The sequence below is a fragment of the Myotis yumanensis genome, unplaced genomic scaffold (assembly GCF_028538775.1).
Source record: "Myotis yumanensis isolate MYYU_CA2020_CCGP unplaced genomic scaffold, mMyoYum1.0.hap1 SCAF_1, whole genome shotgun sequence".
Lineage (NCBI taxonomy): Eukaryota > Metazoa > Chordata > Mammalia > Chiroptera > Vespertilionidae > Myotis > Myotis yumanensis.
In genome coordinates this window covers 44,674,339-44,796,234 of record NW_027223752.1, presented here as the reverse complement: position 1 = coordinate 44,796,234, position 121,896 = coordinate 44,674,339, and the positions used below count along the sequence as shown (strand labels likewise).

Here is a 121,896-nt window from a genome sequence, read left to right as displayed (position 1 = left end):
AACCAGGGGATAATTATATCCTTCTATAATAAAGCAGCTGGAAAACAAAAAAGTCCACAAGACAACCAGCCACTGATTAAGATGCTTTCTACATGGATGGGTCTCATCCTTTTGTCTAAAGGGATCTGTTCCATGTTAGTGGCAGTGGCTCACCACAGGCTGCTGCACTGATAGGAGAGGCTGTAGATTACCAGAGCTGGCAGGCATAATCCAGCGCTCACTCACTTGCTCTCTGGAATAATTAGATAATGCCCCTTTGATGAGTGTGAAGCTATAAAATAATCTCCTCTTTGATAAGCTTTTGCTACTGGCAAATAAAATTAAGCTATGACAAATTTCTACAGTACATAATAAGCTCAGAATAGGCAAAATTGAAATCATGATGGTGGGTAATAAATTATTTCCATTTCCTACCTTAAGCTCCAATTCCCTGAAACTTTTTTTTTTTTTTTAAAAGAGGTTTAATCTTATACAGCAAAGGCACCAGGATAATGGTTTCTTGGTTTCAATGTTCTGGTTTGTAAGTCAAACCAAGTCAATAGAAAAACCTCCCTTCAGCCAAATAAAAGTAGGGGATGAAAATAACCTTTTGCAAATCCTTGGTATTATCAGGTTCCTATGGATCTGAAATAGAATACTCAAGGATTATATCCTTAAGTATTATACACTGTGCACAATAAGCAAGTTGAGGAAATAAAAACAAAAAATATATGTCTACAAACATGCTTTCCAAAGTATTATAAATAAACCTTTACTTCAGGATCTTGAAATCAAATCATACTCACCATCAAACCAAATGACAAAGCAAGGTAACAGCTGACATTTATATTAAACATTACTATGTGCTAAGAACTAAGTGCTTTTATCTCGTTTAATTCTCACACCAATCCTATGAAGTAGATACTATTATTATACCCACTAGAGGCCCAGTGCCTGAAATTCGTGCACAGGTAGGGTCCCTAGGCCTGGCCGGTGACCAGGGCCGATCAGGGCCTTCCAGCTGCAGGCCAGGGCCTTCCTTCCCCAGCTGCCAGCTGCTGGCCGCGGCCTTCCTTCGTTCTGCGCTGCCCTCTGGTGGTAAGCACACATCACAGTGAGCAATGGAACTCCTTGTCTCCCGGCCGAACTCCAGAGGGGACACTTTGCATATTAGTCTTTTATATATATAGAAGATTTTATAGATGAGTGGACAAGGGCAAAATTTACCCAAGGTTATTCAGCTGGTAGGTGTTGCAGTGGTTTTTCAATCCTGGGTAGTCTGGCATTGAAAACTGTGTAACCACTGTGCTATGTCTCCCAATACTAGATACTAATTAAAAAATCAGAAATGTATTCCTTCCAAATCTCAATCATCATGAGATAAGGAATAGCCTTTGGCTCCTATATATCTAAATTTTCAACATATTTTGTTCCTTCCAACCTTTAAAACTATCCTCAATTTTGAACCACCTGATTTTCTTTTACTACTATTCACCCATCCCCACCCCTGTACCTTGCCCTCATTAAGTGGCTGTATTTATATTAAGCTCTGCTTAGAATAATAACAAAAAAAGTATGAAATAATTAAATCTTGTTTCTTAAAATAAAAAAATTAAACATTTGCCCTAATTTTTTAACTACACTCTTACCAAGGCTTCCAACTTGCTCAGAAAAGTACCACTGATGCTCATGACCAGAGTACCTTACCAGGAGCATATCATGCTGGTTGCAGACTATCAAAACACTACCTTCAATTCTTTGCTTTCCTGTGTATGATGTATAGCAGGATGGGGTTGGCGGAGGAAATAATGGCAATAAATATAAAATATATTTTTTAAAAACATTTCTATCCCATGGAAATACAATGTTAAGTCCATAACAAGTTAAATATGAAAATGTGAAAGTTTTATTTATTTTTTAAAAACTAGGCTATGCAGATAATCAAAAGCCACATATGAAAAAATTTCCAAAACAAACAAAAGAAAACATCTCATCTACAAAAGTATTTACATGTTTAGGGTCCATATTAAAAACCATGGTCCCCTAGGTGCAGTATAGACAGGAAGCAGTCCCTGGTAACCAAAAGAGGAAATTCCTACAAGGTATTTCAATGCTCAGGTATTAAGACCTTGCCTTTGGTGGTTCTGAGGGTAAACACACTGGGACATGCTAGTGGCCTCAAGTCAGTGACCACAACCACAAAGCTTCTAAATGGCCCTCTATTTGGGGGGCAGAGCAATCTGTAGAAATTATAGTTTTTACACGTCCCCTTGCTACCTCCACCAGTATAATTACTATTATCTTATAAAGGCAAACAACTGTCTTTAAACTCTTTTAAAAATATAGTTTCCTAAAGACTTTTTTAAAGTCCAGATTCATCAAAGATAAATAAAAAAAAAATCCATTACTTTCCAAAGGTCACTTCCTTACTCTATTCCTGCTTAAATGCAAAAGCTGACAGTTTCTGATTCGTAGAAAGATCTAAAGGTTTTTGCTTTTTAGGCAAATTGAGATTCTCCTTTGCTTTTTCTTCCTGGTGTTCAGTTTCTTCACTTTCGTCGGCCACATGTTTTCGCTTCTTTGCTTCAGTTCCATCACTTGCAGTTCCACCTTTGGCCTTGGCAGTCCATGCCTTTGTAAAAATATGGGAGGAGAAAAGATTTTTACTCAGTAACAAAGAAATAGGAAGAACATACTTTTATTTTTCCCAAGTAACATTCCTGTTTATAAAGTAGCATAATTAGCACTTGAATTGTTAAGCTAATCATTAAGAATTCTCATTAAGAAATTTCTTATTACTTAATTGCAGAACACATTAAAAAATTTTACACTCTACCCCCATAACGTTTCAATCTAAACTCAGGTTGTATTTAACCATATTAATTGCAAAATACTTTTTAAAATGCAACTTTTCATTTTGAGATTGTAGATCCACATGCTGTTATAGGAAATAATACAGAAAGATCCCATGTACCATTTTCCCAGTTTCCCCTAATGGTAGAATCTTGAAAAACTGTAGTGCTATATCACAACCAGGATATGAACACCGGCAACCCCCTTTTACTTCTACTTGGATGTGTGTGTTTATTTCTATTGTAGGTTCATGTATTTACTACCACACTCAAGATACAGAACAGTTCTGTCACCACAAGGATCCATCACGTTGCCCCCACTCCTCACCAACGCCCCACCTCCTGACAATCAGTACTCTGTTCTTTATCCCTATGACTCATTTCATCTGTCTCTTAAATCTCTCTTAATTTGTAATAGTTCCTCCTCCTCCTACTTTATATTTTCCCCATCTTATTTACTGTAGAAAAGGGACCCTTTGAGCTATAGAATTTCTTACATGAGCAAACTGGATGTATGTAAATGTTTAAGGTTTATCTTAAAAATATTGATTATAATTCTAAGTATTCAAAAACAATTACAACTTTTGTCAAGTTGCTTTCAGAAGCCATTTTACCTAATTCTTTAGAATTTTTTATCCTTTATAAACACCTATAAAAAATGAGAAACACAAAGTTGCTGACAAGATCCTAAATAAGGCCTGAGTTGGTTAGACCAGTTTCTAGCTTCCTCATTTTGCAGTATGTTTACTCATAAACCAAGTTTATCAAGGCAAGAATCTATGTCCCTAGGTGACCATGCTGCACATTGCCATCCCTGGGAAAGTGAAGTCCCAGGATTTAATCGACACACCACACACATTCCTTCCCATTGCAACAGAAAGCTGCTTCCAGCCTTCCTTCACATGCAGAAATTTATGTGAGGAGCAATAGGTACAAGCAACCTGTTCTAATTTCCATGTGAAAGGCTCAAAAAGGACACCAAAAGCAGTATTCTCAGTGTAAGTAAATAACACTTATAAAAATTCTACTTACAAGACCCTAAAGCAAGCATGTCAAACTCAAGGCCCATAGGCCACATGTGACCCACAACGAATATTTTTGCAGCCCAGCCAATATAACAGTATGTAAGAAATGTTTTAATAAAAATTTCATAACTTCATTTTTACAATATCCTGTTATACGTAATTATTAATAACAAACTACAACATTCACTAATGACTAATTACTATAATCGTGTTGTATTCATTTCCTTTACACGCCTTACGCGCAAACATACCATTTCTCTCCACTAAAACTGGCAGCGAATATTTTAGCAGCTGATTGCCCTATCATTAGTCTTGGACTGACTTGTTTGGTGTGCACAACAGGAAATATTTCGCTTTCAGAGAACAAAAGAGGTTTATTTGCATTACACTTATTAATATGTGCAGTTATTCAGTTTCTGGTAAGTTAATGTTCAAGAAAAAAAATATTAATTTTTATTAAAATGTTCTATTATTTTATGTTAACAATTACTCATTTATTTCAGCCCTTTGTATTTAGCATGTCTCTAATGAAATAAACCTACATTTCTATGAAAATTAAAGCTTTTGGTTTTTTGTGGCCCACATAAGCTTAAACCTTGTTTATTTGGCCTGTGTTAGCCTTTGAGTTTGACATGCTTGCCCTAAAGTACTACTCTAAAAGTGTGAATTAATTTCATTCTTACTTACTAATTTTATTTGCTTTTAATTTATAACTAATGAACTTTTTCTTGAGGCATTCCCCTAACTTATAATATGCAGGAACTTATACAGATGTAAACAATATACCTGCCCCCAAATTAACCATTAGTAATAAGTAATAACTACTATATATGCAAATGTCAGTTCCATGTTGACATTTTAGTTATTAAATTCCGCTCTATTCAAAGTTTGTTGAAATATATTCAATTTTCAAAAACAGAAAAAAGTATTTTCTATAAGAATCTTTAAAACTTGTGAATTCACTAGGATCTCAACCTCAGCAAATTATCCTTACCTTCCTTTCTTCAGTTGATAATACTCTAAATCGAAGCATTCCTTCTTTTATTATATCTGCTTCATCTGAAAAGTCAGGGTTATCAGACAAAATATTACTTCTGTTTTCTTCCAGCCACATCTGGAACCCACTCTTTGGCCTACAAGAGCATAATCATGTAAAAAAATGTTATATTTGAGACACAATTTAAAGTGCTTTAGGATTTTTCAGGTTAGTAATCGAACACTACTCTTTGCATCACTGTATAAAGTAAGAGAGACACAATTAATTACACTTGTTAATATTCTTATTACATATTACTTAAAACTGTCTGGAGACTGCAGGAATAATGAACTGAAAATTTCTTTGTAAGGTCATTGAAAGGGATTACTCACACTTGTACTTTCCAAGTGTGAGTAATTCATGCAGCAACCATGAATTCTGCACTTTCAATCCTTTTTTAATTGGAGGCTCAAGGTCTCCAATCTCACTTAGGCCTCTCTGGCCCAGTAAAATTACTCCATATAGTCTTGGCAGGTTCTTTCTCCATTTTCCAAACCAGCTATTTGCAATCTTTAGGATTTCCCTCAAGCTCCTTAGCCATCTTCTTATCCTGGCTCTCACATCTAATCTGGAGCCGGTCCATCCTTGCTGCTTGACACAGTCGCTGCAGAGAAGAAACGTCTGCACAGCATATGTTTCAAGGGACCTGGCGTATATAGATACTGTTCTTAATATGTTTGCTCCCCTTAGCGCTATGTGTTTTAACCAAGGTCACCTCTCCGAGAAAGGTTGTTTCCCCAGGTAGGGATTTTCCCATGAAGTTAGGGAGGAGATAAAACCCCTTAACTAAGTGCCAGGCGGGTAGTTAATCACTTTAACTACAAACAATCACGCTTAAGCTACATAATCTTTACTCCCTGGAATGGAGATAAGAAACACCCTAACCTTTGGAATAGAAATTGATAGGATTGGAATCAACTGGTATAAATACAGATGTAACAAGACAACAGGAGACAGAACCTAGAGACAGGACTTGGCTGGAGATCCTACACAGAACCTAGAGACAGAACCTAGCAGGAGAACATGGCAAAAGATCCTGAACAGAACCTGGCTACAGAACTTGTCTGGAGAATCTGGAGAACCTAGAGACAGAACTTCGCTGGAGATCCTGACCAGAACCTGGCTACAGAACTTGGTTGGAGATCCTAGACAGAACTTGGCTGGAGATCCTAGCCAGAACTTGGCTGGAGATCCTAGCCAGAACTTGGCTGGAGATCCTGGCTAGGCTGCTGATCAACTGAACGCTGTCTCCGTGTCATTCCTTCTTCGCCAACTCCGTCCACACCTTTGGGGATCCCTGGACCTGCTGGGGTTGGACCCCAGAATGGGTCCTTTCTTGTATCATCATGTAAAACATGGACACAGCACACTTGTCAATTTTATTAGATTTCATCCGACACAATTGCTTTTAGTTCACAAGTAAGGGTTTAAGGCAAACGTTTAATATTTATTTAGTACTTTTTTCTGTATATCCAGTTATTAGTATAAAAAAACTGAATCTTAAAATATTCACTATTTAATATCTAAACTGAATTCAGAGCAAAATAGGAAAAATAAAAACCATAGCTTCCCCCTCGAATTAAACTGGTTAACCTAAGATACTGATTAAATGGGACACATTAGTAAAAATACAATGACTTCTTCATTTTAACCAATGCATCTTAAATAATTCTAGCATAACAGAGATCAAGAAATTTGGTAATGCCCTAACCGGTTTGGCTCAGTGGATAGAGCGTCAGCCTGCGGACTCAAGGGTCCCAGGTTCGATTCCGGTCAAGGGCATGAACCTTGGTTGCGGGCACATCCCCAGTAGGGAGTGTGCAGGAGGCAGCTGATCGATGTTTCTCTCTCATCGATGTTTCTAACTCTCTATCCCTCTCCCTTCCTCTCTGTAAAAAATCAATAAAATATATATTTAAAAAAAAAAAAAAAAGAAATTTGGTAATGTATTGCAAGGGTGGAGAAACAAGATGTGTACAAACAGGAACTCCCATATTGTTGGGGTGTATAAAATGATAAAATGTCAATGCAGAACGACTTGGCAATATCTATCAGAATTACAGGTGCACATTAACTTGAACCATACAGAAATCTGTAGCTATATGTCTATGTGAGAAATGACATTCATATAGTTATTCATTGCAGTACTATTTATACTATCAAAAGATCTTTTTCTACCCATAGAGAACTAAGTAAATTATGACATATCTATTCAATTAGTATAAAAAGATAAAACAAAATATTGTGTAGCAATCTGAAATGACTTGCAAAAGCTGCTAAGTGAAAACCAGTAATGTACAGAACAATGTGTATGCTACCATTTCTGTAAAACGTAAAAAAAATAAAAAATAGACCAATATAAGTGTTTGTACATGCATAGATTAATTCTGGAAGGCTATATAATAAACTTGTTGCAGTGACTATTTGTGGAGAGAGGAAGTGGGTAGATAGGAAAAAGATTTATTCTTTGTTACACCTTTCAACCATGTTTCTCCATGTAACTTATATTACCTATTAAAAGAACTGCCCCACTGGTGTGACTCATTGGCTGAGCGCCAACCCTTGAACTAGGAAGTCAGTGTTCAATTCCCAGTCAGGGCACATGCCAGGGTTGCAGGCTTGATCCCCAGGAGGGGGTGTGCAGGAGGCAGCTGATCAATGATTCTCTCTCATCATTGCTATTTCTAGCTCTCTCTTCCTCTCTCTGAAATCAATAAAAATCTATTTTTTTAAAAAAAGAACTAATTATAGGCAGCAGATATTTACATGACGATTCATAACAGTAGCAAAATTACAGTTATGAAATAGCAACGAAAATATTTTTATGGTTGAGGGTCACCACAATATGAGGAACTGTATTAAAGGGTCGTGGCATTAGGAAGGTTGAGAACCACTGGATTAGAGCATCGTCCTGATATGCCAAGGTTGTAATTTTGATCCCCAGTCAAATAACATACAAGAATCAACCAATGAATGTATAAATAAGTGGAAAAACAAATCAATGTTTTTTTTTCCTCTCTCTCCCTCCCTCCCTCTCTAAAATCAATAAAATTTAAAAATAAAATAAAAATAAAAAGAACTAACTATAAAGTAGTGTCCTAATAGAATGTTTCTACAATTTAAAACACATCCAACTTATAAAAGCATACTTTAGTAAGCAATGTAAATAGACATAAATCAGTATTTGTGACTTTCTTAAAGTTAATAAATATTCAGAATGTCCACTACTAGTGTCAATGTGTGATTTATAATAATGAATAACAGAGCTGTATAATTTTGTATTGCCGCTTCTGTATGCCTTTTATTGGAGGACTGCATCTTTAGAATACTAAATTTCTCTATGTACTGACCTTTGGTTTTCAGTGTTTTGAGGACACATAGCTGGGGTTTCAGATGACGAATTTTTAGGATTTTCTTCTTTCACTTCCTCGGTCTTATCAGCTTGGGAAGTCCTTTTCTGGAAATAGGATACTGCAGATGCCTGTAAAAGTAAACATAATGAGTACTGCAACAAAATCTAGTATGGTTTTATATGTTACAAACAAGCTTTGGAAAATGTGGAAAAATATTTAGAAATCTTATGCCAACATGGTAAGTCCTGAAGTTCTCAATTAAAAATAAGTATGCATACACACACACACACACACACACACATTTTCAAATTCCATGTTTTCTAAATGAATAAAAGTATATGAGATGGAAAAGATACATAATGGAGCTATTTTACTGATAACAAATATAGAATGAAATCTGGGAAGTAAAATCAGAATACAGAACAAGAAAGGAGTAGAGCCAGGTACTACACCAGTTGTCATTAAAATGTGGGAAATTAAAAAAAAACAGATAGATGCCGGAATCCCCAAGGTCTGGATATATATATATATATATATATTAGAGGCCCAATGCACAAAATTCGTGCAAGAGTAGGCTTTCCTTCCCCCCGCTGCCGGCACCAGCTTCCCTCTGACACCTGAAACCCAGGCTTTCTTCCAGCCGCTGACAGGCAACCGGGACCCAGGCTTCTCTCTCAGCCTGGGCTTCGACGGAAGGTCATTTGGTCTAATTAGCATATTACGCTTTTAATTATATATATATATATATATATAAATAAAATGATTCTGAAGCAAAACCAGAATTGAGAACCTCTGCCCTTGCTAGGCAATTAATTTTAAACAACAGAGCAGAAATTTCCAGCAAAAGAACTAAATGAAATAGAGGCAAGCAAACTGGAGTTCAAACAAATGGTTATAAGGATGCTCAAGGAACTTAGTGAGAACTTCAACAATATGAAAAAGGACATAAAAACTATAAAAAAAGCCCCACAGAAATGAAGGACATACTTACTGAAATTAAGAATAATTTACAGGGAATCAACAGTAGTGTAGATGAAGCTGAGAATCAAAGTAGTGAATTGGAATATAAGGAAGCAAACACCACCCAATCAGAATAGCAAAAAGAAAAAGGAATTTTAAAAAAAACAAAGACAGAGCAAGAAACCTCTGGGTCAACTTCAAGCATACCAACAATCATATCATGGAATAGCTGGAATGAGAAGGCAGCAAGAAACTGAGAACCTATTTGAAAAAATAATGACAGAAAATTTCTCTAAGCTGGTGAAAGAAACAGACATATATAAGTCCAGGAAGTGCAGTCCCAAACAAGATGAACCCAAAGAGGCCCTCACCAAGACATCATAATTAAAATGCCAAAGGTTAAAGACAAATAGAATGCCGAAACCGGTTTGGCTCAGTGGATAGAGCGTTGGCCTGTGGACTGAAGGGTCCCGGGTTCGATTCCGGTCAAGGGCATGTACCTTGGTTGCGGGCACATCCCCAGTAGGAGATGTGCAGAAGGCAGCTGATCGATGTTTCTCTCTCATCGATGTTTCTGACTCTCTATCTCTCTCCCTTCCTCTCTGTAAAAAATCAATAAAATATATTTAAAAAAGACAAATAGAAAATCTTAAAAGCAGCAAGAGAGTGTTACCTACAAGGGAGCTCCCATACACCTGTCAGCTGATTTCTCAACAGAAACTTTGTAAGCCAGAAGGAAATGTTGAGATATATTCACAGTGAGGAAAACCAAGAACCTACAACCAAAATTACTCTACCCAGCAAAGCTATCATTCAGAATTGGAAGTCAGATAAAAAGCTTCCCAGACGAAAAAGCTAAAGAAGTTCATCACCACCAAACTAGTATTATCCTATATAAGAGGGAATATGCAAATTGACCATCACTCCACCACAAAATATGGCGGTGCCCACAGCAGGGTTGGGGGGGGGGGGGTTTCCATAACACAAGATGGCTGTGCCCACAGTGGAGGCCGAGTTCCCGTAACGAGCCTTAACAAGCAATCAGCAGGGACCTGAGGGTGTGCCCCCCTGTGGGGCTTGACAGGGGGCCGCAGGCCACTCCCCCTGCCCTGATGCCAGGCCAGGGGACCTCAGGCCTCACCCCCTACCCTGGCACCAGGCCAGGGGACCTGAGGCCGTGTGCCCCCTGCCTGGCAGGGATTGACAGGGGATTTGAGGCTGCGCTCCCCTCCTGACGGGGCTTAATGGGGGACCTCAGGCCACACCCTCCACCTGTCGGGGCTTTACGGGGGACCTCAGGCTGTGCCCCCCCATCCAGCGGGGCTTGACTAGGGTGGGACTGGCCGGGTTTGGATCTAGCCCAATGGGGTGGGGCCAGCCAGGTCTGGGTGTTGCATGATTTCGAGGCGCACGTGGGTGGGCAGGAACTTGACTCTGGGTCCCGTGGTGCGCCCCAGACTCTGAAAAGAGGAACATTTTCATATACATTTTACTAATTTTCTTTCATCTCTGACACTTCTATTATAGAGAAAGGGAAAATAGCAATATTAAAATATTTCCTCTAATTAATCCCCTTATAATGTGCACAAATTTCATGCACCAGGCCACAAGTATGAAATATTAGGGTCTTCTTTAAGAAAAAAAAAGATAGCCCTACCCAGTTTGGCTCAGTGGATAGAGCATCAGCCTGTGGTCTGAAGGGTTGCGGGTTCAATTTCAATCGAGGGCATGTACCTCTGTTGCAGGCTCAATTCCCCGACCCTCGTCAGGACTCGTGTGGGAGGCAACCAATGTCTCTCTCACATCCATGTTTCTCTCTCTCTGTCTCTCCACCTCCCTTCCACTCTCTCTAAAATATAATAAAGAGGGAATATGCAAATTGACCATCACTCTGCCACAAAGATTGCGGTGCCCACAGAAAAATATCCTTGGGTGAGGATTAACAACAACAACAACAAAAGATAAAAAATATGAGCAATAAAATAGCAATAAATACATATCTATTAACAAGTGAGTAAAAAACAAAATCAACAAACAAGCAGAAAAGAAACATACTTTCAGATACAAAGAACATTTTGGCAGTTGCCAGATGAGAGAGGGATTAGGAGGATGGGTGAAAAGGTGAAGGGATTAAGAAATACAAATTGGTACTTACAGAATAGTCATGGGGATGTAAAGTGTAGCATAGGGAATATAGTCAATAATATTCTAATAGCTACGTATGGTGTCAGATGGATGCGAGATTTATCGGGATGCTCACTTAGTAAGTTATATAATGTCTAATTTCTGGAGTGTACACTTGAAAGTAATATAATATTGTATGTCAACCATAATTGAAAAATAAAAAATGATTAAATGGCAAGAAAAACAGTTATAAACAACTGGAGCCTCCTGAAACAGTGAACAAACAGATAAAAAGTAAGACAAATAGATCTGTGCCTTCTGCAGATAGGGGTAGTTGAAACAGTACCTGCTTAGATTTTGGCTTTGGAACTAGAGGCTTTATTACTGGAGACTTTTCATCATTTGTAGCTCGATTAAGTGCAGTAGATTTCTTATATGATTTGTTCATATTGTCTAAAATATTAGCAGAACGTCCTGAGTTCACTGAAATGGCTGGCTCTTTGGAATTGGCTGATACCTAAAGAGCAAATTTGTATAAGCGTTTATGTTTAAAGAAGTAAAAGAATCCCAATAAATTTATTCTTCCTTAAAATTTCAGTTAAGTTTATATTGTAGTTTCATTTTTGGAACTGAATGCATTTGGTACAACCCAAATTAACATTGATCCACATATTCCCAAATACCACATCCCCAAGAAAAGCAGGGAGTATTTCAAAACAATAGGTACTTAGAAGATATGTAGAAAATATACCGTATAGCCCAAGTGTGAACCTGTACTGCTTTTGTCTTTGTTTTCACAAAGATCTGCTATAGTCTTTAATGCCTCCAATCTGGGGAGGGTCATCAGGTGGTTTGAAATATTTCTCTGTATGGAAATGTATTTAAATAGAAAATATTACTGGAAAGAGTTTACCTTGAAGGGGTTTACTCGTCCTGCGTTACTGGAGGTAACTGCACCTTTCATAAGAAAGAAACCTTCGCTTAATAGTGATAAAACACAGAAGACATCTGACTTCTATAATAATAAATGAAATATTTTAATCTGTATTATATAAAAATAAATGTACTTTGTAACTTTAAAACTATTAACAACTGTATATGACCTCCTTCCTATTTCCAAGACAAGATAAAAGCTTTTAGATGGGAAACTATACCAACCCAATACATGCAGATCTATCCTTTTCTCCTGTTACCACGGAAGAATGGTGTCTTATTTTAACTAAGATTAGTAATTCCTCTCCTTGTGCTTTCAATCTTACGCCCTCCTGCTTTGTCACGAAACTTGTCCTATAATGGCAACACCATCTTAGACTTCCTTTCCCTCTTTATTGGCCATTCAAGTTTCCCAACTTAAACAAACAAAATACAAACTCTCTCTACCCCACATCCCCTCCAGCCACCACTTTGTCTCACCTCCTCACATCAGCCAAATTTCTCAAGAGCTATCTACATGGCTATTCCCATTTCTTAACTGCTCATATATGTTCCCACATCCAATACAATATGGCTTCCAGCCCTCCTAACCACCCTACAGAATCTGTTCTTGCTAAGAAGTCAATAAAACTCTATGTAGCCAAATCTGGTGGATACTTTTCAACAACAAAAAAACCAAACTAACAAAACATAAAAACAAAGCCCTATAGGGTAAAGTATATTTGAGTAGATGTATCACTTTAGACTACTTACAAAATTTTTGTGATATTACAAAATTACAAATATTTCCTACCTGACTTAACAGCTGGTACATCAGAGGAATTTGCACTTTTGGAAAATGGGTTCTGTCCTATGGAATAATTAGATAATACAATATAAATGGGAATATAAAGTCACCCTCTACAATCAACATGATGTCTTGAAAAGGTATGGGTACAGCAGTCTCCCCTTATCTATGAGGGATACGTTCCAAGACCCTTAGTAGATGCCTGAAGTCAATAATAGCACATACAGGGTGGGCAAAAGTAGGTCTATAGTTCTTTGTATGAAAAATAATATAATAATTAACAAATAATAAAAGAATAAACTGTTTTGCATACTTGCAACTGTAAACCTACTTTTGCCTTATCCTGTATATACCTGATAAAGTTTAATTTATAAATTAGGCACAGTAAGAGATTAGCAACAATAACTAATAATAAAATAAAATAATTATAACAACATACTGTAATATGTTATGTGAACGTGGTCACTCATCTTGGGATCCTTGCTGAAGTCTTCTGAAGGCTCAATGCTTTCTAGTACAACATGCTGTCATTAGCCAGAACATTTTCTGTTCACGTCTTCCACTACATCTTAACTAAGCCCTTACCACACACCATGGCCATAACTTTTGCACTTTTGAGGTATGACAGCAAAACTAGCACAAATTTCTTTTTCTTTTTTACCATAGATCTTACTAAGCTCAGCATCATACAATTTTTTCTTTCCTTATAAAGTTGAGGACTTCTATCTTTTCACTTAAAGAAAGAACTTTATAGCTTCTCTTTAGCATATTTTAATCGCCAGCATCACTCTTGTGCTTTGGGGCCATTAGTAAGTCAAACGAGGGTTACATGAACACAAGCACTTCAATACCACAGTTGATTTAATAAATGAGTGACTGACTAATGGGTGGGTAGTGTATACAATGTAAATACAATGGACAAAGGGATAATTCACATCCCAGGTGGGATAGATCACACAGTGCGAGATTTCATATTTCCATGAATGACACAATTTAAAGCTTATGAACGGTATATTTCTGGAATATTCCATTTAATATTTGAGACCGCAGCTGACTGTGGGTAACTGCAACTGCAAAAAGCAAAACCATGGATAAGGGGGATTTACTGTATTCAATTTTCCTAGCTAAGTAAAGTAGGGAAAACCCCGCACATATTTCTTATCTTTAAATTGCCTTGAAAATGTGTCTTACCATGCTTAGGTACTTCTGATGTTTCTTCTGTATCATCAGCTTCCCCAGTGTCTTCTGCTTCTTCTTCAACTTGATTTCTGAGCCTTGGCTGGCTCCACTCTGTAGAAGTATTACTGTAACTAAAAGACAATATTATTCAATAAAGAGCTATATGCAAAGCCCAAGTTAATATTCAGATTGGTAAAAAAAAAAAAAAAAATTCAAACAACTGAATATTTCTTACCCAGCACTCAGCTGTTTTCTGAAATCTCCTTCCTCTTCCTCCTCTTCCACCTGGGTTGCTGCCAATTCTGCTGCCTTCTCTACAGCCAATTCACTAAGTCTTTGGGCCAATATTAATCTCCGAGAACGAGAAGCATATTTAATGGCTAAATTCACAGCATTTTGAGTCATCAGTTCAGCAAGTTCCACACAACGAAATTCTCGCTCCAGTTTACAGGAAAGCTAGCCCCAAAGGAAAACAAAACAAAACAACAAAAAATCAAATCATGTTGTTAAACTTTTTACTAGTAAAAATAATGGAATGAAACTACTAGTAAAACTGAGAAAAGAGCTTTCTAGATACCGTATCTCACTGATTCTAAAATGCACATTTTTACACATCTTAACATCTCTGAAATTGGAAAGTGTGTTACAATTCATGGTAGGTCAGAGTTTAATTGGCAGCCATTTTTTTTCTGTCTCAGTGGTTTAAATGAATAAAACAATAGTGCATTTTATAATCAATAGTAGCTTAGATTGGCATATCATTTTAGGCTATTCATTGCAAGGAAAGTAAGAGATTCATTTAAAATTCAAATGTGGTTCTCCTAAATTTGTTTCCCACCCTTGCCAAATAGGGTAGCAAATTCAAAGAAGGAATACATTGTAAATGATTTATTTGTTACTATTTTGCCTAGAATTGGCACACAAAACTACTAAATGAATTTGGTGGTGTAGCAGGTTTACCCAATAGTTTTAAAGTGTGATTGTCTATGATCTCAAACTACCAGAAACAATTACACAAACTCCAAATTAGCAAACAACTTCCTTTACACCTTGCTCTATTTTTTATATTTAACAATATAAAACAAAGGGCATTCACTTAAAATCTCTTAGAAAAAAGACTAGTTTTCTTTTGGCATTAATTTTGACAACTCAAAGTAAGGCAACTCAAGTACAATGTGAGAAAAATTAATATTTCGAAGACTACTAAGGGTCTCAGAATTCATAAGGTAGAAGGGCTATTTTGTTACTTAGACGTCACATGTCTGACTCCTTAAACAGAAACTTTAGATATTCACCTGCAAGTTCTTCTCAAGTTTTCTAGTATCACTTATCTATAAGCAGTACTTCTCAATCAGGGTGGTACCCTGTCTCAGGGGGGCATTTAGAAATAAAAGGGAGTATAGTAAGACCTTATTTAACATGGCTGATGGGTTCCTAGAAACTGCGACTTTAAACTAAATAATGTATAACAAATCGCCCGGCCAGTGTAGTTCAGTGGTTGAGCATCAACCTATGAACCAGGAGGTCACAGTTCAATTCCAGGTTGGGGCACATGCCCAGGTTTTAGGCTTAATCCCCAGTAGGGGGCATGCAGTAGGGAGCCTATCAATGATTCTCATCATTGATGTTTCTCTCTCTCCCTCTTCTCTCTCTGAAATCAATCAAAATATATATATTTTTAAAAGAACGTATAACAAACCAATTTTACTATAGGCTAATTGATATAAACAAGAGTTGAGTTCTTACTGTTTATTTCTGGTCATAAAAGTTTTACCAAACTCCTCAAAACAGTTCTAATATTAAACATTGAGATAAATGTATGTTATACATATATTTAAGAAAGATTAATAAAAGTGAGTAAGATAGCCCTAGCCAGTTTAACTCGGTGGATAGAGCGTCGGCCTGCGGACTGAAGGGTCCCAGGTTCGATTCTGGTCAAGGGCATATGCCCGAGTTGCGGGCTCAATTCCCAGTGGGGGGCGTACAGGAGGCAGCTGATCAATGATTCTCTCTCATCATTGATGTTTTTATTTCTCTCTTCCTCTTAATTCCTCTCTGAATCAATAAAATTATATTTTTAAAAAATAATTTTAAAAAAAAGAGTAAGATAATTATTTGCCAACCCACCATTCCAGTTCAGGGTCACAGGTGACTAGACCCTATCCCAATAGCTCAGGGCACAAGGAGGGAATCCACTCTTGAAAGAATGCCCTTCCATCACAGGATGCACTCACCCACACACCCATACTCACTATGGGACAATGTAGACACGTTATCCACCTCACGTGCACATCTTTAGGATGTGGGAGTAAACCCGAGTACCTGGAGAATACCTCCCCCAGACATGGGGAACATACAAACTCCACATAGTCAGCGGCCCCTGCCGGGAGTTGATTTTTTTTCTCATCAGTTATAACTTATTGACATTGAATGAAATGATGGTATTTAAGGACCTGTTGTAGTAAGATTCTCAGAGTAACTAGGTTGAAGAGGCATTTGCCAGGGGACCAGAATGTTAAAGACCAGTCCCCAAAGCTACTAGTATCCTCCTGAGAAACACTGTTCCAGAGGAAACGCTCCTATAAAACTAAATGGTAAACAAATCAAACGTTTCCTTAAAAGTGTTAGAGACAGTAAAAAGATTACTAGTGCCTAGATCACAAATGACACTTTTGTTCTTTTACAAAAGGAACAAAACTTACTCTACAATAAACGAATTGAATTTCTTTAGTACTAAAATTCAAGGCTGTGTTGCATAGCGAACAGTGAATACCATGTTTTGGAAACCTTAGTTACAATTAGCTCTGAAGTCTTAGATATCACTTTTCTCTCATAACTCTTCTCCCTCGACTTTAAAATGAAAAGTCTGGCCCTGGCCAGCTTGGCTCAGTGGATAAAGCGTCAGTCAGCCTGCTGACTGAAGGGTCCCAGGTTCGATTCCCAGTCAAGGGCACATGCCCGGGTTGCGGGCTCGATCCCAAGTGTGGGGCATGCAGGAGGCAGCTGGTCTGTGATTCTCTCTCATCATGGATGTTTCTCTCTCTCTCCCTTCCTCTCTGAAATCAATAAAAATATGTATTTTAAAAAAAAAAAAGAAAAGTCTGGACCATTTACTCTCTCAAGAAATACTGAGGTCTACTGTCTATTAGATTCCATTGAGTACCTGGCATGGCCCCTGCCCTCAAGGGGCTTACAGCCCAGTGCAAGTTGAGCGGAGAAGAAATTACATTACACTCCTCTCCATAAACCAAATTTATCTCCAAAAGTAAAAGTACTTAAATATCCCAGGCACCAAATATGATCACTGGCTATAGATATACACAGTAAGAGGATGACAAAAAAAATAGATATATCTAAAATCCTTATGAAAGTTCTGAAGATTGCCCACCCTTGGAGGTTTAAAAGTCTAGAAACATTGTTGTACAGGATAAAAGCAAGAGTTAGAGGTCCTGATTCTCAAATATTATTAAGCATCGAAATCACTTGCAGAACCTGTTAAAACAGTGCAGTGGGTAAAAGCAAAAAGGGAGGTTGCACCAGAACAGTTCATTACTGCCTATAATCTTAGATACAGGGTAATGTTTTAAATATTTTAAATGCAATGTCAACTGGAAAACTGAACTTTTTAAAGGGAGAAAAACACCACTGGATACAACTTAAAAATTCTAGGCTGTGGAACTCAGTGCTAATTCACATACCTTTAAGAGAGTCAAACTTAGAAAAATATTTAACTTCCATTTTTTTTCAGTATATTTGACTTACTGCAAGCATTTTCAGTAAAAGTTCCTGTTGTTCTTTTATTGCTTGATTTTTAGTGTTCTCTTCATATTCATAACCATTTTTAGCTAAATAATCAAGGTGGTTGTGAAACATAACTGAACGCCAAAACTGTTCCTATAAAAGTGAAAAAAAATTGCTTAGAGTCAACTACCACTTAATACCAGGTAAGTTTAAATATTTATCTTAACATCAGCTTCTGAATGAAATATTTTCTGAAATACTCATCTCTATAGCATCAAATTCTAATTAATGTGATATTATGGCTTGACTTTATATCCTATCCTGAAAAGGAGGGCAGAGAAAATAGAATGTTTTAAACCGTATCCTAGCTACTATAGTTAATGCTCAGAGAATTTGGTAAATTAGTTTTTTAGAAGCCAATATGTTTCTTGTTTAGAATTGCAAGACTTCAAATGACTTTTGATGATGCAGGACTAGGACCAGGGTGAATCAAACCAGGTGCCTATGGCACAAAAATGTATGGAGGCACACCCGCTCAGGACTTGCCCGACCTTGACAGTGAGTGCCTTACACTAGTGAGGCACTGAGGACACTACCCACTTACCTCACAAAGTCCTTGGCAGCAGTGATGGCAATCAGGTGCCCTGGTGATCATAAGCAGTCCCCTCCCTCTCTGCTACCTCTATCTATCTAATTATAAAGTAATGAATACTCAACACTGGTCATCAGGATCATTTTTAAATGGCTGTGTCATAGGCAGTGCAATATCAAATTTAGAGTGTCAAGGCAAGATTTCCACGTACCTCCATCTGTCCCTTCTCTGTTGTAACCTGACAGTAAGGAAGCTGAAAGGATAAAACGGCGACAGCAGGGCGTGGAAGGGTGGGAGGAAACCGAGAGCCTTTACAAGGAATGCACCTGTCAGTAAAGAAAAAGTCTCACCATAAAAACCTGTAATATTAAATTAAATATACCTCTTTAAGATAACAGCATTCATTAACAAAATGAATTTTCTTGCTTGAAAAAACATTAGATGGAACAGTAAAAATCCTTATAGGTTCAAAACTTAACCTCTTATGATAAAAATGTGAATTCTTTCATTCAAATTACTAAATAACTTGATTCCTGGAATAACATGCAAAAAATAACAAACACACTCCAGTTGGTAATAAAAATGTCCATAATGGAATATTTGAAGATTCTGAAAAGGTAAGACAGAAATATTAGCCAACAATTCCTCTATGGCTCTCTACTAGGTTTGATTTGCATTTTCTAAGACCATGTTTTCTCAAACTTCCCACACTGCTAATCACTGCCTTAAAAAATATCCCGGACATTGCTTCATAATCTGCCAACACAATAGAAGCCATCAGATAGGAATTCCTGTCACCCTTCAACTGCCAAATGTAACTGCAATTGTCTATCTTCTTCCCTCTCACAACTTAAAATGTCTTATTTTCCTATTTTCAACAGGTCACTTTTTTCTAAATTTTTTTATATTATTATTTTTTTTATTTATAATTTTTATTTCTTAAAGTATTACAAAGAGTATTACATATGTCTCCTCCCGCCCCCCCCCTTGACATTCCCCCGGCCCCTACCCCGCCTGTGTCTTGTGTCTATTGGTTAATCTTATATGCATGCATTTAAGTCCTTCGGTTGATCTCTTAATCCCCCCGCCCCGCAAACCCTCCCCAGGCTTCCCACTGTAGTTTGACAGTCTGTTCAATGTTGCTCTGCCTCTGCATCTACCCCTGTTCATCAGTCTATACTGGTCCCCATTATCTGTTCCAACCTCACTGGAGCAGTCCCAACCTCACCGGGGCCGTTTCAACCTCACCGGGGCTTCCCGACCTCACCGGGGCCGTTTCAACCTCACCGGGGCCGTCCCGACCAGGTCACTTTTTTTTAAGGATTTCATTTCTTCATTCATCTACCTTTCTTACATTGTCGACGTCACCCTCTTTACTGAATTTATTGCCAAAAGATTACAAAAGTGATCTAGAATCACCCCAATTAAATAATCCCTTCCTTGACTTAACTCCTTTTCCTTCCTTTTCCTTCTTTCCTTCCTTCCTTCCTTCCTCCCTCCCTCCCTCCCTTCCTCCCTCCCTCCCTCCCTCTTTTTCTTTCTTTATTAAAATCCTTACCAAAAGGACATGTTTTCATTGATTTCAGAGAGAGAGGAGAATGGGGAGAGGGAGAGAAGTGGAGAAAGGGAGAGAGAAACATGACTGGTTGCCATTGGTATGCACCCGGATGGGGGATCGAACCCGCAACCCAACCCAACTGGGAAGCAAATCCGCCACCTTCTGGTGTATGGGACAACACTCTAACCAACTGAGCCCAATAATATTCCACTGTCTGGATATACCACATTTAACTTTTACATTCTTCAGTTGATGGACATTTGCATTTTTAGCTATCATGAATTCCCACTTTTTAGCTATTATGAATGAATCTATGATGAACATTCAATTACAAATTTTTGTATGGATGTGTTTTCAATTCTCTTGGGTATATACCTAGGAGAGAAACAACTGGGTCATATGGCAACTCTGCATTTAACCTTTTGGAAATGCCCAAATCTACCATCTTACATCCCCACCCAGTGATGGTTGAGGATCCCAATTTCTCTGCCTCCTCACCAACACTTGTTATCTTGTTTTTTTGGATGATAGCATCCTAGTGTATGTGAGGTGGTATCTCTTTGGTGTTAATTTGCATTTCCCTAATGACTAATGATGCTGAATATCTTTTCATATGCATATATATATTGGAGAAACATCTATTCAAAATCCTTTGCCTATTTTTTAACTGTCTTTTTTTGAGCTGTAAGAATTCTTTATATATTCTGGATACATGTCACTATCACAGTATGATTTGTTACACCCTTTAAAAAATTACATAGTACTCTAGTATATAAATGTACAGAATTTATTTCTCTATTCTAAAGGAAATTTAGGTTTCCAATCTTTTGCTAATAGTAAGTATCCTTCCCTGCAGGATATCTTCTACATGTTTCATTTCCCACATTTGCTCAAAACAGTATTTCTTGAACTTTAATGTGCACACAAATCACCTAAAGATCTTGTTAAAATGCAGGTTCTCATTCAGTATGTCTGATGGGAGATTCAGCAATTCTAACACTGCTGATGCTGTCCATGGATCATACGTTAAATATCAAGCATCAGTGTATCTGAAGGACAAATCCTACAAGCAGAATTATTGAGTCAAAGGGCATATGCATTTCTAATTCTGGTAGTTCTTGACAATTTGCCTTCCAAGGGGATTTTAAACAATGTGTACTCCATCAGCAACATATAAATGTGATTATTTCACCACAGCCTCACCAACACTAAAAGTGTTATCAAATTTTTATATTTTTCCAATTTGGTAGGTAAAAAGAGAATTCTCTTTTTGGTTTTGATTGGTACTCATCTTTTTATATATATTTGACAGCCATTTTTATTTCCCATTCTCACTACTAACCCCCCCTCCCGCCCCCCCCCTGCCCCCCAAAGAGTTTATTTGGACAGATCAAGGGACAGAGAGGCCCTGCATCTAAAAGAAGGTACTGGGCTTCTTAGTGGTGAAGTGTGGCTTGTGCTGGCAACGAAGGACCCGGTGCGGCAACGGGAACTTGATCTTAGAGTCATGGAACTGCTTGACTGTTGGATGGCGGCACTTGCTGACTGCAATCTCCTCCACCTTCATGATCTGGATTAAGTGGGCACGGGCACGGTGCTGGTCCCCCATAGCACTGGATAATGGCGCCTGTGGTGGTCAGGTCCCGGTACTCCCGGTACATGTTATGGGTGCCACTGCGGGAGTTGTGGCGCAGCCAGATGCCAAAGGGGGGATTTTTTTGAACACCTGCCCACAGTAAATGATTCCCCTGAAGACTTCATCTTCTTCAGTTGAGATACAAAGTACCAGAAGCGGGACTTGGCAACAACGTGGCTAGGTGCAAAGATGCGCATGCGGTAGAGGGGTGGTGTGTGGCCCTTGGGGGTGGGCAGGCAGCGCCCCCCCACCTTTTATTCTCGAAGTGTGCTCGAGGCCTTCATGGCGTTCACTCTGCTTCGCCACCACCCACAAAAGGAAGTGTCTCTTCACTATTACCTTTCTCTTGAAATAGTCTCCACTTAAGAATGTCTATTACATGACCCTCTTCAGATGATTTCTCTTACTTGTTTAGCTAATCCTTTTTGTTTTTCATGCAGAAGTTCCTACTAATACTAACCTCTAAATGTTGGAATTTCTTAGGGTTGGGTTCTGATACCTTTTTCCCTTTTTCTTTAAGTCATCTAATTTATTACTATGACTTTAAATACCATCTATATTCTGATGACTCCCAAATTTATATCTCCAGCCAAAATTTCTCCTCTGAATTTGAATTATATATCCAACACCTTCTTGATAGCACTTTTGGATACTTTGCATTTCAAACTTAACACACCCAAGAGAAAATTCACTTTCATCTCTCTTATCCATCTAGTTGCTCTTAACTAGAAATATGGATGTCATTATTGATTCTTCTCTCTCACTTCCAATCCCCAATCTAATAGCAAATTCTACTGTTTCTTTCTTGCATCTGCTTCTCATCATTTCCACTGCCCCCACACTAGTTCCAGCCATTGTTTCAGCTCAGCTAGATGAGGACAACACCTTCCTAAGTGTTTCTCCAAGAAGGCACTGAAAGCATTTGGGATAATCTGTAGTTGAGAAGGACCATCCTACACACTAGGAGATGTTTAACAACCCTGGCCCCAGCTCTCTAAATGCCAGAGTAGCCCTAACCAGTTTGGCTCAGTGGATAGAGTGTCGGCCTGTGGACTGAAAGGTCCCAGGTTCGATTCCGGTCAAGGGCATGTACCTTGGTTGTGGGCACATCCCCAGTAGGGGGTGTGCAGGAGGCAGCTGATCGATGTTTCTCTCTCATTGATGTTTCTAACTCTCTATCCCTCTCTCTTCCTTTCTGTAAAAAATCAATAAAATATATTTAATAAATAAATAAATAAATAAATAAATAAATAAATAAATAAATACCAGAGTAACCCCTATCATTGTAACAGCTAAAAACAATACCCCACATTTCCAAACATCCCTAGAAGGGATAAGTCCCCTTATTGAAAACTGGTCTTCCTATTTCTAGTCTTACTCCTGCCAATACATTTACCATCATATATTCCTTTTTATAGCATAAATCAGATTACACCATTCCCCTGGATAAAATCCTTGAATGGCTTCCTGATATACTTCAAATAAAATCCAAACTTCTCTATCATGGACTATAATGCAACATATGTCTAACTTTCTGATATCATCTTGGACTTATGGCCCCCACCACCCCTTGATTCTTATATGCTAGCCACATTTAGATCCTTTCAATTCCTCAAATACATGAAGTTCTTTCTGACCTCAGGGCCTTTGCATACGCTGTTTGCTCTAAATGGATTGCTTTTCACCCCATTCTTCCATAACAGACTCCTTTGCCTCCAGGTCTCATATTAAATGCTACCTCCACTTGGGGGGTGGAAGTGGCCGGGGAGAGGTCAATGGGGGGAAAAGGAGACATATGTAATACTTTAATCAATAAAGAATTAAAAAAATAAAACGTAAAAAAACACACAAAAAAACAAGTCTTTTGTGATCCCTCCGCTTAAAACGTGCCCTTCTATAATTCTCTATCATGGGTCTGGCGCAGATTAGTTAATGTCATTTATCCCAAGTAGTAATTAATATTTAGTTGTTTCTGTTATCTGTCTCCCCAAACTATAAGCTCTATGAAAGCAGAAACCTCTTTGTTCACCAAGTACTTACATATCATTGACAATCTTACACCAAGAAGATATCAGGTGTCAAAAAAGAGGGAAATCTTCAACACAATATTGAATGGGGGCTATATGGACTAAAAAATTTACACCTGCAGTAAACTATTAAATCTCTCATCAAATGCAATAATTAAGCTAAAATCTCAAAAAGCAGCTACATTATATGCATCCAATTCTAAATCATATTTAAAAATTAGAGGTGGTAAAAGATATAGTACCATGTCTAACTAGAACTCCCCTCTCTATCAGGCTGAAATGATGTTATAGTCACACTAATAAACTTAATTTCTTTTTTTTTTTTCTCAATAAGTTCCAAGTCAAGCAAATAGTTGAAAACTTCACAGGGAATATAAGCAAATCCCCAATTTAGTGAATATAGAAAGCAAATAAATGAATGAAGGGGAAAGACAAATAAAAATACACTTTAAAAAGCATTTTCTAATAGCCCACCTCAGTTGCTGGGGATTTTCGTGGATACCAACCACCCAGTAGTGATCAGATTTTCCTTTGCAGTGTTCTCTTGTATTACATACAGGAGTCCACGTATTCCCAAGCCCTCTGTTAAGCATTCGAACAATGCCTTCTGAATCCACAAAACAGGGGGTACCTACACATCAATAGAAAAACAAATCACTTAGAGATATAGCTACATATTTTTTAAATAAATGCTATTTTAAATACACATACCAATGATTCAACTTTTAATTCAAAAGTGAACAGAAAATAAAAGGCAAATAATCCAAGTTTATTTTCTCATAAAATTTCATTAACCACATAGAGTGAAACCTAATAGAAGAAAGGGGGGAAAAAGCCTAAGATATGACTGAAATTTACTCAGATAAAGAGAAAACACTAACAGTTTCAATGAAAACTATGCCATCTGCTGGAACATAGCAATATTTTCAAAAGCCAATTTCAGTAAAAATAAATTAAACTTATATCTGAAGCTTCCTTGGTTAAGAGCGACTTGGAAAAATACCAAAACTTGATCAGATCCTGACCAGAACTTGGCTGGAGATCCTGGCTAGAGGTCCTGACTAGGCTGCTGATCAACTGAAAAAAAAAAAGAAAAAAAGAAAAATACCAAAACTTGAGACAAGGTATGGATATAGAGAATCTGTCTTTAGTACATTTCTTTATTTTTCTCTTTCTTGGGCTTATTACCGTTCTGTCCCTCAACTCCAAGGTAAGTATCCTAGTTTCTCACCTAGTCTGCTCCCATCTCAGGGAGTACACAGCAAGTTCCCTAATTACCCCTTTTCTTTTCTGACTTCACAGCCCTCCCACTACGCAAACAGCAGTTTCCTCAGAGTCTAGATCTGATTGGTAACTGGAAAAAAAGATACATGAATGGAAGTTATTCATGGTCACATTATTAAAGCATAAATGACTAATAATATCCCAACAGAAAATGCATCCAGAAATGGTTGATAAAGATAAAACTGGGATTTCTAATGATGTAACTGAAGGGCAAGAATCTCCAATAATAGAAATATTTAAGCCAGGAAATAGGATTAACAGGCTCCTTAAAATAAGGTAATCATCAGTATCCTTCAAATCACCTGTCATGGCCACTACTAAATGAATTTACAACAGCACTGTCCAATAGAAATATGTGAGGCACAAGTATAACTTTTAATTTCCTAGTGCCACATGAGAAAAGGGGGGAAAGGGAAGTTTAATTTATATTTTATTAGATCCAAGATACCAAAAATATAATCACTTTAATATATAATCAATATAAAATAATTATTAATAAGACAATTTTATGTTCTCTTTTTAACTAAGTCTTCAAAATTCGCAGAGTATTTTATACTTACAGCACATCTTAATTCAGATTAGCCACATTTCAAGTGTTCGGTAGCCACATGTGGCTAGGGGTTACCAAAGTAGACAGCAATAGAAAATTCCTGATTTTTGTGTGGAACCTGCTGGATAGCCACAGTATCTCCTCCTTGTTCTGTTAATAAACTTTCAGAAAAATATATTTCCTCTTTATAAGTTTTCTAATCAGAATACTCACCAAAGAGACCCTGTACCTAAACAATGGCTACCTTGCCTAACAATCTCAGTTTCCAGTTTTGCCAACATAATGAAATAAAGAAATTTAAACAATTTATCTATAAAGAAATTAATCAGGAAAAAACCATGAAACAACTTTCTTCTTGAAAAGTCTCTTTAATATAAATAAATGAATTTGTCTTGCCTTCAGCTGAAAATCCAACCCACACAAGGTAGGATTTCCTTGTGAGAGGAAGAGGATCACCATGCAAAATTTGTTGTTTCTTTTTCCCCATCTGTAACAAGTGAACGCCAAGGCACTGATCCCCATCAAATCCTGTTCCTAGTAAAAAAATACAAATATAAATCAGGTATCAAAGGTTACTTAGCTATAATACAGTCTAAATTATATTCTAACCCAATTAAATGAGGCACCATTCAGGTAGTAGAGGCAGAATACTATGTTATATGGACTACTACTTTGGTTATAAGTAGTAAATCATTCACTCAAGAAATATTTACAGAGAGCTTATTATGTGCCAGGCACTGGGGCTACAACGATAAACAAGACAAAGTCACTGTTCTCATGAAATTCATATGCAGGTCGGAGAATACAAGCAAATGAACTTTAAAAAGCAAACAAACAAAAGAACAGAAAATGCTAAGTGCTACCAAAGATTTAAAGTAATACGGTGATACCGAGTGCCAGACAGAGTGGTTATTTTAGATTGGCAAGTCAGAGGTGGCCTCCGAGAAAGTAAAATTTAAGCTGAGATATGAATTGTAAGTTGGAGCCAGCCATCCAAATGTTAGGAAGAGGAGCTCCATAGTTGACACAGAGGACACCTAATGAAAAGTTCCTAAGGTGGGAAAAAGCTTGGTGAGTTTGAAGCCCACAAAGAAGCCAGTATGGCCAGAAGAGTAACAACAGAAAAAGTGGCAAGAGATGAGGTTGAAGAGGTGGCAAAGATCAGATCATGTAGGACCCTGTCAGCTGTGATAAGAAGTTTAATTTTTATTCTAAAAGCACAGGGAAGTCACCAGAGGAAGTTAAGTGAAGAGGTTTGTAGGGGTTTTTGTTTTCCTTTTTTAATCCTCACCAGAGGATATTTTTCCATTGATTTTTAGAGAGACTGGAAGAGAGAGGGAAAGACAGAGAGAAATATCGATGTGAGAGAAACACATCGATTGGTTGATTCCTGCATACACCCCGACCAGGGCCCAGGCCAGGGAGGAGCCTGCAACAGAGGTAATATGCTCTTGACCGGAATCGAACCTGGGACCCTTCAGTCCGTAGGCCGATGCTCTATCTACTGAGCAAAACCAGCTAAGGCAAGAGGTTCGTGTTTTTAACAGCTTACCCAGGCTGCTATGTGGAGAATGAATTATGGAATGCAAGATTTGAAGCTGAAAGACTGGTTAGAAGGCTACTGCAACAGCCTGAGAGATTACATCTGGGTTGGACTGGATTTTAGTGAAGGAGATAAAGAGACAAATTTGGAATGTGTTATTCCAAAGAGCTGACAATGATGAGATCTTACTGACAGTTGATCTGGGGGATGAGGGGAAGAGAAGAATCAAGGAAAATGCTTACATTCCTGGCTTGAGCAGCTGAATTGATAGTATGCTGATTACCAAGATGGGTTAACTAAGTAAGAAGCAAGTTTGGAGGGAAAAAATATATCAAAGGTTTTATCATGACCAAGTTAAGTTTGAGATGTATATCAAACCTACATAGAGATTTCAAGTGGGCAAGTATGAAAACAAGAGATGAAGGCTGGTGATATTAATTTAGATGTTACAGACTCATGGATGTATTAAAAACATGGGTCATAATGAGATTCCCCAGGATAGTTTCTCAAACTGCATTTTTTTTTTTTACCTATGAGTGATAAAATTAATTTTAGAGTTGCAACTACCATTTAAAGAAAAATAAAATCAAAAGGCCATGAGGCTTTTATTTTCGTTATATTTGCTATATTCAGAATAGCAATATAGAATGTAGTAGTTATCACGGCTAAGCAGTCAAAAGACTTAAAGTTTCTGACATAAAGAGTACTAGGAAGAAAAAAAAAAGAGAGAGTACTAAAGAAGAGGGACTGTGACTTAGTCCTAGAGCATTCCAGGGGTCAGTATAGGAAGAAGAGCCAGTAAAAGACTGAAAGAGCTATCAGTGAGGAAAAAGAAATCAAGAGAGTAACGCCACAGAAGTCAAGACAAGAAAGGATTTCTGGTAGAATTATTCTTAAAAAACAAGCATAAAGAAATCATTGGTAATCTTGATAATCCAGTCTGAGCATAGTGGTGGGGACTGAAGGGAGACTATGCAGTAAGGAAAAGAAAGCAGTAACTTTAAAAAAAAAATCACATTCAAAGCTGTTTTGGTCAATCAGACTAGAATTAGTTTAGTTTTTGAGGCATTTAAACTCTGAAAATTCTTTTAAGATATAGAAGTAATTAACCAAACTCTTCCGTGAAATTCTCTCCTGAATATAGTTCTTCCATAAATAAAATAAATGCAAAAGGAGGTATATAATGCAAAAAAAAAAAAAAGAAGAAGAAGAAGAAGAAAAAAGCTCAAGTGATTTCTATTTACTTTAGGTTATGGTAAAATTTTAAAAGACTGAAAAAAATCTACCTCTATGAAAAACAATGAAAAGCTGTTCTCCATGTCCTGCCATTGACACCACGGGCCCAGGAAGACTGAAGATCTCTTTCTGAACACCTCCAACAGAAAACAATCGAAGGAGCAAGGCACTAGTGGCAGCAGCAGCCCACCCCTGGCCAAGGCATATGGCTTCAATATCCTCATTCTGGGGCATGTCTACTATCCACTCTTTGCTTGAATCCCAAGAACTAAAGTGTAAGCAGTGAAGCTTGCTGAAAATGAAAACAAGATAGGAACAATCAAACTTTCGTATTAGATATTTTATATATATAACTAATCATGACACCCAGAAACAAAACCAAATACGTAGTTTATTTTTCTGTTATATACACATAGTACAGAAAATGTCTTTAAGAAAGTAATTATGAAATATACTTAAAATAAACTATACTAAAACCATTAACAGTCAAGTAATTGAAGAATATTTAAACATACAGGAAAATACTCACAACATAATGTTAAATGAAAAACAAAAAAAGAAGGCTAAAATCTGCAAAGTATGATCCTAGGTTGTAAATACATACAAAAATCACAACCAAATTTTTAAAAAATTTACATTTGTAAAAAAAACCAAAAAAAACAGCCCCATATGTCTTGCATTACAAATCAGGTCATATCACTTTGACAGGTAGTTAGAGAATGTAACATGGGGATAATCAGGCAAAAACAGACATGTTCTGGGGTATTATGGGTGGGCTGGTATTTATACTAAACTCTTCATTCTGAAATGCCACACTATAAAAGGTGTAATTTTGTTCTATTAACTTTTTGTATTGAATTTCAACAACTGTATCTAACAGTTCAACAGTAACAAATTCCTAATAATCTCAAAGTTACCTTGCTAGTTCATCAGTGCTTTCACATGCCAACAAAATAGCTTCATGGGAAAGATCCGCTATTGTATAATTCAAAGTGTTCGATAAGTGTGTTGCATGGTGTATGGAGGTATCATGGAACTCCACATCTATGGCATTGTCTTGCTCATCATTATAGCAGCGAATGATTCCAATAGAGTTCCACATCTACAAACATGTAACGTTAAATACAAGTCTGAGAAAAACCAACACTCTGAGAATCAGTAGGCTGAAGTGGTACAAATTAACAACTATTATAATTCAGTTTACATCAAGGTTTAAGTTATAGGAGCAACCACAGCTTATCTACCTCTAAATAGTTTCAGATAACAATAGTAAACATCAGCGCTACAATAACTAATTATTCCTATCTTCATGAGAAGAAAGTACATATAAACACAAATTTACTAGGAAATAGAATATTTCTCATTTAATATTTTTAATTACATTACTGTCATTTAAAAAACAGCATTATAAATGACAGCATTTTTTTTTTGTTCCAAATAACTGGTTTATATTATAGTAATAAATATGTATATTTTAAAGCAACAAAAATCAATTTTGGAAACTTATCTTCCACTGATGTACACTATAGACTTAAGAGGCTCTAGTGTTTTCTTTCCTTTGCCACAAATATAACTTTATATAAATAATAGTTGACAATCAAAAATTAAGATTTATTACTTGATGATTACTGATGCAAAGTGTTATTAAAATAAAACATCACCTTTAATATTTACATATAAATTTCTGCCAGGCCTATACCTTTCAAAAAGGACAGCAAGCAAAGTTCTCAGTGGAAAACCTCAAATAATGAACAAAGTGAAATATTAAACATTTTTAGCTCTCAAACTTAAGATAAAAAACTAATATTCATTCATCCATTTAGGAAATACATATTTAATGCCTACTGTGCCATACACCGTTCTAAGTGCTATCAGTAAACAAAATAGAAAACTCTTTATCCCGGGGAAGCTTACATTCCAGAGGGGTGGAGGGAGAGGGGAAGGGGGCAGATAGTACTTTTTCATAGATGTATCACATAATCCTATATAATAAAAGCCTAATATGCTGTGTCTGATCATCCGTTCAATCAATCAAAGCATAGTATGCTAATGATATGCTAAGGCTGCTCAACCACTCATTATTAGGTTCATTATATATCATTTTGCAGAGCAAAATTTTAACACAATTTTCAAAAATAAAGTTGAAATAAGACCAAGGCTGTGAGTTAACCGTAAAATAAATCAACCACAAAATTAAAATCAACCAAAGTGCTCCAGGCTAGTTTTTTAAAAATATTTTTGAAAAATCAAGTGTTTTAAAAATACTTTTTAAAAAATATATATATATATGATTTTTTTACACAGAGGAAGGGAGAGGGAGAGAGAGAAACGTCAATCAGCTGCCTTCTGCACACCCTCCACTGGGGATGTGCCCACAACCAAGGCATATGCCCTTGACCAGAATCGAACCTGGGACTCTTCAGTCCACAGGCCGACGCTCTATCCACTAAGCCAAACCAGTTAGAGCTTAAAAATACTTTTTACCAAACTAATTAGCTATAGTGAGGTAAAATGCTTAAAAGTGAGAAAAACTATTTAAAAGTTAAGTGTAGATCCAAGGCTTACCATGAATCTGTGAGTGAGATGCGAAGGTGTAGAACCTGACTGAAATGGCTTTTGCCGGGGAGTTGGCATTGGCCCATCATATAATGGCCTTTGGGATGTTACAAGTGGTAGGTTGTAAATGCTTTCTGCTTGATCATCTTCCTCCTTCTCTTTCAGAAGACTAGAACCAGTTTTTAGCATTGTAATATCTAAAATACAAAAGATTATAATTAGAGAACCATAAATACCAATGACCCGGAAAAAGAAAAGCATGATTAAATCTAATAAGCTTTTCAGTCAAACTTTGTAATTCCAACAGGCTATTTGCCTTTCACTTTGTTAACATTTGCAGTGATGGTGCAAAAGCATTGGAGGGTAAAACTACTGGTGCCTTAGCATTAATCAAGTCAGGAGCCCCAATCTATTAGTGGTCAATGCATTGTTAACCATCACTCAATTACAGCAAAAATATAATTTTATTAAATCTTCATCACTGCACAAATTTTTAAAAAATGTTCTCTGTGTTAAAATAAAAAGTGTACATAAATATAATGGTTGTCTCAAAAAAATAAAAGCATTTCAGCAATTGAGTTGTAAGCTGAATTGATTTTTTTCATGAAACACCATTGTTACTTAAAAAAAATGTCAGATAATGCAGACCTGGGTCTTTGGCAAACATTTTCTTAAAAATGAATAACTGGCCGAACCGGTTTGGCTCAGTGGATAGAGCGTCGGCCTGCGGACTAAGGGGTCCCAGGTTCGATTCCGGTCAAGGGCATGTACCTTGGTTGCGGGCACATCCCCAGTGGGGGGCATGCAGGAGGCAGCTGATCGATCTCTCTCATCGATGTTTCTGGCTTTCTATCCCTCTCCCTTCTTCTCTGTAAAAAATCAATAAAATATATTAAAAAAAAAAAAAATGAATAACTGATAGAATTTGTGACCAATGATAAAATTTGAGCTTACAAACAAAAATCAAAATATTGGAAAACTTGTATCCATGGTACCATGAGCTTGATTGCTTCCCAATATTTAAAAACTTCTATTGAGATTGGTGATGATACTAACAAATATATTTTGGATAATGCATTCATATTAGGAAGGTCCAAAAACCTCAGTGAACCAGTATTTACCAAATTAGCAATGCATATGCTACAAAGTCAAACATGGTAAAAGATCAATTCAAAGCTCAAGACCAATGGATTTTTTAATAAATATTTTTATTGTTTTTATTCATTTCAGAGAGGGAGGGAGAGAGGGAGAGGGAGAGGGAGAGGGAGAGGGAGAGGGAGAGAGAGAGAGAGAAACATCAGTGATGAGAGAGACTCACTGATTGGCTGCCTCCTGCATGCCCCCTACTGGGGATCGAGCCTGCAACCCAGGCATGTGCCCCTGACCAGAATTGAAACCGAGACCCTTCAGTCCACAGGCCAACTATCTACCCACTGATCCAAACCAGCTAGGCCAGGGGTGGGCAAACGTTTTGACTCGAGGGCCACAATGGGTTCTTAAACTGGACCGGAGGGCCGGAACAAAAGCATGGATGGAGTGTTTGTGTGAACCAATATAAATTCAAAGTAAACATCATTACATAAAAGGGTACAGTCTTTTTTTTTTTTTTTAGTTTTATTCATTTCAAATGGGCCGTATCCGGCCCGCGGGCTATAGTTTGCCCACGGCTGAGCTAGACAGACCAATGGATTTTAATGTAACAGGGTTAAAAAGTTCATTGAAAAGTTTTCAAGCCCTGGCTGAATAGCTCAGTTGGTTAGAGCATGGCCCCGATATGCCAAGATTGTGGGTTCGATTTCCAGTGAGGGCATATAGAAAAAGCAACCAATGAATGCATAAATTAGTGGAACAACAAATCGATATTTCTCTCTCCCTCTCTCTCAAAAATCAATAAATTTAAAATAAAAGTTTTCAGATTTCATATTGCAAATAATATTTAAGAAGCTTTCAGCCGAAACCGGTTTGGCTCAGTGGATAGAGCGTCGGCCTGCGGACTGAAAGGTCCCAGGTTCGATTTCGGTCAAGGGCATGTACCTGGGTTGCGGGCACATCCCCAGTGGGAGATGTGCAGGAGGCAGCTGGTCGATGTTTCTCTCTCATCGATGTTTCTAACTCTCTATCTCTCTCTCCCTTCCTCTCTGTAAAAAATCAATAAAATATATTTAAAAAAAAAAAAAAAGAAGCTTTCATGTGTTTTTTTGGTGCAGTAGCAAAGAAGAATATCCACACTTATTTGAATAGGCTATTAAAATACTTCTTCCTTTTCAAACTACATATTTGTGTGGGACTAATTTTTCTTCATAAACTTCCAGCAAAAACAATATATAGCAGTACAAGGAGCTCTTGAGACCAAATCATTCTTAAATGATTCTGTTCTATAAATCCAATAACATTTAAACGCAGCACAATTTACCACTGTACATTGGCATTTTACTTAACATTGAAATGTATTACTTTAGTATGTAAGTTGTTACAACAGGCACTTTATTTGAAGGGCTTTAATTACAATCTCAATTTCTTTAACAGATACAGTACTATTCAGGTTATCTATTTCTTCCTGAGTTAACTTGGGAATTGGTATCTTTCAAAGAATTTGTGCACTTCATCTAACTTGTTGAATTTATGGGCGCAAAGTTGCTAGTAATATTCCATTATCCTTATTATATTATGTGAGCTACATACGTAATTTTAAATTTTCTAATATCCATATTTTAAAAATTAAAAACATGGATAATTAATTTTAATAATATATTGCATCTAAAATATAATTTTAGCATGTACTAATGTAAAAAATGATTAAGATATTTTGTCCTTTTTTCATATTATTCTTGAAAATTTGGTTGCATTATACACTTAACATCACTTCTTAATTTAAACTAGCCACATTTCAAGTGCTCAATAACCACATGTGGCTAGTGGTTACCTTTTGGATAGTGTAGATCTATAGGATCTACGGTGTTGAACCCTTTTTCAGCACTTCTATCAGTAATTTGTGTTTTCTCTTTCTTTCTTGATCAGTCAGGATAGAGATTTATCAATTTTATTGAAATTTTCAAAGAAATAGCTTTTTATTTAATTGACTTTTTAAATAGTTTATTATTGACAATTTCATTGAATTCTGCTTTTTATTATTTCCTTTCTTTTGCTTGCTTGGGGTTAATTTCCTCTTCTCTTTCTAATTTGCTAAGGCAAAAACTTAGCTCATTGACTTTAAATAAAAGTTTTAATAAAAATTGAGATTGATCAGCAGGATAGATCATCACATTCACAAGTCAATTCATACCAACTGAGTTTTCATCATCTTCTAGGAAGTGACTTCGCTGTCTAGGACGACCTGAAGCCAGCATGATGTCATCATCCTCATCATCATTTATAATCCCTTTTGAAAAAGAGGGGGTCTCAACTGTATTGTCATTTAGAAAATCACCAGCATTACTTGTATCATCTCCATCAAAAAGATCATTGTAATCTTTTTCCACTCTGCTAGATACCTTGAACAAATGAATACAAATTAGAAAATATTAGTGAACTATTTTGATAAGCTCAATTACTCAAAAGGCAATCTTTTAAAATGCACCTATAAACTCTATTAAGCAATGCCCTGGAAGAATAATTAATTAGTAAGTGTATGTATGAGGATTACATTTATATAAGACTTAGTCCTTATCTTAAATGCCTTGTAGTCTATGAATGGGCCAGGAATATGGAATAGAGTGTGCATATACCCAAATACCAGGCAAGTTTTATTCCCCAAAAAAGAAGTCACCAACAAGTCCCTAATTATGACATTCTTTCATTTACTTTTATTTTGAACAAAATACTACTTAGGTAAGATATATTTACTCTAAATTACCTCAGTTAAGGCTAGTTTTGTTTAGTTTATTTTGTTCTGATCCCTGTGAGGCATGAGAATGGCCCCCAATAGTTTCTGATGATTCTGTCTCTGGAGCTGGCAGCCCCTACTCCTTTCCAAGTCTTTCTTAGAGTCCTTGCTGATGGAGACTGCACCTGTACTGATGATCTTGGGGTCTGGACCTCCATTCATGTTCATGTTCTTATGCTTAGTATAGGTTCTCTATGTAAGGAGCGTATTCTTCAGGAGATAAATTCTTGAGCCAGTAATCCAGGTCCACCTTGTACTGTTTCTGCGGCTCCTCAGCTGCTTCTTATAATGCTCCTTCCAACTCTGCAGGATGTGCTGCCAGTGTCTGCCAACTTCCACCATGTGCTCGGGGCAGATCTTGCAGTTCCTTATTCGACCACAAATCCTTCATTGGGGGCTTCTTGGGCTCTCTATGGAATTTCATCTTCTCGGAATAGAAGTTTTTAGGGGGAAACTTCACTTTCACATTTTCCTAAAACGTCTTTTGGGCTTTGGTTGGGCTCTTTTTGAGGACAACAGATTTCTTGGAGTTCCAGATTAGATCAGGGTGGTCATTCCTAAACTGAGCCAGTTTTCCCTCAAACTCTTTTCTCCTTCTGGAAAGTGAATATATTTCAGCTTCATTTGCTGTGGGAGCTTCTTGTATTTCTCAAACAAGACCTTGGTCAGTTCCTGGTTCCTGAGTTTGTGGTGCATTTAGGAGTACTGGAGCTGTTTCTCCTTGAATTAGTGGAGGCAAGCAGTCAGGGGCTTCATGGGTAAGTTGGAATGTTTCTTGTGATTTTTTGCTTTTGTAGGATTTTTCAACACATTCTTTAACTTCCAGAACTCATTCTTTCAAAGTATGAATCTTTCTCAAATTATAAGACATTTCTAACCATTTAAGTTTGCACATTTCTCCAGAAAAGCTGCTTTTTCCCAGTCCATCTGTGACTGGATTGTTTTGAATGTGTGGTTGTCATTGGGTAGAAGGTTATCCTCGATGCATTTCTTTCTTTTTTAAAATCTTTATTGTTGAGATTATTACAGGTGTTCCTCTCCCCCACCCCCATCCCCACCCCTGCATTGCCCCCTCCCACCTGGTTCCTGCCCTGCCCCAGGCCTTTGCCATCCTATTGTCTGTGTCCATAGGTAATGCATATATTCATAAGATCTTTGTTTAATCTCTTCCCGCCACCCCCCACCCCCCTTCCCTCTGAGAATTGTCAGTCTGTTCCATTTCCATGCCTCTGATTCTATTTTACTCACCAGTTTATTCTGTTCATTAGATTTCTTATTTTGATTTTTAGATTCAATTGTTGATAGGTAAATATTTGCCATTTTGTTGTTCATATTTTTTATCTTTTTCTTCTTCCTCTTCTTAAAGAATACCCTTCACACATTTCATGCATTTCTATAGCTTTATAATGTCTTTACATAGTTGTCTTGGTTTTTAGGCAATGCCATCTTTAAGTCTTTGGGCCACTTACATGGTTCTAGCAGTCAAGACACCTTAGCACAGTGGTTCTCAACCTTCCTAATGCCACGACCCTTTAATACAGTTTCTCATGTTGTGGTGACCCCCAATTTCATTGTTACAAATTGAACATAATTAAAGCATAGTGATTAATCACAAAAACAATATGTAATTATATATGTGTTTTCCGATGGTCTTAGGCGACCCCTGTGAAAGGGTCATTCGACCCCCAAAGGGGTTGCAACCCACAGGTTGAGAACCGCTGCCTTAGCACAATCTCAAACTTGTTCAAACTTTCCTGATGAATTATTTCTGGATGTCTTACAGGGTGTATGACTCTAAGTTTCTGGTGTTTGAAGGATATTATTATAAATTTATTGAAAAAAGATGTCAGATTACTCAGATCTTTCATGAGACAATGTTTCCTTCACTCCATAGAAGAAGCTTCCCTGGACCACTCTAGCTCTCTAGAAACTGTGTTCATCTTCCAACTGCAAAGCTACTAAAGTCACATGAATTTTTCTTGATCTTCCTTTTTTGATCTCTAATTCATTTAATCCTCACAATAACTCTAGATGCTGGCATTACTCCTATTCTCATTTTACAGATGTAATATATTATGATCCTGTTTCTTTTCTTTTACAACTTTTTGTTTTTCCTGGAGTTAAGAATCTTCTCTCTCTTTAGGTTTTTTTCTTGAACAAATTTTCCTAAGATTCCAAACCTCCTGCCTAAAAAGCATTAAGACTGGTTGACATTGCTCTGGGACCCAAGTATAAAAAGTGAACTGGGAACTTCAACATTTCAGCATATACACTTTTACTTAATCCCTTTCAGTACAGTATTCCCCCTTCACCCAATGTCATGAAACTGGTAAGTATGCCTAGACCAAAGGCCTTTTCTCGCTCTTTTTTTTTTTTAAAGATAAGATCAGTAATCTTATTATTAACTAGGGGCCCAGTGCATGAATTCATGCATGGGTGGGGTCCGGCACGCCTGCCCCAATAGGGCCAGGCCAGTTGGGGGGAGGGGATGTGGAAGGTTGACCGGCCAGCCCCACCTCCTGGTCAAACTCCAGGTTGAGGGGATAATTTGCATATTAGCCTTGTATTATATAGGACTTGAGAGAGAGAAATCAATTTGTTGTTCCACTTATTTATGCATTCATTGGTTGATTCTTGTATGTCGCCTGACTGGGGATCGAACCCGTAACCTTGGCATATTGGGATGATGCTCAAACAAACTGTGCTACCCAGTCAGGGTGACTTTCTCTATTTTACCTTTACTAAAGAATAAATCTCTGGCATTCTACCAGAATGTGTATGGGGATGAGGGAAGGGAATTATCCAGGCTGTGCACACTGATATTGAGACACTGATATCTACTTGCTTGTTTTCAGCTCTACTTTTAGAAGTACCTAGTGCTATGAAATTCTCAGTCTTTTAGGAGTCATCTAGGCAAGCTGAACTAGACCTGTTTTACTCAACTGACATCTTAGAATTCAACTTTTTGAAAAGGTAAAGGTAGTCTCCAATCATGCTTCTATTTTCCAGCTTCCAAAATAGTTGCCATCTTCACTTCAACTGTCTTCCTTAACCTTATGGGATTACGCATTTTTAAAAATTCCTTTAGTGTAGTTTTAATGGGGGTTTGAGCTATCAGGTATCAGGTTTCTGAGCAGAAATAAGTGTACGTATAAAGTCTACAATCTTCAGCTGGAAGACCAAGACTTGAAATATGAATGGGTATATCTGCCAGGCAGGGAGAATAATGAACAAAAGCAAGGAAGTATAAAACAAGGTGGACTGACTTGCTTTTTCCTTTCTCTCTCTCTTTTTTTTTGGTTTTATTTATTTTTCAAGATGGACTGTTTAAAGCAAGCCTTCAAAAGGACTGCATGGCTAAGCATAAGAGGTAGATGGGGAATTCTAAAAGTTAAGGCTAATTCAGAGCAGAAAAAGTTTATAGGCTAAAACTAAGTTACAATTATTAACCTAATTTTTTCCTATGAAACATTTACAAGCATACCTCATTTTATTGTGCTTCATAGATAATGCATTTTTTACAAATTGAAGGTAAAGACCCTCCATTAGCAAAAACATTATAACACATTGAAGGCTCAGAAGATGATTTACAATTTTTAGCAGAAAAGTATTTAACTAACAATCCTGAAAATACCTAGATAGGAAAACAGTATTTCACAAAGGTGTTTCTTAGAAAGTCAAGGAATATTAATAGGCACTATATGGAGAAAAAAACAGCTTCTTAGTAAAATATATTTGGAAAACATCAGGTTAAACAAGTTTAAACAGTTTTCTTTATTACAGAATCATTACCGAGTATCTAACATAGTTAGATGAATTGTAATTTTCCAAGAAAGTAATGTAGTTTGTGATGCTTTCCAAATCTACATAACCACAGAAAGACACTGAAGAAACTGTTCTACCATATTACTTATTACCTTACTGCTTGGTATCTTTCCATTAGAGTTACAAACATTCTCCAGGAGCCCTAGATTTCCTTCTGCATCAGTATAAGCTATCCGACCACAAGTAGGATGCCAGGCCAGGCCACAAATTGCATAACCTTTCTCATGTTTCACCCTAAAAATTAAAAAGTAAGTTCTTAAGGCACTGTCAAGAAAAATATAAACTATGCATTTCTTTAGGTAAATTTTTGTTAGAAAATATTAAATGGTAGTAATTACATATGATGCCAATAGGTACTTGAATTATTGGGGGAATCAGTTTGTAAATTATAATTGTCAAAAACTATGCTATAAACCTAAAGCTAATATACAACTGTAATTTAAAAATGATATTTAAAAAATAAAATGGTCAAATAAAACAATCAATAAATACTTATTGACTTTAGAGAGAAATATCAATTTGTTGTTCCACTTATTTTTGCATTCACTGATTGATTCTTATATGTATCCTGACTAAAGAACACACCCACAATATTGGGGTATCGTGATGATACTAACCAACTGAGCTACTCAGCCAGGGCCAAAGCAACCAATAAATCTTACCTAATAATAGACAAACATGTAAATTGACCATACCTTCGCTATGCTAACCAGCCAGTCAGGAGAGTATGCAAATTAACCTAAAATGGCAGTTAATTTGCATACGTAGGCTCCAAGCGGTGGAGCGAAGCGTGATGGCCCAGGGGCCGGCGGAGCAGCGAAAACCTCACGGCCGCGGGGCCCACAGAGCAGCGAAAGCCTCACGGCTCCTAGGCTGGCTCCGGCTGGAGCCCAGCCAGAGCGAAGGCCTGGGTGCCGGGTGCTGGAGGAAAACTGGTGCCAGCAGCCAGGGGAAAGGAAGGACTATTGCACGAATCTCTAGTAATAATAATAAAAGCATAATATGCAAATCGACCAAACAGCCAAACATCGGAACGACCGTCCAGACAACCACAACATGACACCCACTGGTGCCAGTCCAGCCAAGGCAGGTGTGATGCGATTGGTCGGGACCCGGCCATCAACACATGATGGCCCCATAGAAGGAGGCCCAGGCCTCCAGCCGGCAGGGCAATCAATTGGGGGGGACTCCATGATCACCTCAAAAAGGGAGGCCCAGGCTACCCCACGGCGGCACTGCAGCGGGTAGCCTGAGCCTCCCTCTGTGGGGGCAATCCATCATGGAGCCCCAGCCAGGTGGACGGGGCCTACCTCTTTGGGGCAATCCATCATGGAGCCCCACGATGGATCGCCCCACAGAGGGAGGCCCAGGCCCAGCTGAGGGAACACTTCCTCCCCCTCCCCCCACCCAGTGCACGAATTTCATGCACCGGCCTCTAGTCAATAAATAAAAAGGTTTAAATGACCTTTGGTGAACTAGTAGGTTTTTGTTTGCATTTTGACAATCTAATAATTACAAATTTGAAATGTTTCATAAGACAAATAAAAGTCTAATTAAAATAAGCAAGAAAGAGAAAAAAGATACATTGAATCATACCTTTCCATGCACTCTTTGGTTTCCACATTCCAAACTATAATTGAACCATTAATACTCCCTGCAGCTAAATATTGCCCACAAGGAGACCAGGTTACTACATTGAGGGTCTATAAAGAAAAACAATAAATGACAATTTTGTATAATTTGAAATTAAACACTTACCTTACAAAATTCTAATTTTTATAACCCTTATTCAATATATTCCAGGTAACTTCTAATTAGGTCTGAAGACAAAGCTTGCTTACTTCTTTCTTTTTCAATAAGTTTCAACTATTACAAGCAGCTATTAATTTATCATGAGAAAATTATACTGGCACAATTTTAAAAGCAAAATCTAGAAAAATGTTATTATCCTAGAAAGAGAGATAACACAAGGTATCCTGTTAGCAGTCACTATCAAGATAAAGAGAAGTAGAAGTGAAGTGAACCTTAGTAAGCCATTGCTCAACTACTTGTCCTCTGTTTCCTTAACTGCAAAATGGGTGTGTGAGAGAGTGAGAGTGAGAGTGAGAGAGAATACAGACCAAAAACTTTTCCTGCTCTAAAATTGTAGAGTCTATGATCACAAGTCTCAGTACAACTCATTTAAAAATAAAGGTCAAATACTGCTAACATGAGAATAACTTCTAATACTATGTTAGGGTTAAATTTGAGTTCTTAAAAATTAAAGGATTTTTCTTATCAAATTTCTCAAAGAAAAGCTGTCTAGTTATTGGCTAAATGAAGAAAGACTGAGGGGAAGAAGATGGACACATACACAACAGACTGGAATTCTCCATTTCTAACAACATTTAACTGAAACTGTATTTAGGCAAAGTATGCATTAAATATTCCCTTTATCCTATTGAAAGTGTCACTTACAAAACCTACCTGAGAGATGAAATTATCTGAAAGATCAAATTGATTATTCCAAGTTTCTCTTCTATATAGCTTAACAGATTTTTCCACAGGAACTGCTAGTAACTATCAGAAAAGATAAACCGATTAAACAAAAGTTTATGTTAAATTAAATTGAAAGAGAAAAAAGGCAGAAAATTCATCCCAAGCTTACACAATATTAGAGTAAATCTGTATTTTAACTGGCAACTAACAAAACTCAGAAAATTACTTAAAATTTTGATAAGCAAAGAATGGGTGATAGTCACTCTACTGCTTGCATTGAAAAACAGAATGCTTGTTACTATGTTTTTAATACTACTTTTTAAGGTATCTAAGGCCTTTGGATCTAAAAATTCATCTCATTTATTAGAAGAAAAGAAATAGAGCCAGAATACTTGAAAAATTTAAGAAAAGGAAATGTATCTTCCTATGTATTCTTCCAAAGAAATAGACTAGAAGAAATTTAAAATGGTATACTCTTTTCATGTTGCTTTTGATCTTTGACTATATCATACGTGAAAAATAGACTATCACTATAGCTTCATTTTGTATTCTTTAATATGAAAGGTTGCATATGTTATCACATTTTAAAAGCCATCTTTATATCTTTTTCTATACTCTATCTGCTCATGTCCTTGTCTTTTTTTTTTTTTGGAGACCTAATTAACTTTATTAAGTGATTCATAAATCTCATGAATTGGGCAGCATCCCATCTAGCAACTAGGAAGGTATTCCCACATCCTTCTCTTTGTATCCTATTGATTTATAAGAAATCTTTATATATTAATGAAGTTAGCTCTCTGTCATATTATTTCAAACTTCCCAGTTTTTCACTTGTCCTTTGGCTCTGAAATATTTTTTATCATACAAAAAGATTTATTTTTTATATTATTAAATTTATTAATCGTCTTTTCTGAAAATTTTCACACATACAGAAAAGTTGACAGAATAAAGCAGATTCACCATGTGGTAGGAAGCCTCCAAGAAGGCCAGCCTCAATGGCTCTCACCTCCCTGCCCTTTGCCAATATAGTTACTAAATCTCCTTTTCTCCACCTTTACCATACACTAAATTTCCATATATATTGGATCCATTTCTCTGTTTAATAGGTATCTGTCTAGAGTAGCAAACTTTTAACTCCTACAGCATCATAATATGTTACATCTGACGGGTTAGTATGAAAGGTTAGTATGAAAGGTTAGACTCCATCATTTTTCTTTTCTAAGACTTTAGTTTTCCATATGGATTTTAGAATCAGCATTATCTGATTTCCCCAAAAATCTTACTGATATTTTATATTTTAATGTTGTCCAAACGACAGAATTTAGGGAAGAATTAAATCTTTATTTATATAAAAAATTTCCTAAGACTAGGATATATTTTTCTATTTAACAAGTCTTCTTTGAGTCCTCTTGCTAGTATGTTAAAATTCTCTTTATATAGCTCATCATATTTCTTATAAAATTATACCTAGTTATTTTATCTTCTTTGATACAAAAGTTTTTTTGAAAATAAGTGTTTTATTTTCGCCCACTGTATTTTTTAATGGCTATTATTTATATATAGGATTGTTATTGCTTTGTTTTTTTTAAAAGTGTTTTTATTGATTTTAGAGTGAGAGGAAGGGATAGAAAAATCGATGAGAGACATCAATCGCTGTCTTCTGCACAACCCCAACTAGGGATGAAGCCCACAACCCGAGCATGTGCCCTGACCACGTATCGAACTAGTGACCTCTTGGTTCCATGGATCAATGCTCAACCACTGAGCCACACTGGCCAGGCTGTTACTGTTTCTGAATATTAATTTTTCTTACAGCTCCCTTAATTTTCCCAGTTCATTTTCTTGGAATTTCCTTATATGCAAGCATTTCATTTGCAGATGAGCATTCTCCTTCCTCCATCCAAACCCTCCCATAGCTTTCTAGTGTCTAAATGTATCTGCTAGTACATCTTCAAGATGTTAAATACTGATGGTAAGAGTGGACGTAATAAGACTGTTTCCATTAAACATAGATGTAAAGAATATAGAAGTAATTCATTCATGCAAAATGTACTCTTTAAAAAGATTCCTAAAAAGCTGAAATGTTTCTCATAGCATTTCAATATGAATTAGTTGGCCTGGGGCTCAAAAATTTATAATCCAAATAAAATAATTACAATTTAAAAACTATTCTCACATTCAAATTTGATAACAACTGAAACAAATAATTTTTTAAAAGGTTGAAAATTAGAGTCACTTACCTTCCCACTTTTTGGCTGCCAAGCAAGTCTGCAGATTGATTTTGCATTTATCACATCACTGACCTTTTGTAGCAGTGGCCAACTAATAGCACATGTCTAATTAAAAAAAAAAAATTACTTCCCTTTATAAAAATTCTCCCCAAAAGATATGCAGAACTGAATATATTTAATAGGTGGATTCTTCAAATTGATATGTAGCTCAGAAAAAAAGGCAAGTTAATTCACTTCCACCTAATTATGACAATGTTTGATTTATCTAAATTACTTTAAGTCTTTCAGAGGTATAAGTGCTCAAGTTTTAAGTAATTAAATTAAAAGAAACATTTCCTATGTAAAATAAGTAAACTACACTCATTAAACAAACTTTCATATACACACGCAAAAAAAACAAACAAAACAAAACCTATTACATTAAAATCTTAAAGTGTCTACAAAAATAAACTTCATAGATCAGGAAGAATAAATTGTCTCCTCTGCCAATCTGGAGAGCACTTTCTTCACACCTCCTTTGGAACTTTTGTCAAGAATAAACAAAAACACAAGCAATAAATAAAAAAACAAAAAGAAAAAAATCTTTTATCAGGTTGGGTTAGTATAGTTGTTATGTGAATCCAAACTAAGTGTGGCCCATGCTTTATTTTATTTATTTATTTATTTATTTATTTATTTTTAAATATATTTTATTGATTTTTTACAGAGAGGAAGGGAGAGAAATAGAGAGTTAGAAACATCGATGAGAGAGAAACATCGATCAGCTGCCTCCTGCACACTCCCCACTGGGGATGTGCCCGCAACCAAGGTACATGCCCTTGACCGGAATCCAACCCGGGACTCTTGCATCCACAGGCCGATGCTCTATCCACTGAGCCAAACCGGTTAGGGCTTATTTTATTTTTGTATCCCGATATCTAGATCCCAACAGATGGCAGTTAGTTTGTAAATAATTAATAATGACTGAATTTCCCTTATTTATAAAACCTAAAAATGAAATTTTCCTGTAATTGAGTAAAAAAGCAATTAGTCTTCAACATTAGATCTTTTGCATTAGATTATGGAATTTGATCACAATAACAGTTACTAATGCTACTCAAAAAACAAACTATAAAGAAAAAGTATTATTAATTTGACCAAATAATACAATATATAACACTCAATATATTACAGAAATGGGCAAAAGTTTTAAATTCAAATTGATGAGTTTACCTGATCTGAAATTTGCCACACTCTGACAGATCCATCACAACTAGCTGATGCCTGCAGGAATAAAACAATAGATTTTTCTGTAGTTACAACCATAATACTATATGGAAACTGGTTCGATTAATATATCAAAGTGGCTTTTATCAACTGGGTGAAAATTTCTAATTCTCTTACAATTTTAAACATAATAAAGAAAAATGCAAGAAGAGAGAGGAAAATTATTACCAGAAAGACATCCTTAGGATCAAAGGAAAGACTTAAAACAGGGGCTTCATGTCCTCGAAATGTTTTCTGCTGGCTGCAATCCATCACATCTACAACTTTGACTAGAAAGTCACTATGAACAATAAAAGTAAAGTACATGAATAAATGCCAATACAAAAGACTCTCCTAAAAGCTATGATCCAAATATATCAAAATCACAAGAAATTTCATAACTCTTTAAAGCAACTTGTGAAGTCTGACAGCCAGATTTAATGACTGACCTTTTAGTTTTGCTCTATAAAGATGTTACAAACACAAGTCCAGATTTCTCATTATGTTAAAATACATATACTTCATAAGTTGCTTCCATAATTACATTTTAGATTTCTATTATTTGCTAATTAATTACAGTCACAACCATTTTTAAAAGAGCTGTACCTTTTACTCCACCTTGGCAACTCACCAATTACATATTTTTACTATGACAAATAAACCTCAAAGGAAACCACAAAAATCCTGACTGTACAGGCCCAGTTCTACCTGAAATAATTTTAAAAATCTTCTATCAAATTATCATCTTTTACCAATCTTTTTCATCATTTACCAAATAGACTGTCTGCAAAGCAATATATATATTTTAATTCAGAAGCACAAGTTTGCCCTCAAAAACCTTTACTAGTTAAAGACTTTAATACAAAAATTAAGTGAACAGAGTCATGAAAATGTTACCCTGAAAGCAATGAATGAGACCATTCTGCTTTAACAGAATTATTTCCTTTTCTGATATCAAGGCCCTTACCCAGATCCAGCAGCGATTTTGGTACCATCACTATTAAAGACCACATGATTTGCATTTGTGGTGAAGCGAGTCAATATACCATCTGGAACTCCTTCGGGAAATGTATGGACTTGAACAGTATTGTTAGATACTGCAGTGACCAATTTTCCACTCTAAAAGAAAAATATAAGAAATATTGGCAAGACAAATCCAAATTGATTGGGAATCTCTCCATCGTTAAATATTCTTAAAAAAATAAAACCAACCAAAATCAAAAAACAACCTTATAAATATAGCACGTATCAAAAAAAAAAAATTATCAGCGTACAATTTTCCTGAAATGTGTATTAGCAAGAAAAATTTATCTGCTGCCTTTAGAAAACTTCACCAGCCAAACATTTTAGCCTCTGATTTTTCTTTTACTTTTGGTTAAGAAAAATATTTCATTAGTATTTTTATGGATTTCCAAGTGTCATTTAAAAAAAAAAAAGACATAGGAGAGCTTTTCAGAGAAAACACAGCTAGTCTGAGTGAGGGATGAGCACATTAAAAGATATAGCCACAAGGGTCACACTACAGTTTCCACACAAAAATAATTACATGTCTTTCTGGAATAGGATAAAATCTAAATGCAGAATCCACAGCACCTTCTTAAAAACACTAAATAGCCCTAGCTAATGTGGCTCAGTTGGTTGAGCATCATCCTGTGTACTGAAAGTTCACCAGTTCAATTCCTAGTCAGGGCACATACCCAGGTTGTGGGTTCAATCCCAGGTTGCAGCTAGAGCGGGAGGCAGCCAATCGATATTTCTCTCTCATATTGATGTTTCTCTTCCTCTTCCTCTCCCTCTCTCGCTCTCCCTCACCTTCTCTAAAAGCAATAAAAATATATTTTAGCCCTGGTCGGTGTGCCCTATGATGTCAGTCTATGCACTGAAGGGTCGTGGGTCGATTCCAGTCAAGGGAACGTACCTCAGTGGCAGGCTCGATCCCTGCTGGGCATGTGCAGGAGGCAACTAATCAATGTGTCTCTCTCACATTGATGTTTTTCTCTCTCCATCTCTCCCCTTCCCTTCCAATCTCTCTAAAAATCAGTGGAAAAATATCCCCAGGTGAGGATTAACAAAAAAGAAAACAACTAAGTACACAGAAAATCTCAGGCTTCTAAATGATCAGCAAATACCACTGTTTTGCAGAGTTTTTAGCTAAGAGTCATAAAAGGTTAAGGATCTGCCCCAGTACTATAGTTTGATTACTTTGCAAAAAAAGAGATTAAGTCCCAACATACTAAATCATAGCCTACCAATCCAATAGAATTTTTGATTAACCATATGGTCAATTTATTAATTTTGATTAAATGATAACCACTAAGAAACAAACTATTCAAGTTTGTTAATAAATATCCTCTATCATATAGCAATATGTCTCAGCCACATTTGCACATTTAGGACCCTTAGCCTACCCATAGCACCTGCTTCCACTCCAGTGGAAAGAGAACTTGGTGATAAGAATGACATGTTACCAAACAGCAAAATTTGGGAGAATGCATACATCTGTTTGAATAACAGTACAGATGTTTCAAATTTAAACTGTAATTATACATTTATCAAGTTCAATTACTGGAAGACTAGTGAAAAGTACTATTTATGCCTACATTATAACTACTGTAAGTAATTAAACAATCCACAATAAATTCATAAGGTTGAAGCAAAGCTGACAATAATCTAAATGTGAAAACAAGAAGAGAATCAACAAAAAACTATAACCAATTTAAGACAACACTGATGATGCTAAATGTTCTTTGGCAAAACTACAGATACACTAACTATTCACGTGTGCACATCTACAAGAATTTTGCAACCTGGCTGTGCGTTTCTTGCAGACAGATTTCTTAGTAGAGTACTGATTAAGTACCCTTAGCTCTAATAAAGAATATTGGTAGCTCTTTAACAACATGATAACTAGCCCTGTATTAATATTAAAGTATATAACTGTACTCATTTACCTGAAAGACCTGAATATAGAACTGAAGTCATTTTCTAACAAATCTACTGGGAAACCAAATCACTATCAGTACTCTGTCAATTAGTAAAAGTTTGAAAAAGAAAAATGGTCCAAAAGATCAGGGCTCTGGTTAGATCTGCACAGGCCACTCTTCTCCCAGGTGAGTGGTGAGGAATGGAACCCAGCAGAGGATGACCTGAGCTTTAGCCCATTGTGTTCCGTACTATGTCATTTGACCTTACTCTGAATTTTGGTTTTTTCCAAGAATAAAATGGAGATAATTCCACATACATCTCCATATTTTTGTTAAAAGGCTCTGACACTTTAAAATACTATGCAAAAGTACTACTACCCACAAACATGTTGATTCATCCACTTTCACTATTTTGGAGGATGATATTTTCTGCAATTTGTTCTCAAATAAAGCATCTAACTGTACTTTCCTATATTGCTGGATAAAAAAAAAAAGTGTTTATAAGAAATTATGTTTTAAATGAAATACACTATAAAATTGTTAACTTTGCATGGCTATTTGGTACTGACATCTCAATGAAGTCCCACAAACTCTATTCCTAAAGCTAAATAAAACATTTCAGCACTGACTATAGTACTTATAGTGGGCTGAATAATGGCCCCAAAAGACATGTCTAAGTCCTAAGCCCAGGTTACCTGTGAATGACCTTATTTATAAATAGGGTGTTAAGTCAAGGATCAATTCCTGGTCAGGGCACATGACAGAACAATTTTACATCAGTTGCTGTAATTGTTTTTAATACCTTCAAAGCACATGAATATGCCTTTTCTCCAACATTAATGGACTTAGGATCATCATCATCCAAGTCTTCCCAAATCCTCACATCACCATCACTTCCACAAGTCACAATACAACTGTGAAGGAAACACACTCATTAAAAAAAGTCACCCTGTTTTCAGTCCGATTTTTTTAGAATGCTACTTAGGTGGGTTTTTTGTTTTTGTTTTTTTTTTAATAAATTTTATTGATTTTTTACAGAGAGGAAGGGAGAGGGACAGAGAGTCAGAAACATCGATCAGCTGCCTCCTGCACACCCCCCACTGGGGATGTGCCTGCAACCACGGTACATGCCCTTGACTGGAACCGAACCTGGGACCTTTCAGTCCGAAGGCTGACGCTCTATCCACTGAGCCAAACCGGTTAGGGCTAGGTGGTTTTTTTTTTTTTTTAAAATAAAATCAAGATATTAGATAATGTTTTCTCATTTTACATTCATAAGCCTCAATAACAAAGACTGCTAACCTCCTATGCTGTAAAATAAAAGGTGAGTTTAATGTTCTCTTTAGTTCTTCTTTGGCATACTAGTCTTTATCTATATATAGAAAAAGCCAGCGACAGTAATGCCTTAACGACCAGGACGACTGGTCGCTATGACACCCACTGTGGCCAGTGAACTGGCCCGATCAGGGGGCGGGGCCAGCTGGCCAACCTCCCGCAGCCCCTCCCCCCAGCCAGCCCAGCTCTGATTGGGCCTCAATTGGGGCAGGCTGGCTGGCCAATCTCCCACCATCTCCTCCTCCCGACAGGCCCAGCCCCAATCTGCCCCAATTGGGGCCAGGCCGGCTGGACCCCACCCGTGCATGAATTCGTGCACTAGGCCTCTAGTTTGTAATAATATAAGAAAGATGAGTATGTAAATCTCTGTAACAGCAGGGGTCAGGTCTCCTGTGTTAACCATTGTGTCTTTAGCACAAAGCAGTCTGATATATAGGAACTTTGACAAATGTTTGTGGAATGAATAAATAAATGGATGCAAGAGTTCAATTATCCAAAACTGATTATGCAAATGGCTACCTATCGCTCTCAAATCTTATTTTACATATTGTCTTGCAAGTGCTTTTATTCATCCAGTATGTGTCCTATCTACACATACAAAAGCCAATGAAATATAAAAATAATATGAACAATGGCAAAGAGGAGCCATAAAAAGAACTGTGGATGTTCAGAAGAAAAAGATTAATTTCCACTTGGAAAATCAGAAGGGTGGTATTTTCACTGGGGAAGTCAAAGGACAAGTAGGATATGCTGACATTGGTGAAAAGAGCAGTTTCAAACAGACAAAACACATGAACCAAAGTAAAGCTGTGGGAGTTTCGCTAGAGCAGACAGTACAGGAAACAGAAAGAAAATGTAGATGGGATCATTCTATTTAGGATAACCTTAATGCCAGAGTGAGGAGCTTGGACTCCCTTCTATAGGAAATAAATAAGAGGATCATAAGTATCAGTTTCCCCAGAATATTCCTGTTTTATGCATCCAGCTGGTTTAGCATTTATCCTTGATTAGTATTAGTTGCATCAAAATTCGTTGGGGTAAGTTTGACAGATCTCTTCTTTGCACTTCCAGCTTTTGTCATGATCCTGTTTTGTAATGTAACAAATGCAATGAATAGAGTTCTCGCTTTAACACATAGGTAAATCTGAAAGACAACTGATGATAACTCATCTCCCCCTTTCCATTCCTCGATGCAAATTAACACCTCCTTTCAAGGACAACAGGTGTTAACTGATAAAAACCAAAGTAAGGCCAAATATGAGTCCTTAGGGAAAGTGATTTTTTTCAGTATCCAGTGGTGATGGGAGAAACATTTCATATTGCTGTCCCTACCAACTATTTGGTCTACCAGCCACAGGAGATATACAAAGTTGCAAATGCCAGTTGGTAGGTCCAGTGGGAAATAATAGTAAAGTACAGTGGAATTAACAAGAAATATATGCAGGCCCTAGCTCAGGGGTGGGCAAACTTTTTGACTCGAGGGCCACAATGGGTTCTTAAACTGGACCGGAGGGCCGGAACAAAAGCATGGATGGAGTGTTTGTGTGAACTAATATAAATTCAAAGTAAACATCATTACATAAAAGGGTACGGTCTTTTTTTTTTTTTAGTTTTATTCATTTCAAACGGGCTGGATCCGGCCCGCGGGCCGTAGTTTGCCCACGGCTGCCCTAGCTGGTTTGGCACAGTGGATAGAGCATCAGCCTGTGGACTGAAGAGTCCTGGGTTTGATTCCATTCAAGGGCACATGCCATTGTTGCAGGCTCAATCCCCACTAGGGGGCATGCAGGAGGCAGCTGATCAATGATTCTCTCTCATCATTGATGTTTCTATCTTTCTCTTCTTCTCCCTTCCTCTCTGAAATCAATAAAATAAACATATTTTTAAAAAAAGAGAAATATATGCAGGAAACAGTTAAGTAGTCTTTTGGAGAGCTTTTAGAGTAGTTTGAACATTCTTACTACAGTATTTTTGTCATTTACTGTAGAAATAAAAATACTAATTTTATTATTGGCTATACTTTATAAATTTCGCAAAAACAAAAAAACTTTCAGAAGCAATGAACTGGAGAAAAATACTTCAAGTACATGTTTAATAAAAAATTAAATATTAAATTTCTGTCTGCTCCTCAAGCACTTGACAATAAAAATGTAACTTGAACAAAATCTTAGTTGACATTTACCATGCGGCCTAGAATGACAACACCAATCACAGGAAAGCAGAAGATATACAACTCCTGAAGAAGCATCAGCATCTACTTCATAAGTACACAGACTGCCTGAAAACCATGTCCTGTAGCTGCCCAGTGAGTTTGATCAGGATGGACAAGTCATGATCTTGTCAATCATGACTATGCTATCCAATAGAACTTTCTGATGATGGAAATGGTCTACATCTGGCTACTGAGCAATTGAAATGAAACTGAGGAACTGAATTTTTAATTTAGTTAATTTTAATTAATTTAAATCTAAATAGCTACAAGTAGCTAGTAAGTACTGTACTGGACAATGCAGCATTAAGACAAATGACCAGCCCCAGCTGGTTTGGTTAGTGTCGGCCCATGGACTGAAGAATCGCAGGTTCTATTCCTGGTCAAGGGCACATACCTCAGTTGCAGGTCCAATCCCTAGCCCCAATGGGAACAAGAGCGGGAGGCAACTAATCGATGTCTCTCTCTCACCTTGATATTTCTCTCCCCTGCCCCCCTTCCACTTAAATCAGTGAAAAAATCTGTCTGAAAATCAGTGAAAAAATATCTGCCAGTAAGGATTTTTTTAAACACACACACAAAAATGTTCTAAATCAATTTTGTTCATTTTTCATTCTAAGTTTCCTAGTGCAAGTATGAAAAGTGAAATGATAGGTGTTAATGTGTTGTTTCCATTAGTAAAAGAGCCTTTCAAACAGTTAAATGATATTGGTTTTACATCAATGTCATCAGAGTTTTGAAACAGAAAGTGAGTCAGATTAATTCCAATATTGGTTTAGTTTTCCCTTCAGTTTACGGAAACAAAATACAGCTTCATTATATTGAAAGTGAAACACCTGACATTATTAGGAATTCTATCAAACTTCATTTAAAAAGTTCAATGCTAAAGATAAAATTCTTACTTTTTATAGTAACAATATACATTCTCACAGAGCACAATACTGTAAGAACCATATTCTTACTAATCTATAAAACACAAATGTACTTGGAACTTGAATTATAATTCATAATTATGCCCAATTAAGCTGTGATAATACATCAATCAAAACAGAAGCCATACTTGTCAAATTTTTAAAAATATATTTTTATTGATTTCAGAAAGGAATGGAGAGGAAGAGAGAGAGAGAACCATCAATGATGAGAGAGAATCATTGAGCAGCTGCCTCTTGCATGCTCCACACTCCGGACTGAGCCCACAACCTGGGTATATGCCCTGACCGGGAATCGAACCATGACCTCCTGGTTCATAGGTCAATGCTCAACCACTGAGCCATGCCTGCTGGGCTAGATTATATATTTAATGTTAAATTATCAATATAAAAGACTTTTTTAATGTTAAATGTCACAAATGTTTTTTAGAAAAAATTGTTTTGAAATAGTTTTTGAATAGAAATGTTATAGACCAAAACAGAATAATTTGCTAATCAATAAATAATTCAAAATATTATCATTTTAATTGCAATTCTCTTGAAATCCTTATCCTCATTCTCAAAGGTGTCCTAATTTAGATGATAAATTAAGAAATCCCCTGTAAGTTTCTGAGAACCAGGACAAATTCTATTAATGCCTTTATCTTCCTTAGCACACGTTTAACTACGAAAAGGCAATGATTTCAAAGGCATTTCTCACCATCTGGATTCTCTACCCTCACAGAGCAACATTGTTCCCTATCAGACCACCCCTCCTTAACCTTTCCATTGGGCCTCATGAGATTCATGGTCAGGCACCAGCAAAATTTCTCTATCATTAGCTCTTTTTCTGAACATTCCTCTAAGGACACTGCTTCCTCTTAAGCCCTCTTAAGTGATGGCTGATTTCTTTTCTACATCCCTCTGGGGCCTAGAGGTAGGCCTTCCATGCATTTCATTCATTTCCACTTGCATTCTATTGCCACACCCTCTTTTTAAAAATAAAATCTTTTTACAAGTTTGAAACTGCCATCAGACCACCTATAGATTCTTAAAGGGAAATATCCCTAGTTCCCTAAGAATTTTTAGCACAAGGTTCATTGTTATTTTCTAACACTATTCCTATTATTCTTCGTGTTTTCAACATCCATATAGGTGAAACCTTCTGATACTCGATCTTGTCCTCTGCCCCATCTCAGACTCCCATAGTGATAGACTAGATTTTGTCTTTACCAATAGCAACTGCTCCACAATCTCAACTTCAATCATCCAAATCACTTATCTTTTCACCTGGCACCCTTAATATCCTAACTCCTATTAGGATCTACAATCTAATGAAACTACCTTTTCACTGTCTCTCCTTTCAAGTTCTCACATCCCTCCTAAACTGGCTTAGATTCCATAGTCTGTTACTAAAATCACTCCTCTGCATCACCCTCAAAACCCTCAGCCTTCTTTGACTTTGTCATACTTACCAGGCAAAATCCCAACCTTGGTTATATCCAACTCTCTGCCTATTAAAAAAATTTGCACTTGCAAAACTAAGTAAGGCTGAAAAAAACAAATAACCGAGTTATATGTCTCACTTTAAATTTATGATCACTAACCTGAAGTAGGCTTTTATTGCTGCACAGCAATCCCCTATATTCCGTGATTCATTCAATTTTCCATTTCTCCTATCTCTCTCATATCTATTTCTCTTGTTTCAAACCTACACCTCCTCCCCACTTTCAACTGATGACTTCATGTCCTATTCACTGAGAAAACAGAAGCAATCTATAGAAATTGTCCACATGTTCTCCCCATCCCTTTTAGAAGCCCCTTCCCTCCACATGAATTTGATCATGCTCCTCCTACATATGGCCAATCTCTCCCTCTAGTACCCAATATATTAGCCCCACACCCAATCAGGACATCACTCCAGCAATCTTCCCCCTTTCTGCTATGAAATCAAGTTATCCCTTTCTATTGGATCATCTCCACTCATATATATGCTGTAATCTTTCTCACTTTATAACAAAACAAAAATCTTTCCTGACCCCACATTCCTACCCAATTATCCTCATTCTTTGAGTGCCAGACTCACTAACTCCAAATCCTCCCTTTCCATTCTCTTGGTTCTACTGCAACAAGGTTTTCTTTCTTTCTTTCTTTTTTTATTGATTTGAGAGAGAGAAAGAAGAAAGGAGGTAAGGAGCCCTGACTGGTTTGGCTCAGTGGATAGAGCGTCGGCCTGCGGACTCAAGGGTCCCAGGTTCAATTCCAGTCAAGGGCATGTACCTTGGTTGCGGGCACATCCCCAGTGAGGAGTGTGCAGGAGGCAGCTGAACGATGTTTCTCTCTCATCGATGTTTCTAACTCTCTATCCCTCTCCCTTCCTCTCTGTAAAAAATCAATAAAATATATTTTTTTTAAAAAGAAAAGAAAGGAGGTAAGGAGAGAGGGAGAGAGAAAGAGACATCAATTCTGTTGTTTCACTTATTTATGCATTCATTAGTAGCTTCCTGGATGTGCCCTAACCGGAGATCAAACCTACAACCTTGGAGCATCAGGATGGCACTCTAACCAACTGAGCAACCTGACCAGGGCAAGGTTTTCATTCTTACCATTCCATTAAAAAGCTCAAAATCATCCATGTCCTCCACGTCACTAAAGCTAATGGTGAATTCTCAGTCCTGTATTTGACCCACCAGCAATATTTAATATAGTTTATTATTTCCTCCTCAAAATGCTTACTTCATTTCGCTTCTAGACATCATTCTTGTATCTTGGTTTTCTATTTTCCTTGCCAGCCCTTCTTGATCTCTAAATATTTTTATTTTTATTTATTTTTTTATTTTTTTATTTTTTTAAATGAGCATAGTATTCTTACTCTTCACCATGTTTTTATTTTTTTTTAAATATACTTTATTGATTTTTTTACAGAGAGGAAGGGAGAGAGACAGAGAGTTAGAAACATCGATGAGAGAGAAACATCGATCAGCTGCCTCCTGCACATCTCCCACTGGGGATGTGCCCGCAACCCCAGGTACATGCCCTTGACCGGAATCGAACCTGGGACCCTTCAGTCTGCAGGCCGACGCTCTATCCACTGAGCCAAACCGGTTTTGGCTCTCTAAATATTTTTAATTGTTCCAGGGCTTAGCCCTTGATTCTTTTTTCTTTTTTTTTTCTTCTTTTTTTTTTTTAAATCTTTATTGTTCAGATTATTACATTTGTTCCTCTTTTTTCCCCCCATAACTCCCCTCCTTCCAGCTCCCACCCCACCCTCCACCCTCACTCCCCACCCACTGAGTTCATCCATAGGTGCATGATTTTTGTCCAGTCACTTCCCGCATCTCCCACACCCCTTTTCCCCCAAGAATAGTCAGTCCATTCCCTTTCTATATCCCTGATTCATTATAGTCACCAGTTCATTCTGTACATCAGGTTATTTATTCACTTGATTCTTAGATTCATTTGTTGATAGATGCATATTTGTTGTTCATAATTTGTATCTTTACCTTTTTCTTCTTCTTCCTCTTCTTAAAGGATACCTTTCAGCATTTCATATAATACTGGTTTGGCGGTGATGAACTCCTTTAGTTTTTCCTTATCTGTGAAGCTCTTTATGTGACCTTCAATTCTGAATGATAGCTTTGCTGGATAAAGTAATCTTGGCTGTAGGTTCTTGGTATTCAGCACTTTGAATATTTCTTGCCATTCCCTTCTGGCCTGCAAAGTTTCTGTTGAGAAATCAGCTGACAGTCGTATGGGTATTCCCTTGTAGGTAATTGAGCCTCTTTCTCTTGCTGCTTTTAAGATTTTCTCTTTGTCTTTTGCTCTTGGCATTTTAATGATGATGTGTCTTGGTGTGGTCCTCTTTGGATTCCTTTTGTTTGGGGTTCTCTGCGCTTCTTGGACCTGTAAGTCCATTTCTTTCTCCAGGTGGGGGAAGTTTTCTGCCATTATTTCTTGAAATAGGTTTTCAATATCTTGCTGTCTCTCATCTTCTGGCACTCCAATGACTCTGATATTAGTCCGCTTAAAGCTGTCCCAGAGGCTCCTTACACTATCTTCACACTTTCGGATTCTTTTTTCATTTTGCTTTTCCAATTGGGTGTTTTTTGTCGAATCTTTGGTTTGATTCTTGTGCTCCTCTGGTCTGCTATTGGGTATAATATTCTTTATTTCAGTCCGTGTATGCTTACTTTCTAATTTCTTTATCGTAGCATCGAGGGTCTCATTAGTTTTCGTGAGGCTCTGCACAAATTTATGGCAAGCCCTCAAAATTGCGATTCTTAGCTCCATATCCTCCATTTCTGTCATGTTTTTTTGTCTCCGCATCTTTTATGCTTTCTTGGTGCACCCCCTTGTGGTCTCTGTGCGCAGTCTTGTTCTAGCCAAGCCTTAATTGTTGTAGTTAACACTAGAGGGATTTGACCACCAGGCCGACTGGCGGTGGAAATCAGCTGTGGGAAAACTTCAGTCCTCAGGGGAGGCGCTAGTCCAGCCCTTGCCTGAGGCGATTGGCAAATGGCTGTGCGCAGGGTTTGGGCGGGGCGGGCTCAACAGGGCGGGGGGGAGGGAGCAGCTATGGCCGCTCTCAGTCCATCCCCAGGGGCTCTGCCTCTCTGTACCAGCAATCGCTGCAAACCTCGGAGGGGCCGTAGCCAGACAGTCCCGCTTCTCCCGTTTGAGTCTGGGTCCCTAGAGACTCGCCCGGATCTGTAGCCCAGAGTCTGAGACTCGCTCCTGATTGAAAATGACAATCGCGCCCTCAGCCGCCAGCCCGCTTTGCGCGCGCACCCTCACCACCGCACCGCCGTACCTTTAAATTTTCCACACTGTGCCTCCGCTGAGCGTCGGAATGCTGTTGTTTTTGCTTCTAGTTGAAGAGACTCTCCTCAGCCAGCCTTCCCGTGGTTCTGGTTGATGTCCGCTCCGACTTTTAGTTGTATTTTTGAAGTGGTTGTCCACGGCGGCAGTCTCCGGTGTTTACCTATGCCGCCATCTTCGATTCTCCGATTCTTTTTTCTTAATTGCATTCATTCCTTCCCTAGGTGATGCCATCCAAGTTCATAGCATTAAATACCATCTCTATATTGGCAACTCCCACATTTAGATTTCCAGTCAAGACCTCAGTCCTGAATTACAGAAGGCATCAGCTCAAGATATAGATTTCTATCTCTAGTTCACATTTCTTCTCTGAGCTTTAGACCCATTTACTCAGCTGGCTACTTCTCTCGTTGAATATCTCAAAGACATCCTACACTAAATCATGTCCAAAAGCAAACCCAATCTCCATCCCCCTTCTACCTCTGAAATATGCTCCTCTCCAAGCTTTTTAAACATCTGCGAATGGCACCATTACTTCCTCATCTAGAATCACAGATGTTATCCTAGACACCTCCCTTTTCTTTGTCCTTAATATCCAATCCATTCTGTAGATTTCACCTTTTTTTAAAAAATATATATTTTTATTGATTTCAGAGAGGAAGGGAGAGGGAGAGAGAAATAGAAACATCAATGATGAGAGAGAATCATCAATCAGCTGCCTCCTGCATGCCTCTTACCGGAGATTGAGTCTACAACCCAGGCATGTGCCCTTGACCAGAATTGAACCCAGGACTCTTCAGTCCCCAGGCCAACACTCTATCCAATCAGCTAGGGCTGATTTCACTTTTTAAAGATTTCCTGACTGTATCCTGTTTTCTACATACCCATGTCTACTCTAGTCTGAGCTTCCATTACATGAACCAGACTAAGACAGATACCTTCTAATAGTCTCTCTGCATCCACTCCTACTCCTTTTCTTCCATGCATCCTCTCAAAAACAAGAGTCTGGCCCTAGCCGGTTTGTCTCAGTGGATAAAGCGTCAGCCCACAGACTGAAGGGTCCAGATTCAAGTCTGGTCAAAAGCCTATACCTTGGTTGCAGGCTGATCCCAGGCCCTGGTCAGGACTCATGAGGGAGGCAACCAATCGATGTGTCCCTCTGTCCCTCCCCCACTGTTCCACTCTCTCTAAAAATCAATAGAAAAAATATCCTCTGATGAGGATTAACAATAACAACAAAAATAAGAGTCTGATCATATCTCCTCTCTGTTTCAAATATTTAGTACCTTCCTACCATATGAAGTCAAGATTCCTTAATAAAGCTCAAAAGGCGTTGGATAGGACGCCTACCTTCACAGATTCATCTCATGTCAATCTCTGCATCACTATCCACATTTTAGCATCACTAGCTTTCCTTCAGTTCTTTGAGCATACCACAGTCCCTATTCCCACGGGGCCTTTACACATGGCGTTCCCTCTTCCTTGAACGCCAACACCACCACCCCACTGCCACCACCTACCTCTTTATACTTAATTACTACTCAGTCTTCAGATCTCATCTCAAAAAACACTTCCTCATGCCCTGGCCAGGTAGCTCAGTTGGTTAGAGCATCACCCTGATAGACCAAGGTTGCAGTTCCAATCCCCGGTCATGGCACATATAATTATCAACCAATGAATTCATAAATAAGTGTAATAACAAATCAACGTTTCTCTCTCTCAATTTAAATAAATAAAAAGAAATACTTCCTCAGAGAAGCCTTCCCTGCCTCTTCAAACTAGATCAACTCTCCTTCATTTAGGCTTATCATTGCGCATATCATTTCATACTTCTGAGTGTAATTCTAAATGTAGATTTATTTTATGTGATTAATTTGTGCTCGGTGTCAATCTGAAAAGACCTTAAAGTCAATGAAGGAAAAGACTGTGCTTCATTAACATGATTGTATCTCTAGCTCTCAGTGGAATAGCCATGTAAACATTTTTTTCAATGAAAAAAAATCAACATAGATGTGACAGAGGAAGCCACAGAATTAGACAGTGCTGCATAGGAGTGGGATTTAGAAAGATAAAAGGGACCACAATAGCCCTAACCAGTTTGGCTCAGTGGATAGAGCATTGGCCTGCAGACTCAAGGGTCCCAGGTTCGACTCCAGTCAAGGGCATGTACATTGGTTGTAGGCACATCCCCAGTGGAGGGTGTGCAGGAGGCAGCTGATCGATGTTTCTCTCTCATTGATGTTTCTAACTCTCTATCCCTATCCCTTCTTCTCTGTAAAAAATCAATAAAATATATTAAAAAAAAGTGGGGGACCACAATAGCCCTGGACAGGTGACTCAGTTTGTTGAGGGGTCCTCCCTACACCAAAAGGTGGCAGGTTAGATTTCCGGTCAAGGCACATACCTAGGTTGTGGGTTCGATGGCCCACCCCACCCCCCTTTCCCCGCAACTCTCTTCTTCCCTCCCTCCTCTCTCTTTAAAAATCAATGAAAACATATCCTTGGGTGAAGATTTAAAACAAGGAGGTGGGGGTGGGACCAGAATAACCCTGGGAAAATATCACCGTAGGGACTAAGCAGAGGAAATAAATTAGAGGGGGGGATACCATCAGAAAGTTAAAAACAAAAAAGGAAACAGCATCACGAAAGCCAAGGGAGGATAAAATACAAAAAAGATAGAAGGGGCCATTGAATTTGACAAGTAGGCACCTACCAATCTGACAGAATACTCAGTGACGTGAGATGCTGTGAGGAATTGAACAGAGGTGAAATACAGAGGAAAGCTCGCGTCTTTCCAACTCCCCTGGAAGCAAGATTTTACACTCACCAACGTTTTTTTTTATATCCTTCAACTACCAAGACAGTCCGTATAGAACAGTGGTTCTCAACCTTCCTAATGCCGCGACCTTTTAATACAGTTCCTCATGTTGTGGTGACCCCCAACCATAAAATTATTTTTGTTGCTACTTCATAACTGTAATTTTGCTACTGTTATGAGTTGTAATGTAAATATCTGATATGCAGGATGTATTTTTATTGTTATAAATTGAACATAATTAAAGCATAGTGATTAATCACAAAAACAATATGTAATTATTTATGTGTTTCCCAATGGTCTTAGGCGACCCCTGTGAAAGGGTCGCTCGACCCCCAAAGGGGGCGCGACCCACAGGTTGAGAACCACTGGTATAGAATAATAAATCTAAGGAAAATAGGTGTGCCATTTTATATTTCAACCTTATTTCTCTATATTGGTACGAGTCATGTTAGGCTGACTGCTTATCTAACATATAAGACTAAATGTTCTAATATTTACACCTGAAACGGTTTTTTTTGCTTCTCAAAGTACTTTACCTCCCCGAATCGTCAAAACAGACATCCGTGTGTCCCTCTGTATGTCCGTATCTCATCGGCTTCTGTGTGGCAGGCATCTTTTCCTTCGCCTCCCTGGAAATGTTTTATAACATCTAGTATTACTTTAAAGACGAAAAAGCCGGGGGCTGGGGGACAAGGGGATGAGCCTCCCCACGGGCATGCTCCCGGCAGCCCCTCTTCCCCCACCCGAGTGGCACAAACAGAAAAAACAAATGGAGGGTCTGTCAGACAGTAATCCTGGACGAGGACACTTCTCTCTGGCGCGAGTAGCGAGAGAAGGACTCACCAAGCCGACTGAGCCTCCACGACAGGAGAGAGGACAGGCAACCCCCGGCGCGCGGACGCTTCCCGCGCTCGGCGCGCTCGCCAAACTGCGCCTGCGCCGCCCCGCCCACGCCCGGCGCTAATCCCGGCCCCAGGTCGCGGGCTGGTGACGTCAGCGGCGAGGAAAAAGCCGGCTGCCGGGGGCGTGAGGAAGAAAGGGGAGGGAGCCCGACACGGAAGTGGGGGGTAGCGTCTGGGAAGCAGACGGAGGCGGTGGCCGCGACGTAAGAGACGGGAACCGGGCGCCCAGAGGTGGGAGCTCGCAGAAAGGCCACCGCCTGGGGAGACCTACATGAGGTGCAGGAGTCGCTGGGCCTCCCTTCTCCACCTCCGCGAGCACCCAGACTGATGGCGATGGTGATGGCGGCTGCTATTCGGACAGCCCCAATGAAACTGCGTTCGGAGCGGTGAGTGGGGGAAGGGTGGTTGCTGCCTGGCCTTGGGGATTGGGGTCCGCGCCTACCTTTCCGGCTCTTCTCTCACGTGCGACCACGTCCGCGACCCTGAACGGGTCCAGCCCTTCCCGGGCGCCCGGCTGGAGAATGGCATCTTTGGGCATCTTCCCTAGAAGAGAGGGAGGCGAGACCTTTCTCGAGCCTTGGATCTTGGCATCCTTCGCACCCTCACCTTGTCGTTTTTATAGAGATCAGAAGGAGGGACAATTTAATCACAGTGTTCGGTACCTGAAGGTATGGCGAGTACATTAACGCGTGGTCTCGGGGACTCCACATATATCCCTGAAGAAGGAAGTTGGGTTTCCCTGTTCAGACGCCACTTAAAGTTCACAGAAGTGCGCATTTGGATCTAAAAGAAGAGCTAGAACGAAAGTATATTGTTGAATACTTCGGTTCTTGTAATCGTTGCTAAGGTCTTGGTCATTGAGTTGATGCTTTGCTTGTGTCTTCACGTTCTCCATGTTAGTAGACCGGTCTCTGATGAAAACCTTCACAAAGTGTGTGTGTGTGTGTGTGTGTGGTCCCCCACACAGCCTCAGTTATACATGGTTTAGGACATAAGTGAGACGTTTTTCTCTTGTAGAGATTTCCCTGTTGTTGTTCTGTCTCGTTCCATTTGGTAAGGTTGCAAACACAATTAAGACAAACCGGGGTATTGTTCTGCCGGCGGTGGCATTGTGTGTGTGAAGGGCTGTTTCGAGTGCGGGGGCTCCAAACAGGCTCGCTAGATACTGGGGTTTGCTGTGTGAACGAAGAGGAAGAGTGATTGGCTGAAAAAGAACTTGGGATGTGTGGGAAATTAACCAACCCAGTGTCGAATTCCCCAGTGAAAGGTACCTGAGACAATTCATCTGAGATTTTTAGATAGACTGAGTTACAAAAATTTTTTTTATCAAAGTAAATATCATTGGATAGACAGTAAGGGGTCAGGCCGAACTCCGACATTGTTCATCTCAATACTGAATAAATCATGATGAGATTTCAGTGTAGGTACTATTCAGAGCTCAGCATAAGAAGAATTTGGAAATTGGAACAAGAATTATAGCTATGAAATGCTCTAACTATAATGTCTATGATACCATTTGACTTTAAAAATATGAATGCGGTCCACACTTCTGTCATTTCGCTTTGCTTAGCAATCAAGCCATTTGATTCATAGGCTAAAGAAAATTTTCCTTTACAAATTTCACATGTATGAAAAGAGCTTGTGCCGTACAGTCAAACAGCCCTAGGTTTTAATTTTAATTAAACCCTGAATACGCTCCTTTACTTCTCCAGATTGTCAGGTTTCTCATCCCCAAAATGAAAATGATACCTATCTCCACCAAACTGCTAAAGTATATAGGAGATATTCATGGATGTACAAAACTAATTATTATTAATGTGTATTGGGTGGGCATTTGATGGTTTCATTTAAAATGGAGTCGGTTTAAGTCATCCTGTAAAAATTTTAAAATATTAAAAGATGTAATCTTGTTTTTGCTAGTGTGTTTTTACAATTCTGTTTCTGTTTCAGTCAAATGCTTGCAAATTTTAATGTCTTCAGTGAGTTCATGGCCTTCCTGAGGAAAACAGACATTCAAATATGTATGAATGATAGTGCAGTAATGAAATGTGTGTAACTTAAATGTTAGCAAGATTTCTGGTTATTTAAGATCACATGGCTTTTTAAAAAGAAATCGATGTAGTTGTCTGTCACTGATGTAGCTATCAAAATTTTCCAAATGGATGTGTTTATCATTAATAGTGCATGTCTCACAGAAGTGAGTAGCTGAATGAACTCACTGAAAATGATGCCAAGGTCAGATTCAATTGCAGTGAAGTTAGTTAGCTTTGTTCTGTTGTGACCACTCATAGTACCCTTAGGCTCACAAATATTATTGGTCTCAAGGGCAATAGAAAGAAAAAACATGAATATATTACCATTCAACTGATGGTGGTATTACCTACATAAATAATAATATCCTAGTGTTAGAGTCAGTTTATCCAAGAGGCATATGAGTATTGCCTTATGGAAGGGGTTTTAAATATACCTTTTCAACAAAATATGTACTTTATATAAAAATCATTGATCCTGTGAAAGAGAGTGTAACGATAATTGAAAAAACATTGAAGGGAATTTAGAAATTTTTATATATCTGAATGTATCCTAAAACTCACCAGTCTTTTTTATTTATTTTTTAATATGTTTTTTATTGATTTCAGAGAGAGGAGGGGGAGAGAGAAACATCAATGATAAGAAAGAATCATCGATCCATGGGCTGCCTCCTGCATGCCCCCCACTGGGAATTGAACCCAAGACCTGGGCATGTGCCCTTATCAGTCATAGCTCAACACTCAACCACCGAGCCAGACCAGCCAGGCTCACCAGCCTTTTAAATTTATTTTTGGGGTAAATAATACTTGCACGTGTACAAACCTTCTAGGATATAAAAGAGAATACAGTAGAAGTCCTGCTCCTAGCTACTTAGCTCTGCTGTCTAAAAACAGCCAGTATTTGAGTCTTGTGTTGTTATATTGACACTGGATCCTTATGACAGCAAGACAGATATAATCCCTGTTTTAGTGATGAAAAAAACTGAGACTCAGAAAGTTTATAATTTGTTCAAAATCACAGTACTACCAGATGTCAGAGCTACAAATAGAAACCAGGTCTTTTACCTTCTGATCCAAGGTAGTCTTACTACACTGCTCTCCAAATCATAACTATTGCCATAAAACTTAGAATTTAGTGACACATACCAAGACATTAAAGCAATTTTATATAAGTCTAGAGACACCTTTCACTAGGTTGTACATAAAACTTGTTCCCAAGCGTAAATATAAGCATATGTAATTATTATAAAGCAATGAAAAGAATCCTTATATAATAAAAGGCTAATATGCAAATTGTCCCTTCTACCGGGAGTTCGACCAGGGGGCCTGTGGCCCCTCCCCTCAGCTGGCTCTGCCCCCGATCGCCCCTCCCACCCCAATCAGAGGTGGGGCAGCCCGGCCAACCTCCCACTTCTCCCCCTGGCCATCCCAGCCCGATCATCCAGACCCCACCCGTGCACGAATTCATGCACCGGGCCTCTAGTAATCTATAATAACTTAAAAGCAGTTTGCCTTCTATTTCTGTTGAAATCTATTACTAAGTTAGCTTGCAAAAACTATGAAACTTATATACATCCATAATATTTTAAAAAATTTTTAAATATTAAGACTTTTTAAAAATAGCTTGCTTATTATCAGAAGTAATATACCAGTAAAGTGCTTTATGATATTTCAGAAATGCTGAAGTCTCTTCAGCCTCAGTTTTTTGAAGTATGTTTTTGTGCAGATTTTCTAGCCTTATGTATAAATAACCTTTGTTTAATCTCTTTCCTTTTTTAATCTTAATTTTGCTACTTTTCCACCTTTCATTTTTAGAAATTAGCTTCTACATGAAAAGTTATGAGTAATAATAGAAAGCAGCTAATACGTATTTTCATTAAGCTCAATGTATGCTGCTTTTGTACATTTTAATCCTGGCAGTAAAAACATGAAGCAGCTGACATTATCCAGATTTTACAAGGGAAATACTGAAGCTAAATGAGATTTTTAAAATCAGTTGACTAGTAAGTGACAAAATCTTAATTTTAGCTTGTGTTTGATGATTTAGTAGCTCATGCTATTTCACCTGTACCATGCTTCATTTTAAATAGAGTATAGTGAAAAACTATAGGTTATTATTTTTTATGGAGCTTAAAAACTTTAAAATTTTGTCTTTAGACTAAATTGCTCTTAATAGACTGCAAGAAAACAAGCCAAAATGTCTAAATTGACTACCTAATTGAATTGCAGTTGACCCTTGAACAACTCAGGATTTAGAGGCCACAATCCCCTGCCCTCATGGTTAGTCAAAACTCTGAATATGACTTTGACTCTCCCAAAACTTAACCTACTGTTGCCCATAAGCTGTCTATTAACACATATTTTGTATTTTATATGTATGTATATATTCTTACAATAAAGAAAATAATATTAAAATCATTAGGAAGAGAAATACATTTACAGTAGTGTATGTATTTATTGGGGAAAAATTCCACATATAAGTATACCCATGCAGTTCCAACATGTGTTGCTAAAGTGTCAACTATATAGTGTTTTTCCTTTTTTATTGATGCATTGATTGATTGATTGTTTCTTAGAGAGAGAAAAAGAGACGTTGATTTGTTGTTCTACCCATCTATGCATTCATTGATTGATATTTGTATGTGCCCTGACCGGGGATCAAACCTGAAACCTTGGCTTATCGGGACAATGCTCTAACCAACTGAGCTACCTGGCCAGGGCAGGTATAATTTTGATTCATTCACACTGGATGGCTGTTGTTGTGTTGGCTGTTGTCATTTTTTTTATTTAACAATCTTAAGTTACTAGTAAAAAAGTCAGTGCCCCTGACTAAATAGTCAGGTATTACATGTTTTAAATATTCTTATGGCACACTGGTTGAAAATTGCTGCTCTAGATTAACTTCTTTCAGTTACAGGTTACTAGACTTTTCTCTTTATCTTTAGCTACCATGTTCAGGAAATGTACAATAATGTTAATAGCCCAAGTTAAATATTTCTTCAAAATTTATTCCCCCTCCCAAAAAAAATTATGGTAAGCCAAATATCCGAAATCATTGCTTATGCAGGTTTCCTTTTATTTATTTTTTTAATGTTCATGTTTTTTAAAATCTTTATTGCTGAAAATATTACATATGACCCCTTTTTTCTCCCATTGACCCCTTATAAGCCTGCCCTCTGGTCCCCCGCCCTAGGCCTTCACCACCCTATTATCTGTGTCCATGGGTTATGCATGCATACAAGTTCTTTGGTTGATTTCTACTCACCCACCCACTTCCACCTTCCCGCTGAGATTCTACAGTCTGATCCATGCTTCTGTGTTTCTGGATCTCTTTTGTTCATTAGATTCCACATATGAGTGAGATCATGTGATACTTGTCTTTCTCTGACTGGTTTATTTTGTTTAGCATAATACATGCCAGGTCCCTCCATGCTGTCTCAAAGAGTAAGAGATCCTGCTTTTTTATTGCTGCATAGTATTCCATGGTGTAAAGTACCACAGCTATTTCCAGATCTTAGCTATTGTAAATTGCGCTGCTATGAACATAGGGGTGTATACATTCCTTCTGATTGGTGTTTTGGGTTTCTTAGGATATATTCCTAGAAGTGAAATCACTGGGTCAAAGGGGAGTTCCATATTTGATTTTTTGAAGAAACTCCATACTATTTTCCATAATGGCTGCACCCCACCAGCAGTGTACTACGGTTCCCTTTTCTCCACATCCTCGCCAGCACTTGTCATTTGTTGATTTGTTGATGGTAGCCATTCTGTCAGGTGTGAGGTGATACCTCACTGTCATTTTAATTTGCATCTCTCTCTAATGACTTTGAGCATTTTTCATATGTCTCTTGGCCATCTGTATGTCCCCTTTGGAGAAGTGTCTATTTAGGTCAGTGGTCCTCAACCTTCCTATTGCCGTGACCCTTTAATACAGTTCCTCATGTTGTGGTGACCCCCAACCATAAAATTATTTTCGTTGCTACTTCATAACTGTAATTTTGCTACTGTTATGAATTGTAATGTAAATATCTGATATGCAGGATGAATTTTCATTGTTACAAATTGAACATAATTAAAGCATAGTGGTTAATCACAAAAACAATATGTAATTATATATGTGTTTTCCGATGGTCTTAGGCGACCCCTGTGAAAGGGTCATTTGACCCCCCCCCCCAAGGGGTCGCGACCCACAAGTTGAGAACCGCTGATTTAGGTCCTTTGCCTATTTTTTAATTGGATTGTTTGTCTTCATTTTTTTAAGTTAAATGAGTTCCTTATATATTTTAGATATTAACCCTTTATCAGATGTATCATTGCCAAGTATGTTCTTCTATACAGTGTGCTCCCTTTTCATTTTGTTGATGGTTTCTTTTGCTGTGCAGAAGCTTTTTAATTTGATGTAGTCCCATTTGTTTCTCTCTATATATATATTTCTTTTCATTACAGCAGTCCCTTTAGCATTTCTTGCAGTGCTTGATGGTGACAAACTCCTTTAGCCTTTTTTTTGTCTGGGAAGCTCTTTATTCACTATCTGTTTTGAATGATAACCTTGCTGGATACACTAATTTTGGTTTTCAGATCCTTGCTTTTCATTACCTTGAATATTTCTTGCCATTCCCTTCTGGCCTGTAGGATTTCTGATAAAAAATCAACTGACAGCCTTATGGGAGCTCATTTGTAGGTAACAAATTGCCTTTCTCTTGCTGCCTTTAATTTTTGGCATTTTAATTATGATGTGTCTAGGCTTGGGCCTCTTTAGGTTCTTCTTGCTTGGGACTCTGTGCCTTCTGAACTCGTGTGACTATTTCCTTCACCAGGTTAGGGAAGTTTTCTACCATTATTTCTTCAAACACATTCTCTATCCCTTGCTCACTTTCTTCCCCTTCTGGCACGCCTATTATGAGAATATTGTTACAGTTTATGTTGTCCCACAACTCCCTTAAACTGTCCGGATTTTTTATTGTTTTTCCTTTTTGGTTATTTGATTAAGTGATTTTTTTCTTTCCTGTCTTCTAATTCACTGATCTGATCCTCGACTTCCCCTAATCTGCTGTGTATTCCTTCCACTATGTCCTTTCTTACTGCTGTGTCATTTTTCATAGTTATTATACCTTTTCTTATGCTGTTGAGCATTTTTGCCATCATTATTTTGAACTATGTCTGATAAATTTTTTATCTCCATTTCATTTAGCTCTTCTTCTGGAAAATTATCTTGTTCTTTTGTTTGGGGCTTGTTTTTTTGTCTCCCCATTTTGGCTGCCTATTTGGGTTTGTGACTATGTATTGGGTAGATCTGCTACACTTCCCAATCTCCAGTGCAGGTCAGTGTCAGATGCTGTTTCTGACTGGCACTGAGTATCCTGTTTGGAGCTATCAGCAATCCACAGCTTGTGGCTCCCTCTGCTGGGGCTGGGTGCCTTTGGAAAGGACCAAGATGTACACCATGGTCTGCTTTTCCTAGCCCTGGGCCCAGAAGGAGATCAGGCAAAGACTCAATGCCTGCAGGGATCCTCCTCTGCCTGCAGTCTGATTGTATTCCGTTTTGATTAGCCTCAGGCTATCGGCCACTGGGTGGGGTGAGAGGTTTTCCAACAGCGTGGGGTAATTGCTTCCTTCTGCAGGCTGATTGTTATTCTCAGTTTCATAATGGGCCTCAGAAACTCCACAGATGGGGCAAGGAGTTTTCCAATAGGGTGGGGCAACTGCCTTACTCCCAGCCAAAAACCACCTGGATAACAAAGGTCCACTGGAGAAAGATGTCCTCTGCAGCATGAGGGAATGACTCAGCACAGGAAATCAGGGTATCTGCCTTCTGATGTCTAACCCCAGAACCCCCATCCTTGGCTTCTGTTCTCACAGCTCCAGTCCATTCTTTCCTCCCTCTGCTGGAGTCGAAGGTGAGTGGCTGCACATGAAATTTTGTGTGTTGGCCCTTTAAGAGGCTGTCTTTGGCTGGCAAACAGCAACCCTGCTGCTTTTCACAGCCAGATGTTATGTGGGTACCTTTCTCAATTCTGGTGCTCTGGGCTTGGGAGCCCACCTTGGGGTTTAGACCCCAGAGTTCTCAGTGGAAGTCCCCACAGCTGAGATATACCTCCAGAACTTCAGCCCATTTGTGCCTTCACACCTTCCACCAGTCTCTATGTGACCTCCACTTTCCATCCTTGGTTATCAGAGTTCTCTCCAGCTAGCATTCAGCTTAGTTTTTCTGTATTTTAGTTGTAATTCCAGTTTGGTCCTGGAAGCATGTTAGTGTAGCATCGACTTACTCCGCCACCATTTTGAGTGTCCTCTTAAGCAGGTTTCTTAACTGAAGAACCTCTTGGAACCTTACATAAAAGCAAATTGTTTTTAGGAAAGTAAGTGAGAAAATGGGAGAAGAGAAGGAGGGCACAGTAATACTAATTGAGTCCTTTTTTTTTTTTTTTAATCCAGTTAAGTCCTGCCTTGGCTGGGTAGTTCAGTTGGTTAGAGCATCATCTCAATACATCAAGGTTGTGGGTTTGATTCCTAGTCAGGGCACATGCAAGAAGCAACTAGTGAATCCATGGAACAGCAAATAAATATTTCTCTCTCTCTCTCCCCCTTATCCCTTCCTCTATAAAATAAAAAATAAACAAAAATAATTCCAGTTAATGTCCATGAGCCCTGGTAGCATGAAAAAAGGAGACACAGTCGACCCTTGAACAACACAGTTTTGAACTGCACAGGTCTACTTATATGTGGATTTTTTTTCAATAAATATATTGGATAATTTTTTGGAGATTTGTAACAATTTGGAAGAACTCACAGATGAACCACATATCCTAGAAGAATTGAAAAATTAAAAAGTTAGGGATGTCATAAGTGCATAAAATATATATAGATACTAGTCTATTTTAACTTCTACTACCATAAAATATACACACGTCTATTATAGAAAATTAAAATTATTTAAAACTTTCACTCACAAACATTTACAGATTATACATGATGCCCTTCACAATGGAGAAATAGAAGCAAACAGATGCAGTATTAAGTCATAACTGCATAAAACTAACTGCAGTACATACTGTAATAATTTTATAGCCACATTCTGTTGCTATTGTGGTGAGCTTAATTGTGAATAATTGCTTAAAAGGCTGTGTGATGCTAATCATCCCACTGTGATAAGTTTGTCTTTCCAGTAAATTCTGTATCATAGTAAAAAGTGATCTCTCATGGTTCTTGATATTTTTCACCATATTTAGTGCAATACCATAAACCTTAACAACTTGGTACCCATATGAAGTGCCACTAGTGATCTTGGAAGTGCTCCAAAGAAGCAGAGAAAAGTCATGACATTAAAAGAAAAAGTTGAATTGCTTGATATGTATCATAGGTTGAGGTCTGCAGTTGTGGTTGCCTATCATTTCAAAAGAAATGAATCCAGTGTAAGGACTACTGTAAAAAAAAGAAAATAAAATTTTGAAGCTGTAGCTGCTGCTTACACCAGTAAGCATGAAAATCTTGCACTTTTTGTGAGATACTTTTTTATCTTGTATTGAAAATGCAGCTTTTATGTAGTATTGCAATAAGAAAGACATACTTATAGACTCTAATATGATTGGAGAAAAAGAGAAGTCATTATATAACAACTTAAAGCAAAAGGAAGGTGAAGGATCTAAAGCTAGAGAACTTCATGCCTGCAAAGAATAGTTCGATGATTTTAGAAAGAGATTTGACTTAATAAATATCAACAGGAAAAGCGGCTTCTGCCAACCAAGAGACAGACAAGTTCCCAGAGGCCATTAAGAAAGTAATTGAGGAGAAAGAATATCTGCCTGAACATATTTTTAATGCAGAGCTAATAGACACCACACCAGAGAAATTAATAGAAGATGACTTGATGGAGGTAAGTGTTTCCAAACCAGGACCAGATGATGAGGAAGAAGATGTAGAAGAAACAGCACCAGAAAACAAAATGACGTTAGACAGTCTGGAAGAAGGGTTTTGATTATTCAGAGTGGCTTTTGACTTCTTTTATGACATGGACCCTTCTATTATACAGACACTGAAACTAAAGCAAATGGTGGAAGAAGGTTTGGTCCCTTATAGAAATTATCTTTAGAGAAATGAAAAAGCAGAAATATCTGACAGAAATTACAATGTATTTTCATAAACTTACACTCAATGTGCCTGCCTCTCTTGTCTCCCCTTCCACTTCCTCCACTTCTGCCTCTGCCACCCCTGAGACAGCAAGACCAACCCCTCCTCTTCTTCCTCCTCCTCAGCCTACTCAACCTAGAGACAAGGATGAAGATCTTTAAGATGTTCCACTTCCACTTAATAATGAATAATCATCATGTTGTACAGTTAATAAACTTATCTGTTGTGTGTGCATGTGAAACTCTACTGTATGGCTAGAATTGTTAGAGGCGTTTTTTATGCATCATCATTACCTAAATATTCATTGTGTAGAACATCATGTGCAAAACTTGTATTGTGAAGGGGGTGGCCGTTCCTTACATAGACATAGGTGAATGATATTTAACATAAAATTAATAATATGTTAATTTTCTAACTGCTTTATAACTTGCCTTCCAATAATTACATTACTGTACAGCATGCCTCTCTCACAATTGGAGAAACTGTTTATCAGCCTATCATCACAAGTAAGTGGTTTTAAAATATACATAACAATGTTTCCAATACTGTATTATAAATATGACTGTAATGTTATATGCCATAAAAATTTTATAACAGTTCATTCATTAGTGTATAGGCTAGGGTACCATGAAGTAATGGTATCAATTAACACAAGACTACCATAAAGCGATCATATTGTGACTTCTTCATTGTCAGTGCATGAATCATTATATCTGTAAATAAATATGAATTTCTTTTAACATCTTTTCATTTTTTATGTCTGGTGTTAGTAATACTTATATAATATCTATGATTTTTTTTTTGTATTATATAAGATCATATTGATGTCGGTACTGACAGACAATTCATTTTGTAAGTGGATGACATAAACTTAACAGTATCCATAAATACAGCACAGTATTATAAATGTATTTTCTCTTCCTTATGACTTTTTAAAAAAATTTTACTTAATGCTTTGAGAGAGAGAGAGAGAAACATTGATTTGTTGTTCTACTTACTGATGCATCCATTGGTTGCTTCTTTTTTGTTTGTTTGTTATTCCTCACCCAAGGATATTTTTCCATTGATTTTTAGGGAAAGGGAAAGACAGAGAGAAACATCAATGTGAGAGAAACACATCAACCAGTTGCCTCCTGCACAAGCCCCAATAAGGGCCCAGGGCAGGGAGGAGCCTGCAACCAAGGTATGTGCCCTTAACTGGAATCAAACCTAGGACCATTGGTCCACAGGTCAACACTCTATCCACTGAGTCAAACTGGCTAGGGCAGTTGCTTCTTGTATGTGCCCTGACCCAAGATCGAATCTGCAACCTTGGCATATTGGGATGACTTTCTAACCAACTGAGCTACCTGGCCAGGGCTCTTTATGACTTTCTTAATAACATTTTCCTTCCTGTAGCTTACTTTATTTTTATTACAAGAATATAGTATACTAGAGGCCCGGTGCACGAAAATCGTGCACTTGTGGGGAGGGGGTTCCCCAGCCTGGCCTGTGACCTCTCACAGTGTGGGACCCCCACAGTCAATCTCCCCAAAGAGGTAGGCCCCGCCCACCTATCCAGGGCTCCTTGATGGATTGCCCCAAAGAGGGAGACTGGAGCCGGGTGTCCCACCCCCAGAGTCGCCACGCGAAGCCGCCAGGACCCAACTCCGGCATCACCACAGGGAGCCTCGGGACCCCTGGCGTCGTCTCCCTGCCGCGCACACAGCGTCAAGTCCCCACCTACCCACGTGCGCCCTCTGCGCACACGGACTCCTGGTGATGGATTGTTAAGGCGTGAGGGCATGACGACCACATAAGCTTTTATTAGTATAGATAATACATATATGGTATACTAATACATAACACCATAACATACTACTGGGGTTCTTTTTCCGGCATTAAGAAGGGTTCAGCAATCTGGAGAAAGGCTGTGTGTGTAACCATAAAGAGTCCAGAGACAAAGCATAATTTTGAAAGGCATTTGGGGGTCAGAGGAGCTTAGCTAAAAGGAACTAAGATCTCCTCATCTCAGGACCCCATGCTTTTTATTAACACAAATTGTCCTGAGGCGAGGTAGAGATATACACTTCAAAGGGTCAGGGTTTCTTATACAGAGTCCATTGTCAGATTAGGGGAATTAGCCTACGGCTATTCCGGTGTTTGGCCAGTAGGAGGCAATAACATGTAGATTAAGATGCCCTGAGCTGCAGTCACTAATCATCCAAGAGATGCAAATCAAAACAACAATGAGGTACCATCTCACACCTGTCAGACTGGCTATCATCAACAAATCAATAAACAAGTGCTGGAGAGGATGTGGAGAAAAAGGAACACTTGTGCACTGCTGGTGAGAATGCAGACTGGTGCAGCCACTATGGAAGACAGTATGGAGTTTCCTCAAAAAACTAAAAATGGAACTCCCATTTGACCCTGTGATCCCACTTCTAGGAATATATCCCAAGAAACCAGAAACACCAATCAGAAAGGATATGTGCACCCATATGTTCATAGCAGCACAATTCACCATAGCTAAGATCTGGAAACAGCCTAAGTGCCCATCAGTAGATGAATGGATTAGAAAGCTGTGGTACATCTACACGATGGAATACTATGCTGCTGTAAAAAAGAAGGAACTCTTAAGATTTGCAACGGCATGGATGAAACTGGAGAGCATTATGCTAAGTGAAATAAGCCAGTCAATGAAAGAAAAATACCACATGATCTCACTCATTCATGGATAATAAAGACCATTACAAACTTTTGAACAATAATAGATACAGAGGCAGAGCTGCCTCATACTGATTGTCAAACTGCAGCGGGAAGGCCAGGGAGGGTTGGGGGGCAGGAGGGAGGGGGGTAAGAGATCAACCAAAGGACTTGTATGCATGCATATAAGCATAACCAATGGACATAAGACACTGGGGGTTAAGGGAGGCCAGAGGATTGTCAAGGGCGGGGGCGGGGGGGGGGGGGGAGGACACATATGTAATACCCTTTGTAATACTTTTAGCAATAAAAAAAATATATTTTTTTTTTTTTTAAAAAAGATGCCCTGAGCTGTCTGGCAGCAAACAATCATCCCTTTTCAGGTTTGGAGAAATGCCTTTAGCCATTCCCAACAGGTGACAACATATGTGACTCAGCCCTTGTTGAGTCCACAAGTTTCATCAACCTTTTGATGAAACTCTTGAAATTATGACATGCTAGAATTGGCTTCCGGCACATATATTATAATATATATTATACTAGAGGCTCAGTGCACGAAATTCATGTATGGGCGGGTTCCCTAGGCCTGGCCAGTGATCAGGGCCAATCAGGTTCCCAACTCCCCACTTCTCCACCTCCTCCTTCCCTTGCTGCCCACATCTGCTGCCACCCACCCCCAGTTCCCTGTCCCAGACCGGGGCCCGGCCCTGATCGGGCAATCAGGGCCTGCCAGCCAGGGGGAGGGATGGGTTGAGGGACCTGGGGGGTTGGCTGCTGGCCCCGAGGAGGGAGCCAGCCCTTGGTCCCCCTGGGGAAAGGGGCCATGTCCACTGCCACCCACGCCGGTTCCTAGTCCCAGACCGGGGGCCCGGACCCAATCAGGCAAATCGGGGCCTACTGGCTAGGGGTAGGGATCAGGAGGTTGGCTGGCAGGTCCTATTGGCGATCAGGGCCTGCGGGCTGGGGGCAGCTCCTGCATTGAGTGTCTGCCCCCCGGTGGTCAGTTTGCGTCATAGCAACCAGTCATTCCAGTCATTTTATTGTAACAGTCACTTAGGCTTTTATATATATAGACTAGAGGCTCGGTACATGAAATTCATGCATGGGATGGGGTTGTCCCTTAGCCCAGCCTGCACCCTCTCCAATTTGGGACACCTTGGGGGATGTCCAACTGCCGGTTTAGGCCCAATCCCACAGGAATCGGGTCTAAACTGGCAGTCAGACATCCCTCTCACAACCCAGGACTGCTGGCTCCTAACCACTCCCCTGCCAGCCTGATCGCCCCCAACTGCCCTCCCCTGCCAGCCCGATTGCCCCCAACTGCCCTCCCCTGCCGGCTTGATCGCCCCCAACTGCCCTCCGCTGCAGGCCTGGTCGCCCCTAACTGCCCTCCCCTGCAGACCTAGTCCCGCCCCCCCAACAGCCTTCCCCTGCTGGCCTGGTTCCCCTAACTGCCTTCCCCTGCCGGCCATCTTGTGGTGACCATCTTGTGATGACATCGTGGCGGCCATCTTGTGACAATGTTGTGCGACGCCACCTAGGCTTTTATTATATAGAATAGTACATATAACATACAAAATGTGTTAATTGACTGTTTATGTTATCTATAAGGCTGCTGGTCAACAGTAGGTTATTAGGAGTTAAGTTTTTGGGGAACCAAAAGTTACACACAAATTTTCAGCTCTGTGGGGATCAATTCCCCTAATCCTCACATTGTTCAAGAGTAAACTATACTTTAAAATAATACTGGAAAATGAACTATATTGTTTTTGTAATCAGAAAATAATTTTTAGTTAAGACATTTTTCTCACATGAGCAAACCCATTCCCATTTTTCATAGTTTTTCGTTATCATTCCAAGAAATTCATTTTTTTTTCTACTACCCAGTATATTCCATTTGTGGAACCTAAATGTTTCCATAGAATCCAACATAAATATCTATATCTATATAAATATATAAAAGCCTAATATGCAAATCAATCAAATGTCGGAACAACAGTTCGCTATGACATGCACTGACCACCAGGGAACAGACGATCAACGCAGGAGCTGCCCCCTGGTGGTCAGAGCGCTCTCACAGGGGGAGTGCCACTCCGTTGGAAGCCAAGCTCATGGCTGGCAAGCACAGTGGCATTGGCGGGGGCCTCTCCCACCTCCACGACAGTGCTAAGGGTGTCCAACTGACGGCTCAGTCAGACATCCTCCAAGGGCTCCCAGACTGCAAGGGTGCAGGCCAGGCTGAGGGACTCCCCACCCCACCCCCACCCCCAGTGCATGAATTTCATGCACCGGGCCTCTAGTCAGACTATAATCAATTATCAACAACTAGAGGCCGGGTGTACAAAAAATTTGTGCACTCGAGAGGGTCCCTCAGCCCGGCCTGTGCCCTCTCGCAGTCTGGGACCCCTTGGGGGATGTCCACCTGCTGGCTTAGGCCCGCTCCCCAGGGGATCAGGCCTAAGCTGGCAGTCAGACATCCCTCTGGCAGCCCAAGAGCCCTCGGGGGATATCCACTTGCCAGCAGGGAGCAGGCCTAAGCTGCAGTCGGACATCCTTAGCGCTGCTGAGGAGGCGGGAGAGGCTCCCACCACCACCACTGTGCTGGCAGCCATCAGCCTGGCTTGTGGCTGAGCAGAGCTCCCCCTGTGGGAGCGCACTGACCACCAGGGGGCATCTCCTTCATTGAGCGTCTGCCCCCTGGTGGTCAGTGTGTGTCGAAGTGACCAGTCATTCTGCTGTTAGGGTCAGTTTGCATATTGCCCTTTTACTATATAGGATAGAGGCCTGGTGCATGGGTGGGGGCTGGCTGGTTTGCCCTGAAGGGTGTCCCGGATCAGGGTGGGGATCCCGCTTGGGTGCCTGGCCAGCCTGGATGAGGAGATGATGGCTGTTTGCAGCTGGTCATACCCCCTTCAGGGTGGGGGTCCCCACTGGGGTGCCTGGCCAGTCTGGGTGAGGGGCTGAGGGCTGTTTGCAGCTGGTCATACCCCCTTCAGGGTGGGGGTCCCCACTGGGGTGCCTGGCCAGTTTGGGTGAGGGGCTGAGGGCCGTTTTCAGGCTGGCGGGTGACTGAAGCTCCCAACCTCTCCTTTTTTTCTGTTTTTTTTGTTTGTTTTTTTTATTCTGGGATTTATTTACCTTCTATGGCTGTCACTGGAGTTGAGAGCCAGCTTTGGCTCTGAGGCTTGCCTCCAGCTCTGAGACCTCAGCTGCTGAAAGCAGGTATCTGGGTTTGTTTGGCTTCTATAATTGAAATACTGTTGCAGCTACTGCTCTGAGGCCCAGCTGGCTGAAAGCAGGTCTCTGGGGTTTGTTTAGCTTCTATAATTGCAACATTGTTTCCTAGAATGCAGCTCAGAGGCCGGCAGCGGCAGGCGGGGAACCTTGGCTTCCTCCATCACTGGAGCAAGCAAGCCTCCTGTTCGCTTCAGCTGCCTGGCTGCCGGCTGCCATCTTGGTTGGCAGTGAATTTGCATATCGCCCTGATTAGCCAATGGGAAGCGTGTCGGCGGTACAGTTAATTACCATGTTCATCTATTCTTAGATAGGATAGTATTCTTTATAGGATCGAATTTATTTTAACAGTATTAACATGAATTTTGGTTTTAGGTGTACATTACCATTGTAGATCTATTAGTTCAATAAGTAACTAATATATACAATAATAATCCCTTATCCAACATCATAGAGGATATAAGTGAATTTTCTAAATAAAGTTTAACCTTTAATTATGGGATTTTTAATAGTTTCTATAGAAATCTTAAATTTAAATCACCTTCCAGGCCTCAATATAACTAATTAGATGTTATTTAAATCTTTTATTAGAGTACAGTGGTCATGTTGGGTATTCATTTTATTATCACTGTCATTGCAGTTGGTGCTAGAACCACAGATCAAATGGCTACTAAATCTGGGAACTTGCTTTTTCAAAAAAGGCTTTTCTGTAAACTTGCTTTTTAGACATTTGCCTCTGGCTCATTAAGAAATAATGTTTTTAAAAGATGTCACTGTGTACTCTGCAGAGAAATGTCACTTAGCTGCCTTCATAAAGAATTAATTACTGAATCAGGAGCCAAAGCAATTTTCTCCCAAGTGATTTTTTTTTCTTATTTATTTATTTATTTATTTATTTATTTATTTTTGGTTAATCCTTGCCTGAAGATATTTTTCCATTGATTTTTAGAGAGAGTGGAAGGGTGGGAGAGATAGAGAGAGAGAAATATTGATGTGAGAGAGACACATCGATTGGTTGCCTTCTGCACACCCTAACCAGAGCTGGGGATCAAGCCTGCAACCAAGATATATACCCTTGACCGGAATCAAACCCAGGACCCACAGGCCAATGCTCTATCCACTGAGCCAAACCAAAAGAAAAAAGAAAAAAAAAGCTTTTTGCAGATACCAACAAAGATCTTTGATTTATCTGCACCTTTCAAAGTATTTTTTATTTCTGTACTATAAAAAATGGTAGTAAAGCCATCTTCTTATCATTTTGTATCTATACTTCTTCACACAAGATCTAAAATGATCTCTGTAGCATACATTTTTTAAAACAGTTACTGTCTCAGTAATTGTTAAAATGTTTCCTGTACCATAAAGTGATCAATTTTGTTTTGTTCTGCCTTTCTTCCTTTTTTATTTTTTGAAAAGCACTTGTGAGCACTTAATGAATTTCCTTCAGTGTGGCTTCAAGCTACTAGGACACACTTCCCCACCACCTCACCCCCAACACCTTTAATCTTTTCCTCAGCTCTTCTGCTGAAGAATTTGGCCTTCAGGATGACAGGCTGCTTTGGGAACTTTCTCTTCCCCAGAACTTGTAGTGGTCTGATCTCACCATGTCAATGATAGGAGCAGCTACAGTCTTGTTTTGCCAGCATTTACCTGTGCCTGCTCACTGACTAAGCTCCACAGTTTATCACGGTTGACAGTTGGGCAGAAGCTCTGGTTCCTCTTTATGTGGTAGTGCCGCATACCAACTTTCCCAAAGTAACCTGGGTGATACTTGTCAAAGTTTATCCTATGATGATGCATGCCACCAGCATTACCTCAGCCTCTCAGGTGCTTCTAATACAGTCATGTGGCTCAGGTGGCCAGGAAGTTTCTCGGTCTTCTTCAGTCACTAGAGGGAGTCCTCTTCAAAGTTGTGCTAGCCTGCCTTTCTTAATAGATCTGCTAAGTAGCTTCTAAAACAGCTGTGGGCAAACTACTGCCCGCGGTCTGGATCCGGCCCGTTTGAAATGAATAAAACTAAAAAAAAAAAAGACCGTACCCTTTTATGTAATGATGTTTACTTTGAATTTATATTAGTTCACACAAACACTCCATCCATGCTTTTGTTCCGGCCCTCCGGTCCAGTTTAAGAACCCATTGTGGCCCTCGAGTCAAAAAGTTTGCCCACCCCTGTTCTAAAAGCTACCTGTTACCCCAGTAAAATTCATCAAATTTAGAACTTGTCATTTTGTAAAAGAAAATTGTATAACTCATCTTAAAAATTCAAAACTTATGTAAATATTTTGCCCTGAGATAATTAGCAAACCTTGTGTGTTATAAAATTTCCATGATCATGTTTATTTACAAAGTATTATAAAAATTCTCTTATTTAAGATTATATATTCCACAAATCTATTCAGCAACATGCAAGCAGTTGTGGTACACTGAAAAGTGAATAAAGAAATGGAGAGGGCGAAATCAAGTCTTCAGCTTTTTGGAACTCCAACTCTTACCTCAGAAACAGCACACCATCTGATAATGAGTTATTGGAACATTGTAAATCATATATCCAATATTTATAAATTTTAATTTTTCTAACTTTTAGAGAAATATAAATGGAAAATAAACATTATTCATATTTTGAAAACTACAACATTAAGTGATATTTTGGCCCGTATATTGATATGCTATGTCTTGGCAAATCACTTTTTGCCATAACAATTTTAAAAGGTAGGACTTCTGAAGCATGAACTCAGTTTTCTAGCAAAATAATAGCCTTGTATAATTTATATAAGGCTATAATTCTTAGATGCAAAAAGATAAAAGATTTTCTGTGCATTAACTCTTTGAGTACAGGTAAATATGTGGAAAATTTAAGGTAATGATATTTTTCACTTTATTTTATGGACACCTGCAGCACTAGCACATGTAAGAATTGTTAACCTGAAATCCAGAGATGATTGATTGATTGGTATCTACTATATACAAGTTGGTAAGCCTTGCCAAAGTAAACCTGTAATGTTAGCATGTAAATATTTATAGTTATCTGGGAGAAAATGTCAGATTGCTTTGTACCTTTATGGTCTATTAAGTTTTGGCATATTGATTGTTTTTTACTTTGAAGAATTAGTTATCCTTCCAAAAATTATATTTGATCATAAACTATGGTTTGCATTGGGCTGGAGACAGATATTCTGTGATTTCTTCACTATCAGTCTAAAACTGGTTTAGATGCTTTAAATATGTTAACATTTATTGAATACATAACACATTTAGAATCTGAGGTGAGTACTTTATATACATTATTTTATTTAATCCCCAGCAGCCCAGTGAAATAAATACCATCAGTACCTCTTCTTTACAGAGAAACTAAGGTGTCTGAGTCATATGGCTAGTATAAAATAAACTGGATTCAAACCATATTTTTAATGCCTGCTGTCACTGTGTTGTAGAACTGCATCCTTATCATATACATGGATAGAGATACTGAAAATGTTAAAAATTGTTACTGAATGGTAGGATTATGGATAGTTTTTACATTTTTCTTTACAATTTTGTCTACCTTGGGTTTTTCACAGTGAGTATGAATTACTTTAAATTTATTTCATTAAAATGACATATGCACCTAGCTTAAAAATTAAATTAAGCTAAAAAGCTTAGATAAGCTTAGGAACACTGCACTTCTCTCCTGCCCATCCCAAAGGCATCTACTTTAAAATTATTTAACTGTTTTTCTGATTATTACCTTTGTGTTTCTAAATATGTTTATACTTTGCTTTCTTGATTCATCAATTATTAGACATTATCTTATGATGAGTTCTTCTTATGATACATGAGGATTTACCTCTATTTTAGTCTCCTCTTACCATTCTTTTATTACAGTTACATCACAATGTTGGTGACTATAAATATCGTTCACTGCTGAGCCATGTTTGATAATTCTATTTTATTTCTTGTATGTTTTCATTTTTCTGTAATCAGTAATTACCCAATTCTTTTTCTATTGCTTTCTTCTCAGTTGAATTTTCCAAGTCAATTCTATTTTTTTCACTTAAGATTTTCCACCTTGGAGGCTATTATCCTTGTGTGTATATATGAATGACTTGCTCTCTAGCAGCTCTGAATACCTTCCTCTCTCCTATGTTAAATACCTATGTCCTGTGTTGCTTTCTTTGTTTTGAATTTACACCGTAATTTTAGAAGAGCACATTATCCAGTATGAGGTAAAATTGTTGACACTTTGCACATCTGAAAATGTTTTTATTTTATCCTCATATTTGATTGTTTGGCTGGTTATCTCTTCAAGGTTGGAAACTAGTCTCTAGCTTCCAGGGGTACTGAAACCAAAGGCCATTTTAGTTAGTCCTTTGACTATGACTTTTCTCCCTCATGAAGACTTTACTGGGGCAGGAGGCTACTTTTATTTAGTTATTTACTTATTATTTTATTTTATTGTGTTAAAAACACTTAGCATGAGGTTTATCCTCTTTAACAAATTTTTAAGTATACAGTACAGTATTGTTACCTATAAGGTAGAAAGAGTTTAGTATCTCCTTAAGGATTCTAACATTTTAGAATAATGTAACTTTACATGTATTCCCCCCCCCCCAGCATTACTGAGTGCTCAGTGGGCTCTTTCATTATAGAGGCTTATGTTCTTCTAATACATTTTCTTTGATAATTTTCCCCATACGTTTTGTTATTTTCTATGAAAAGTCTGTATTGATCCTCTATTTTTTTTTTTTAGATTAAAACAGTGAGTTTTAAACAAAGAAAGCAGAACTAGAACATCTTAAATAAATTTTAATCCTTTCTTTACAGGTTACCTAGACCACTTTGGATTGAGAAAACTGTAGGAAGTTAGTAACTGCCACAAGCGAACGCCAGGTGGGGGCCCGTGTCCATTTTCCACAGAGGCCTGCTGGGCAGAGTGTCTGAATGCGCTGCTCAGGGTCTCTGCTCACACTCCCCGGAATCAGTCGCGGCAGATTTTAGTCCACAGGTCGCTTTTCTCCATATTTCTTTGTAAACTCTTCGGCATTCTTACAGAATTTTTTACGGTCCTTAGAGTATTCTTCAGCTAGGTCAGCCCGAAGCGGGTGTTCGGTCTGGGGGTCGTTCACCAGTGCAATGAGGGACTGGATTACTTGGTCGGTTTTGGTTGCTGGCTTCCAGTTTTCAGCACTAATTACTGGCAGGCAGACCTGCCCCTTTTCATCGATGTTGGGGTGATAGATCTTTGTTTTAAATGTGATCGTTGGTGGTTTGAATGGGTACTCCGCTGGAAAGCTGATTTCGATTCTGAAGGCCCCCTTATCATATGGAGGGTTGTCAGGAACAATAAGCCCTTGCCAAGTCAGTAAATTAGCTTCATCAACCTGGATGTTACGGAAGTTTTTCATTCCACATTTGCGGATTTCTTCAAGCTCCTTCATCAGCCTCCTGCTGGCTGCCATCTTGGGTCTGGTGCTGTTGCTTTCCCAGGGTGCACTGCGGGCGGCTGAGGTCCCTGCGCTTTCTGATCATCTAATTTTAGCTTTCTTGTCTTAACCACTATTTTCTTATTTTCTAATATTTTCTCAACTCATCCTCTAACTTTCTTATTGAGTATTTTATTTCTGCATTCGTGATTTTAATTTGCAAACCCTTATACTCTGATTGTCCTGCACCTTCTCTTAGTCATTCTTAGGTGTAATATCTTCTCTTAATTTGGAAGAAATCAACTTTATTTTCTGTTCCTTTTATGGTTACTGTCTTCTCCAAGTTCCTTATGTTTTAGTCTCCGTTGTTTATGTTACAGGCTTTCTTCAAAACTGGTAACCTGTGAGCATTCATATTCTAGAGTGAATGAAGCCCAGCAATGCCTGAAAAGCTGCGTATGAGTCGGCGGGGCTTGTGGACTGGAGAGGTTCACTGCAGGTTTGGCTGGACTTCCAGCTTTTTATTAGTGCTCCAGGTAGCAGCACTATAGGTCTTTTCGCTTTGGCCATTCTGTTTCTTTCTGCTAAGGGAATGGGGAACTTTCATTCTGATTTTAGTCCGAAGCCTCCCCTCTGTCCTTGCTATGTCTGATATCCAAAGTCCCAAACCTCTCTGGTTCAGTTTCTCCAAATAATGTCTCATCTACTCTAAGTGGCGGAGTAAGAACCATAGAGATTTAATTGCTGTCATGCAGATTTTCAAACTAGCTCCCCATTTTCCACCCTGTTCTCTACCCACACGTTCTGTAGCAGATATCTTCCAATTTCATTGAAGATGAGATTTGTTTTTATTTCTCATTTATAATGGGGGGGGGGCAGCTACTTTCATTTCAAGGGGAAATCAAGTTACACTACTCATTAAGAAATATAGCCCTGGCCGGTTTGGATCAGTGGATAGAGCGTCCGCCTGCGGACTGAAGGGTCCCAGGTTTGATTCCGGTCACGGGCATGTACCTTGGTTGCGGGCACATCCCCAGTGGGGAGTGTGCAGGAGGCGGCTGATCGATGTTTCTCTCTCATCAATGTTTCTAACTCTCTATTCCTCTCCCTTCCTCTCTGTAAAAAATCAATAAAATATATATATTTTTTAAAAGAAATATAGTAATGAAAAGCAGCAGTTATAACTAAAGGAAGCATTATAATCAGTAAAAGATTTTATAGAAAACTTGGTTGTGTTTGAAGGCAGAGAAAAATTGAAGTAGGTAAAGGTGGGAAATGTTATCACGAGTAGAGGTTAGCCCTGGCTGGTGTGTCTCAGTTGGTTGGAGGGTGGTCCCATACACCAAAAAGTGGCAAGTCCTATTCCTGATGGAGCCCATGTGGGAGGCAACTGACTAATGTTTCCCCCGCCCCTCTTCCTTCCTCTAAAATAAAAATAAAATAAAGAATAGAGGTTAGAAAGCTTAGCTGTGATGTAGAACTGACACAATTTTGAGGTAGCAAGAGGGCAAGATAGAACTCACACCCAATGGAATAGAGATGGTCATCTACTTAACACTACAGTGTCGGGTGAATTTCCCGCCAAAATATAAGATGGCGCGGGCAATTATTTAGGTTTCCCGCGCAAAATCAGAGTTAGTTTAAAATGCCTATATCTTTTGAAGTATGGGTTCGATTGAAATGAAATTTTCGGTTTCTTGTGTAAAAAATGAAAATTTATTCAATCACAGACATTTTTTTATCTATTCAGTACATAAATAATTCGATATATATAAACTAAATACGAAAAACCCAAAAAATACTTATTACCTAAAAATATACACATATTTTTAAAGTTTAAAATAAAATTTTCATAATAAATCAAAACAAATAGAAATTAATAGTTTTTTAGCATATGATATTTTTCAAAACACGCCCCTTTATGTAGAGGTATATTGCAAAATTTGCACATGTAGCGTGTCTCACTGCGCAATTTATGAACGGAACATACGCGACACCTTCTCAAAATGTTTTTCTTTTTTCCACTTCCGACAATTGCCTGTAACGTATGCTTTCTCATGTCCATCGATAGCCTGCATGGTGGATCAGATGTAGGTGGTTTAGCCCGCATTCCAGAAGTAGACGGTACTGGTTGAAGGTCTGGAACAATGTCCATGTCCTCTGGAATATCATCCGTCAACCAGTGGATAGCTGTTTGTTTCAAAAACATTTTAAAACCCATTTTTCTTTGCCTCACTGATTTGTAAACTGCATAAGAATTAAATAATGCGCAATTTATCATATACATTGCCAACCTTTTTGTCCATTTGACCGTCCTCCGCAATATCGAATAATATGAAAGGTATTGGTCGGCCCGGTCAACACCTTTCATATGTTTATTGTAGTCAATGAGTGCATTCGGTTTGACAATTTTCTTTTTTGATGTTCTGTCAATATTCTGACTTTCTTCCATCTCCGCAGAATGAATCGAAGAAATCAGGTATACAGGCTTTTTTGATTGCCACACTTGTAACAATATATCATTTTTCCTTATAAATTTTGTTTCACCTTTTTTCAAAGAAATTGTTTGAAAATCTTTAGGTATACCTCGATTTTTCCGGATTGTTCCACATATTCTGAATTTGTTTTTCATAAGTGCTTCACAATTTGCGACGCTATTATAATAATTGTCCATACATATATGGTACCACGAATCAGTGTATGGAGACACTACTGTTTGTATCGTTTCCAATAATCGCTTTCCTTCGCCGCAATAAATTTCCATGTTACAGATATATCCTGTATCACTTTCGCACAACAAACGAACCAATATTCCATATTTAACGATCTTGCCAGCATTATATACCCTAAAGAATAATCTTCCCCTCCAAGGTACGATCCCTTCATCTAGTGATAATTGCTGATGAGGTTTGTAAATATTTATAAATTTAGGCACAAAATAATCTAATACTGGTCTCACTTTGCAAAGTCTATCTGATTCATTTACGATATCCGCATTATTATTGAAGTGCCAAGCTTTCCATATCTGTCGGAACCTGTCTCTCGTCATCGTTTTACCAAAATATGGCGTCTCCGTCCATGGCTCCGTGGTCCAATAGTCATCTCTTCTATCTTTGCGCACCTGTCCCATGAGAACAATTAACCCTAAAAACTTCTTCATCTCTTGAGGGGTTATATCTTTCCACTTTAGGCTTTCTTTTGAAAGTTTGAAATTATTCCTATTTTGATTATAATACCTGTTTGACTCCTCTACAAGAAATTCAAAAAAATCATCTCCGATAAATAATTTCACGGCATCTTCTATATTATTTATAACAGCATCTGTGTTTAATCCTTGATGCCCTAAAAAATCTTCTAAGACCGGTGGATTATCAACATGCGACCATTCTTCTCTCCCGCCTTCTATATCTGACTCTGAGTCAGAGCTGGAGCTCGAAATTCTTCGTCGCCTCAATGTCCTGGGACGCACCATTACTTCATCATCACTAGAATCTTCATCACTTGTACTCGCATTTTCAAGATCGCTATCACAAGAATAATTGGACAACTTGTCTGCACAAAACTCATCATCACTATAGTCTGAATGCTGCGACATTCTAGGTTAAAGCAAATAAAAATAATACTAACTGAAAATAGCGGTACTCCGATAGATATCTGATATAAAAAAATAATTATTATGCGAACACTTTGCGGAACGATTTTATTTTATTTGGTTAAAAAATTCTATATGAATGTCTTTATCACAATATATTTAAATATTTAAACACGTAATAATATTCACAAAACTCAAAACTAAAGACGTCTGGACACAAGAAGTATTTCTCAATAACTATTCTCTTTGCATGGTGAGATATCCAGGGATATCGGTTATAAAATGAGAAAACAATACATTGGTACCCTAACGGTATTGTACTCGACCAGCGCCATAAAGTGTTCTCTACTTACAAGGGATTTTTATGATACCTATTACCCCAATGGGTATGAAACGGTTCGCATACGCAGGTAGGTATCTTTGTGAACGGCAAACAAACAAATATTTGGTAATACGCAGTTACAATCGGCCCGAGTTTACACGTTTCCCGCACTCCACCGCAAATCTATATGAACCGAGTTAAGACGGCTCCCGCGGAGTACGCGCAATTCACGCGAGCCGACTTAACTCGTTTCCCGCAATCCAAGTGTTAATAAACTGCTATTTTAGTACTTTTTTAGTAAGTAAAAAAAAAAAAGCATTTCAAACCTTAAATGATAAGTTTTCCACATTCTTGTGCTGAGTTAAAAATTTGAAATTATGTAATATTAACAAAAAAATCTGTATGGCACTCTTTTTATTATTTTTTATCTTAAAAAATATATTAGAGTATAAGCTCTTAGGCAGTAACAGAAGTGTCTCTTCTAATCAGTGACTTCATTTTCTTCAGTTTACTTTGTTGCTTCTGCATGTTTATTTTTGTTTAGTGGAATTTAGTCTGTGAACAGCCAAAGCATACTGTTGAGTGTAATTTTGGTGTTTGTGATGTAAGTGATGATGTTTCTTTCAAAATTAGATTTTAAATATTTTCCCCTATGGACTTTAAATGATTATATATCCATGAGTTTACGAAATCAAAACAGTAAGTATAATACTAGATGCTATTCAGTGTTTAGAGATGCAGTACTTTATATAGCAAATCTGTGTCATCAGTTCACACTTTAAGCATGTGACAATCATTTGCCACTGCAGATGCTTGGTTCAAACCCTACTGCAGGGGTCCTCAAACTACGGCCCGCGGGCCACATGCAAATACAAATATTGTATTTGTTCCCGTTTTGTTTTTTTTACTTCAAAATAAGATATGTGCAGTGTGCATAGGAATTTGTTCATAGTTTTTTTTTAAACTATAGTCCGGCCCTCCAACGGTCTGAGGGACAGTGAACTGGCCCCCTGTTGAAAAAGTTTGAGGACCCCTGCCTACTGCTTTAAAAGGATTCAAGTGGCTCTAAACATTTACTTAACTGCTGGGATTATTGATGTTCCTCTGACATAATCAGAAACTTAATCATAATTAGAATGTTGAGTGTGATTTTCTTAGTCACAAAATTCAACTTTAATTTCAAAACATTTGAAATTATAGAACCCTTCCCTCCAATTCTGGACTTAAATCTTATTCCACCTAAGAATAACTAAGTAAATTTCATCTATGGCCAATCATTAGCATTAGTCTTAACAAAATTCAATATTTTACATTGTAAATTTTAGTATATCTAGCCAATTTCATAGGAAAGGCATTGCCCCATAGAAATTTATCTGCTTGTTTGTCAAAATTATCAAGAAGAATACGTGTGTGTGTGTGTGTGTGTGTGTGAAATACCAAATTTTTGTCCGATTCTGTATTTTCCAAAAACTGCCTAGATTGATAGTGAAGTTGACCAGTTATTGAAATCAGTTTACAAAACTGCATTGAGATTATCAGAGTTTTGTCAGTTGTGAAAGTCTTTACTTGAACATTAAACATGAATCATCTACTAGTAAATGGGTGTATGGTACATTGCCCATTTCCATAGGTACCTTGATTTGATGGATGGTTTATAGTACTTCATGGTTTTTAATACATTATCATCAATCCATTTATACTGTGTGCCAGCTTCTGTAGTGATATCCGAGAAAAAAGTGACATAGAGTATAGAGTCCCTGGCTTAAAGCAGATTACAGCCTTGTCAAGGTGAATAGTGATTAACTTCATTTTGCCTCAAGTTGGCCTGATACCTCCTCCCCGAAAGCTTGTGGCACCAAAATGTGGATAGACGCTGAAATTCAACTGATGCCAAATACCACCACTCCAACTCCAAAGAAATTCATCTTTGGCCAAGACTGTAGTTAGGAGCTTGCCTGAGCTAGAAGATTTCTTCAGCACACATTTAATCCTTTTCCATCAGAAGGATAGATTAAGAAGCTCTATAGAAGGGCATATGCCTGTCCTTCTTTGAAAAGGAAACTAACTATCCTACGCTAAGAAGATACTTAGACTCCTCTGACTTAAATAGGTGTTTCTCAAAACCAGGGCCTCTGAATCCCAAGGAAACTGGGAAGTCATAATGGGTGTCAGACTTCCTCCTTCTCTTCCTCTCTCCCTCCCTTAGTTTCTTCCTTTTTCTCTTTTCTACTTTTTCTTTTCTTCCCTCCCTCTTTTTCTTCCTAACTCCCTTCCTTTTTTATTTCTTTTGGGTTTTTTTTTTAGCATTTCAAAACTTCAGTGGATATTCTACATTTCCCTTGAGAAAAATAGCTAAAAAAATATTTTGGGGGCTGCTGGAATTTGATAACAGTGGTATCTCAGAGTGATCTGAAACATGATGGCTATTATTTGTGTCTTTTGCAAATAAAAATTGGAAACTCCCCTCCCCCCCAAAAACAAACAAACAAACAACTGCATTGGGAATGTTATGTGGCATTTGTACTGTTCAGTGGTGATTATTTTGTAAGTTCTTTATAACTTAAAACTTCATATTTTCAATAAATAGGAATAAAAACAAGGGGAGGGAAGTGAAGAAACTATATAGGGTAGTGGACTTCAAACACCAGCTCACAGATTTCTCAGTGTCTCTTACAACCTATTCACTGGTCTGCTGTGAAATAAAAAAAATAAGGGAAAAAGAGATTGGCATAAGATGTACCTCAAGACTAGAAATTATTTGCATTTTGAGCATATGTTTTGGCTAACAGAGGAGGCGTGACATCTTTTTCATGTACTAATTATGCTTTTTCATCTTGGGTCTAATTGAGTCTTAAGATGTAAACTATATAATGTGAATGACAAATGATTAATGATTTTTTTTTCTCCCCTTTAGGTACATCCAGAAAGTGCCCAGAAGAAACTTCCTGCCAGAAAAACTAAAAAAGCAGTATTTATAACACTGGAATTTTTGGATAACTTATTAAAATGGCAGAAAATAGTGAAAGTAATAGTAAAAATGTAGATGTCAGGCCCAAAACTAGTAGGAGTAGAAGTGCTGACAGAAAGGATGGTTATGTGTGGAGTGGAAAGAAGTTATCTTGGTCAAAAAAGAGTGAAAGTTTTTCAGATGCTGAAACAGTAAATGTTATAGAGAAAACTGAAGTTCCTTTACAGAGCCAAGAAAGAAAGCACAGCTGTTCATCCATCGAGTTGGATTTAGATCATTCTTGTGGGCATAGATTTTTAGGCCGATCTCTTAAACAGAAACTGCAAGATGCTGTGGGGCAGTGCTTCCCAATAAAGAATTGTAGTAGTCGGCACTCTTCGGGGCTTCCATCTAAAAGAAAAATTCATATCAGTGAACTCATGTTAGATAAGTGTCCTTTCCCACCTCGATCAGATTTAGCCTTTAGGTGGCATTTTATTAAACGACACACTGCTCCTATAAACCCCAAACCAGATGAATTGATAAGCACAGATTTGTCTCAGAGTGAATTGAGGGATGGTCAACCAAAACAAAGAAGAAACATGGAAGAAGAGGTGAACTGTTTCTCGCATCCCAATGTTCAGCCCTGTGTTATAACCACCAACAATGCTTCATGTAGTGGTGGTCCTATGGCTGGCTCTTTGATGAACCTGGTTTCTAATAATACTATAGAAGATAGTGATATGGATTCAGATGATGAAATTATAACACTTTGCACAAGTTCCAGGAAAAGAAACAAACCCAAATGGGAAATGGATGAAGAAATCCTTCAGTTGGGAACAACTCCTAAGTACCACACCCAGATTGATTATGTCCACTGTCTTGTACCAGACCTCCTTCAGATCAATAACAATCCATGTTACTGGGGAGTTATGGATAAGTATGCAGCTGAAGCTCTCCTAGAAGGAAAACCAGAGGGTACCTTTTTACTTCGAGACTCAGCACAGGAAGACTATTTATTCTCTGTTAGTTTCAGACGCTATAGTCGTTCTCTTCATGCTAGGATTGAACAGTGGAATCACAACTTTAGCTTTGATGCACATGATCCTTGTGTCTTCCATTCTCCTGATATTACTGGGCTCCTAGAACATTATAAGGACCCAAGTGCCTGTATGTTCTTTGAACCACTTTTATCCACTCCCTTAATTCGGACTTTCCCCTTTCCCCTACAGCATATATGCAGAACAGTAATTTGTAACTGTACAACTTATGATGGCATTGATGCCCTTCCAATTCCTTCTTCTATGAAATTATATCTGAAGGAATATCACTATAAATCAAAAGTTAGAGTACTCAGGATTGATGCACCAAAACAACAATGCTAGGTAGAGGGTAGGAACATGGGAATTTAATACCTTATTTTTCTTAATGCTACTTTGAGTTTTTCTACAAGGGCAGTTAAGAGTCTGAAATAAACCTCTGCCCTAAATTTTGCTTCCAGATCTGTTTATTTTTCTTACAATACACTAATTGTTTAAAGTTACATACTAAGGGTTAATGGGTATTTTTGACCAAGTGGTTTTTGTTTTTATTCTATAGAGTATATACTTAATTTTTTTTCTTTTCTTAATTGTAATTTGCATATGATCCAGGGATATTTGAAAATTGGTAGACATTGTAAACACAGTAAATAATTTGTATTTCATTATTTTCTTTAAAAATAATCCTGTGTCCTTTCTTATATGTAAAATGCTTTGTTAACTTATGCCATTGGCATTCCTATACATAAAATACAGTTTCCCCATCTCCCTTTCCAGAGTTGTTTTCAAATTCTTCAGTAAAGCTGAGTGTTATAATTCACAATCTATACTAATGTAATTGACTTGTAATTTACTAATAGGGATGTTAAAGGTAACAACATAGCTTAAAATCCAACTTGATGTGTTTTTACAGTATTTTAAATATTAACTAAAGCAGGATTACTAAATTTGATTACTCTCATCAGTAAGAATCAAATGAGAGCATAACATTTTTGGAGGTGAATGTATTCTACAATGTGGCATGGTCATTTGTTAATCCTTGAATAGGTCTCTCTTAAAACCTGAAACATAAATATTGTTCCTTTCTCACTGGGAGCTTTAAAAATAATGATAACACTGTTAGTAACTAGTAGTTACTAAAGTTCTAAAACAATTGTGGGGTGTTTTTTTTTCTGTATTTATTTATGAACTGTTTCCTCTACTTAGCTCTTTTATAGGAACTCAGCCTGTTACTTGGGGAGATGCTACAGTTCATAAAAGCCACACATTTTCATTGGTCCCTAAATAAGTTTTCATTATTTTAAATTGAACTTGAATAAAGATTCAAGAAGTGAACATCGAGCTTAGTATTCAGAAAGCTTAATATGGTTTTTAATCTTCAAGTTTCAAATAATTACTCCTATCTTCAGGATTAACATGTCTTTATTGTAGCTTCAAAAAAAGGAAAACATTTTGAGAGCTACATGGCTTAGGCCATACTGAACAGTACTAGGCAACAGGTGTAATATTTTAAATTTACTTTCCCAAGAACAGGAAAGCATTTTTAGAAACACCATTATCCCTATGTAAGGTAAATGAAGTGATATCCTATCTATCCCCTCTTTTTAAAAGAATCAGTGAATAATAAATCTCCTAGACAACTGTTTCTTCTGATGACCTGTTTACATATAGTAAGTAATTTCTTGATGCTGGTTTAGCTCTAATAGGAAACTTTCTACCTGGGTTGAAAAAAATTTTACTAAAATTTAGTTATAATAAATGTTTCTTAAAAACCATTGCTTTTATGTTGAAGTAGCATTTCTATTTCCTGCAGCTCTGCTGCTAATATAAATATAGCATTTTTCAATAATAGTGTTAAAATAAATTTTTAGCAATTACCACAAAATTAAACCAAGAAAATCTGTTCCTGTTATCTTCTGCCATTCTTTTTTCTCGGTGATCTCAAGATTGTCTTGGTTCCAGTGAAGGGTAGCTATTAGAATAGCACCTCTCTTAGCAGATGAGGCTCAGGATTTCAACACCAATGTCAGGATAAATATCTCTTCTAAAGATGCTATTTTCCTTTTACAAAAGAAAAGTCTCATACTACCTCATCTTTATTGTGGCACTTTTGTAGTTCACTGAGAAGCTTATCTTATTTACCAATATTACAATTCCTAAATACTCATCTTTGGTGAAAGAAAATTAATAGTATGGTAAGACTCTACCCATGATTATAATTTTTTATCAGAATTTGATAATGAGACTTTCTGTTTCTATGAAACAATTATTTTAAATATTTTTCTTTAAAAATAGTTTTTATCAGTACAGAAAAACCTAAGGGAAGACAAAAACAAATATTCTGTTAAAAGGTAATTTTATAAAGAAAAATGAAGCATAATTATGTTGTCTTTTATAATGGTAAAAATTGGTGTTTATATAAAATAAAAAATCTAAGTAGCTTTTCATATAGTCAAACTGTGATATATTTTCTTTGGCTTTCTCAATTTCAAGGTATTAATAGCTGTTATACTGCCATATATATAGCCTTGAAGTAGATGATCTAATAAATGAGAGCAGGAAACAGACTCATTTACTCTGAAATGGTTTGTATTTTTCTTTGGTATTTGCTACAGTTAAAAGAAACCTGGAAAATCTATACATATAAAAGCCTAAGCAACTGAACAACTGGTTGACTAGTTGCTATGACACGAATTGACCACCAGGGGGCAGATGCTCAACACAGGAGCTGCCCCTTGGTGGTCAGTGGGCTCCCACAGCCAACCTCCATGGTCCCTCCCCCAGCTGGCCCCCCCATCGGCCCTGATGGCTGGCTAGGCTGAGGGACCCCACCTGTGCATGAATTCGTGCACCAGGCCTCTAGTAGAAATATAAATACTTGGGAAGGAAACTGTTTACCGTAAAGGAAAATGAAAAGAGTAATAATAAATTTAATTTTTAAATGAATTTAAGAGGTCTGAATTTAGAAAGGGAAACCCCTTTCTCAGTTTCTTTGTGAGGACATATTTGGAAGTGCATCCAATATTCAGAAACAAACTCATTTTAAAATGCAATTATGGAATATATAAGTAAAATGAGTTGTTTTGAGAGGAACAATGTGGGAAGATACCAATAAATATAAATTTTGTAACTAAGACATTGTGACAATTTGAAAAGTAAATTCTAGAGTTGAGAAACCATCATGGTGGAAATATGTAGTGCTTATTGTTAAAAGAAGATGAGGTTAAAAGAAACAAGATAAAATATTAAACTTAAGAATTTAGGCATTACCTCAGGGAAAAGCCTTGACAGTGAAAGGGAACTACTTAATCGCTAATAGCTAGCCTGGACCACACACTTAACTGCACTTCGGGAATCATCCTGCACAAATCAGGAAATAAACTTGACTTTTCTATTTCTCTCTGAAGCTTTTCAGGACATTAACCCACTCCCCTTTAAGCTGTAGCATCTTGATTCATACTATAATTCCAAAAATATGGTGATGGATTTTTTTAGGTTTCTTGAGTATTTTTGTATGAAGAATCATGTGTGATCTTTTTATAACCATACCATTCACTTAAATAATTCACAATGGGAATGGTTTAATTTAAAGGAAGACTTAACAGGAAGAAGATTAAAGGAAGCTTTTAGTCAGCCTGTGGCTAGATTTATTGATTTGGTAATCAGTCCTGTATTCTTTCCTGAATTTCAGCTGATGGCAAATTGTGGTCAAAGAATGGCTTTCTGTTAGTTTTGACTTCTTATAAATAATAATAAAAGAATGTCTTAGAAATTAGAAATCCTTTAAGAAGTAGAACAAATGTGGCAATTAGGACTCATTATATAAATTCCATTTTTTAAGTCTTTTTTAAAAATATATTTTTATTGATTTCAGAGTGGAAGGGAGAGAGAGAAACATCAATGGTGAGAGAGTCATTGATCAGTTGCCTCCTGCACACCCCACATGGGATCAAGCAAGCAACCTGGGCATGTGCCCCTACTAGGAATCAAACCGTGACCTCCTGGTTCATAGGTCTACACTCAAGTACTGAGCCACGCCGGCCGGGCTCCATTTCTTTTTATAAGAAGAACAAACCATTATCATTTATTCAAGAGCCAAAGCCATTAAGATAAATCAAGTTATCAGCTTCCTGTCTCTGAAGTTTGGATCATTTTACAGATCCACATAATAGAGAGCTTCCTTCCTATGAAACCAAAACCTTGAGACCTAACTCATGAATAATATGCTTAGTTTTCATTTAAAATATTTTGTCATTTTAAGCTATAATTAGTCAAATCAGTTATGTATTGATTTTGGTAGACCAAATTTTATAGGAAAGTAGACTTACAAGATTCCTGGAGACAACACAAAGAAAACAATGCTGAAATTTAAAATAGCCTGTGTTAAAATAGTGCCCAAATGAATAAAAGATTTTAAGTAAATTATTTCTACTTTGGAGAAAAACCTTTATAATTTTGGTTTTATAACCAGTTTTACAATCATTTTTATTTCTAAAGAATGAACAGAAAGCACAAAGGGTTTACTTTTTTAAAATATATTTTTTATTGACTTCAGAGAGGAAGGGAGAGGGAGAGGGAGAGAGAGATAGAAACATCAATGATGAGAATCATTGATTGGCTTCCTCCTGCACGCTCCCTACTGGGGACCCAGCCTGCAACCTGGACATATGTTCTTGACTGGAATTGATACAGGGACCCTTCAGTCCTCAGGCTAATGCTCTATCCACTGAGCCAAACTAGCTAGGGCAAAGGGTTTACTTTTTTAATGACCTGGTAGAAATGAGCAACACTACAAGAATCTGTCTATACTATTCTAACAAATTAAGATATTGGGCACAAAATTTTTGATATGCATTGGTTTCTAATGGATATAACCCAATGGAAAGGGATTTGGTGCACATTAATCTGATTTCAAATAAAGACAGAATCTTTTTTTTTTTAAATTTTCAATAGGTTACTCAATCCTAAATCTTTCTTTGCCTTCATTTCCTGGCATATAAAATGTAGATAATACTTGTCACTTGACTTCTGAATTGTTCAGTTAAAGAGGTGACCCTTGGAGCGTACTTGAAAATAATTTCTGTATAGCTGTTAAGTGCTAATGTGTTAATAGATTTTCAAAGTATCCCCTTAGTGGACCCTGCAGATTCACATTCACTCTTAGTCTGTAATAGATTTTCTTGGCTTGATATAACAATAGAGATAATACATTTTGAATTGATGGTGTAGATTCTGCAATTAGATGAAGACTTGCAATTAAGGTTTATGTAAAATTGATGTTTGCCTAAGTTATTTTAAAAGTTGATTACATTTGCAGGAAGTAAAGATACAGGCATACCTTATTTTATTGTGCTTTGCTTTATTACATTTTGCAGATTTGGGGGGGTTTTTAATTGAAGGTTTGTGACAGTCTTGTGTCAGGCAAGTCTATGGTATCTTTTTTCTAGCAGTATTTGCTTATTTCGTGTCTCTGTCACATCTTGGTAATTCAATATTTCAAACTTTCATTGTTGTATTTGTTGTGATCTGTGATCAGTGATCTTTGTCAAATCTCAGCTGATGGTTAGCATTTTTAGTAATAGAATATATTTTAATTAAGGTATATACTTTTTAGACCTAATGCTATTGTACACTTAATACAAGTTAGTGTAAACATAACTTTTATATGACTGGGAACCCCTTTGTTTCATTTCAAAATTCATTTTATTGCAGTAGTCTGGAATTGAACCTGCAATATCTCCAAGGTATGCCTGTAATCATTTTGCAGTGGTTATAATAAAATCTGAGCTTTCAGACTTGAGAGAGTGTAAAACTCAAGGAAGGTTACTTACAGTATGCTAACTTTGCTAGAATTGAACAAATTCTGTATAAACCAAGTATGAACTTGATATATACTTGAATATACAGAGTTTAAGTAGTAACTTCACAAAGCTATTAGTGCCCTTGTCAATCAGGGTTGTATGATTGACCCCTTATCCAAAAAGAAGACTGTTGCCATTTTTATTTCAAATCCTGAAGTTGATTTCTTCTTGGATGTGATTTCAAATAAATTGATTTGAATAAATTTCTGTTTCTTCTTAATTAAAACTTCATATCTAAAATCCAAAGGCTTTGTATTTTGCTTTTAAAACATTGTCCTTACATCATACATTAAACTAAGAATCTGAAAAAGAAATTTTAAAATCTATATTCTTACACATTTTCTAATTTATAATACATTCCTTTCAGTTTGTGGTGTGTCAGTTTGGGTCTTCCAAAATCGTATGTCACTATGTGATTAAATGTGCAAGAGATTTATCGAGGTGGGGCAATACCTATGAAGGATAAAATTGGAGGGAGGAGATGAAATCTTCATAGCAAATTGTAGGTCTGAAATCTATGAAAGAAATGGAAGGATTGGATTGGGTGAGCAGAGTTAGGACAGTTCTAAAATAACTAGATGGCGATTTAGTTTCCAAGCAAGGGTTGTAAGAGCCTACCATGAATAAAACAAAATTTTAAAGATAACACTTTCCACAGACTTTATATTATTGCTTCAGGCTTCCTTAGGCTCCACAGGACTGCTGTTTCACTCCTATGAGGGCAGGTTAGGTCGTTCACACTAATGGTGTCATTCTTTTTTTTCTTTTTAATATATTTTTTTACAGAGAGGAAGGGACAGGGATAGAAACATCGATCAGCTGCCTCCTGCACACCTCCTACTGGGGATGTGCCCACAACCAAGGTACACGCCCTTGACCTGAATCGAACCTGGGACCCTTCAGTCCGCAGGCCTACGCTCTATCCACTGAGCCAAACCGGTTAGGGCAAATGGTATTCTTCATAGACCACTGCCCTTATCCAAAAATCTGCCTTCCCAGGCTTAGGTATTTGAAGTTCCTCTATAGTTCATTTATTGGTATGAGAATTATGCGTGCAGTGCCACATATCTGGAGATAAATCTTCATTTAAGAAGTTTATAGTAGCCCTGGCCAGGTAGTTCTGATTGGAGCATCCTCCATATATGCCAAGGTTATAGGTTGGATCCCTGGTCAGGGCACATACAAAAGTCAAGCAATGAATGCATACATAAGTGGAACAACAAATAGATGTTTCTCTAAAATCAATCAATTATAAAGGTTTATAGTAAAATGCCCATCCATTGACCCAACTTAACAGCTTACACAAGGACGCAAAACGTTATACGAATACAGCATATTCTTACATGTAAAATATATGTACATAGTTTGCACATGGAATTATGGCATCATGACTAGCCAGCAGATTCCGGTATTGTCCCTTTAGCTCTCGCGTTTTGGCCAGAAGGTTCGCGCCCCCCAGTTGGGCCGCATAGCGCGCTTCCTGGGCTGTAAAAACCGCCCAGCGTAGGGAATCTAGAACCTGCCCGTGAGCCATTCCTGGAACAGTTTAGCAATTTCCGCCGGGCCGCCCGGACGTCACTAGCCACGGTCGTTTCCTCTGAGTGCTCGGAACTCCGGAAACTGAGGAGCTTTCCAGCCGCTCTCGGGAGAAAAGAGCCGCCCGCCCGGGAGCGAGCGCGGGGAGCTGACGCGCTGGAAGGCCCGGCCGGGCCGCAGTGCCGCCGAGGGCCTGCGGGGGGCGCGCGCGGGCCCGCCCGAGGGGAGGGAGGAGCGCCCGCAGGGGCGGGGCGCGCGGCGCTGGTGCTTCCTGTTCCGGCGTCAGGAGGAGCCGCGCGCTGTTGGTGCTGCCGCTGCTGCTGGTGCTGGTGCTTCCGCCGCTGGTGTCGTGGTCGCCGCTGCCGTGAGTCAGGCTGCGCCTGGTTCCTCAGCTCTCGGTGTCCTCGGGCCCACCGCTGCGCCTAGACCTTGCTGCGGGCTCGGATCTGCCGGGTGAGGCTGCTTCGGCGCTAACAGGGGTCGGGGAGCGGGCGAGGGAACGCGCCCGAGCGGGAGGCGGGAGGCGGGCGCGGTGACGGAGGTGCCGGAGTCGCTCTTCCGGGGCTAAGCGTATTTTTCCAGGCGTCTTCCTTGGGGCCCCGGGGGAGGCGTCGGAGACGGGAGGTCGCGCCCGACGGGTGTCTCCGCGCTTGACGTCAGGCCTGGCCTGTGGGGGCGGGGCGGGAGCGGGCGGCCCTTCCCCCACGCCGCGCCGGGCGGCGCGACCCGCTCCGAGGCCGGTTCGCTCCGGTTATCCGGGCGCCCTTTGTTCCTGTGGCCCTACGGGGCCGCCGGCCGCGCGCCTCTGCCCCCCCCCCCCCTTCATTTAATTCCTAATAATAAAGGGGAGACCTGGGCCTGCATAGGTTCTTGGCGGAATCTCTGACCCTTGCTTAGGATTACCCGCCGTGCGACCGCTTCCCGGCCTTCCTCACTGGAGGAGTTGCCAGCAAATACATGATATTTAATGCCCATTAGAAACCGTAGAGTTGTATAATTAGTTTTGCTTTTTAGGATTTAGGAGCGCTTATTAGACATGGTAGCTTATAAATAGCTGAACCATTTTCCTTTTTGAGAACCAAGAGTAGTGCTTTTCATATATAAGAATTCTAATGTCGAAGCATCAAACCATACTCACCAGACCGGAAAAAAAATGGTATGGCGTTACCGCTAAAGAAATACTCGCACACCGCGTGACTTTAAAGGCCTGTTTTGAAAAGGAGCCCTTATTATAGGCGAAGTTGTCTTCAAAAATCTCTCCGAAGTTCTTTGTCCGGTCGTGGTCGTTGCGCAGGAAAAACAATTTTTTTCTGGCCGCTGGCGTCTGCGACCCTCCTACTCAGAGGGAGTTTGTCTCGGAAACCCGAGTGGAGCTGCGAATGTCGGCGTGTCCTCCTCTCTCCTGGAGGAAGAGACCCATCTCTCAGCCGACAGCCTGGGGCCCAGTGTGTTCTGAAGCTGAGAAATATTTTAACTTTATCTGTAGGTTTTGGAAACACGATGAAGTGCATGGACATAACACCCCCGGTGGTGTTGCGGCAGCAGCCCCTCATCTAACCCAATATTAATATTTGTGCAGCAGCCATAGGTGTGAATTCATGGGAACTAGAAATAGCCTCAGGTCAGGTTTTACCACCAAGTAAGTTTTATGCCGAACTTGAGAGGCATCTCTTTGCATTTCAGAGGTTTCTGAGTTGAGAACTGTAGATGGAGCATAGCGATTGTAAAAGGTAACACTGGGTGTTACCAGTGCCCAAGAGATTTGTTTGCAAATCTGCAAGGTGGATACTGTTCCCGTCTCCTTTTCCTTCTGAGATTTGGAGAGTTGGTCTTGCTCAGAGCCGTGTTTTACCTAGTCAGTCATGCTTTTAGCATTTACTCTTTTAACCATATGCTATATGCTTGTATACAAAGGAAGACAAAAGAATATATCTGTTGCCACCCAATATTTTTCTAGCACTATTAAAGGCACTTGATTTATGAGTCCCATTTAGACTCTGGCATTACTAGCCGGTTCTTTACAGTTGAAGAATCCGAGGTTCATTCATTCAAGTAAGCTGACGCTGACACTGACTGTCAAACACTCAGTCAAACCTTGGTCTAAAGGCCCTCTGCTAAGACTTTCATATCCTCCCCCCCTTTCTGTATTCTGTATTCCAACCCATCGGACCTGCTAACACCACCCACGGATCCTCCTTTACATCCCTCTCTCAGTCTTTGCAAAACTGCTCTCCTTTCCCTAAGGCCTGTCCCACCATCCCCTGTTCATGGTTCTTTCAGACTGCAGAGGCACTGCTCCCCCGGTCCTCCCTTCCTCCCTTCCTTAGGAGCTCTTTGAAGTACCCCCTTAGTGCCCTGTGCGTACCCCAAGTAATGTTTAAGCACCAGGCTGAACTCCTGAAGCATTTATTTCATCCAATACTATTCATTTCCCCAAAGCCTAGCACATATGTTCTAAGAAGTAGCTGAATATAGACAATATGGCTGACAGGAGGTTGTTGGGAAATTGACGTTTTAAAATTATGTTTTAAAGAAGTTTAAAATGTTCCTAAACTTCCAAATTCCCAATTTCCTGTGTTGCCCAAATGTAGGATAGCTAAAAGAGCTAATACTAAGAACTCATATTTTAAGTCAAAATTTATATATTCAATACAACATTTTACTATAACCCCCCCCCCCCCCCCCCCCCCCCCCCCCCCCGCCGCCCCACTAAACAAATCATACCATAACTCCTGATTTCTCTTGACAGGAAGAACATTTTAATAAACATCTTACATGTTACTGATTATTAAATGTTACTTATAATTATCTGTGAAGCAGTGGAAATAACTTTCACAGATGAAAACATGGATTCTGATTAAGCTTGCCTTTGTCAAAAGATTGAATTAAAAGGATTGATGTCCAGTCCTGGTGGGTGTGGCTTGGTTAGTTGGAGCATCCTGCCATGCACCAGAGGGTGGTGGGTTTGGTTCTGGTCAGGGCACATGCCTAGGTTGCAGGTTAGATCTGGTCTGGTTGCCTGCTGGAGGTAACAGATTGATGTTTCTCTCTCTCTCCCTCCCCCTCTTTCCCCTTCCTTCCTCTCTAAAATCAATTTCAAAAAAAAAGGATAAGCAACTTCTTTAAAATAAATTCAAGGATTGGTGTCCAGTTTTTATAACTGAGTAGTCCCATACTGTTTTTCTCCACCACAATTTTGTGGCCTTTTGAAATACTTCTTGTCCGGTAGTCAACAGCAGTTTGTGGAGTTCAGCTTCCTAAAACCTTCCTGTGATTGAATTACCTTTTTTACCCTAAACGCCAGAGAAATTACAGAAATGTTTTACTTTTCTAGTGTATGTTAAAAGACATTTCATACTCTATTTTAAAATCACTATTCTTGCTGCTTGTAAAATAAAATGATTATTTTTCAGTTGATGTATAGATCTTGCCATAAAGTGGTAGTGAAAGTTTTGGAGGAAATAGCTTTAGATTATTCCAAAAAGAAGAAAAAATGAAAATCTTTCTTGATAATAAACCTTTTTTTTTTCTTTTTGCCATTTTATGGTCGCATTGGCCTCATCTTAATTAGCATAATCCAGATGTTTTGGAATAGTTCAGAAAAATTTAAATTTTTTAACTTTCTACAACACTTCTCATGTTGAGACTCTGATGTCCTGCTGAATTTTTTTTTTTTTTTACCTTTTTATGATGAAAGTATTCCCCAGAATGTAAATTGGAATGTTTCAATTAATATGAACACTGTTCATTCTAGGTATGGGAGAGCAGGTCACTTTTTCCTGTGCAGTGATGTAGAACAGAAAATGACCTATTTCTGATTACTTTGGTCAGGACTTCATTATTTTAATGATATGATTCTAGTGCTTCCTCTGTCTTCCAGAATTTGATTTTGATTTAAAATTTTGAAAGAATTGTGAGTCTATTTATGGGGTAACTTATATTATGAATATATGTTTTTCAAAATCTAAAAGGGAAAAGAATAATTCTAAAAATCTGAACAGCAAGAACATATGAAATTGAATTGTTAGTTCTCTGCTCCAAAATTAATGTGAACTTTGATACAGAAACATTTTCTGTTTCAGCAAGGCTTACCCTGTTTGAAAAGCATGTTAGTCTTATGTGGACTTTAAACTTGTCATTCGCTGATAAAAGTTTCTTCGGGTGTTAGTCCTAGGAATTTACTATTGTGCAAGTGACTTTTAGTGTAAAACAAACCGTAACTTAGGAATGAATGGGTAATTATATTTGCTATACATTCAAGGTGTGTTTTTTCATATTCTGAACAAAAAGCAAGTTTATAGCAGTTGTGAATTAGTAGGCCTCATGTTCTGTTTCTTCATTCCTTATGAGAACCAAATCATACTTAATAAAACTCTTAAGAATTCAAGGATGGCTCAATATTAAGCAATATATATATAAAACTGTTGATTGGGTCAGGGAAAAAATAAGATCAACTTATTAGATGCCAAAAGATCTTTTAAATTTCAAACTAAAAATTAATTAATTAATTAATTAAGTTAATCTCAAACTAAAAATGAGAATTAACTTAAAACATTAGAAGCAGTCCCAGGAGATTTGGGAACAAAACTTAGGTGCTTACTCTCACTATTTAACATTTCTTTATTTTAAGTCCTAGTTGATGCAAAAGAGAAAAGAGCTATAAATATGGAAAAGAGAAGGTAAAATTATTTTTTGCAAATACCATAATTCTCTATTTGGAAACCCAGGTAATTAACTGAGAAACTTTGAAGAATAAAATAATTCAGTAATTCGCTACTTACAAAAGTAATACACTAAATTTTTAAAAAGCCTTTCCCGTGTATGAACAACCAGTTAGAAAATAAAGTGAAATAAAAGAGCCAGTTTTATAACCACAAGAAAAAGTTTACCAGTTAGAAATTTATCTCTCAAATGTGTAGGAGATATTTTTTAAAACTGAGTGATGATAAGTGACAGTTATGGAAACTAGGAAAACATACCTTGTTCTTGAATGAGAAGATTTGATATTTTAAATATATCAGTGTCCCCTGAAGTAATCCGTAAATTTAATGCAGTTTTAACCAGAACACCCAACATAATTTACAGAATTTTTTTTTACAAAATGACCGGGGAAATGTAAATATGAAAATATTTAGGAAAATTTAGAAAAAAGAACAGTGACAGTAGGGCAACTGACATTAAAATGTATTAAAAATTAAAGCTTCCATAATTAAGATAGAATTTTATGATGCAGATAAGTAGAAAAGAATAGAGTCCACAATACCTGTGGGAAATGATGGAGGCCTGTTGGTAAAGAGGCTTGGTTCTGGAATCAGACTGTACCTGGGTTTGAACCCCTTCTCTTACTGGTCACTAGCTCTGTGACCTGAAGTAAGTTAACTTGATAAGCCTCCTTTTCTTCAGCTGTAAACGGGGTGGTAAAAGGATTTGCATTTGTGGGGCTCTTAGGCTGTTAAATGAGATTATGCACTTAGCGTGGTGTCTGTTCCATGGATGTTCAATAAACATTGGTTTAGGGGTTTTTTTATTGATTGATTTTATAGAGAGAGAAGGGGGGCATTGATTTGTTTCATTTATTTATGCTTTCACTAGAGCCCAGTGCATTAAATTCATGCACGGGGGGGGGGGGGGGGTCCCCTTAGCCCAGCCTGCACCCTCTCCAATCTGGGACCCCTAGGGTGATGTCCGACTGCCAGTCGGACATCCCTCACAATCCTGGACCACTAGCTCCTAATCACTCGCCTGCCTGCCTGGTCGCCCCTAACTGCCCCCGTCTGCCAGCCTGATTGCCTCTCACTGCCTCTTTGTGCTGGCCTGATCGCTCCTAACTGCCCGCGCCAGCCTAATCGCCCCCCAACTGCACCCCCTGCCGGCCTGGTCGCCCCACACAGCCTGCTGTTCAGTCATTTGATCATCCCTCACTAATCCCCCCTGCCGACCTGGTTGTAGGCAGCCATCTTGTGAGGGTGTGAGGGTTAATTTGCATATTACATCTATTATACAGGATTGGTTGGTTCTTGTATGTGCCCTGACAAGGGATTGAACCCACAACCTTGGAATACCGGGATGATGTTCTAACCAACTGAGCTACCTGACCAGGGTTAATTAGTTGTTAATAACAGTAGAATGTGTTAAAGGTAGATTGTCAAGTAAATTGAGAAAAGATAGATTATTCCATAATTGTTTGGAAGAACAAAAAGAGTTTAAACAAATTAACCTATAAAAATACAGTAAGAAAGCATAGGTGATATTTTGGGGAGTAGTTGGGGAGAGAAACAACAATGTGAGAGAGATACCTCAATTCATTGCCTCCCATACACACCTGACCGGGGATGGGACCTGCAACTTAGGTATGTGCCTGACTGAGGACTGAACCCAATACCTTCCAGTGCACAAGACAGTGCTCCAACCAACAGCCACACCTACCAGGGCTGGTGACATTTTTAAAACTTGGAGTAGGCAAAGCCTTTATAAGACAGAAGCCACATGTAGATGAAAAATTGATGTTTGACTACACGAAATTAAAAATATTTGTAGTGCCTAAATATACCATTTAAAGGATCTACAGATAAAAGGAACTCGGGATAAATTCTTTTTGTCTCATGTATGACAGAGCTAGCTAATTTCCTTACTATCTTAGAAAGCTTTTTTTTTTTTTTAGAAAGATGTGTACTACTAAGTAGTAAAATTATCAAAGGCGAAAGACTGCATACTGTCTTATTCTGTTTATATGAAGTCTAAGAACAAGCAAAAACTAAGTCAGAAAGTGATTGCTGAGTAGAAGGGGAGTTGATTAGAACGGAGCATGAGTAAACCTACTCAAGTAAGGGAAATGTTCTGTATCTTAGATACTATTGACCTTATACACTTCAAAGATCCTTGAGTTTTATTAAATGTTCACTTACTTAAAATTGATAAAAGTCCAAGGACATGAGCAGATTTACAGAAAAAGAAGTATAAATGAAGTATTAAATTTAAAAGATGCTCTACTTTCAACTTAAAGAAATCTAAGTTAAAGCAAGATGCCAATTTCAGTCTACCATAATTGAAAACAATTTTTATAAATTTAATAATATCCAGTGGAGAAGAGGAGTTGGAAGGGAAAGGTAGGCAGTATAAATGGGCAAAGGACTTTAAAATTGGCATAGACTTTTGAGATGAAATTTAGATAACTACCTGTTGACTGGAAATTTTGCTTCTAGTACTTTTTCCTGGTGATAGATCTCACTCATGAGTGAGCAAAAATATGTATTTGGACATGTTCACCCTGTCATTGTCTCAAACACAAAATGCAAGCAAACCTAAACTGTCACCAACATGAGTGTGTCAGCTAAATTATGGATCACTCTCGTATGATGTGCAGGCAGTAAAAAGGGATAAAGTTGATAGAGCTGTATGAATTGTTACGGAATGTTTTTTTATATAAAGTAAAACCCCTTACAAGAATGAGTAAGATTCCATTTAAGTAAAAATAATGTATGCATAGAAACTTCCTTAAAGAATATATAAGAAATAGTAAGCACTGGTTTTGAAATATCCCTTCTTCCTTTCTTTTTCTTCCTCTCTTTCTGTTTTTGTTTTTAGGAAAATGTCTGATGAATTTTCGGTAAGTTGATGCACTTATTCTTTATAAGTTTTTAGCTCTTAAGAAAACAACATAGTCGTAATAGTGGGCCATAATTCTTTCCATTTAAAAGAATTCTGTGATTCTTGGGTTTTGGTGGGTCAGAGGTGATTTTGATAGGTTATTTGTCTTAATTTACTTACATATAACGTTTGAAAATACATTTTGAAGTATTTCTATATGAATCCTTAAGTAAAGAATTTTTAAGTGTTCTGTTCTCTTTTAACCTCATATTAATAATAGCCAGCGTTCATTAAAAATTAAATGCCTGGCACTGTGTTAACTGCATTACATAAATTATCTCATTTAAGCCTCAAGTTTAACCCTAAAACTATTTTTTGAGGAAGCTAACTTTCAGAGAAATAATGTAACTTGTTTGAGGTAAAACGAGATTCAAATCTACAACGCATTAATTAGTTGTATTTAGAAAACTTGAGCTTCTTTGAGAATTTTGCACTGCAAAGTTGATATTCAGGATAACCCCTTAAGTTTTGTATTAAATGAATTGTTTTTAAACTGAACAGCTTCGCTTTTGAAGATGTTATAGAGGTTTATAATCATGTTTGGCGTGACTTATTCCTAAATAAGATCGGTAAGACATGCCTTTTTTGTATTGCAGTTGGCAGATGCGCTACCTGACCACTCCCCTGCCAAAACTGCTGTGAGCAATACAAAACCTAGCCAACCTCCTCAAAGCTGGCCAGGTTCCAACCCTTGGAATAACCCAAGCGCTCCACCTTCTGTGCCATCTGGACTCCCACCGAGTGCAGCACCCTCCACTGTGCCTTTCGGATCAGCACCAACAGGAATGTATCCCTCTGTGCCTCCCACTGGACCACCTCCAGGACCCCCAGGACACTTTCCTCCGTCTGGACCATCATGCCCCCCGCCTGGTGGTCCTTATCCAGCCCCAACTGTGCCAGGTCCTGGCCCCACAGGGCCATATCCTACACCAAATATGCCCTTTCCAGAGCTTCCGCGACCATATGGTGCTCCCACCGATCCAGCTGGTCCTTTAGGTCCATGGGGATCCATGTCTACTGGACCTTGGGCACCAGGAATGGGAGGGCAGTATCCTACCCCTAATATGCCATATCCAGGGCCATATCCCACACCTCCTCCTCCCCAAGCACCAGGGGCAGCACCACCTGTTCCATGGGGCACTGTTCCACCAGGAGCCTGGGGACCACCAGCACCATATCCTGCCCCTGGAGGATCATATCCCACACCAGGACTCTATCCCACACCCAGTAATCCTTTCCAAGTGCCTTCAGGACCTTCTGGTGCTCCACCAATGCCTGGTGGCCCCCATGTGAGTGTTTAATTTGTTATTTAACGTGCACTAATAGTCACGCACAACTAAAAGACTACTTGTCTCCAGTTTGTGATGGAGGATTAGAAAGCTTTTTAAACTTTCTAAGAAAAAGGTGGGTGGGTATGTGTAGAGTAAATTTCAAATTTCAGGTAAAGCGTTTAAAAAGATAAAAACACAGTTATGGTATTCCCAGTACTAAAAATGAAAAGAAAAACTTTCAAAAGGTCCTCAAAGTCATCATAATGTAGTAAGTAATGTCCTCAACAGCATTTTTGAGGTAAAGTGAGAGATGCATTACATTAGACTTTTAAAAAACATTTCTCAATAATAATAGTATCAAAGCACAAAGCCAAAGCACAGATCAATAATAGCAATCTCTGCCTGGCTGGCTTGATACAGAGGTAGATCTTTTTTTTGTGGTTGTAGTTGACATTCAGTACTATATATTTTAGCTGTACTCACCTTTTAATAGTGTAATTGTTAACAAAAGCTTCAAAATAAGTCCAGCTTCTCCTTTTTTTAGATGATGAATCAGTGGTATACAGTTTCATTATATTGAGTTTTGTGTTTTTTTAGAGAAACATCAGTTTGTTGTTCTACTTATTTATGCATTCATTGGTTGATTCTTGTATGTGCCCTGAACCAGGATCAAACTCACAACCTTGGTACATCGGGATGATGCTCTAACCAACTGATCTACCTGGCCAGAGCTCATTATATTTATTTTTATATAACATTTATACACAAACTTTATTCTGTTAGAAGCAGACCGAAGAAACAGTTACAAGAGGTAGATTTTTAGGTCATCCAGGGCAGTGAATATGTAACATTGCCGGTCGTCGGTGCAACTTTCCATAGTGTTTTTTAGCCAAAGTTTTGTTAGATTCTTAGCAGCATTCAGCTCAAGGTCCTAACCACTGTTCTGAATTGTCAGTTATGTGTAATGCTTTATGCTTTACTGTCTGTCAGCCAAACTGGAGTATTGTTGACATCTTAGTTGAGGAGCTTGTCTAGGGCATATGACAATATAGAGAAGCAGCCCACTTCTCCCATGAAGTAAGCTAAGTGAGTATTCAAACAGTCAGGATTCTCCCTGGGGGGGACAAATCTATTTACTCTTAACAAAATAATCAGTCTCCAACTAGATTAACTAAACATCTACCTCAACTGTAAAGGAAGAAAATCTTAGTTAAGTACCTCCAACGCTTCTTTTCATTATTTTAACTTTTTGCTATATATTCACTTTAAAAATTATTTTTGTAAATTGTATGCCAAAGTAAGTGGGATGGCTTGCTGTTTGGATTTATTAAGCAATAAATTTAAGCCATAGCCAGGAGTTAAACTCCATTTACAAAATCTAGAAGTTTACTTTTTTTTTTTTCTATTGCAGTCTTACCATTAAGTTAATGGATGAAGAGATGACGCTTTGCTTTTTGAAGTACATATATATGCACATGAATGCATATATAAAAATTGCTGGTTTCACTATTAGAGGGCATTGATGAAAGAACAACTCTTGCACCTCTCAGAAGATATCTGCCTCTTGTACGTGGATGTATAATATATCAGATGGATACAATCAGATAAAAATGTAAATCATTCAAATGTGATTTTTATTCAGTTTTTATGGAAAGTGAAAATAAGTATATTGAATAGCTCTTTGATATAATTTGTTTAAAACAAATTTTGGATTTGTTTAAATTATGAAACTACAAATTTAAAAATTTAAGATGATGTGTGGATTATTGTTAGAACCTGCAACCTCATTGGCAAATTATTTCAAGTATTTTTCTATAATCACTTTTTCCTTAAATGAACACACTTTGAAAAATGTTCATTGTCATAATTTAAAAAATTATGCCTCTCAACATCTTGAGCTGTTCTATCCATAGAATAAATAAACATAGTCCTCTTGAGGTTATGTTTTGAATATACATTTTAAAACTGGCAGTAATTATTATCAGATGTTGAGTTTATTAGGAAGTGTTAATTTTTCTTGAAATTTTAGTTAAAGCTTTCATTTTGAATTTCACCTGGTTTGTTTTACGTTGAACCAAGTGGGTCAAACAGCTCTTAAATCTGCCATTTGTGGAAACTTCTTTTTAATGCAGGCCAGCATGTATGTAAATTATACTCTTAAAGCATTGGTGATCTCTGTGTTGCTTTAGAATAGCTTGAGATGTCCATATTGCTTTGAGAAGAGCTCAAGGAAGGAAATAATTCTCTCCTTTGTCTCGAACCTCACAATAGAGGCAACCTTAGGCGTTGCTTCATAAGGACAAGTAATTTGTATTCCCACACATCACTCTTCCACACAGTCCCTTCCTTATAGCCCCTTCTTCCTCAGTTTTTTAGGAGCACATCCTTTAATTCCTCCCTGATACGGAAAACTGGCACACTCTAGGGGCTATCATAAACACATGTAGCAGTTATGTTTAAAGACCCTTAGTCACACAGGCATGACTGTTCTCTTTGTACAAGTTGATCAAAATATGATCTGTCAGAGTCTGGTTAAGCTATGTCATTGTCTCTTGCATAGTTTCCTGGATCTGTTTGTAAAGTGCTTACAGCTAACAGTTCAGTTCTGTATTTGTTGACAGGTAAATAGGTAGAATTAAGTGCCATCCTTAAAAATTATCCTTTTACTCTAACACTGAAAATAATAAAGTGTAGATCTCTGCAATTGAGTTTAAAGAAGTGTGATTGTATTACTTAAATAAGTGTTGTTTTAACCACCAAAATAGTCCGAGTAGTTTCTTGGCACCTTATCTTTAAATCAGATTCTTAATTTTCGGATAGAACTGACCATGTTATTCTTGAAATAACTTTTGAAACTTAATATATCCATTGGGTTACTAAAATGTATTGTTAATTTCTTCATCGGTATAAGACAGATTTATGCTAGAACTCTTGTTTTTGCTTAGAAATATTTAGTAGTTTAGTTTTCTTATAGTTAAAATGTCAAGAATGCCAAATGCTGCCAATTTAATGATTTGATAGCTACCTCCTTTTACGAAAGCAAGATGGTCACCTTTGGGAGGAAAATGTCAGTGTATAAACCTCCCTTTAAAGTAGAAGATAGATTCAAGCTTACAGAATTGGAACTAATTTGTTTAGATATTTTCAGACTGGTGAATGTTGTTAGACAGTTCTTACATAGTGGCACAAATGGTCTTTTTTTATCTTTCACCTCCTTGCAAGGCCAAGTGGAAGCTATTTACAACACTTTGGGTATCTGTTGTCAAGGCAGCCTCCAATTCACAAGGCAGGTAGCCTTAGAAAGTGTCCTATCTTAAATTATCCAGTCGGTTTCATGTCAGCTAACTGGAGGCATAAAATGAGGAAAAGTAAGATGGCAGCCAATATATCACTCCTTAAGCTTATTTTGGTTGTCCTGTACTGGGACTAAGTTGACAACTCTGCTTAAGATGGGATAATTAATGTAACACTAGGAAGGATGATGTCTGACTAAAAGAAGAAGAGGTAGCAAGTTTGGGAGTCTGTAACTGAGGAGCCCGTTTATTGGAGAAAATCTTTTGTTAAAGGATTTGAAAGACCAGGAACACAAGATTTGGAATTACTATTCCCAGTAAGTATATTAACTTTGCTAGTGACCCACACTGCGCCCTAGACAATACTGCATTTTAACCTTTGCTTTACAAGACTTTCCAATGGGATTTTTTTTTTTTTTAATTTTTAACGGAAAAATGGAAATCAAAGGGAACAGAATTTGCTTCTATATTTGCAATTCTTTAGAGAATCATTTCTCAAATTGGGGGAGAGGTTCTCAATTCTCAAAGGTACTCTGGACAAAAAGTATTTTTAGGTCCAGGGTGGAGTAAAGAAAATCAGACATTTCGGTGGGGGAAGCATCTAAGGAAGATTTCTTTTTACAAAGGAATAATTTGCTTTCAAAAATAAGTCATGGTAGGCTAAGATGAGTTTATGGAAGACTACTTGTTAGTCTTAAGGGAATGTGAAGTGTGGAATATGTTGGCATTTGGACTTGAAGAGCAAGAATTTTAAAATAAATTTGATGGAGATAGCTGAGATGTGTTTAAGAATAGTGTTTCTGGAGTTCGAATGTTAGACTTTGAAGTGTTGAACCTATAAAATGACAATGAAAAATTAAACTTTGGACCTTATATTCACACATTGAGTTTTCAAGAATCAAGGCGCCTTAAACAAGTTTAATATCTTGGCTTGTCTTTGCTGGACTCGGCCGGACACCTTTTCATGCTTGAGGATGGCTGCTTGCAGCTCTGACTCCTCAGCCCTGTTTTGTTTAAAGCTATATATTGATTACGCAGGAACAGACAAAACTTTTTTTTTTAACCAAACTATATTTGCAGTGACTGAGGCTGTTTTCTTGCTGCAGGGCTGAGAAGTGCTTGGCTTGCTGAGCCAAGACAGGCTCTGCCTTGTTCACAAAGGTTTCCCGATCATAGTCTGGCTGCTCCGTCATCTTGGAGAGCTCAAGCCAGCCTGGCCCTTGGCCCTTGCTGTTTAATCTCCTTGAGCTCTTCCATGGTCCTCTCCTCCAGCTCCCTGTTCTGAGTCACGGCCTCAGTAAAGCTGGACATCTGGGAAGACAGTTCCTCTTCTCTAGAAAAATTGCCTGTGATCAGGGACCCATGTGAGCTGGCTTCTGTCTCTTCTGTTTCCATTTGAGTTGGCTGCTCCCCACTGGGCCCACTCTGGGGCCTCGGCTCCATGATGCTGTCTGCGTGCCGTAGTGTACTCAAAGTGTATTCGCAGGAGCTTGTGCCTGGTGAGATCACCGTGGTCCATGGCTCTTAGCTGGAAAAAACAAGACATTTTTAATTACCCGAGGGCTTCCTCCCTTTGCCCATTTTACTGTTTATTGTTTTGAGTAGATAACAGTAATAGAACAGAGAAGAAAAAGGGTGAATTTTTGGCCTTCGTCTGTCATACCACTACAGTGGAATATTAGAATATTTTCTGGGAAAGAAGTCAGTTGTGCCCATATTTTACCTCATAAATAATTAGTGCTACCTATTGTACTCAGATGTACAGCTTTTGAAGTTTTGTGTAGGTGAACATAGTTCTCAAAGGTTCAATAAAATACTGTGCCTAGTTTGCCTATCAATCAGTTGCCTACACTTGTAAACAATGAGTGCCATGTCTTCCTTCCTTACCCTGAATAATCTAGTGCTGGTTTCATTTAAGTGCCACAGCTATAAATCCTGGGAATTAAACCTGAGCACAGACCTTCCAGTGTTAACGTTTTTGAAAAGCAGAAGGCTCAACTCAGATGAATCATGCTGACGCACTTAGAAAGTGGTGGGTGGCTTTCAGGGAAGACTATAATTTAATCCTAGTAGAGCAATATTTAGTATGAAGACACTTTATTTTCAGAATTCTACCAAGTAAAATAAAAATTGCCAATAAAATGATCAGTATTAAAGAAATGCCATGCAATCTTCTGGCTTTTGACTATTTCTGAGAACTGCATTCATCCAGCAGACATAAATGTCTGTGATCCAGGTGCTTTGCCAGATGCAGAGATATAGAGATGAAAGCGAATGCCTGTCCTTGAGAGGGTCCCAGTCTAGGGGTGGCATTACAGAATTCATTAGTGTGCCCGTTATCAGTTTAACCTACATCAACATATTTTGGTATTCCTGCTGGTGGAAATTATAGACCAGCCTTTGGGCATTTTAAAGAACAATGTATGCCTATACTTTTTTTTTCTTTTTGAAGTAAGAAGTTAATGTTTTCCAAGACTATGGTTTTGTCAGTATAACTTTTCAAGCAAAGTAATGGGATGTTTTTCCTCCTTACTTTCCCCTGGATGAAGGCACTTTCACTGCCTGTCATTGATTAGCGGATACTGATTGTTGCCATTAAGTAAACTTGATTTCTTTGTGCTCTATAAAGGTTTTCTGTATTTTTTTCTTGATATTGTTATTTTTTCATTGACTTAATGACAAATTTAATGTATGTAATTGTCTATGCATTTTAAGTTAAACTGCCTAGAATGTGATTTGAGACATATACATTTGTATTATGAACTGTAAGCAATGTGTTTGAGACGTTAGGTTTTATCACCTGCTGCTGTATTTGTAAACAAAGACAAATGTTGCTTTAAGAAGTAATTATAATTAGGACTAGACAATGGATGTGATACTTGATATTTTTAAAGAAACTTTTTTGCTTTTGTGTATTATACCTGAAAACTTCTAAAAAAATGTATTTTCATGGCTTCACAGTTTTTCCATGTATTTTATTCTTAGGCCCAATTCTGGGCTTCCCTGAGCAAGTCCAGAGCCTAATTAACTGCAAATTTATTGACATAAAGAAAGACAAAGGGCCTGAGTCACACCTCTGTGTGTGACCTGCATTCAGAGGCATTTATATAGGCTCTCTGGGAACAACCCTTCCTCCACAAACGCTCTTTTAGCAACTTGTGCCACTGTGAGGATTTCCTCTTCTCCCTTCAAGGCCAAGCTGTTCTTTGTAACCAAGTTATCTACATACAAAGTTAGGGAACCCTTCCTATCTGCCCCAGCTGCCACCACCCCTGCTTTCTTTTATGAAAGACAGTTTTGCTCTTTCCCTAACTGCTGTGCCATTAGTGACAATCACACTCTTGAATTTGGTATAGTTTCCCATTTCCTTTCCACAGAGGGGGTGTGGGGTTACTGGCCATTCTTTAGGGACTGTGAATGAATGAATAATTTATAGTATGTTGTGCTTTGGAAAGGGAGTTCTGCTTTTTGCCTTATAATTGGACAAAATGCAACTATTAACTTTTTAAATTCCATTTGTTGTCTTATTTCATATCCCCCAGTGGTTGGCAAACTGCGGCTCGCGAGCCACTTGCGGCTCTTTGGCCCCTTGCACAAAATACTGACTTCTGCGCGTGGGCCACGAAGTTTCAATCGCACTGTACGTGCGTGCCCACGCGTGGTATTTTGTGGAAGAGCCACACTCAAGGGGCCAAAGAGCCGCATGTGGCTCGCAAGCCGCAGTTTGCCGACCACTGCCCTAGAAGCTGTGAGAAATAAGATGAAGCTGTGAGATATAAGACCACTTGGGAATGGCAGCTTTCCCCCCCATTGTGAAGTGACATTGCTTTAACAAGCATTCTTTCCTGGGTACCTGACCCAAGTAGGTTTGGTGTGTTTTAATCCTCACCCAAGGGCATGCTGACTGGTTTAGAGAGGGAGAGAGAAACATCAATGTGAGAGAGAACATCGTGTGCCTTCCGTAAGTGCCCTGCAACCTAGGTATGTGCCCTGACCAGGAACCCACAACCTTTCAGTATAAAGGACAACTCTCCAACCAACTGAGCCACAGCAGCCAAGGCCCAAGCAGCTTCTTTTGTTACCACCATACTAAAACTTAGCACCCTTTTGCAGCAAATCTGTAAAGCAATATAGAATCCTAACTATTAGCATCGTCTTATTTTCAATAAGGCAATGCTATAGAATTTCAATACCAGAAGAGAATTTGGGCCATCTCCTAGAGTTTGTGTCTGTAGCACTTCAGCATTATTCATATTTGGTTGGGCAGGTATTTATGCTGGTGCATTCAACTATTTTTATACTGTGTTTTGTGGTGCCCTGGGGCTCCAGCTGAGGAGGGGACCAAGCAGGTAAAGCTTACTTCCTTTCTGCTTCCTGCTTTCACTAGAGCAATTCCATTCTTCAACTTTATTTTTATTGATTTTAGAGAGAAACATTGATTTGTTTTATGCATTTATTGGTTAACTTTCGTATGTACCCAGACCAAGGATCAAACCCGACACCTTGGCATATCACCACAGCCCTCTGACCAGCTGAGCTACCTAGCCAGTTCTGTTCTTCCACCTAATGTATTTTACCTACTGTATTAGTCAACTTGGGCTGCCATAACGAAATATCAGACTGGGTGACTTAAACAAGATTAATTTCTTTCTCATAGTTCTGGAGGCTGGGAAGTGAGGGAGCCTTCTGTTGAAGCTCTCTGATGTCTCTCACAAGGGCACTAATCCCATTATAAGGGCCCCACCCTCGTGACCTGTTCTAACCTAATTACCTCCCAAAGGTCCCATCTCCCAGTACCTCACATTGTGGATTAGTGCTTCAACATGAATTTGGGTACACATTTGCTCTATAGTACTTAAAGATAAGTTGTTTGGGGAAACAAAAATTTGCTGCTTTTAAATTTAAAAATAGATAACGATGTCTCCTAGTTGAGATTTGCTAAAATCTTAATCAGATTCACAAGTATAATAGGATCTCAGACCATCTAGAATTCTAAGCCATGCTTAAAATGTTAGTTTCACATAAATGAGGAAATTTAACATTTTGTTAAGTTTTTGCTATGGTCATGTTTTATGTTAGACAATTTTAAATGGTTATTTAGACTAGCATTCCTTAAAGCTTACTTAGATTTAAAAGATATTCTTTTTTCTAAAATAAAAAAGGAAACCTTTAAAGAGGTTAAATTCCCATGGTCATACTACATAAAACGATGACACCAGCTCTTTAGTCATAAATATTTAGGATTTTTCCACAAGATTACATTTTGTTTAAGCTTCCAATACTTTTCTTATGCAGTTCCTTGATTACCAGTTTAGATCCTTTCCTTCTCTCATCCACCAGATATCCTGACTTGTCCTCTTAAGACACCACTGAGGAGGTTCCAAAGCTTTGGGAATCTGCTAAGATAACACTCAATCAGTTAAACTCTTAGATAGGCCAAGTTAAATTGAGCTTCAGGTATTGTCCTTATTCTTACAGCTTCATGTCCTGGCAGCTAATAATGAGAGCTCTTAGGTATATTTTACATAAATTTTTAACACTCCTGCCTGTGAGATGCACTCTAGGAGGAAACAAATAAGTCTAGTTGACACTACTAAACCCAGAACAGTCTTGGTTAAGCCTCCCAACAAACCTCTAAGACAAAGACAGTTCTTATCCCCAATTTACAGATGATGAAACTAAGGCTAAGCTATAGATACCACATAGGTTATATGTTAGGGAACAGAATCTTGTGTGCAACCTGATATCACAGTTTTTGCTGTAAACCGCTACACTGCAGAATGTTGCTTTCCTAAGAACAGGTTCTCTTATATATTCCTGCCATGGCTGCCTTAGTGCTGTTATTCTGTTTCCAGAATTGTACACCTGGAAGGTCATGTCCATCGAACCTTTTGTAGCAGACGTTTTCACACATTTTGTCACTGAATGAGTTTTATTGGATATTCACTTTAAAAAAGCTAGTGTTTATGTTTGAGATGTATGTCCTTCCAGTTTAGTGGCTTGGCACAGTTCTTAAACGAAGGACTTAGTTATATTTTCTTAAGCAAAAGCAAATAATGTCCAAGGGGTAGCAGTTAAGAGTAGATTTAAGATGTGGATGTGAGAATTGTAAAAGCTACTGAATGATCAGACCCCTAGTTAGTTCCAGTCCTGCCAGTTATTGAAGACATTTGGTGTCCAGCTGCCCTGCAGGGGAAAGACTCAAGCAAGGCTGTCAGAGTGGCTGAGACAGAAGAGGTCTCTGTTAGCAGTGGATGAGCAGCCAAGATGTACAGAAACTGTATAGACGGTGGGGGAGTCCAAGGGAGGTTCTGCCAAGTATGGCCTGACAGTTCTTTTTTAAACTTGCCAACACAGGACATGCTAAGTTAAAACATCTCCACTGTTGCTTAGTTACCGTAACACACAAAAATCCCAAGGACTATGCTTAATACCTGGATCCCTTGAATGCCCAATGAAATCTTTACCAAAAAAAGACCAAAGTACATGACTAATGATCAGGACTTGTACTTGAGCTTTTTATAGAAGTGGTATGAAAAGGAGTATAGTAATGTGAACTAGGAAGAACCTCTTTACAAACTTCATGAGATTTTTTTTCCCCATTGATTTTAGAGAGGAAGGGAGAGTGAGAGACATTGATCTGTTGTTCCCCTTGTTTATGCATTCACTGGTTGCTTCTTGTACGTGCTCTGACTGAGGATGGAACCCACACCTTGGCGTATCAGGATGATGCTCTAACCAACTGAGCTACCCAGCCAAGGCTTTCACGAGATTTCTTATTTGAAAGGTGGTAACAACTCTCCACCTCGGGGGCATCCGTAATAGAAATCCCACCAAGTTCTAGATGGCAAGCTTCAGGGTTCAGTGAGCAGCACAACTGCTGGGGATTTGAGGGGCAGAATTGTGAGCTCTCAGCACAGTTCTGCAATGATTTCGTACAACTGACTAGCTTCCTGTGCTCCTTATTAACTGTAACACAGATAATATTGCTCAAAGTACCACAGGAAAATGGAACATTCTTCCTTCCCTAGACAAAGGGGTCTATTTAGTGTATTCGCATAACTAAAAGAATACACGTTGAATAGTATCTATATGAATGTTCCTTTTTTTTCAGTTTGTCAAGTTTGAGGGCTAAACGTTACACAACGTGACAATACATTAACATTTATTGAACATCAACCTTGCACCGTAAGTGGTCAGATATGCCAGTTTTCCTGGAACGATTCTGGTTTATGTTGTTCAGGGATAGTTATTATTAGCACACGCAATGTATTCTCAAAAGTGTCCTGGTTTGAAGGATAAATTATATGGTGGTTCTAACTATAACAAAAAATACGAGTGAAGATTTTCTGTGTTTATTTCCTGAGATAAAAAACTTGTCCTGAAAATCATGTCTTAGCCCCGAAGTTGATCCTTCGGTTCACATATATTATTTGTTCTCATACTGCATCCAACTCACTTCATTGCAGCTGCATGGCCTTCAGCAAATCCCAAAGCCAGAAGGGAGCACATTTCAGTCGGACAGGAAGCCAGGCTTTCTGTGGGGATAGAGAAGCTCTTTCGAGGAGAGAGGGGAATAAGGTTTCCTACTTTTCTGGGCATCTCGCCAACAGTTTCTGCCTCATGACCTGTGTCCCTTTTCCCCCAATTCTGAAAGCAATTTCCCTTAAAAGTTCCAAATTTTTTCCTAACTTAATCCTCTCATAAACTGAGTAGCACTGAAATTATTCCCAGTATTTTTGTTGTTGAGAGAGGGTGGCTTCTTTCAACTGCTGCGTACAACCATCACCAACTCTAAGGTACAGTTGCATTTTATTTCCTCCAGACCGGGGCTGACGTGACTCTAAATCACAGTAACCGCGGTGGGGAGGAGACAGTGAAATTATTTCAGAGGGTGCATTAGTGGCAGGAGTAAGTGATAAAAACGTGTTAAACCGCTTCAGAAATACCTATTGGTTGAAGTACTAGTTCTCAATAGTTTGGTGTTTGGGGCACTTAAAAAAAATTTTATATATATATATATTTCAGAGGGAGAGAGAGAGAAATATCAATGATGAGAGAGAATCATTGATCAGCTGCCTGCACACCCCACACTGGGGATCAAGCCCACAACCCTGGGCATGTGCCCTGACCAGGAATCGAACCGTGACCTCCTGGTTCATAGGTCGACACTCAGCCACTGAGCCATGCTGGTTGGGTTGGGGCACATTTTTTAATACTAGGACCTGTAGCTCTCCTCTAAGGATTAAAGGCTGCATGAGTTAGCACGCTAGTACTCATCAGGCTGTTTAGTAGGATGCCTACTACCACAGCCAAGTTCTTTCACAGTTAACACCAGTTTCTCGCACGTCGCAGGAAACACTTTTTCTTTGTTGCTTGGTGCTGCCTTAATGGGATACTCCCTCTTCCCTCCTGCAGCTCCTCACCATCTGTAGCACCCTGTCAGCTTCACATTCCGACAGCCGTTGCCATGCAAGTGCCTGTCCCCCAACTGGCAAAAATTCATTTTGCACGTTGTCCACATTTTGTGACACAGCTGTTCTCGGTACACCATTATGCTGCAGGGTTTGTGCAGTTAGAATCGGAAACAGCTCACTGAAAATAGGAGTGAATAGACAGTGAAACCTCAAAATACCCTAAATTTGAATATGCATTTGCTGTTAGCACCTTTCTTAACAAGTACTGAAGAATCACATCTGACTTATTTATCTGAAAATCATCGCTCTCTATTCATACTCATATAATAAAAGCATATTGCATTACCCGAGGGGGACCTGGAGGACTTGGTACTGTCTGATAATATTCTGTCGAGGGGGTGGTGGCTATACGTGAGTATTCATTGTATTTATTTAACTCCAAAAACGTGATACTCTTGTATGTATAGTTCACATTTTTTTCTAAAAACATATGGAATCTGAGCAGCTAATATTGAAAGGAAACCCCAGTTTCACCCAGGCTCTCCGAGAAAGGCCTAACTGGAGTGGTGACAGATCCTGAGACATGTAACAGAAGTGCCTAGAGCTGGTGTGCTTTCCTTCATGCTAAAGTGAAGCTCTCGGTTGCTTTAGGAAACAAACAGTTGTGAGCATACAGGGTCTGTGCAGCGGACCATTGAGTCTAGTGGAGTCTGACAACAGCACCAAGAGATTTTTTGTGAAAGAGCATAATTGCAACATAAACCCAGCAAGCCACACCCAGCACTAGACGTGCAGAGGCTCTTGTAAAGCCTTCCATTGTGTAAGGCTTTGTGTTGGGCCATCACAAGCAGAATCACAGAACACTGAGCCCCACAAACACAGGAGGAGACAACAGGATGACATGTTCCTCGGTGATGTTAGGTAAGAGGAAAATACATTGGAGGGCGGCGTAGGTGGGGTGCAGCGGTAAAGAGCACAGGTTCTGGAGCTGACCAGCTCTGTTTAAATACTGGCTCTACCACTCGCCAGGTACAGGGTGGGGCAAAAGTACATTTACAGTTGTGAGTACACAAAAACGGTTTATTTTTAATTATTATTGATTGATTATTGTATTATTTTCCATAGGAACAACTGAAACCCTACTTTTGCATGAACTTAACCTTTTCGTGCCTTCATTTCTTCCTCTATAAAATGGAGATAATGATAATTCCCAGCTTCATGAGGTTTTGAGAATTAAATGAAGTAATCCATGTAAAGGACTTAGTGCTTGATTGATAAGCACTCAACAGATGAGAACTGGTGAGACCTGGAAGGCACTTTTCTAGGTGTTAGTCTAGCAGAGGAAAGAGAAAAGTGAGCAGGCCATTAAAAAAAAATTACTGATTGATTTAAAGAGAGAGGGGGGAAAGAAGGGAGGGAATGAGGGAGAGAGAAACATTGATTTGTTGCTCCACAGTCATGCATTCCTCGGTTGACTCCCATCTGTTCCCTGGCTGGGGATCAAACCCGCAACCTTGGCATATGGGACAACGCTCTAACCCACTGAGCACCTGACCAGGGCCATGAGCAGGCCATTACAACCAGTATGATGTTACTGAGGCAGGAGGCATAGGTTACTCTGAAAACACCCGAGGAGCACCTAATCGCGAAACACCATGTTTTGAGCACTAACGATGTACCATACAGTGTCCTAAAGGATGCAATCACATCATCTCATTAGGTCCTCGCAACAGCTTCAAGTCAAGGGTACAACTCGGCTTTGTCAAAGGCAGAGCCTGTTCTCCCCCTTACGATGCAGGTCTGCATCAGTGCCTCGAAGTACCTCGCACTAGAAACAGTCCTGTCTCCCAGAGTGTGCAAGAGGGAGGCTGCCCTCACCTCCAGCTACTTGGACCCTAGCCGTAGCTTCCTAATCACATCCATACCCTGTGTGAAAGCAATTGACTTTGGAGATGGGCTAAGGAAATCTCAGGCTCCAGGCCTGGGTATGTGCATGGGTTTTGGGGAGAGATGAGAGGCAGGCAAGGAACGGACTGAAACAGTTGAGTGTAACTATGCTACCTCTGACTAGCCCTGTTCCCAGCATTCCAGAGAACGCCCGCACCCAGAACAACTTTCCAGGAGTTGTGCCTAATGACGTCAGCAGCATACCTGCGAACATAACCTCTTCGTGGCTGCCCGCAGCTACACGGTCATTCTTGCTGGGTTTTGCGAGTACACATGAGCTATTCATTACAGAGTCTCAGACCCACTACACGCACTGAAAACCTCATTGAAAATAATTCTATTTATTGAGGTATCTTAATGACATTATGTAAATTTCAGGTATACAACATCCTAATTCCGACATCTGCATACCCTATTGTGTGCTCACCACCTGAAGTCTCGTTTCCTTTTGTTACCATGTATTTGAACCCATTTACCCACTTTGCCTTCCACCAGCCCCCTCCTCCCCCGAAAACCTCATATTTAGGAGAGTGCTGCTTTTCCCAGGCTCCTTGGCTCCAGATTACCTGAGAGACTAGCCTGTATACAGTGACGTCAACTGTTCTGATCAGGGGATAGACAATAGAGGCGAGTCTTGGAGGGAGTATGGGAGGATCTGAACCTTGGACAAAGGGAACTGAGAAGACTTTGACTTCGGACAAAGGGAGACAGAACAGCCCTGAATTAAATGATCAGTACCTAGATTTTTGAACCATTCCACATTTACTTACGGTCACTTACTCTGTGCCGTGTGCTGGTAGTTGGGGAGTGAACTTGTCGAACTATTTCTGCCCTCACACAGCTCACATGCTAGTGGAAGAGACAATCATTAAATAATTTTAATTACATTTATGAGAAGTGATGGGGGGCGAGTATAACCTAGTATGTAGGAGTCAGGTAAAGTTCACCGGGAAAACAACATTTGTGCTGCAATCTGAAGGATGAGCAGGATTTAGGCAGGAGACAACTTGGGGAAGGGTGCCAGGAAGAGGATGCCAAGGAGCAAGAAAAAGGCTTCCCTTGTGTGCAGGAAGGAATGGGCCAGGAATCTGGGCAGGTACGTGCCTACATGTTGATGGCGTGGAGACAGAAGATGTGAAAAGGAATGCAATAGGGGCCTGGCCGGCGTGGCTCAGTGGTTGAGCGTCAACCTATGAACCAGGAGGTCACAGTTCAATTCCTGGTCAGGGCATATGCCTGGGTTGCAGGCTCGATCCCCAATGCGGGGCATGCAGGAGGCAGCCAATCAGTGATTCTCTCTCATCATTGATGTCTCTCTCTCTCTCTCTCTCTCTCTCTCTCTCCTTTTTCTCTCTGAAATCAATACACACATATTTTTTTTTAAAGGAATGCAATAGGGTAGAAAACCTATGATCAGCTCTATTCTGTTTTGTCTACTAGATTAAGTTAGCTGCCCTCCCATTGGCAAATGCAGGGGGCTCCAATAAACTCACTTGCAAGTCTTTAGAATCGCGTGGGCCTCCAGGGTAATCATATCAGGGCGATCCTTGGCAAGGAGATCTGGGTTCCTTGAGGTCTCATTGGGCATATGTTCCCAGCCTGGTAGAAGAGGAAATCCCCTTTTTATAATCTTAGTATCTTTCAAAGCACCTGATTATGCAGCAATCTATAAGCCATTTGTGGGAAATTGTCCCCCCTGTGCTGGTTGGGGAATGGGGTCTCACCTCTGGATTTACTCCAAAAGGGAAATTAGAGAAACCCTTGATTGGATAATTTGGTCAGCTCACATCCTAAGTATCTTCAATTTCCCTATCTGGCTTCTTGTCATAATTTTCTTTCTAACCCAGAAAAGCAGAATGTTTATCCCTTAAATGGTACTCAAGGGGATTTCAGATCAACTGCTTAGTGTATGGCTGCTATGGTAACATCTACATTTCCCAGCAACCCCCGAGACCGCATTTCCCAAGACATATTCTGTAGAACACTAATTGCTAGAGATGCACTTCAAATAAAGAGTT

At 38.6% G+C, this 121,896-nt stretch overlaps 4 protein-coding genes and 1 pseudogene across 6 annotated transcripts; 2 read left to right on the top strand and 3 right to left on the bottom strand.

The window, feature by feature from the left end:
• Nucleotides 1–1,869: 1,869 nt before the first annotated feature.
• WDHD1 (WD repeat and HMG-box DNA binding protein 1) lies at nucleotides 1,870–60,501 on the bottom strand. 2 transcript variants are annotated; one of them, XM_070419369.1, is made up of 27 exons: nucleotides 60,469–60,501; nucleotides 60,162–60,254; nucleotides 48,340–48,451; nucleotides 45,581–45,732; nucleotides 44,803–44,914; nucleotides 44,581–44,631; nucleotides 43,378–43,473; nucleotides 41,126–41,218; nucleotides 40,256–40,362; nucleotides 38,752–38,893; nucleotides 34,235–34,442; nucleotides 30,961–31,148; nucleotides 29,313–29,497; nucleotides 28,446–28,687; nucleotides 26,013–26,150; nucleotides 24,257–24,413; nucleotides 18,773–18,887; nucleotides 17,991–18,122; nucleotides 14,464–14,684; nucleotides 14,241–14,359; nucleotides 13,489–13,560; nucleotides 13,056–13,112; nucleotides 12,243–12,286; nucleotides 11,676–11,846; nucleotides 8,243–8,373; nucleotides 4,851–4,989; nucleotides 1,870–2,611 (listed from the first exon to the last, which is right to left on the bottom strand). In XM_070419369.1, the coding sequence occupies exons 2-27, from the start codon at nucleotides 60,236–60,238 to the stop codon at nucleotides 2,411–2,413; spliced, it is 3,462 nt and encodes a 1,153-aa protein (XP_070275470.1). In that variant the 5' UTR covers nucleotides 60,239–60,254; nucleotides 60,469–60,501; the 3' UTR covers nucleotides 1,870–2,410. The 2 variants fall into 2 exon arrangements, with proteins under 2 accessions (XP_070275470.1, XP_070275479.1); XM_070419378.1 differs by lacking the exon at nucleotides 13,489–13,560.
• Nucleotides 21,534–22,039, bottom strand: LOC139002688 (large ribosomal subunit protein eL20 pseudogene; annotated as a pseudogene).
• A 160-nt stretch (nucleotides 60,502–60,661) lies between the features above and the next one.
• SOCS4 (suppressor of cytokine signaling 4) lies at nucleotides 60,662–95,970 on the top strand. Its single transcript, XM_070419341.1, has 2 exons — nucleotides 60,662–60,913; nucleotides 88,834–95,970. The coding sequence occupies exon 2, from the start codon at nucleotides 88,926–88,928 to the stop codon at nucleotides 90,249–90,251; it is 1,326 nt and encodes a 441-aa protein (XP_070275442.1). The 5' UTR covers nucleotides 60,662–60,913; nucleotides 88,834–88,925; the 3' UTR covers nucleotides 90,252–95,970.
• On the bottom strand, nucleotides 81,576–82,047 carry LOC139013181 (ubiquitin-conjugating enzyme E2 L3-like). 2 transcript variants are annotated; one of them, XM_070419357.1, is made up of 2 exons: nucleotides 82,015–82,041; nucleotides 81,576–81,918 (listed from the first exon to the last, which is right to left on the bottom strand). In XM_070419357.1, exons 1-2 carry the CDS (start codon nucleotides 82,039–82,041, stop codon nucleotides 81,577–81,579), a joined length of 369 nt encoding a protein of 122 aa, XP_070275458.1. In that variant the 3' UTR covers nucleotide 81,576. The 2 variants fall into 2 exon arrangements, with proteins under 2 accessions (XP_070275458.1, XP_070275452.1); XM_070419351.1 differs by having other exon boundaries at nucleotides 81,576–82,047.
• A 1,623-nt stretch (nucleotides 95,971–97,593) lies between the features above and the next one.
• Nucleotides 97,594–112,472, top strand: MAPK1IP1L (mitogen-activated protein kinase 1 interacting protein 1 like). Its single transcript, XM_070419337.1, has 4 exons — nucleotides 97,594–97,756; nucleotides 104,888–104,909; nucleotides 105,547–106,239; nucleotides 107,633–112,472. The coding sequence occupies exons 2-4, from the start codon at nucleotides 104,892–104,894 to the stop codon at nucleotides 107,642–107,644; spliced, it is 723 nt and encodes a 240-aa protein (XP_070275438.1). The 5' UTR covers nucleotides 97,594–97,756; nucleotides 104,888–104,891; the 3' UTR covers nucleotides 107,645–112,472.
• Nucleotides 112,473–121,896: the final 9,424 nt, after the last annotated feature.

Coding starts and splice junctions, on each gene's coding strand:
- WDHD1 (XM_070419369.1), bottom strand. CDS start 60,238: ATGCCTGCCACACAGAAGCCGATGAGATACGGACATACAGAGGGACAC. Junction 24,414..26,012: donor GGTTGGATTTTCAGCTGAAG/GCAAGACAAATT, acceptor ATTGATGTGTAG/GTACCCCCTGTTTTGTGGAT. Junction 8,374..11,675: donor CAAAGCCAAAATCTAAGCAG/GTACTGTTTCAA, acceptor TTACTTTTACAG/GCATCTGCAGTATCCTATTT.
- SOCS4 (XM_070419341.1), top strand. CDS start 88,926: ATGGCAGAAAATAGTGAAAGTAATAGTAAAAATGTAGATGTCAGGCCC.
- LOC139013181 (XM_070419351.1), bottom strand. CDS start 82,041: ATGGCAGCCAGCAGGAGGCTGATGAAGGAGCTTGAAGAAATCCGCAAA.